General features: G+C 40.5%; 11 protein-coding genes and 1 long non-coding RNA gene across 15 annotated transcripts; 6 read left to right on the forward strand and 6 right to left on the reverse strand.

Annotated features, from left to right (window-relative positions):
• Positions 1–7,145: 7,145 nt before the first annotated feature.
• On the forward strand, positions 7,146–8,432 carry LOC134623955 (P2Y purinoceptor 14-like). The gene is made up of 3 exons (XM_063468955.1): positions 7,146–7,214; positions 7,315–7,574; positions 7,766–8,432. Exons 1-3 carry the CDS (start codon positions 7,146–7,148, stop codon positions 8,430–8,432), a joined length of 996 nt encoding a protein of 331 aa, XP_063325025.1.
• An 11,831-nt stretch (positions 8,433–20,263) lies between these two features.
• LOC134623956 (P2Y purinoceptor 14-like) lies at positions 20,264–34,947 on the forward strand. Its single transcript, XM_063468956.1, has 4 exons — positions 20,264–20,368; positions 20,494–20,753; positions 20,883–21,438; positions 34,624–34,947. Exons 1-4 carry the CDS (start codon positions 20,264–20,266, stop codon positions 34,945–34,947), a joined length of 1,245 nt encoding a protein of 414 aa, XP_063325026.1.
• Positions 34,948–43,627: 8,680 nt separating this feature from the next.
• LOC134623957 (P2Y purinoceptor 14-like) lies at positions 43,628–44,949 on the forward strand. The gene is made up of 3 exons (XM_063468957.1): positions 43,628–43,732; positions 43,839–44,098; positions 44,283–44,949. Exons 1-3 carry the CDS (start codon positions 43,628–43,630, stop codon positions 44,947–44,949), a joined length of 1,032 nt encoding a protein of 343 aa, XP_063325027.1.
• Positions 44,950–55,295: 10,346 nt separating this feature from the next.
• LOC134624823 (uncharacterized) lies at positions 55,296–60,612 on the forward strand. 2 transcript variants are annotated; one of them, XR_010093655.1, is made up of 5 exons: positions 55,296–55,523; positions 55,684–55,741; positions 58,734–58,844; positions 59,442–59,720; positions 60,241–60,612. It is a non-coding gene; the product is annotated as an uncharacterized LOC134624823 (long non-coding RNA). The 2 variants fall into 2 exon arrangements; XR_010093654.1 differs by lacking the exon at positions 55,296–55,523 and having other exon boundaries at positions 55,651–55,741; positions 60,241–60,610.
• Positions 60,613–62,471: 1,859 nt separating this feature from the next.
• ift46 (intraflagellar transport 46 homolog (Chlamydomonas)) lies at positions 62,472–65,554 on the forward strand. 2 transcript variants are annotated; one of them, XM_063469895.1, is made up of 6 exons: positions 62,472–62,578; positions 62,784–62,930; positions 63,245–63,540; positions 63,755–63,848; positions 63,927–64,058; positions 64,137–65,554. In XM_063469895.1, the coding sequence occupies exons 2-6, from the start codon at positions 62,802–62,804 to the stop codon at positions 64,488–64,490; spliced, it is 1,005 nt and encodes a 334-aa protein (XP_063325965.1). In that variant the 5' UTR covers positions 62,472–62,578; positions 62,784–62,801; the 3' UTR covers positions 64,491–65,554. The 2 variants fall into 2 exon arrangements, with proteins under 2 accessions (XP_063325965.1, XP_063325964.1); XM_063469894.2 differs by having other exon boundaries at positions 62,513–62,665.
• Positions 65,555–65,826: 272 nt separating this feature from the next.
• On the forward strand, positions 65,827–76,843 carry si:ch73-71d17.2 (RPA-related protein RADX). The gene is made up of 19 exons (XM_063469876.1): positions 65,827–65,913; positions 66,864–66,975; positions 67,066–67,255; positions 67,327–67,436; positions 68,086–68,232; positions 68,624–68,778; positions 69,201–69,357; positions 69,719–69,827; positions 70,751–70,842; positions 70,962–71,087; positions 71,174–71,278; positions 71,399–71,572; positions 71,696–71,820; positions 72,875–73,134; positions 73,211–73,261; positions 73,416–73,459; positions 74,393–74,674; positions 74,778–74,927; positions 75,493–76,843. The coding sequence occupies exons 1-19, from the start codon at positions 65,851–65,853 to the stop codon at positions 75,615–75,617; spliced, it is 2,577 nt and encodes an 858-aa protein (XP_063325946.1). The 5' UTR covers positions 65,827–65,850; the 3' UTR covers positions 75,618–76,843.
• Positions 76,844–78,882: 2,039 nt separating this feature from the next.
• LOC134623958 (C-type lectin domain family 10 member A-like) lies at positions 78,883–82,926 on the reverse strand. The gene is made up of 8 exons (XM_063468958.1): positions 82,869–82,926; positions 82,683–82,790; positions 81,211–81,300; positions 81,062–81,127; positions 80,878–80,970; positions 80,054–80,208; positions 79,731–79,840; positions 78,883–79,039 (listed from the first exon to the last, which is right to left on the reverse strand). Exons 1-8 carry the CDS (start codon positions 82,924–82,926, stop codon positions 78,883–78,885), a joined length of 837 nt encoding a protein of 278 aa, XP_063325028.1.
• A 1,211-nt stretch (positions 82,927–84,137) lies between these two features.
• On the reverse strand, positions 84,138–98,065 carry LOC134623959 (C-type lectin domain family 10 member A-like). Its single transcript, XM_063468959.1, has 8 exons — positions 98,008–98,065; positions 97,822–97,929; positions 90,022–90,111; positions 89,871–89,936; positions 89,680–89,772; positions 88,844–88,998; positions 88,523–88,632; positions 84,138–84,294 (listed from the first exon to the last, which is right to left on the reverse strand). Exons 1-8 carry the CDS (start codon positions 98,063–98,065, stop codon positions 84,138–84,140), a joined length of 837 nt encoding a protein of 278 aa, XP_063325029.1.
• A 2,081-nt stretch (positions 98,066–100,146) lies between these two features.
• On the reverse strand, positions 100,147–101,727 carry LOC134623960 (C-type lectin domain family 10 member A-like). The gene is made up of 5 exons (XM_063468960.1): positions 101,664–101,727; positions 101,409–101,501; positions 101,171–101,325; positions 100,712–100,821; positions 100,147–100,412 (listed from the first exon to the last, which is right to left on the reverse strand). Exons 1-5 carry the CDS (start codon positions 101,725–101,727, stop codon positions 100,256–100,258), a joined length of 579 nt encoding a protein of 192 aa, XP_063325030.1. The 3' UTR covers positions 100,147–100,255.
• Positions 101,728–111,999: 10,272 nt separating this feature from the next.
• LOC134624819 (C-type lectin domain family 10 member A-like) lies at positions 112,000–117,951 on the reverse strand. Of its 2 annotated transcripts, XM_063469897.1 has the most exons (9): positions 117,882–117,951; positions 116,822–116,890; positions 116,621–116,728; positions 116,321–116,419; positions 114,871–114,936; positions 114,696–114,788; positions 114,463–114,617; positions 114,009–114,118; positions 112,000–113,764 (listed from the first exon to the last, which is right to left on the reverse strand). In XM_063469897.1, the coding sequence occupies exons 2-9, from the start codon at positions 116,874–116,876 to the stop codon at positions 113,611–113,613; spliced, it is 840 nt and encodes a 279-aa protein (XP_063325967.1). In that variant the 5' UTR covers positions 116,877–116,890; positions 117,882–117,951; the 3' UTR covers positions 112,000–113,610. The 2 variants fall into 2 exon arrangements, with proteins under 2 accessions (XP_063325967.1, XP_063325968.1); XM_063469898.1 differs by lacking the exon at positions 116,822–116,890 and having other exon boundaries at positions 117,882–117,936.
• A 1,492-nt stretch (positions 117,952–119,443) lies between these two features.
• Positions 119,444–127,141, reverse strand: LOC134623962 (C-type lectin domain family 10 member A-like). The gene is made up of 8 exons (XM_063468961.1): positions 127,087–127,141; positions 126,911–127,012; positions 123,661–123,759; positions 121,605–121,670; positions 121,430–121,522; positions 121,197–121,351; positions 120,319–120,428; positions 119,444–119,600 (listed from the first exon to the last, which is right to left on the reverse strand). The coding sequence occupies exons 1-8, from the start codon at positions 127,139–127,141 to the stop codon at positions 119,444–119,446; spliced, it is 837 nt and encodes a 278-aa protein (XP_063325031.1).
• A 1,923-nt stretch (positions 127,142–129,064) lies between these two features.
• Positions 129,065–132,421, reverse strand: LOC134624820 (cytochrome b5 domain-containing protein 1). The gene is made up of 4 exons (XM_063469899.1): positions 132,298–132,421; positions 130,349–130,425; positions 129,408–129,626; positions 129,065–129,295 (listed from the first exon to the last, which is right to left on the reverse strand). Exons 1-4 carry the CDS (start codon positions 132,419–132,421, stop codon positions 129,065–129,067), a joined length of 651 nt encoding a protein of 216 aa, XP_063325969.1.
• Between the last annotated feature and the right edge of the window lie 7,371 nt (positions 132,422–139,792).

The raw sequence follows: 139,792 nt of genomic DNA on the forward strand, positions 1-139,792 counted from the left end.
TTGTGAAATTATTATGTAGTTTTGGTTTGTATTATTCTCCTGACTTAGAAAAAGGTGATAACTATTACATTTATTAAACTGATTTGTATTACATTAGACTGCTGATTTATTGTGAATGAATGATATTGTTTATGATGCATTATACTGCTGTTCTCTATTATACTGCTGTACTACTGTTTTCAGAGAGTCAGGACCTTACTTTTTCTGATAGTAGAGGAGACAGAGCACATTCCATGTGGCTATAGAGTGTATAAGAGCTTGAGTAACCCTCCATCAGTTTGAGATTTGCTGTGACCCTCTGCATGCAGGTCTCCCCATTATGATGGTTTATGCTTATAAAGTGTTGAAATGTATGGAATAAAAGAATGTTGATTGAGCTTTGATACACCGAGTATTGTCCTTCCTTCAGCTCAAAGATCAAAAGTATTGGGAGAATTTAACAACTTATTGGAGGTTTCATGTCTACTTTTTAGTGCACAGCTACAGTACACAATCTGCAATTTTCTAATTATTCTAAATATTCTTAACTATTTAAAAATCTTTCAGTATTCTGCTATGTTTGCACACTATCTGTACGCTAATTTTAACAACTGTACTGTATTCTGCTCTGGTAACTATTGTCCATGATGTAAATATGTACAAATTGTGTTTTTTGTTTTCTGTTCTGTGTCCTGTTCTTTTTGTACAGTTAAGCCCATAATTATTCATACCCCTGCCAAATTTTGACTTAAAGTTACTTTTGTTCAACCAGCAAGTTCTTTTTTGAGCAGAAATGACACAGGTGTCTCCCCAAAGATAATAAGACAATGTACAAGAGGCATCATTGTGGAAAAAAATATTTCTCAGGTTTTATTTATATTTTAGCAAAAAGTATCATGTCCAGAATTATTCATACCCTTCTCAAATAATCAATAGAAAAGCCTTTATTTGCTATTACAGCAATCAAACGCTTCCTATAATTGCAGACCAGCTTTTTGCATGTCTCCACAGGTATTTTTGCCCATTCATCTTTAGCAATGAGCTCCAAATCTTTCAGGTTGGAGGGTCTTCTTGCCATCACCCTGATCTTTAGCTCCCTCCACAGATTCTCAATTGGATTCAAGTCAGGACTCTGGCTAGGCCACTGCAAAACGTTAATGTTGTTGTCTGCTAACCATTTCTTCACCACGTTTGCTGTATGTTTTGGGTCATTGTCATGCTAAAATGTCCACTGGTTCCCAAGGCCAAGTTTTTCTGCAGACTGCCTGATGTTGTTGTTGAGAATCTTCATGTATTGCTCTTTTTTCATGGTGCTGTTTACTGTGATTAGGTTCCCTGGTCCATTGGCTAAAAAACACCCCCAAAGCATTAGGTTCCCACCACCACATTTGACAGTGGGGATGGTGTTCTGTGGGTTGAAGGCTTCTCCTTTTTTATGCCAAATGAAGGCAACATCATTGTGACCAAATAATTAAATTTTTGTTTCATCTGACCATAACACTGAAGACCAGAAACCTTCTTCTTTGTCCAGATGAGCATTTGCAAAGGCCAAATGAGCTTTGGCATGCCTTAGAAGTGCCTGGAGAAGTGGCGTTTTCCTTGGTCTGCATCCGTGGAACCCAACAGTGTCCGTTGGACTGTCTGCCTTGAGACATTGCCACCAGCAGAGCCCAAATTCACCAGAATGGCCTTGGTGGTGATCCTTGGATTCTTTTTCACCTCTCTCACTATCCTCCTGGCCAGCACAGGTTTCACTTTTGGCTTCCGACAACGTACTCTGAGATTTTCCACAGTGCGGAACATCTTGTATTTTTTAATAATACTTTGCACTGTAGCCACTGGAACTTGAAAACATTTGGATATGGCCATTCCTCACTTGTGAGCAGCCACAATGTGCAGCTGCAGGTCCTCACTGAGTTCCTTTGTCTTAGCCATGAATGTCCACAGACCACCTGCAGGGAGCTGCTGTTTTTCACCTGTTGAGTTGAGTAAAACAGCTATTTCCAATTAATCAGGGTAATTAGGATGCTTTAGAACAGCTTTGACTATTTGGAATGGTATGGAACTTTGGATTTTCCCAGAGACTGTGACAGTTTGTAAAGGGTATGAATAATTCTGGACATGATACTTTTTGCTCAAATGTAAATAAAAGCTGAGAAATATTTTTTTTTCCACAATGATGCGTCTTGTACATCATCTTATTATCTTTTGTGAGACGCCTGTGTCATTTCCAGTCAAAAAATAACTTGCTAGTTGAATAAAAGTAACTTTACGTCAAAATTTGGCAGGGGTATGAATAATTATGGGCTTAACTGTATATGTGTGCTTTTTTGCTGCTGATAAGGGGAAACCAAACAAGGGGAAACCAATTTTCCCCTTGTGGGACAATTAAAGGATTATTCTATTCTATTCTATTCTAAGATAAGATAAGAGATAAGATAAGATAAAACTTTATTAATCCCTCGGGTGGTTTCCTCTGGGAAATTCGGTTTCCAAAAAAGCACAACACCGACAGAAGTTACAGAGTTACAGAATATTATATATATATATACACATATAAATACAGAGACATATATAAATACAGAGACATATATAAATACAAATACAAAGGGGATAAATAGAATAAATAGGAATAAAAATAAAAATAAAAATACAAGTGAAATCGCACATTTCAAGTATGGAAGTCTATTGTACCGTTGACTATTAACAAAGTATTGCACAAAGGTAATTGCACAGTGAAGTGAAGAGGCACTACAGCTTGCTGGTTCCCCCCTCCTTTGTCCTCCTGTTTCCCCTCCCTCTCCCCTGCAGAGAGGAGTTAAACAGTCTGATGGCGTGTGGGACAAAGGAGTTTTTAAGTCTGTTAGTTCTTATCTTGGGGAGAAGCAACCTGTCACTGAACAGACTCTTCTGATTGTTTACGACCGTGTGCAGAGGATGCCCAGCATTGTTCATAATGTCCATCAGTTTTTTTAGTGTCCTTTTCTCTGCCACTGTCACCAGAGTGTCCAACTTCATGCCGACCACAGAGCCAGCCTTCCTGATCAGTTTTTCCAGCCTGGATGAGTCCTTCTTTGCTGTGCTGCTCCCCCAGCACACTACAGCATAAAAAGTACTCCAGCAACCACTGACTGGTAAAACATCCTCAGGAGCTTCCTGCAGATGTTAAAAGACCTCAGCCTCCTGAGGAAGTACAGTCGGCTTTGGCCTTTTTTATACAGGTGCTCTGTGTTGCATGACCAGTCCAGTTTGTTGTCCACCCACAGCCCGAGGTCCTTGTACTTGTTGACCACCTCCACCTCCTCTCCCTCTATCTGAACCGGCAGTGGACCTTCTCTGGACCTCCCGAAGTCCACAACCAGTTCCTTAGTCTTTGAGGTGTTGAGTTGCAGGTGGTTTGTGTGACTCCATGTGACGAAGTTCCTCACCAGACTTCTGTACTCCTCTTCCTGATCATCCCAGATACACCCCATGATGGCTGTGTCATCTGCAAACTTCTGAATATGACATAATTCAGAATTGTAGCAGAAGTCGGAGGTGTACAGGGTGAAGAGAAGAGGGGACAGCACAGTTCCCTGTGGTGCTCCTGTGCTGCTGACCACAGTGTCAGACGTGATGTCCTTCAGCCTGACGTACTGTGGCCTGTCAGTGAGGTAGTCGGAGATCCAAGCGACCAGGCAGGGGTCCACCTGCATCCTGTTCAGTTTTTCCTGAAGCAGACAGGGCCAGATGGTGTTAAAGGCACTGGAAAAGTCAAGAAACAGGATCCTGACCGTGCCTTTTCCCCCATCCAGGTGTGAGTGGGCTCTATGTAGGAGGTACAGGATGGCATCCTCCACTCCGACATCCGCCTTGTATGCGAACTGTAGTGGGTTCTGGGCATGTTGTACCTGTGGTCGGAGGAGGTTGAGGAAGAGCCGCTCTAGAGTCTTCATAAGATGTGACGTCAGTGCCACCGGTCGGAAGTCATTCAGCTCATTGGGCCGGTTCCTTTTGGGGACCGGGACGATGCAGGATGTCTTCCATAGGGCGGGCACTCTCTCCAGTCGCAGACTGAGATTGAAGACTCGTTGTAGCGGCTCCCCAAGTTCAGCAGAACACGCCTTTAGCATCCTAGGACACACCTTGTCTGGGCCTGCTGCCTTTCTGGGGCGAAGCTTCCTCAGTTGTCTCCTGACCTGATCCACTGTGACGCTGGGAGGTGATTGGGAAGAGGGGGGGGAAGATGTCCTGCTGTTGAGAGAGGGATTGGAGGAGGGGGGTGTCATAGTGTCAGGAAGGGGGGGGAGCGAGGGAGGTAGGAGAGTGGGGAGAGGACTCTGTAGTAAAGGTGAGGGTGGGGGGGTTGTGGGCTGGTCAAACCTGTTGAAGAAGTTGTTGAGTTCGTTTGCCTTCTCCACTGTCCCCCCCACTGTGCTTTTCTTGGTGTTGTGGCCTGTGATGGTTTTCACGTCATTCCAGACCTCCCTCATATTGTTCCTCTCCAACTTCTGCTCCACCTTCCTCCTGTAGGTGTCCTTTGCTTCCCTCAGGCAGCGTTTCACCTCCCGCTGTGCTGCTTTCATCTCCTCCTTCAATTTGCTCCTGAAAGCCTTCTTCTTCATGTTGAGAACAGCTTTGACTTCCTGTGTTACCCACGGTTTGTTATTAGGGTAACACCGTACCGTCTTAGCAGGGGCGACTGTGTCCACACAAAAGTTGAGGTAGTCTGTCAGACAGTGTGTCGCCCCCTCTATGTCCTCACCATGTGGGCTCAGGAGCACATCCCAGTCTGTGGTGTCATAGCAGTCTCTCAGAGCATCCTTTTTTTCTGGGGTCCATCTCCTGATGGAGCGCGTTGTGACAGGCTGCCTTTGGACGAGGGGTGTGTATTGCTTATTCTATTCTATTCTATTCTATTCTATTCTATTCTATTCTATAAATGCAATTCCAGGGTTGCAACAAACCAAATTGTTTGATAATCTGTATAAACCTCTGGTTCCACCAACTTACACGCACTGGGAGTTGCAGGTCGCTACTCTTGAACAATATGGCTGGTGCACTGTAGTGACCAATGTGACCTCTCCATGTATGGATTTATTGCCTCTTAAGGGCTTTTTCGACCTCACACATATTGAGTGTGGTTAGTTTACTCACTAAATCCTTATAAAGTCTTATAAAGTCTTCAGCAGCACATGCATTAAATCAGTCACCACTGGATGGTCAATGTCTGTATACAAGAGGAAAAAGAACACCTTAACTGCTCTTAATCAGCCACACAAATTTTTGAATCAAACTCAGAGTTGACTTTAAGGACATGTTTTGTTTGTTTGTTTTTTTCTGTGTCAGCTCGTCCTTTAAAAACATTTTTATGTCTTACAGTTTTTGTATGTTTCTCATATCTTGCAACACACCAGTTACTTCCTCCTGCTGTTTCGCTATTTGTGCTTCCTCAAAAGTATGAACAAATGAGGCTCATGTGTAAGTTCAATAAGAATCATCTATAGTCACACATCTGTCTGGTTCCCAAGTGTTTGGTGACTAATCCAAGCTTTAGATCACTTCCACTTTGCCACTCTGTCAAGCTCATTGCAACATCACCAGTCTAGTGCAACTATCATTCTGCCTGTAGCAGAAATATCGCCCAGCATGTGCACAGTGTGAGACGAGTGTATGATAGTCTTGGTCTTTCAAATCATACATCAGTGCAGTGACTCAGAGCGTCACAGGTTATACAAAGGATGATGTTGTAACAGCTTGAAAAGATGAATTTCCCCAAAAAGAGTGTCTGTGACTTCTTTGCCTCCTGTTTTTACTTCTACTCCTGTATAAGGGCTCATGCTTAGGTGGCAACACTTATTGTACTGAAGGCAACTTTAGACTTTGAGGATTGCAGCTGAAGAGGTGTTTGGTAGGTGTAGTGTTAGGAAGAGGAATGTGGAAGGACATTTTTGGATTTTGCCTAAAGAAAAGGAGGGAACATAGGGTGATTGTGTGGTGTCAGTGGCACTTTTGAGTTTATCTGTTACCTGTTAAACAAAACGAGAAAACTCAAAATGACAATATACTAACATATGCCAGTGAATACCATTATCCCTAATGCTAAAACATCTGCATATTTTTTTGCAGATCCATGGCACTAGTTTCACTAGTGTAATTTAAATTGGCTGAAGTTGCTGTCTTATGTTAGCTGTAGTGATGAAGTGATGAAGGACATTAATAAAAAATCAATCAGTGGTAATAAAGTGAGCCAGTGCTAAAATAAGAAGTGTAGCAATAGCTGATCAGAAAATTACTCATCTGTAGTGGAAATATGTTCTGATAGTTTAACAGTGAAGACAAAGAGGAACTAAGTCAGTGTGCAGTGTGAAGTCACTGTATATTTCCTGATCTACAGTCACAGCATCACTCTGAGAACGGACGAAGCAGCTTCAGAGCTTTTTCACGGGAAGCTGCAGAACCAGAGGTGAGTCCTGATACTTTCTCATTCTCACATCTTTAATTCTTCTACTGTTAGGAAAAAAATAGATGTTTTTAAACCATCCTCACTTAAAGGACAAAAATAATCAGCTTGCTTCTGCCAGTGTTCAGGAAACCAATGTGAATATATGATTACAAATGCTCTTTTGACTAAGGCTGAGGGTGTCCTGGTGCCAAGTGCACTGACAAACAACCTTACCTTAAATATGTTGATAATGTTTGAGAACATTCATTATGATCCATGGCACTAATTTTGCTGGTTTCATCTGTCAGTGGAACTTAACTTGAATGGTCTGCACCTACTGTCTCAAGGAAATGAGCATATATGTCTGTCTCTCCTGCTGCTTTGAGCATGTACATGACAAAACAATTTCCCTCGGGATGAATAAAGTTGTTCTTATTCTTATTATTCATATTCTTATATAGAGAATATAGAGAGAAACAGTTTGTATATGTATGTATATATATATATAGATATAGATAGATAGATAGATATAGATATAGATATAGATAGATATACATACATATAAACTTTACACAAAAGTGGATAAATTTGTGTTTGGTTGAATATTTCTTTGGATTCAGTGCTTCTTGGCAATGAATCCAACATTTATTTAACACAACAAACTAAGAGAGTTGGAGGTGAATCATTTCAAAAATGAACTGGATTTATTTTCAGTGCCAGATCAATGGTTGCCCCCCAAAACATGACATCATCTTTGGATGAGACATCCATGAACCCTTACTTTATAGCGGTCTACAGTCTGGTGTTCCTAGTAAGTTTAAAATTATCAAATTGTGCTCTGTTAGAAATTGGTATATGTGCCGGCGCATGTACCAATCCTTTTCTTTTCCTTCCAATCTGTCTATTTTCAGGTGGGTTTAATCCTCAATGGCTTTACATTGAAGGTCTATCTTTGTCGAGATTGGCCTGAGGTATCCAACAGCTTGATGATCTACTTGAAGAACCTGACAGCTGCTGACTTCCTGCTCTGCCTCTGTCTGCCACTCCGCATTACCTACTATGCCAGCAGCTCTCCCATCATTCGTAGGCTGTACTGCAGCTTTGGAGCTTCTGCCTTCTTCCTCAACATGTATGCCAGTATACTATTCATGGGGTACATCGCTGCCAACAGGTAAGGAACCTTTACTTATTTAAGGCTGTAGTTAACGATAATGTAAAAACTAGATGGAGTGGTTAACCACTACAATGTGCTCCAGACAAAAGCATGAATGTATGTTTTTGACTTAGCTGACTTCTTCAGATTAGGCACCTTTGTGACTGATTAGTGAAGTTGTATTCTGCCTATTTCTCGTCTCTCTCCAGGTATCTAAGGATCATCCATCCTTCAGGAACTCACATGCTGCAGACAGTGCAAACTGCACGAATCATCTCTGTCATCACCTGGGTTTTTGTCCTGGCTCCAACAGTCATCTATGTTATCATTTTTTTCAGCTCCCAGAAACCTCTGACCTTTAATCCTAGCCGCTGTGTTCACCTGTTTACTCCATCAGTCAGCCTGTTGTTCAGAATAATCAACACCTTCTCTGCCTTCATCTTCCTCTTGGTCTTCATATCCATGGTCTTCTTCTACTACAGCATCTCCCGCAGAGTGTTGCAGGCACAGCAGAGTCAGCTGGCCTCCTCTGGCTCTGAGAAGCTGGTGAAGTCTCGCAGAAACATGTTGGTGCTGGTCAGCATCTTCTGTGTTTGCTTTGTCCCCTATCACCTGGTTCGTGTTCCCTTTACGTTTCTGTGGAGCGATGACTCCGTAGGTCCAGTATTGTTCTACCTGAAGGAGGTGACCACCATGGTGTCAGTTTTCAACATCTGCCTGGACCCTCTTGTTTACTTTTTCCTCACCAAGACTTTTTGGGACAAGGTCAGAAAGGCATCCTGGAGAGCCAAACATCCGACTAGAAACGAGGTTAATGAGAGCAGGAGGGACAAGCTGGACATCATTACATTAGAACCAGTGACTTCAACCAGTTAGTTGTGAAAATGTACATTTAGATTTCAAGTTGATAAAATCAGTGTCATGGACCTTTATCCTCGCAAACCACAATTCAGAAATCAAAACAAAGCTAAAGTCAACACAGAAACATTTCCACAGAGACGGCATCAGTGTTTATGTTTCTAGTTTTCAGGAATGAGCCCAAAGGCTGATTTGGTATGAATGAACTGAACCATTCAAATGTTGTTCATATGGTTTAGTATTACATTTTACGTTGCTGAGTATGTTTGCGAATTTCTAGTTTATGTGCTTTTTTTTATTGTTGTTTATTAGGTTACCTTTGTCTTCATCTATGTGTCCTTCGCTCCCTCTCTATCTGTTTGTCTTCTTTGCCCTTCAGCTCCTAGTCGTGTCCTATCTTTCACTCTCCCTCTTTTGTTACCATGCTTCCCCTCCTTGTGTTTCGTTCCTCTTCTACCCTCTATGTCATGTGAATCCATGTCTGTTTCTTCAACGAACCCAGTGTCAAGCTGTGTGTCTTAGTCTGCGGCTCAGTGTGTTTCCTGTTTTATTTTGCACCCTGTGTTCAGTGGGTTCAGTTTTGCTTCCCTCTGTCTCAAGTCTACTGCTTGTGTCCCCATCTGTTTCCATTTCCCTCCCTTCCCCGAATTTCAATGTAAGGAGGAACTTTTATCCCATTCAGCAGTAATTTGTACAATTCATAATGAAAATTAAAGAAAAGACAATGACTGAATTCCTTTTGCTTATAAATAAAAAAAAACAACAACATTTATAACCCATTTTCCTACTTTAGAGTTTTTCCACAAATATGTCAAAGTTGTGTTATGTAATGTAAAAATAAGTGTGTGCTTCATATTTTTGGCTTAATTAAAGACAAATGTTTTGAGGTTGGTGTGGTCAAGTCAAGTCGACTTATATACCTCGTTTGGCTCTCAGCAAAGGCGGTCGCACTTTTCCTCTCCTCCTTCCCCTATCTTCCCTGCTTAGCCGCTTATGTCCTTGTCTTGTCTCGTGCTTTTTTTTCTTCTTACTACCCTGGAACACTCTCTCACAGCCGGTGTCTAAAACCGAGATAACGGCTGTGTTGACATTGTTCCTCCCCATTCTAAGGCCACCTGGGTTGGCTGGCAGACTGTTTACTTAGCCTGGCAGGGCGAAGGACACTGTCTCCGCTGAACTATGGACACGCACACACATACACTTACACTGAAAACCACACACTTATCCCCCTCCCTTTCCAAACGCCTTCGATGCTTGTTTCCTGTGGGGGAACACGGCGGGTCTACGTGCCGCGCTGGATAAGATAGCGCTGTGCGAGGCGGCTGCTGGGTTGCTTCACATTGCTCCTTACCCATCACCCTACCGTGTGGCTTGTTATGTCTTCCCAATGTTGTGTCACATTTATGTGCTTTTTTTGTGCAGCGGAGTTTTTTTGTTTCCTGTTCTCGTGCTGTCCTACCATGGAAGCACAGCATGAGAAGGGGTCTCTTTTTTTCCTCTTGTACTTTCCCATTGTAATGTACATTTCAATGTTTTTCTCTCCAATGCTACCAATCTCCGACTGTATCCCCATGTGATGTCTGTGTGTCTATGTAAGGTCGGGGGGGGTCCCATTTCACTGCAGGACCCCCCTGCATGTGACGAATAAAGCCTTGATTGATTGATTGATTGATTGATTGATTGATTGATTTATTGTCAATATATACTCAAGTATGCAGTAGGGATGGGTATCGTTTAGGTTTTATCCGATATCGGTGCCAAACCGGTACTTTTGAAACGATGCCGGTGCTTAAACGGTGCTCAAACCGGTGCTTAAAGAATGGAGAACACAAAATTGGTCCAAAAACCTCTCATGTTCAGCTGTTTCTTTAGTAAAAAGATAACAATGTTAGCCTTTTCTGCAGCTATAGGGCATATATGGTATCACTTTTGGCTGGAAGCAGTGCTTAAACAATGGAAAAAACACAAACTTTGTCCAAAAACCTCTCATGTTTAACTGTTTTCCACTTTTTCTGCCGTCAAACAAGAAGACAGCCGCATGTAACTAAGACGGTGTTTGCTGGTTCACCTTACATGCATTAATGTAATAATGTGGTTAGCCTACTCAACGTAAATTACACAAGAACAACATTAAGCTACTCACGCAGAGAAGAACGGCTGCTGCTGCCATCATCATTTCTGCTACACTGGCAGGGCTAGGGGCCAGGACTCTCCTCTTCGGGTTTTTGAGGGATGTTGCTAACTCCAGGTCCGATAACAGGCACCACACCCGCAGTAGATGTGCACGGTGTGAGGTCTCGCAGCAAGCTATCAAATACGGAGCATTTCTCGGCTTTAAAAAAAACGCTATGCGTCGCCAGGTGTTTCATCGGATTTGAGGTGTTACCTCCTTTGACAGTATCACAGTATCAGCTTAAAGCACTTGTTGCAGGCTGCTGAGTTTGCATCTTTTGCTGCGAAGTACAGGCAGACTTTTGTCCGCTTCGCCTTGGGCATTTTCAATCTGTAGCACTGCTCTACAAGAACGTAAGTACCTGGACCCGCCTACTATCCTCGGAAACGTAAAATGACTGGCTAGAATCGAAAGTGTATCACAGCTCAGGAAAAAAAGCACTGAAATAAAGCACCGAAACTGCTTTTCGGTCTGGTTACTACCGTTTATGTCAGAACCGGTGCCATCATGGCACCGGACACCGGTACCCATCCCTAGTATGCAGTGTGACAAAATATTGTCCTCCTGGATCAAAAGTGCAAACTGTAAAACTAAAATTGAAAAATTAAAAATTAAATTATACATATATACAACTTTACAGAATACAGAATAAACTAAATATAAGTATAAAAGCATTGTACTTGAATAGAGATAGAGTAAGAATATAAAAGAGAATAAATACTTTAGTACATAGAATAAATACAATACACATGCAGAGTCGAACAGTGCAATACAGAATAGTGCAAGATAGTGGTGTGGGCAAATCTGACTGGTGAGTCACTTAACTTTATGACTGTGAGGTGCACTCACAACCTGCTGATGTCACACAAAATAAAAAATTGTCTTTCAAGTAAAAATCAAATATTCGCCAGAATATGGTTTGTAAGACTTATTGGTTGGTGTGGTTCCAGGGGGTCCCGGGGTGGGAACTGTACTGTCAGTACCCTACATCCTGCACCTTTTTCGCTTCTATGGTCTCTCTCCTGTCCCAGTGATTATATGGTGTCTGACCGTTGGCGGTTCTCAGTGGTGCAGCCAAGGCCAATGTGCCGACCTTGGCATTTCATTGGATTGCTGTGGCAGAGTGGGTAGATGCAACCATGCAAGGACTTTTTTTTTTATCTCACGTGTCATGTGTCTTTCCCAGCAAGTTGGAAAGAGCTGCCCCGTCCCTGCACTGTTATTGTCATGGTTGGTGTGGAAAAACAGGACTCGTATGCAGGACTCCTTTGAAGAAGACAGTGGATTTATTTACAGTGAGGCAAAGGTGCAATAGTTCCTCCTGGAAAGGTTCCCCACCCCCTGGAGGGGCCTAACTAAGCCACTGGCACCAGACCCTGTCAAGCAGCCACAGAGAATGAGCCGGTACATACTTGAGCACCCAGCCCCGGACACTGAGAACCACAAATGCACCGACGGCTAAGGGCATCAGCCAACGGCAGCAAGTATGGTTGCAGTAGATAGGCCTCCAACATTGTCAATTGAAGAAAAAGTTTCTCACTTGGAATGAGTCTGCCTCTGACTCTATGGTAGCTGGGATAGGCTCCAGTTTCCTCCGCAACACTGACAGGGAGAAGCAGAAGAGGAGGCATGTTGTTTTTGACAATAGGCATTCTTGGTGTTGACAGCTGTTAAGTTGGTTCAATTCAAGCAAAAGACACCAATCATTCCTTTTAGTCAAAGTTGAAGAGTTTGGTTTTAATGATATTGGGTGTAAAGCTGGACCAATGATGACAGAGAAAAACTTTTATTCATAAAAATTAGGAAAAGCTTGATAAAAATCCTCTCTTCATCCATTTCTTCTGGGAAATATAAATATACAAAATACAATACAATAAAACTAAATACAAGAGATTGTAATTCTGCTGGGATTTTGGGTGAGCTGTGGCTCAAGAGGTAGGGTGGATCATCTACCAATCACCTCAGTGTCAGTGGTTTGATCCTTAGGTATTTCAGCCTGCATGTTGAAGTTTCAGGTTTTCAAATGAAAATCAGTCAATGGTAATAAAGTAACTGAGTCAAAGTTCAAAGAATAAGTGTAGCAAACACATATCTATCTGGGAAATAACTTGTGACAGTTTAACAGTGAAAAGAAACAGGAAATACGTCAGTGGGGAGAGCAACAGTGTGGTCACTGTGTATTTCCTGATCTACAGTGATACCATCACACCATGAGAACGACTAAAGCAACTTTTCCTTCTCACAAAAAGCTACAAAATCAGAGGTGAGTCATGTTCATTTTTCATCCTCAAATCTTTTGTACTTCTCGTGATACAACAGACACTGAATAAAACCACTTTTAACCAGTCTTGACTGAAAGGACAAAATATGAAGGTGGATTCTGTGAGTGAACATTAAGTTAATCTGAATACATACTGACAGATGTCTTACTGGCTGAGGCCCATGGTGTCCTGGTGTCAGGTGAACTGATGAAGAACCTTATGCTCAAACATGATGATATATTTTTATTTGAAAATAAACTGTGATTAGCACATCATTATATTCAGAAAATATTATCAGGCGTCAAATACCTTTTTCTAAGCATTATATTCAGCAGCAGGACTGTACGGTGCATTACATAGAAAACATCATTAGACAACTGTTGTTGTGAATTTAATTTAATTGAACTAAAGAAAACACTCAGTAGGTTTATCAAAATTGCTGTCTACATAGTTTTTCAAAGCATACAACCTGTTTATCGCAACTAATCAGCAAGCTATGTGTGACTTTTCTGTGCACCAATGTCAGTGATAGCAAACAGGAAATGCATCAGAGTTTATGGTAGCGCTGCAGTCACAGTGTGTTTTCTGATTTACAATGATACCATGAAACCACAAAGACACAACGACTGAAGACGCTTTTCATGCTCTCAGAAAAGTACAGAGAGATACTTCAAATACAGGTGAGTCCAGCTGGTTTCTCAGATTTACAGAAAAACACGCAAACCGACCGTGTGTGTTGTAACACATCCCGCATGATGTTACTCAGCAATCAAATCATTTTATTTAGAGCAAGAGTGAGAGGAGACAAGATGTAGAAGTCCAAATTATTAATTCAGAAAAATAGGCAGAAATAAAGAGTTAAAGATTAAATTGTTTGCAATGTGGAATATAGTGAAGGAGGACAGCATGCAGGGGTTAACACCGCACAGCAAGAAGGTTCTGGGTTCAAATCCAGTCTCGGGTCATTCTCGGGTAGGCAACCTTTCTGATGACGAGTGCCATTTAAAATTTCCTCAGAAGTCAGTGTGCCATATGACTGCATTAGACATAAATTTAATAATGCTCTATATTAACAGTTACACACTATATAGAACCACTTTAGAGTATTATATTTGTTTGCAGATTTTGGCAGCTATCAGTGAATAGTTATCAGCTATTTTGAAAAAAAAAAAAGACTCGTTTTATCCATAACAGCAAATGAACTGTACAACAGAAAATGCAGATGCTATTTATGGTCTCCTCACTACAATGATAAGAAAAATAAACTGGGCCAATATGACATGTTTGCTAATACACATGTTAATATGATCTCTGGTCTCCCACTCAGAGACACAGGTCTCCGAGTGTCCAGCATTCAGACGGCTGCCTGAGGACACTCTTTGTGTGAGAGAAAATCTGCTCACACAGATATGTAGAGCCAAATACTGTCAATAAGGCCTCTTCAATGTTCTGAAGACAGTTAAACTGGGACCGGACCTCATACCACAGGCTGTACCCAGGGGAGTCTACACCAAGTCTTTATGGTTTACCGAAAATACATAAACAGGGTGCACCTTTAAGACCGATTGTCTGCATGATCAACTCTGTCACCTATAACATCTCCAATTTTCTGGCTTCGATCCTCAACCCGCTGGTGGGCAGCTCAGAACACCACATCCAGAACACCCTGGATTTTGTAGAGAAGGTGAGAGATGTCATTATGGAGGCAGATGAAACCATGGTCTCGTACGACGTTACATCTCTCTTCACTTGCATCCCAGTCACGGAAGCGTTGGAGGTAGTCCATAAGAGATTACAGGATGACACCAACCTCAGCAACAGGACCACTCTCAGCATCGACCAAGTGTGTTTGCTTTTGGAACTGTGTCTTCATTCCACCTACTTCACATACAAGGGTCAGTTCTACAGGCAGAAAGATGGGTGTGCCATGGGCTCCCCAGTTTCACCCATCGTGGCCAATTTGTACATGGAAGAAGTGGAAAAGAGGGCTTTGCTATCCTACCCTGGAACACCACCAAGCCATTGGTTCAGATATGTGGATGACACCTGGGTGAAAATCAAATCTCTCCCCCCCCCCCCGTCCCCTTCTGGCCACCTGTGCCTCAATTTTATTCCACAACTTAGACATCCACATTATTCACACTCTCATAACACACACATATATATAGGGCCTTGAGGGTGACCACGTTAACGGCGTCCAGTGGACGGTCTGTGTATTCAACCCTACCTCTGGCGCCGGTGCCCACCTCTCAATTGTAAATCCATGTAGACATTGAGGGTTCTCGGGAGGGGCCGTGCTAACACCTGCTGCTCTCTGGCAGCAGCACCATGCCCTCCCTTGTTTTAAATGCAACACGCAGCAACACTACACATGAGCGGGAGGAGGGAGGTATGGGGTCTTCACACACCCCCGTTCTCTACTAGCCATCGGGGCGGGGAGCTGGGAGGAAGTGTTGGCTGTCCGATTGGCCTCCCTGCTGCTGCGGAGCCTGGGGCGGTCTGCCTGCCTCCACCCCGGGGGAAAGGGTCACTCTTGGGTCTGGGTGCCGTTTCCCCCTCTGGGGATGAGGGTACCTGGACCCGGGGTATAGAGTATGTTTGGGGATATGATTGTGTGTACAGTGTCCATGTATGTCTATCCCTACGTTGGGTGAGTGCTGAGTGTTTGTATATGTGTGAATGAGGGTGGGAAAGCATGTTTGTGTCTGTGTGTGCCTGTTTGTCTGTGCCTATATGTCAGGTCGGGTCTTAGACTCCACCTACCTGGGAACACCCAGGCCCTCCAAGTGTGGAGGCCTATTTCCCCTCACCACACTCCCTGCCGGTAACTGATGCACTCAGGGGTCGGTGCATTGGTGGTTCTTGGTGTCCGGGGCTGGGCGCTCAGGTATACACCAGCTCACTCCCGGTGGCTACTTGGCGGGGCCTGGTGCCTGTCGCTCGGTCAGGCCTCTTCCGGGGCAAAGGGGGCCCTCGAACCTCCAGCCTCGGGGCCTGCGACTCGGTTCACTCTGGCACAGCTGGCTGCCGGCAGAGCCGGCGGGCACGCCAGTGCAGCCCCCTCTGGCTTCTGCTCCGTGGCTACTGGGTGACCCCCCTCGTCTGGGGATCTCCTCAGCCCTTCCCAGGAGGGTGGCACGGATGCCCCTCCGGTGGTACTCCTTGGGCTCTCGCACTCTGGGGCCTCTGGATGTCTGGAGCCTGGATCTCCTCCATGTCTGCTTCATGCCCTGGGGGACGGGGCTATGGCTCCCCACACTCCCTAGCAGACCGTTACATGGGGAAACCTTCTGTATACAAGCGCGCTGATCCACACAGGTGTGCACACAGGTGTTCACTGTTCATAGACATAAACTACACATTTCTTAGCTGCTACTTCAAAGCACATTGTGCGCTGTCTGTCCTGCGTGCTGCACAACAACTTTCAATATTTAGTATTTACTGCTGTTCACACTTAGCTAGATTAACGTGATGGTGTTGTGTTTAGTATGTTGCTTTGTTTTTGTTTGTTTTTGTTTGCTTGTCTTCTCTTCTTTTTTCTCTCAACAGGTGATCCAGGAGATTTTTTTTTTCTCTTTGTCTTTGTAAGTGCCCTTTCTCACTGTCCCTTTTCCCTTCTGTTTTTCTTTTCCTTCCTCTCTTTCTTTCTCTCTTTCCTATCCCCCAGTCATGTCTGTCCCATCTGTAACAACTGAAAATAAAATAAATAATAACAACAAAGTTTGATCAAATGGACCAATACGGCAATGCCATGATGATCCATTTGGCAAAATAAATCCATTTGGTATCCTTGTTGGTCTTCAGATAACAATTCTGATGGCTAAAGAACCAAATGGGACAGACAAAAAAAAGAAAAAAAAGAAAATCAAATCTCTTACTACATTTCACGGATCACATTAACTCGGTGGACCGGCACATCAAATTCACCAGGGAGGATACGAAAAGTGGCAGGTTAGCCTCCTTAGACTGTGAGATTTCCATCAGTAATGGGGGACATCTAAAAGCTGACGTGTAAACCTACACATACGGATCAGTATCTCAGGTTTGACTCTCATCATCCACTGGAGCACAAACTGGGTGTCATCAGGACGCTACAACACAGAGCGAACACCATCCCCACAGACACAGCGGCCGGGGAGGCAGAAGAACAGCACATCAAGAAGGCCCTGAGTAAATGTGGTTATCCCAGCTGGACTTTTGTCAAAGCTGGAAAGACACCTAAACAAAGCTCCATCCGATCCAGGAGAGAAGGACAACCGCAGCCCAAGCGAAAACCTGTAGTGATCCCATATGTGTCAGGAGTATCGGAACAGTTGAGACGCATTTTTTCTAAACACCAGGTCTCTGTGGCTTTTAAACCCCAAAATACGCTGCGCCAAAAACTGGTCCACCCCAAGGATCGGGTCCCCCGACAAAAACATAGTAACATAGTGTACGCTGTTAAGTGCCAGGAGGATTGCCAGGATTTATACATCGGGGAAACCAAACAACCTCTAGCGAAGCGGATGGCACAGCACAGAAGAGCGACCTCGTCAGGCCAGGACTCTGCAGTCTATTTACTCCTACAGGCCAGTGGACACTCTTTCAATGATGAGGATGTACACATCCTGGACAGGGAGGAACGCTGGTTTGAGCGCAGAGTCAAGGAGGCCATTTACGTGAAAAGGCAAAAACCATCTCTGAATCGAGGAGGGGGCCTAAGGGTACATCTGTCACCATCTTACAATGCTGTGATTGCAGCCATTCCCCAACTCTCTGTGAATGGTACTCATGGCCATTGATCAGTGGTCTTTGATCAGTGGGTTTTGGTCAGTGATTGTTGATCACTGGTCATGGGAATTTGCATAATTATGATTAAGGAACTGACCTCACAGCCCATTGTTCCTTCAGTGGGCTGGTTTCAGTCATTATGCAAATGTACTGTTTATAAGATTGGGGAAACCTGCAGTCAGCTGAGACTGAAGAAGTCACTTGGATGAGTGACGAAACGTTTCTCCCACATAACGCTACGTCCAGATGAACAGAATCAACTTCTGGAGACTTTTCTTTCTTATTCTCATTTAAAATATCTGGCTTTTATTAAATAATTATCTAAAGCTTACAACCAAAGTTTTTATCTGACATAAAATGTATAGAAATCATACATATACCAACAAGACAGTGTACACCACTGTCACAACAGCATTTGTTTTCATTCAAAGGCTTTATGGCTTTAATACCTGGTGGGCTGCTCGGGCTGTTTCTTTTGTCCCAGTCCAGCCCTGGACACGACATGCAGTGAATTAATCTGAGAAGGTGCATCAAAAAATAAATGGCCGCACCAGCGGTGCACATCACAAATCAGCTCGCATAGACACATTAGTTGTGCTGCTTCTTAATGACGGTATCTTAGCTAACAACCCCAACTACCAGATTCATCTTGTAATTGGCTAAAAATAACTTAGCCTACTGGTAAGAGGGACGTTGTTAGCTTTCCACATTCCAACACTTCAAAAGCTTCAGGAGCTGTCTGCTCAGCACAGCATCAGCACCACAGAAATACACGGATACATCCGTAGACTCGAGACACAATGCATTTTTGGGACTTTCAGGTGTATGGACCAATGTTTTATTTTCTGATCAAACCAGAAATCTTTAATGAGCAGCTGGATTTGTCTCGCATTAACTGGCTGAGTTGATGCCAGTTAATGCAACATCGAAGCAGCTGGAATCCACAGCTGTGCGTGTTCATGGAGCTTGCATTTTCACCTGCTGGACATCACTACCTGACAAGTTTAACTGTCTTCAGAACATTGCAGAGGCCTTATTGACAGTATTTGGCTCTACATATCTGTGTGAGCAGATTTTCTCTCACATGAGTGTCCTCAGGCAGCCATCTGAATGCTGGACACTCGGAGACCTGTGTCTCTGAGTGGGAGACCAGACATCATATTAACATGTGTATTAGCAAACATGTCATATTGGCCTAGTTTATTTTTCTTATCATTGTTGTGAGGAGACCTTAAATAGCATTTGTATTTTCTGTTGTACAGTTCATTTGCTGTTATGGATAAAAAGTGTCTGTTTTTGTTTCAAAATAGCTGATAACTATTCGCTGATAGCTGCCAACATCTGCAAACAAATATAATTCTATAAAGTGGTTCTATATAGTGTGTAACTGTTCATATAGAGCGTTATTAAATTTATTGCTAATGCAATCATATGGCACACTGACTTCTGAGGAAATTTTAAATGGCACTCGCCATCAGAAAGGTTGCCTACCCCTGACTTAGACCAATCAAAAAATGATATGGCGACATGACATTTCGTTGTTTAGGAGAAGGGGGAAGTTTTAGGGAGAGAGAGAGAGAGAGAGAGAGAGAGTTTTGAGATGTGAGATTTGTGACGTTTAGCGTGTTTGGAGTGTGTAGTTAATGTGTTGTCTTGTTTAGTTAGTGTGTAGTGTTGTGGATAGTTTTGTGTTGTGTGTCAGAACAATGAGTCGACTGCTGTCTCCAGGTAGAAACAGGAGTGATACACCTGCTGCTGTCAGACCTGCAGGTATCAGGCTGTGATGTTCTCCTTTATAGTGGACAGAAAGTATTTTTTTTTGGAGTGGCACAAATTATTTGTGTGACATCTTATTGAAGAACAGCTGATTGTTCTGTAAATAGTTTGAAATGATTATTTAAAAAAGGGTAAAAGGTAAATGGCTGCAAATAACTTTGTTGTTTGCAAAACTTGTGCATAGGATTTTAAAATTGACAATTTATATTTGCATTTAAAGTTTTGAAATATGATTCATTAAACATGTTTGTGGTTGTTACAGTAAAATTGTAACTTTTTCTACTCTGATTTTTTGTTTTTTTGTCTGATTTTAGATCAATTGTGTTAATACAGTATGTTAAAATGAAACCATAACTGTAAATTCAGGCACGTGAGGTTGTGCTAAAAAGGATGATACCAAACAAGGCAAAGTAAATAGATTTTAAAGGTGAAATGTAGAAAGTAAAAGTAGTTAAAAATGGCCAATAATACCCTGGAACCCAGAGGGTAAACGTTTTTTTAAAGTAACGCAATAGTTACTTTTCAAGTAACTAATTACTTTTAGAATCTTGTAACTCAGTTACTAACTCAGTTACTTTTTTGAAGAAGTAACTAGTAACTATAATTAATTACTTTTTAAAAGTAACTTACCCAACACTGATCATGAGTGACTCCAAGGTTTCTTACAGTGTCACTGGGGGACAAATTTACTGTCTCAAAGACACATGTAGTTGATCTCAACACAATATTTAAAATTGGTTTGACTTTGATTTATTTCGAACTAAGGGACCATGAAGGTGGATCATTTCAAAGATTAAACTAGCATTTATACACAGTTTGTTGCAAAGAGGTAGATCTCTGAAGTAGGTTTATTTTTCAGATCTGGAAACATGGTTGACCCAAAATATGAGACTTCACCTTCCAACCAGACCTGTGATGCTGTCAACACATCAGCCAGCACGTTCTTTATGGTGGTCTACAGTCTGCTGTTTGTGGTAAGTGTCAAATCTTCAGACTGTGCTCTGTTATACACTGGTTGAAGTTTTCATAAACTGTTCATGTTGAGTCTGAAGGTGCATGTACCAAAGTCTTCTTTCCATCATCTCTGTGTCATGTTCAGGTGGGTTTACCTCTCAATGGCTTCATCATAAAGTTCTACTGTTGTCAAGCTCAGCAGCAGGCATCGAGCAGCTTGAAGGTCTTCCTGAAAAACCTGACAGCTGCCGACTTTCTGCTCTGTCTCTCTCTGCCACTGCGCATCAGCCACTATGGTAGCAGATCTATAATAATTTGGCAGCTCTACTGCAGCTTTGGAGCCTCTGCCTTCTACCTCAACATGTGTGCCAGCATCATATTCATGGGGTACATCGCTGCCAACAGGTAAGAAACCTTTACTGATTTCAGACTGCAGTTCATGATAGTGTTGTTGACTGAATGATTTCTGAAGGTTTGGCAGCACTGTGACTGATCAGTGAAGTTGTCTACTGCCTCCTTCCTCTTCTCTCTCAGGTATCTGAAGATTGTTCATCCTTCACGAACTCGTGTCCTGCAGACAGTACGGGCTGCCCGCATCATCTCGATGATCACCTGGATTTTTCTCGTGACTACAGGAATTATTTTCATCATCCTGTTTTTCATCACTCATAAATCTCTGCCTTCTAGTATCAGCCGCTGTGTTCTCATCTTTAGTCCACTGGTCACCGTGTCCTTCAAAATCATTCAGGCTTTGTGTGTCGTTACTTTCCTCGTGGTCTTCATATTCCTGGTCTTCTTCTACTACAGCACCTCCCGCAGGGTGTTGCAGGCACAGCAGAGTCAGCTGGCCTCCTCTGGCTCAGAGAAGCTCTTGAAATCTCGCAGGAACATGTTGGTGCTGGTCAGCATCTTCTGTGTTTGTTTTGTCCCGTTTTACCTGGTTCGACTACCCTCAGCTTTTCTGTGGAGCAGCTGCTCTGTGGGTCCAGCGTTGTACTACCTGCAGGAGGTGACCACCATGGTTGCAGCTTTCAACGTCTGTCTGGACCCTGTTGTTTACTTTTTCCTCAGTAAGACTTTTCATGCTCAGGTGAGAATGGCATTCAGGGGGACCAACATCCAACAAGCAAATGAGGAGAGTGAGTAGCAGCTGGACATCATTATCTCAACAACAAACCAAACCAGTGAATTGTAATTCACTGGTTACAAAAAACCTCAATGTCATTTGAGGTTTTTTGAGGCTTATTGATCCAAAGTCCAGAGCTCAACCTAGCTCAAACATTTTCCCACAGACACCAGCAGTGTTTATGTGTTATTTTTTTACACATATTAAAATTAACTTTTTGGTGTTAAAAAAAAGATTTAAGCTTGGATGTGAATGTGAATGCTCTATGTTAAGAATAACAAAGAAAAAGTCAGGAAAGTTTTGTCCAAGCACGACATCCCGGTGCATTTCAGACCCAGCAACACACTCAGACAAAAGCTGCTTCACCCAAAAGACAAAACTCCAAAACACAAACTTAACAATGTGGTGTATGCTGTACAGTGCAGCGAGGAAGATAAGATAAGATAAGATAAGATAACCTTTATTAGTCCCACACGTGGGAAATTTGTTTTGTCACAGCAGGAAGTGGACAGTGCAAAAGTTATGAAGCCAAAAATTAGAATAAAATAAAATAAGAATAAATACAGTACACAACTGTACAGAATAGAATAAAATAAAATACTATATACAGTAGAATAAAATAGAATAAAATATACAATAAGATAAAAATAGAATACAAATGCTATATACAACTGAGTAAAAATAAAAGAGTATTGCAAATTAGTGTTATTGCACATTTGTGGATGTGTGTGTATGATCAGTTAAAGTCTTTGTTGTGGAGTCTGACAGCAGTGGGGAGGAAAGACCTGCGAAATCTCTCCGTCCCACACCGTGGGTGCCGCAGTCTCCCACTGAAGGAGCTGCTCAGTGCTGTCACAGTCTCATGCATGGGGTGGGAGATGTTGTCCAACAGTGATGACAGCTTAGCCACCATTCTCCTGTCACTCACAACCTCCACTGGGTCCAGAGGGCATCCTAGAACAGAGCTGGCCCTTCGGATCAGCCTGTTCAGTCTCTTCCTGTCCCCAGCAGAGATGCTGCCGCCCCAGCAGACCACACCATAAAAGATGGCTGAGGCCACCACAGAGCCATAGAAGGTCTTCAGGAGTGGGTCCTCCACTCCAAACGACCTGAGTCTCCGCAGCAGATACAGTCTGCTCTGCCCTTTCCTGTAGAGGGCGTCTGAGTTATGAGTCCAGTCCAGTTTGCTGTTCAGATGAACACCAAGGTACCTGTAGCTGTCCACAGCCTCAATGTCCATACCTTGGATGTTCAGTGGTTGCAGTGGAGGATGTTTGTGCCTGCGGAAGTCTACCACCAGCTCCTTGGTTTTACTGGCATTGATCTGGAGGTAGTTCAGCTGGCACCAGTCCACAAAGTCTTGGGTCAGTTCTCTGTACTCCTTGTCGTCCCCATCAGTGATGAGGCCGACTATAGCAGAGTCATCAGAGAACTTCTGCAGGAAGCACTGGATGGAGTTGTGGGAGAAGTCTGCAGTGTAGATGGTGAAGAGGAACGGAGCCAGAACCGTTCCCTGTGGGGCCCCCGTACTGCAGACGACCCTGTCCGACACACAGCCCTGAGTCCTCACATACTGTGGTCGGTCGGTGAGGTAGTCCAAAATCCAGGTAGTGAGGTGATGGTCCACTCCTGAGTTCTCCAGCTTGTCCTTCAGAACCGAGGGAAGAATAGTGTTGAAGGCACTGGAGAAATCAAAGAACATGATTCTCACAGTGCTCCCAGCGGTCTCCAGGTGAGCGAGGGAGCGATGTAGGAGGTGAATGACGGCATCATCCGCTCCAATGCCAGGCTGGTAGGCAAACTGAAGTGGGTCCAGTGATGAGCTCACAAGGCGCCGAAGCTGAGCCAGGACCAGCCGCTCCAGGGTCTTCATCAGGTGGGATGTCAAAGCCACCGGCCTGTAGCTGTTGAGGTCCTTGGGGCATGAAGTCTTTGGCACTGGTACAACACAGGAGGTTTTCCAGAGCTGTGGGACTCTTCCCAGCCTCAGGCTCAGGTTGAAGAGGTGCTCCATCACACCACACAGTTGGTCCGCGCAGGACCTGACGACCCTCAAGCTGATGCCATCTGGACCCGCTGCCTTCTTGGCTTTAATCCTCCTCAGTTCCCTCCTAACCTGGGTGGTTGAGAGAGACAGGCTGGAGCCTTGTGTTGATTGTGTATTGGATGCTGTTGTTGGGGTTGGGGTTGGGGAGGAGTGAGCAGGGTGAATAGAGGAGGTGTGAAGTGTCTGAGGTGTCAGAGGTGGAACAGCAGCAGTGGGGGTGGGTGAGTCTGCAGCCGATGTTGGAGACTGCCTCATGGATGAATCAAATCTGTTGAAGAAATGATTCAGTTCATTTGCCCACCTCACATCCCTCCCAGGCAGAGAGTTCTGATGTTTGTGGCCTGAGATGGTTCTGAGGCCTCTCCAGACTTCACCAACGTTGTTTTGCTGAAGCTGGTTCTCCATCTTCTGCCTGTAGCTGTCCTTCCCATTCCTTATCAGTCCTCTCAGCTCTCTCTGCACCCTTTTCAACTCCTCTTTGTCTTTGGATTTGAAGGCCCTCCTCTTCTGCTTGAGGACGGCTTTAATTTCTGGGGTAATCCAAGGTTTGTTGTTGGAGAAACACCGTACAGTCCTGGTAGGTACGGTGTTATCCACACAGAAATTAATATAGTCAGTAATGCATGTAGTAAGGCTGTCGATGTCCTCTCCGTGGTCGTCACAGATCACCTCCCACACAGTCGACTCAAAACAATCCTTAAGAGCCTCCTCGCTCTCCTCCGACCATCTCTGAACTGTGCGGGTGGCTGGTGGCTCCCTGTGCACTAAGGGCTCATACACAGGGACAAGGTGCACCAGGTTGTGATCAGATCTGCCCAGGGGAGGGAGAGGTGATGAACTGTATGCCTCTTCAGCATTGGCATACAGTAAGTCCAGTGTTTTATTGTCTCTGGTTGGGCAGGTCACATACTGGGTGAAGGTGGGCAGTGTGGAGTCCAGTGAGGCATGATTGAAGTCCCCTGATATTATGAGGAGGGCTCTCGGAGATTGTGTTTACAGTCTGCTGACCACTGAGTGGAGAGAGTCACAGGCTGCATCCGCGTTGGCCGAGGGGGGGGACATACGCTGTTATCGCGATAACATGCGAGAATTCCCGGGGCAGGTAGTACGGACGCATGCTAACGGCTAACAGCTCAATGTCTCTGCTGCAGAGTTGTTTTTTACAGTGATGTGCCCAGGGTTACACCATCTGTCATTCACAAACACTGCCAGTCCCCCTCCTTTCCTCTTGCCGCTCTCTCTCCTCCTGTCCGCTCGCAGCAGCTGGAATCCCGGTAGTGTCACGCTCGTGTCCGGAGTTAGCGGTGTTAGCCACGATTCCGTTAGCATCATGATGCTACATTGCCGGTACTCCCTCTGTGACCAGGTTAGCGACGTGAGCTCATCCATCTTACTGGGCAAAGATCGTACATTTCCAATAATTACAGAAGGAAGAGATGGTCGATAACGTCTCCTTCTCGGGCGACGGCGCTCCTTCCCAGCACGACACCCCCGTCTTTTCCTCCTCAGCTCGCTGGGAATGTCGGGTCTGTCCGCCGGCAGTACCGCTGTGGGACGCAGCGCTAACAGCTGATCCTTACTGTAAACAAAGGATCCCTGCTCTGGGTCCCCACACACGGGTGAAAAAAGTAGAAAAAAACTAAGAAAAACGACCAGAACTAGCACAAAACGGTAGAACATGGTTGCAGAGTCTAATTACTAATACGTTAGTTATAAAAAATTACGAGAAGAAAAAGATAAGAAAGAAAGAAACTCAGAATGAGCAGAGCTGCTGTAACAGGCTGCCGCACACGGGGGCCCAGACCTCTACATTGGAGAGACCAAACAGCCACTTCACAAGCGTATGGCACAACATAGAAGAGCCACCTCCACAGGACAAGACTCAGCAGTCCATCTGCATCTTAAGGATAAAGGTCACTCTTTCGAGGATGCCAATGTTCACATTTTGAACAGAGAGGACAGATGGTTTGAAAGAGGAGTGAAAGAAGTCATTTACGTCCACTGTGAGCGACCATCTTTGAACAGAGGCGGTGGTTCACGACACCAACTGTCTGCCATAATCCAGTTTTGAGATCCCTTCCCAGACGCCTTAACACCCACTCACATCCTGGGCCATCTGACCTCAGGAATTCACATGATATTGTGGGGCCAGGTTTCCTAATGAGCTCACCCGAAACCCTGGCTGATTGTGACCCACACCCGTTTTCACGCCTTTACTCATGTGATTAGGCAGAGGATCATCAGGGGGTCCTTTGTCCCTCTTTGATGGGTTACTCCCACAGGGTGTAAATCTGGGACTCTCGGCCATTTGACCTTAGAACTGAAGAAGCTTCTCGGATGAAAGGTGAAACGTCTTCAAGCAAATTAAAGAAGTCCAGACGCTTTTCTTTCCAAGCTCCTTAGACTATGATGACCTGGATGACTGAAAACCTTCACAGACTCCTGCTGTGTGGATTTCTTCTGTTGTGGTCCCTCGAATTGCCATCCCTAGTTTCCCAGTGTTTTGTTATTAGTTTCCAGTTTCTAGATTTTCGTTTGGTTTTGTAAGTGCTTTTTGTGTAATCTGTGCCACTGCAATAAAACAGCCTCCTTCAGTTCATCCATGTGTTTTGAGTTCTGCATTTAGGTCTTTCCTCCTGCCTGCATGCCTGTTTCATGACAAAAATAAACACCTCAATCAAAATGAGGCTCAATGAGAAAATAAGTGAGCATCTCTATTTGTGTCTCAAAGTGATCTTATCTTCAGTGAGTGTTTTGCAGTTTCCACTTTGTGGTTTCTAGCCACAGCTCATCTTTCTACATAGGGGGGGAAGTACTGAAATAGCAATCAGGTGATGACGAAGACTTAAAGGGGACTGCTGTATCTTCTTTCCAACCTTCTATTTTAGACTCAGATGTGTAGTTTATATATTTGTTTTGACAATAGAAATGACATGGTGCCCTCAGGCCTCTGGGCCTGAAGCTCGGTCCTCTCTGGCACAGCTGGCTGCCGGCAGAGCCCGCGGGCACGCCACTGCAACCCCCTCTGGCCTCTGCTCTGTGGCTGCTGGGTGACCTCTCGTTTGGGGCTCTACTCAGCTCTTCCCAGGAGGGTGGCACGGTTCCCCCCCTTTGGTGGTCCTCCTTGGGTCCTCGTACTCTGGGGCCTCTGGATGTCTGGGGCCTGGATCTCCTCCATGCCTGCTTCATGCCCTGGGGGACGGGGCTATGGCTCCCCACACTCCCTAGCAGATCGTTACATGGAGAAACCTTTGGAATACAAGCGTGCTGATCCACACAGGTGTGCACACAGGTGTACACACGGGTGTTCACAGACACAAGCTACACCTTTTGTCACGGCAGGGTGCACCGGTGTGAGGAAAGAGGTAGACCCAGATGCAGACACAGTGGAGACAAAACGTAGTTTCAAAAATAAAGCAAGCCTTTATTGGCTGATTGCAGAAGGAAAACAAGCAACTAGGGAACTAAGGAGGCTATGAACACTGTGTTAACAAAAAGGGCTGAGACGCTCAGTGAAAAACTATGACAAACTATGAACACTGAGTAAACTAGAAAACACAGAGAAACAATGGAGTAAACCTATGAAAACTGTGGTGAGGTTAACAGACGATCTGACACTGACTGAGTGGAAACACACAGACTAAATACACATAAGGAATGATCAAAGGAAGTAGAATCACATGGGGAAAACGGCTGACAACAATTAACATAATGACACGACATGTGAAACTAAATACAATAAACACACAACACAAAGCTCTTTCAAAATAAAACAGGAAACATAAGGAGACCCAGACATGACTTGAACTTGACAAACAAAGAAAACTTGGACATGAAACATGGCAGAATGTAACTAGATAAACTGAAATGAAACTAGACTAAAAAGAATAACAAAAACACTAGCTAGTTTATTGTGATGGTGCTGTATTTATTATGTTGCTGTTTTTGTTTGTTTGTTTTCTCTTCTGTTTTTTTTCTCCATACAGGTGATCCAGGTGTTTTGTTTGTTTTCTCTTTCTTTCTTCTCCCCTTTCTCACCATCTCTTCTCCCCTCTATTTTTCTTTCTCTCCCTCTCTTTCTTTCATTCTTTCTCCCTGTCCTATCCCCCAGTCATGTCTGTCCCGACTGTAACAACCGAAAATAAAATACATACATAATTATAATAAAGGTCAATCAAATGGACCAATATGGCAAGGCCATGATGATCCACTTGGTAAAGTAAATCCGCTTGCATCTCTCTTGGCCTTAAGACAACAATTCTGATGGCTAAAGATCCAAACGGGACAGGGAAAAAAAAAAAAAAAGACAATAGAAATGACAGCCATTTGCTGTTTAGTTAGCTCAATAAAATCAGTGGACAGCACCGAGAGATACAACTGGAAAGAAACAACAAGTGATGCAACAAGCCTTAATTCGTATGTTACAGCACACAGTGAAAGTGTATACTGATTAGAGACTGTGTAGTGACTTTGAGGAAACAGATCATACAAAACTAACTTCATTGGTGATCAATACAATTTTTACCACTAATAGTAACTGTTAATGGAAGCTGTATTTATTTTAACAGTGTGTAAAATGCAGAAGAAAATGTTAATGTAATTTGTTACGCAAAGAGGTGTTTACAAGGGTTATAGAGCTAGTTATGAACCCATTTGGTGGTTACGTGTTTTGATATTTACACATCTGAATCTGATGTTTATAAATCAGAATGTTTAAACATGCACATTCAAATCAGCAATAAGGATGTGTTATATCTATTTGGTTATGTCTGTGAAGGTTCTCAGTCATTCAGGTTATCGTAGTCTAAGGAGCTTTTAAAGAAAAGCGTCTGGACCTCTTTAAGTTGCTTGAAGATATTTCACCTCTCATCTGAGAAGCTTCTTAAGTTCTAGGGTCAAATGGTGGAGAGTCCCAGATTTAAGCCCTGTGGGAGTATTCCCCAAGAGGAACAACGGACTAGGTTTCACAATGAGCTCACCCGAAACCTTGGCTGATTGTGACCAGTGTTGGGTGTACGCGTTACACCCAAGTAACGCGTTACTGTAATTAAATTACTTTTCCACTGAAAAAGTAGATTAACTGATTACTGTTCATTTTTAGGCATTTTAATTACAGTTACTTACAATGTACTTGCGTTACATTGTAAAATAATTAAACTCGCTGAATATCATTATTTAATTTCATTAATTTATCTTCTAAACGTAGAAGTAAACTCTGCCGCTTTAACATCGCTGTAGTGCAGCTGCACGTCATTTCGCGCCAGTTTGCTGCATAGTCGTATTCTACAGCGGAAGATGTCAGACTCGGCTATGATATTATTGATGTTGAACTTGTTTTATCTTATTTATAAGGTTAGTTATTAGAGTTTCCAACCGTTACAACAAACGTTTTCATCTGATGTAAAATGTATAGAAATCCATTATTGTACATAGTAATTTTTTAGGGTCCCATCATAATTTCTTCAGAAGTAGCTAAGTACTGTTTATGATGCCAGCATTTTCCCACATTTTCTAGATACTGTACCAGTACTGTGTGTAAAATGCCATCAAAAAGTCAATTAAGTTTTTCTTTCTCACCTGTCTCCTTTCACTTTTTAAAGGTTGCCATGTTAGAAAAAATATTTTGCCCTGCCATGCTGTTTATTGATGTGGCAAATGAATGGTTTATGAAAATATATCTAAATCTGTCATCAGTAATCAGTAATGATCATGTCTCACCTCTAGTCTTCTCTGTCTTAATTTCAGGTTTTCACCATGTGTTGTAAATAGTTCAGGAGGTTAACTCGACCCAGCAGTCTACTTACGGGTACTGTTTAGAATACCAGAATAGGGAGGATGGTGTAGGTTTAAGTTTATTAGACTGATACATATATACCAACAAGACAGTGTACATCACTGTGACAACAGCGTTTGTTTTCATTCAAAGGCTTTATGGTTTTTCCTATAATACCTGGTGGGCTGACCTCTAGTCAAAATGCCCGGGCCGATTTTTTTGTCCCAGTCCAGCCCTGGCAGGCTACATTGTGGAACAGATGCTACCGCTGCGTACTGTAGAGTGTCCATCTTTAAAAAAGTGTATTTATTATTTAAAGAGTTTAATTTCTATTGTTTGTCCACTCAAGGTTTATATGGATTTTAAGAAGTATTTAGTTAAATACTTATGTAGTACTTAAGTTACTTTTCTGACACAGTAATTAGATAAGTATTTTAAATACAATATTGACTAAGTACAGGGTTCGTACACTTTTTTCAGGGTCAAATTCAAGCACTTTTTAAGCGCTTTCAAGATCCCTTTTTAAGCTTTTCCAGCCCCCCCCCCCCCCCCCCCCCCCCCCCCGCGCGCGCCAGAAAAAAAGAATGCATGTTTCAATTTGCATCACCTCAGTACAATTTATCTAAATTCAGACAAAATTTAAAATACAAGTAGAAAGTGAGGATTTTTGACTGTAAAAATCACAAGCATGTTTAACGAATCATTTTCATAACTTGACATGCAAATGGAAATTGGACATTTTTAAAAAATATGAACAAGTTTTGCAAACAACAAAGTTATATGGTACTATTTACCTAAAAATGCAGCCAAGGCTCAGACGTTTTTTATATAACCATTCAAAACTATTTACAGAACAATCAGGTGTGCTGCATCAAATAAGAAGGCACACAAATTATTTATGCAACTCCAAAAAATAGTTTGTGTCACTATAACACAGATGAGAACAGCTCAGGGATAAACCTGCAGGTCTGACAGCAGGTGTGTCACTCAGCGTTTACACTGCAATCTGCCTTTGTTGGCTTTTTTGCAGCAACTGTGACGTTCACTAGTAGAACTGACACACAAAACAAAACAAAACGACTACACTACACACTAACTACACAAGACAACACACTAACTTGAGACTCCAAACATGATAAACATCACAAATCTCTCACGTATCAAAACTCTCTCTCTCTTTTTCGCTCTCTCTCTCTTCCCTCTCTTCCCAACAACCAAATACCACATGTTGCCGTATCATTTTTTGATTGGTCGACATGGTACATTTTTCCACCAATAGAGAAAGAGTGTTTTTTCTTTTTTCACTCACAAGCAAAGCGTGTTTGCTAGCGCTCTCCATAAAAAACGTCGTTTTTACCTTTTCTTCCCGGAGTACACGCCACTGTTTTATTCAGAATATACCCCCCCAAAAAACATCGGTTTTACGTGACCTATCAACACAATTTAAAAACTGGTATATAGCTTGAAGTCCGCACGTTCGACCCAAGTTGAAATAGAGACTCTGGGTCTGTCGACCCCAGAGGGTTAATCAGAAAGCCTTAAGTTAGCTAGTTATGTATCGGCTAATGTTTAAAGCTTTCACTTGAGTAAATTAACTCATATTACTGCTAAGTAATGTTAGCTAAGTTCACAGCATATTCCGTAATAGCGCTGCCATACTGCATCACACTCAGTGCATTTCAGTCATTTCTCCAGCGAGTTTGATAGCTAGCAAAATAATAATCATAATTTTAAAAAAAAATAGCATGTGTAACGTACGCTTACTGGAAAATTATTTACTAGGACTCACCTATCATGCGACTGGAGAACGCAAACTCTGCCAGTGTTGTTTTTCATCACTCTTTCAACACTCATTAAAACAGCAACCTACAGGTATGTTAGCGCACTCATCCCCGACTGTCCGAGGGAGGGGCGGGGTCACATATTGAAACAGACGCAAGGCAGCCCAGGCAGGGAAATTTTGCTTTTGAGTCTCATTTTATTTCTCTATCAGATAAGAAAACAATTCAATCAGATAGCTATTTATTGTGAATGAAATACAGTTACATTTTCAAGCACTTTTAAGCACCACATCTGAAATTCAAGCACTTTACAAACCTTGAAAAGACGACATTAGAATTCAAGGATTTTCAAGGATTTCAAGCACCCGTAGCAAAAATGCCAGTGTTGATTTTTCAGTGTTAGTAGAATTCAACAGAGTTCCGAGTTAGTTCAACACTTAATCGAGTTAAAATAACACATCGGGAGTTGATTCCTGAAAAGTGTTGGTGTGGATTTTAGTCATTACTGCATTTTAACATTGTGGGTGTTAAATTAGACCACGCCTTCATTTCCTGTGGAGCTTCGCATTTCAGAATCTTCGGTCGCCATTTTTTCTTGCTGCTGCGGTAAGTTTTATTCGGTTAAATATTAAGTTTTAGATTGATGTTAGAACAAAATATATCAAAATACATCATCTTTAAGTGTCATATTTGAATTTTAACTGTTTTTTGTTTAGCTGGGCTACTGCTAGCTAGCATAGCATAATCTGGCTATTGGCAGACTGTAATGAATATTACTTAATATATGTCACAGTTTTTATTAAATGCCTTTTTATTTATTTTCGAATTAAATTTCCAAAGCCTTAAGGTCAGTGGTCTCAAAATCCCGGCCCAGAGGCCACTTGCGGCCCACGTCACCCCTTCTTGCGGCCTGTATATTGAGGTGGAGAAGTATAATGTAATTTGGCCCTTGAAGTGACTTTTTTTTTTGGTCATTAGCCAAAAAATGATTTAATATGAAGGCAATAAGGGCAGAGTGTTACAGGCCCTCATGGGCAGTGTAGTCCGTGCTGTAGGGAGAACGTTGTGTGTTTGAGCTCGAGAGAGGGAGAAATTAGGAGCTATTACCGAGGAGAAATGGAAGAAGAAAGCATGTAAATATAATAATAACCACTGCCGCCAAAAGGAGTGCCTGGTTGTAAGAAAACTGTTAAGACTCGACTGTACACTGTGTTCGCTGACAGTAAAGCTACAAGCCCGACAACCCGACGTATTAGCCAGAGGTCTCTTTACCACGGTTCAGAGCCGCGGACCTGGCCGAGGTAACAAGAGAGTACAAACTTGTGGAGGGATTGGCTTTGTTAGTTCAGTGAGAGTCAAAAACTAATGTGTACACTTATTTCTGCATTTTTATTTTGTTAAATATGAGCAAAATTACAGCAGAAGTGCTGCAAAGTGTCTGACCAGAAAGAGAGGACCATTGTGTTCATTTGGTAGTTCAATTAAAGGCATCGGTTAGTTAAGAGTGAGAGGGGGGGAAATGCATTCATATTTGCAGTTTTGTCTTGTTATACAATATTTGAAATTTAAAAACAAACAAACCAAACGCTACATTGTCAGGAATATTTGTGGGTGTTTTCTTTGTGGTTTCTGTTTTTTTTTACTACTTGAACACTGAAGTGGCCCTCCAATGAGATGACAGCTCATTTAAGTTTGAGACCCTGCCTTAGGTGAACTAGGATGCTTAAGGGTAACCTGAGAGTATTTTTACACTATAATGACCCCTACATCTTGTAAATTATGGGAATTTCATTATAGTGCGCATTTCTGTGGCCAGTAGGTATTTTTCTTTTTTTAGATTAAAAATTTTTCATGGTAAATTAAGCATTTTCTAGTCTAAAAATGAATAACAGGGTTATATTAGGGTTTGTTAGAGAGTGGGGAGGGTTTTTATGGCTTAAAATATATAAAAAAATAGAAATATGGTTTCTACTGACCCCTGCGATAATTGAGAGAATACTGTATTGCAGTCATGTTACACAGCTTGTACTTAAAGATGGACCAAAGATGTTTTTTCTTAACAAAATGAATTTTAGCTCCGTCCAAAGGGACTAGACATGCTAGATATTTTGCAAAGAAATGGTGTTATATGCTTGACCATATTCTACTCTTGGAAGGTGGTGATATGCTGGTTCCTGAGAAGAGATGAAGAAATTAAAGTCAGCTTTTCAAGACAGCCCCAAGACTCCTCGCAACTTGTGTTCAAATGTGAGGCTGTTGTCAGGTGATGAATGCAAGGAAGAGGCACTCAACTGACATGAAACATGTCAAAGACAACATGAAGGTGACATTTCAACATAGGCAAAAGGTGGTTCAAGAACCTGCCACAGCTTCTACTGTCCTGGACCTTTTCCCAAGATTACCTGGCTTGGTAAGGCATAAAATGATTTAGTGACGGGTTTGTGGTTCCTTTGTTTGTTTTCTTGTTAATGTGTTGTTTCTGTTGTTACACTTTGTGTTTAAGATTGACCAAGACTTCACAATGCTGTTTCTTGGGGAGGAAGTGTCTGCTAAGTTCCTTGCATAGTGGCCAACCAAGCCTCAAAGATTGCAAAAATCTGTCTCAGAGTACAGAATTGGATGAGCTGCTCATTTCTGCACAGCGTTACTCTGACGAGGGTGGTAAGTGTAAGTTGGAAATGGTAGATTTTGCATGCCTTTACAGCATTTGCTTAATTCCCACAACACAATATATCACTGGACCATACCGGTAAACCTTTACTACAAATTGGAATACAGCTGTCCGTTTTCTAAATCACATTGGGTTTCTGTTCATTTCTGTATGGTATGAAAACAAGCTTACAAACATGTTAAACCTGAAATGACATTTAATGTAGTTTGAACACAAAAAAAGTTACATAATCTTACTATTGTTATGACTCGATATGTACTTCACGTGGTGGCCAGAAGATTTTAAGTCTCTAGAAAGAAATTTGTATACCAAGGCACTGGAAAACTGCCTTATTTGAAAAATTATCGGGTGTCTAAAATGTCATCATGGTATTACATAACGTGGAAAAAATGACTGCTGTGGTCCTTTAAATGACAGTAATTGTGATGATCTTAATTCCTATTCTGTAGTTTGGGACTGCGAGGCGGCTGCCAGCTTTTGCTGCTTCACTTGTTACCTCCAACATCTAAGGGAGGGAAGTCTTCAAAGATTAGCACATCAGATGCTGCTCACCACCTAATGAAATTCATCAAGGTATGATTTTTAGAATTGTATATTTCTCTCTTGATGAGAACAGATGCAAATTATCAAGGGCTTATATTTTAAGATGGCAAGGTGATCCAACGTGCAGCAGATGTATCTATCCCAGAAAGGCTTGGTGTTGCAGGACTGACATGTCATTGTTTCTATTAAAACTAAATGTACACATTGAAACAAAAATAATTGTGCGTGCGGAGTGAAACATTTTAATATTGTCATAATTTCAGGCAGCTATGCCTCAACATCAGATTACCAATTTTGTTTAATGTGAATCACTTGGTTTCTTTCTCTCCCTCAGGTGGGAGGTAGCACGGAGGCTTTTCTTAAGGCTGGCCCCAATCAGCCATTCGTCCTGTGTGTTGGAGAAAGAAAGAACATCATCCAGAGTTTCTACATTGTCCTAGATCAAAAGGTCATTCCCTGTGTGACACAGATGGGTGTTGCAGGTTTTGACAAGGCAAAACTTTTCAAGGCACATTTTTTATTTGCCGTGTCCTTTGACAAGGCATTGGCCAACTTCTACACATTCATCCAGACCACCGTGTATGGCATTGATGTTGGCAGCGTGAAGGAGAGTCCTTGGGTCAGGGAAACAAGAGGAAGTCTTCATTGTACAGTTTAAAGATATCCACTATTCAGCACTTTGACTGGAAATGTTCATCTGTTACATTGCTCAGTGTTATTTAGACATTTGAAGTTCCAGCATGGTTTGTACCCAGGAAGGTTTTTACGTTTGACCTGTGGAGAGCCTGGATGTTCATTTATCTTTTGCACGTACTCTGGTTACAAGCGGCACTTACTCCGAGCACATGGAGACTGTCTTCACTCTGAGGTCATCAATAATTTTGAGCCTGTACCTAACGATGGAACCTCTGTTTCACAGCCTGTAAATGTGGCTGATCCCATGACAATTACTACACAGGTTCCAGTTGAAAAAAGGCAAATACTGAACATGTGCAGCTCTGTTATTGCTCAAGTACAATCATCAGGAGTTCCCGAAAGTACTGTGCAGTGTTTAGTTGGTTCATTGGAGGAACTGGTTAATGACATCCATGCACATGCAAAACAATCTGTTGTTGACTGTTTGTCAACTGATACCATGATACTGATATCAAGTTGGGATGTATGATTGTTCTGGTGTTGAAAATGAGATGCCTTTGTTCAGTAAGATTGTCAATATAATTGTTAGAGATTGCAATGCTTATCTTCTAACTTGTAAGGCTTCAACAGTATATTTCAATGATCACTTAAATGCATTTGTTATTGAGGATGGATTAGATGTCTTTGCACTGATCTCTGTAGATGATCTGGTGTACTACAGACCTTATGATAGGCAATTTTCAAATGGCACTGATGACAAAATGTACATTGTCCCATACTGTAATTTTGTATAACTTGTTTACTTGTGGTGTATCAAAATACAAAGTATTTTGGAACGTTAATGTCTTGTATTTCTTTGTAATGGGTAGATGTTAGGGGTTAATTGTAGCAGTAGAGATATCAGAGATTAATGGGAGTTTATTGTAATCTGGTGGTATTAATGATTTGACTGACGCTAGTGTTAGTGTTAGAAAATTAACACTATTCAGTGTTGAATTTTTAAACACCAGGGCTAGTGTAAAGTACTACCAACACTATTCGGCGTTAATTTTTTAACACTTAACACCAGTGTAGAATATTGTTGACACTGGTCAGTGTTGGTCAGTGTTAATCTTTAACTCTGTACAGTGTTAAAATAACACTAGGTCATTGTTAAAAAAATAACACTTTGAAAAGTGTTAATTTAACACTCAAAAGAGTGGACACATAGAGACACTTTTCTAGTGTTAAATTTAACACTCACAGTGTCAATTTGACACTGGCGATTTTGCTGTGTACGAACTCTGTAAGTAATTAGTAATTAATTACTTTTTTTAAGTAACTTACCCAACACTGATTGTGACCTACACCCATTTTCACACCTTGGCTCATCTGATTAGGTATCGGATCAATAGGGGGTCCTTTGTCAATGGACCTCGGCCTTGGAGGTCCATTGTCCCTTCTTTTGTGTGTGTGTGTGTGTGTGTGTGTGTGTGCGCACACATGCACAAAATAAAACAAGCTACTGAGGTAGAAACAAGGTGGTCTTAGGTCAATATAACTGGGTTTTGAGATCTAAACTGGATCCTTCCTTTCGTTCTACATTTCCTAAAATCTGGAGTCTGGAAGACTTTGGGCGAAGTGTGAGCTGATGTGAATTCAGCTCACACTTTGTATGAACACTCAGACTAAAATCTTTGAGCAAAAATTGGATAACATCCAAGGCTGGAGCTGAACAAAAAAAAAAAAAAACACTCACGCTCTCATAACAGACTTTGTTTAGACTCTTTGTCCCCCATCCTGGATTCCAAACGCCTTTGAAAGCTTATCTCCAAGGCTTCATAAAGGATAGCAGGTCTGGGCCCAGCATATGCTGCAGGACCAGATCCGCTGTCTACACCGGCTTACTCTCACCCTTTACCCACCCCGGTTGCTTGTCACATTCCTTGGTATATTAAGACTGCTTTTGTGCTTAGGTGGATTTTTCTGTCCTCAAACTGTTCTCCCATCAGGAGAGCAGTCTGGCTGGAGCTTTTTCTCCTCCTTTTACCCCATGTTGTGTATTTTCGTTGTTTTGCTTATCAGCCTACCTCTCTGACCTGTCTCCCCAATGTGATGCTTGTGTAAGTATGTTTGGTCGGGGGATTCCTTTGTGAGTGCACATGCGCCAACCAGCATGCTACCTGCTGTAACTGTTACTCCGCTGAAATGATGGGCCAACTCATCTCCCGTGCAACTGTAACCGGTTTCTGCTTCATCCCGCTGCAACAGTTCAGCCCAAACAGACTCCTCGACTCTGCGTTGTGTTGTGTTTTTAAGAAGACAAGGAGTCTCTGATCGATTGTTGCCACTTTATTTCCTGAATGGAAACAACGGTGTTTTATCAGTGCACAGGCTCGCCACACACCACTCCGCACAGCACACTCTCGCATGGCTACGGCAGACTGGCAGCGATTACTGCAGCAATATTACAATTTATAATGTACAATAAAATAACAGCAACAACAAATGATGTACCTGAATGGAAACAACAGTGTTTTATCAGTGCACAGGCTCGCCACACACCACTCCGCACAGCACACTACGGCAGAACATCCCATTAGCATTCCGCTTTAGCATACAGTTTTGCACAATAATAAACAAATGAACAGTACATAAAAATAGTGTTGGACATGTGTCCACTAAGCACTTATTACACTCGGTACCCATCAGCTAATCAAACATGTTTTATGTGTCTGTACTACTTAGCTATATCGTGTGCGGAACAATACAACTCACCTCTCGTATGGCTACGGCAGACTGGCAGCGATTACTGCAGCTAGCCTCACCTAAACAGCCACACCGAGAGGGGGGCGCTGTTTCCCCATTACACTGACATTTGTGGCAAGTGGAATAATACCACATAAACACTGTTACACAACATATTTATTTTTACAGAAAACTGTAAAGACAGAAAAATATGACAATCAGTTCTCTTCGGTGCGCAGGCCGTACGCTGCCTCTTCACCGCTGACACTACTTTTTCTAGTGTAGCGCCAGCTACCAATGCATACGAGACTGAGCGCCCTCTGCTGGTGGAACTTATACAAAAGCAAAACTGACATTACAGTGGCCTACTAAAAGAAAGTGTCTTTGAGTAAAAAATAAAATGAGGGGCTACTATTTTCATGTCTCTATCTCTAACATAGTGGACATAACCCATAATTTCATTCGGGATTAATAAAGTATTTCTGATTCTGATTCTTCATTCATCTGAGCTCCTGTCACCTTTTAGCTCAGTGGTTTTCATTTGTTTGACTTGTGATGGTGAAGGTGAGGGCCAGTGAAGTGATTAAAGGGGTCAGTGACAGAATTAACTCAGACAAAATGTGGGATCTGCTCCCTATGATACTCTCTAGTGAAGGTACCTGATTGATGGCACCTTCAACAAGTTAAAGGATTGCGAAAAAGTTGATTCTGTTCATCTCGACGTGCTGTTTTCAGTTGAAGAAACATCATCATTTATTCAAGTGACTTCTTCAGTCTCAGGTGGTTTCCCCAACCTTATAACTACACTGTGACCAAAATTGTTCTGGATCGGGTTCCCTGGCACAAACATAGTAATATAGTGTACACTGTTAAGTGCCACCAAAGGGCCGTCATTCTTTGCAGTATGTGGGCCACGTGTAAGCACATTGTGTGGGCCATACCAATTTTGCTATGTGGGGGAGGCTGTAGTTCCTGACAACTGGATAAAATGAGAACCGCAAAAACCCGAAAAAAGTAAAGAGGACAAAGATAACTTGATTAATTAAAGTCTCATTAATAAAGTTAAAAATTATTTTACACAAAGGTTTCTTGGTTGAATAACAAATTATATACATTTAAGAGTCCAAATAGTTGTTATTTTTTCTTATATATTTTGTTTGTTGTAAGTTGAATTGACTGACTTCTAGATAAGCATTGTGAACGTGTCACCTATAACCTGACAAATCATGCAAAGGAGGAGGATGAGAAGATTATGAGATGAGAAGCACTGTCCTGCAGCTTTTAGATGCATTCTTGTTCCAATACACCTGAATCAAATGAAAGGCTTGGTTCCACATTTGATGGCACACTGAAGAGGTAATTCAACCATCTGATTCAGCTGTGTTGGAGTAGGGATGCGTCTAAAAGCTGCAGGACAGTAGCTCTCAAGGACTGGAGTTGGAGACTACTGGGATTTATTTTTATCTGTAAGGCTAATATCTCGTAATTTGCATCACAAACAGTATTTGTGTTTTATTCTTTACTGCAGACAGTATATTGTAGAGCAGTTGTGTTACTCTGATACTAGTATTTAAGGCAGCTATGGGTCAAGAGGCAGAGCGTGTCATCTACCAATCACAAGGTCAGTGGTTTGAGCCTTAGCTACTCCACATTGTATACTGAAGTTTCTTTAAAAACTGAACCCAGAGTTACATCAGTCTCATTGCATCCATTGGCCAGCACCATCAATCGATTGACCTTTGAGCTGAGGAAATATTTGAGTTGTTCAGAAAGTCAAATTCAAATTTTATTTGTCACATACACAGTCATACACAGTACGATATGCAGTGAAATGCTTACACAACTGCTCGTGACCTAAAGAGAAAAAGAAAAGGCTATGAATAAGATAGGAAATAAATATGAAAATTAAAAAGGGTAAATTTAACTAGGAAGGAATAAAATAAAATATATATGTGAATTTGTTGAAAATAAAATAACTGTACAACACAAATTAGAATGAGGGGTAAAATTTAACTGGGAAAGAATAAGATAAAATATATATGAATTAAAGTTGAAAATAAAGTAACTGTACAGCAAAATACACAATACACAGTATAGAAATATATAAGAATGTATGAAGAAATATAAATATATATACGATAACAGCAGCATTTTACAAGTATTAAATGGAAATGAAGAAATATAATGTCCAGTGTTGTGCAAACCACATTGTAGGTGTCTTGTGCAGTGCAAATATGCTTAAAGTGATTAAGTGTAAACAAAGTCCAGACTGTCCAGTGTGTCTAAGAACCATGTGTGGGTCAGTACTGTGTGGTGGTGTGATTGAGAGACCGTATCGCCTGCGGGAAGAAGCTCCTCCTCAGTCTCTCTGTGTTGGTCTTCAGGGAGCGGAATCGCTTTCCTGACCTCAACAGAGAGAACAGTCCGTTGTTGGGATGGCTGGGGTCCTTCACGATCTTCCTGGCCTTGGTCCAGCACCGCCTGCTGTAGATTGAGTGCAGGTCAGGGAGCTCGGAGCGGATGGTGCGCTCAGCTGATCGCACAACCCTCTGTAGAGCTCGTCTGTCCTGCATGGTGCTGTTCCCGAACCAGGTTAAGATGTTTCCCGTCAGGATGCTCTCTATGGTGCAGGAGTAAAAGTTCCTGAGCACCTTGGAGGGCAGTCGGAAGTCTCTCAAGCGTCTGAGGTGGTAGAGACGCTGTCGGGCCTTTTTCACTACGGTGTTGATGTGACAGGACCATGACAGGTCCTGCGTGATGTGAACTCTGAGGTATTTGAAGCTGTCCACTCTCTCCACTGGGCACTCATTGATGACGGGGGTCTGGTAGTTCCTCTCCTGCTTAGTACTGAAGTCCACTATCAACTCCTTTGTTTTGCTGACGTTTAGAAGGAGGTTGTTTCTCTGGCACCAGGTCTCCAGATTCCTAACCTCCTTCAAGTAGGCCGTCTCGTTGTTGTCAGAGATCAGGCCCACCACGACGGTGTCGTCAGCAAACTTAATGATGGTGGTGGAGCTGGTAGTGGCCACACAGTCATATGTGTACAAAGAGTACAGCAGGGGGCTCAGAACACACCCCTGGGGGGCTCCAGTGCTGAGAGTGGTGGAGGCTGAGACATGTCCGCCCATCCTTACTGCCTGTGGTCTGCCAGTTAGGAAGTTGGAGATTCACTGACACATACATGAGCTGAGTCCCAGGTGCTCCAGTTTGGTGGTGAGTGTGGAGGGAACTATGGTATTAAATGCAGAGCTGTAGTCAATGAAGAGCATTTTAACATAATTCCCCCTTCTAGTGTCCAGGTGAGTGAGTGATGTGTGGAGGAGATGAGAGATGGCATCGTCTATGGAACGATTTGGACGATAAGCGAACTGTAGTGGGTCCAGTGTGTCTGGTAGTGAAGAAATGATGAAGTCTCTGACCAGGCGTTCAAAGCACTTCATCACTACTGAGGTGAGTGCTACAGGGCGATAGTCATTGAGAGAAGCAGGGTGGGGTTTCTTCAGGACAGGAACAATGATGGACTCCTTGAAACATGTGGGGATCACCGACTGAGATAAAGAGATGTTGAATATCTCAGTGAACACAGGTGCTAGCTGGTCTTGTTTCAGATGCAGTCTGAATTGGCTTCAGGTGCTGTCTCATGTTAGCTGTAGTGATGAAGAGGTGAAGGACATTAGTAATAAATCAATCAGTGGCAATAAAGTGAGTCAGTGCTCAAATAAGAAGTGTAGCAGCAGCTGATCAGAGAATGACTCGTCTCTATTGGAAACATGTCGTGACAGTTTAACAGTGAAGAAAAAGAGGAAATAGGTCAGTGTGCAGGGCAGCAGTGATGTCACTGTGTATTTCCTTAGTTACAGTGGTACCATCACACTGAGAGCGGCTGAAGCAACTTTTCCTCCTCGCAGCAGAACCGGAGGTGAGTCCTGATGGTGTCTGATTCTCACATCTTTAATACTTCTACTGACAGAAAAACTAAATAAGATAATTTTAAACCAGTCCTGACTCAAGGAACAAAAGTAATCGGGTCAGTGTTTTGGAAGCTAATCTGAATATAATCTGAATATACAATTACAAATCTCTTATTGACTAAGGTTCGTGGTCTCCTGGTGCCAGATGCATGGACAAACAAGCTTACGCTCAAACATGATGCTGTTGTTGAGAACATACTGTGACTAACACATCAGTATATTCAAAAAATAATCAGGAAGGGGTCAAATACTTTTTCAGCACAATATAAAACCTGTTCAACACAAGTTATCAGCAAGTCAGGTTACAAGAGACAGTCAATCATTGTGGGTTTTCTGATTTACAGTGATGCCATTAAACCACCAAGGCTTAATGACTTACAAAAATTTAAATTCTAACTAACTTTTAACAACTAATCAGGAAGTTACGTGTCTGAGTTTTCTGTGCAGCAGTTTCAGTGGTCACAAACAGGAAAGACAACAGGACTGAGGTTAGAGCTGCACTGTGTCTTTTATGGTTTACAATTATAACATTTAACCAGGAAGACACAACGACTAAAGTAACTTTTCATCATCACAGAAAACTGCAGAGGGATACGTTAAATACAGGTGAGTCCAGCTGGATTCTCAGACTCACATCTTTTGTGCTTCAGTTGATTTAAAAAAATGACAATTATTATTTTTAATAGCTCCTGACATGTGGAGCAAAAACAATCAGTGATTAATAACACAGCTGAGTTCAGCGTTCAAGAGATGTCAATCCAGCATCATGATAAAAAATACTTTTAGTTAACTGAGCATTCAACCTCAAAGTTCATCTGTTTCAAGTAATTCATTTCTCTCTGGTCCCAGTGTGTACCCTCTCGTTTCCCACCCTCTCGTTATCCTGCCTGTATTTAAGTTAAGTGTTTCTAGCTTTTTTTAGTTTTGTATGTTTGTACTTTAGCATTCAGTATTAGAGTAAGTAAAGCTGCCTCTTTTAGTTCACTCCTTTGTTTCCAAGTCCTGCTATTGGAGCCTAGCTCTGCCTGCCACACAGTCATCGTGATAATTTCAATGTCAAAGTCAATTTTATTTATATTGCACATTTCATTCTTTAAAGGAATTAAAACAGCAAAACAAAACATTTAAATATATAAACTTGCTGGCAATTCGAGTAAATTCATTTAACTTGATATCCAAGCTCATTGGAGTCCAGGAGGCCTGCCATGACTGCCCTTCATCGTCAGGCCTGGTGTCAGTACCATGTGCACTGGAACACGAACATTTAGAGAAACATTATGTTCAGAGATGAGTCCAGGTTCTGCCTACAGCTCACTGCTTCAGCTTGTGCTTAATGGATTGTCATAAGATTCATGAGAGGGTTGAATCGTCTTTACTAATGAATGCTTCCTTCCACAACTAAGGTACTAATGTACAGAATGTGTACAGGTGCATGTGTGTCTGTGTGTTTCCAGCCATACATAGACATACGACCTTTCAATGAACTTAACGTGTGTGTATGACCTATGCTCAAAAAGCAGAATTAAGCATCTTGCTAAGCTATAAAAACAGAAACTTGCAATAGATCATATCTCAAATGAACATTTAAAGGTGTGAAATCTCGCATTTTAATAGAACAGAACAGTCTGGTTTGAAGCTATAATGGAAATCATAATCCCGCGGCTGCTTCCTCTCATCTGATGGTGCACAGACTGTACACAGAATCCTTATCAGACCTAATAAAGATATTTTATCAGCATATAAATGATTATATATCTCTAAGCAAAAATGATTATATGTCTCTAAGCACAAATCACAACCTTAAAAACATCAACTCTCACAACAGATGTATGCTTCCTTCCACAACTGCAGACTGTACATAACCTGTAGCACAATATTTAAAATTGGTCCGACATTGATTTAACACAACAAACTAAGAGTGAATCATTTTAAAAATTAACCTATAAATTCAGTTTAAAAGACTGTTTTTTTTTTAAAGTGTTTTTTTTTTCCAGCACCAGAAACATGGTTCACACCAAAAATGAAACAATGCCTTCGAACCAAACCTGTGGTAATGTCGACACATCAGTCAACCCTTTCTTTATGCTGGTCTACAGTCTGGTGTTTCTGGTAAGTTTCAAATCTTCAGATTGTGTGTTTTTTTAAGAAACTGGTTTAAGGTTCTCTGTGCATCTACCAAAGTCCTGTCCTCTCCATCCTCTCTGTGCATCTACAGGTGGGTTTACCCCTCAATGGTTTCATCATGCAGTTTTACTGTTGCCAAGCTCGGCAGCAGGCATCGAGCAGCTTGATGGTCTACCTGAAGAACCTGACAGCTGCTGACTTCCTGCTCTGCCTCTCTCTGCCACTGCGCATAATCCACTATGCCATCAGCTCTCCCATCGTTCGGCTGCTCCACTGCACAGTTGGAGCTTCTGCTTTTTTCCTCAACATGTACACCAGCATCATATTTATGACGTACATAGCTGCCAATAGGTAAGAATCTTTACTGATTTCAGACTGTAGTTAACGACAACATAAAAACTAGATTAAGTGGTTAACACCCTGTGCTCTTGACAAAGCATGAATGTACCTTTTTGGCTCAGTATTTACTTTTGCAGTTTGGGCACTTTTGTGATTAGTAAAGTTGTATTCTGCCTCCTTCCTCTTCTGTCTGCAGGTATCGGAAAATCGTACATCCTTCAGGAACTCACATCCCGCAAACAGTACGAACAGCGAGAATCATCTCTGTCATCACCTGGGTTATTCTCCTGGCTCCAACAATCACTTTTATCAGCTTTTTTATCAGCTCCAAGAAACCTTTGACCTCTAATCACTGTGTTGATTCCTTTAATTCATCTGTCAGCCTGCTGTACAAAATCCTCCACACCTTCTCTGCAATTATTGTCCTCTTAGTCTTCATATCCCTGGTGTTCTTCTACTACAGCATCTCCCGCAGGGTGTTGCAGGCACAGCAGAGTCAGCTGGCCTCCTCTGGCTCGGAGAAGCTGGTGAAGTCTCGCAGGAACATGTTGGTGCTGGTCAGCATCTTCTGTGTTTGCTTTGTCCCCTATCACCTGGTTCGTCTTCCCATTACTTTTCTTTTTAACAGCTGCTCTGTGGATCCAGTTTTGTACAACCTGCAGGAGACGGCTGCTATGGTGTCAGTTTTCAACGTCTGTCTGGACCCTCTTGTTTACTTTTACCTCAGTAAGACTTTTCGAGCTCAGGTGAGAAAGGCGTCCAGGAGGACCAACATCCAACAAGCAAATGAGGAGAGCGAGAGCAGCAGGGAGCAGCTGGACATCACTACATCAACACCAGTGTTGCAGGGCAGTGATCTGTAAGGCAACGTACAGCATTTTATAAAATGATGAGATTTTCTTTTGTTTTGAGAGTCCGATTAGTGAAACCAGTGTCATTAGTCCCCGTCCTCGTGAATGTTCTTCTGTGCCCAGATATCAACATGAGGCTGAACTCACCACAAACACACAGTATCAGTGTTTATGTTTTTAGCTTTTAGCTTTAGCATGAATGAAGTGAACCAGTGTGTGGGCAGATTCATAGAAAAAATGCACTTTGTTAAATATCTGTCTCTGGAAACAGTTTTAACATTCACACATATCCAGATGAGCTTTTTATCTTTCAGCAGTAATCTGTACATCTTAAAAAAAAATCTTAAATCTTAAACTCTAAAAAGCTTGGAAATGAATTTACTGCTTTTGCTTATAAAGAAAATATCTAAGATTTCCAGGCTGGTTTGCTTCTTTACTATTTTTCAACACAGATGTTTTCATAGGTTTGTTCTGCACTGGAGCTAAAAAAAAATAAATAAATTTAAAAAATTAATGTTTTAATGTTTTGTTTGGTTGTTTCAAACAATTATATGTTGTTCCTCGCTGGTCAAGCTGCCCCTTTTTTGACTCCCACACTGATGCTTTTCTCTGGAGTTTGCACCATTTGTGAGACTAACAGTCTCACTTCCAGGTGCCTATTGTTGTAATTTGGTGATGTACAGATAAACCTGAACTGAAACTTCTGCTGTACAGCTTACTAACTTACTACTTACTCTCACGGCAGTGTGCAGTCACACAGAAGAACAACTTATGGAGAAAAGGCAGTTTGGAAATTTAAATGACATTACAACTGTTGTACATTACTCTAAAATCAGTGCTGTGAGAGTGACTTTAAGATCACAACCTGATTAAAAACATAAGTATTATTGTCCCCGAAAATAGCTCTAATATATTAAGAGAATACAGCAAATGAGAACACAGTATGGCCAAAAAATGTTCTTTAATATGAGATCTTCTTGTTTTATTGGAGCAGTAAAGTAGTAGGAGTTTTTCATGTTTTACATACAGCCTCAAGCCTTTTTTATTTAAACAATGGTGAGTTAGAACCCTCTCTTTACAACACTTGTTTCATTTTTCCATCAAACATGTCTTTCAGTCGTCTGTGTTTATCAGTGCTATGTGTGACTCATTTTTATTCAATAACCACAAAGTTCAAAAATGCAAGATTAAACATTTTATTATAGATAAAAAGATAATTAATTACACATTCATACAATGAACAAGGTTTCTATAAAAATTACACACAGTGTAAGAAAAACATTATAACATACAAATAAATGTTTCATGAAAATATGGCATGCTTTTGTCCTGATTCGAGATATTGAGAACCAAAACAAAATACCAGAGGCCCAGAAGGATGCAATCAGATGAAGAGTTTATTGACAACACACGCGTGGGAAGAAGCTCACAGCATCACATCTGCGAGGTTCTTCACCAAAAATACACAGAGAATGGTTTTTATAGCTTTCTGACTCTATTTCCTGAAATTCTGAGTCACTTAAACACCCTGACAGCCTCAGGTGTTCTCTGTCGGACTTCCTCGTCCGAAATTACACATTTTCTTCACAAATAAGTGTCTCCCAAAATGATCCTCTTGATCATAACCGATTTTTAAACCAAGGTCCCAAGTCTGTGGCAGATGGTCAGTCTAGAGTCCCGCACGCCGGCGGACCCTAATGGACGTCTCCAATAGGGAGGGGGTCTCCACCCCTGAACTTGACACTTAGTACACCATAAAATTACCAGTAACCTATTATCCTGTGTTTTCCTAAACACACATTGGTCTCTTTTCTCTTTTCCCAAGAAATACCATATGACCGTTTAACTCAGTACTGCCTTTTTCTCAAAGTTTCATTATCCTTACTCCAAAGTTTCTCATTACTTCAAAGTTTCTCATCACTTCAAAGTTTCTCTTTACTTCAAAGTTTCTCATTGCTTCAAAGCTTCTTTTTGCTTCAAAACTTCTCATTACTTCAAAGCTTTACTTCAAAGTTTCTCATTGCTTACTGATAAACTCCAAACAAAACTTAACCAGTAAATCAATGACTACAATTTTAGAATGATAAGCCAATACAGCACAATTTCAGTTTAAGAGGTTTGTGCTTACCTTTTTTAAACGGGTGTCCTTTGTAGTCAGAGAATCACCGGAAATGTCTGTCTGTCTGACCACCTCTGGCCTCGAATTTTCTCCATAAAAACCTTCAGAACTGAATCAATGGCCTCAATATCCCGGGTATCGGCACCAAAACTGTCCTGATTCGAGATATTGAGAACCAAAACAAAATACCAGAGGCCCAGAAGGATGCAATCAGATGAAGAGTTTATTGACACACACGCGTGGGAAGAAGCACACAGCATCACATCTGCGAGGTTCTTCACCAAAAATACACAGAGAATGGTTTTTATAGCATCGGAGTATAACGCCTCCTCTTGCGTTCTATAACATATTTTTGTATTTCTAAGAACATCATTTGCATCTTGTACAGACAATGATCAATATTTTTAGAGCTAATTGCAGACACAGAAGTTCCTCTTTCTGGCATCTTCTTTCCAAATATGGCGATGATTTCAGACCCCTCAAGTCCCCATGGACTTGTCTTCTTTTTAGCACATCTTTGGTCACTTGTTACCAAGCAAACTCACTTGCAACAGGTTACAACAAGAAGCTGAATGCATTCGGGCCTCTGCTCAGGCCTGTTCCTAGATTATATGTATTATATGTGTTTTGTAAGCATGTATGCTTTTTTAACCTTAATGTAATGTGTGTATACAATGATTACGGCTGCTCCTGTAATACAAATATTAATGTGAGACCAACAGGTTTTAATGAACATCTCAATTCAGTATCAATCCTGTAAATTATATTGCTAACGATGCAGGATATATTATAGCCGTAAAATAATTTCTCCAATTCCACATTCCCTCTCTTGACGTCTCCCACAGAGACGTCACCACACTGCTTGTGTCATTTCTCTGACCCTCTCTTGCAGTCCTCTGGCTAGGGAATGAGACAACTACCTCACGTGTTCGAGTTGGTCGATCAGAATATGCAATACTATATTACTATATTTTATTAGTATATTACAGTATGCTACTGTACTACTAATATACAATAGTTTATTATATCATTTTATTTATATTTTATTTTGTATCCATCAAGGGGTGGGGGTGATCTGCAGTTTCACCCTTTCCCAATCTGTAGACATTTTCCTTTTCACACACTTTCCTTGGGTTAACAATCAACACCACCTTAATATACCTTATGCATCTCTCTATTTAATTTAATATGTCTTCGTTTCAATTATCATAAGACACACTTTCTTGTTTCTTTTTTTTTGTAATGTGGTGGACACCCTTAACCTCCATGATTAAGCTTCCATTTTCAATCCAATTATATCCTGTACCTTCTCGCTCGAACTCGTCCGGGCTTGACCTCTGACTGGTCCCTTACCCTCTCTTCACAGTGTCCTGTGTGGCCTTAAAATCTCCAACGACACAGTCCCACTCAGATCTTCTGCTCCTCTGTTTCTTCTCCGTTGATCTTTCAGTCTTTTCTTTCAGGTCAAGCCTTAGCCTGGCAAAATATCACATTCAGTGCCTTCAAACAGTCATGTCACACTGTTCTTACCAGCTTGTAGTTCATGATGTTGCATCACGTGCTTTCTTTCATGCTGCTGGACTCATCAATCGTCGTGAGTGTGAATGCTTCACTTGCACTGTCTTTTGCCTGCTATTTAATCTTCAAGTCCACGATGTTCTGTCTGTCTTCTGTCTTCATCAGGAGATTAACTGTCCTTTAAGCTTCTTCTTAGGATGGGGACACAATAAGAGGTCAAGTTGTAAAATTTTAGCCAAAAGCCCTGGCCTGTTTTCATCCCAATTCTGTTAATCTATTTTTTTTTTTTTTTTTTTTTTTTGGCCGCTGTTCTCATGTTTTCAGGTTGAGGAGAGTCCACCTGTATTGACACACTAAAACATGTAATTAATATCATTTTTCATTACTTTTTCTTAAGACAGTCAGTCTCTAATTCCTCTGTTTGCATGTTGCAACGTCTCTCACCAGTTCACAAGCTATAATCAGACTTCCTGTTTGATGCACACACCATGCAGTTTGCCTACGCACACACTTCTTATCTCCCTGAGTTGTCATCTGCTTTTATAACTTAAACAAACTCTTATTTTGTATTTACAGTCTATAAACCCTCTGTAACTCTGCTAAGTGTTAATCTAAAAACAATGTACCCTCAGTACACACACACACTTAAATATACTAAGCTGTTTTGCATTTGCAAGCATTCCCATCAAAATCTTCAGCGTGCTTAGCCGAGTTCTTTCAGACCTCAGGACAATTAAGTTTTTGTTGTTTGTTTTTTCCACACATATCACCATTTTTCAGCTCAGTTTTTGTAGCACCATCCACACAATACTTTCCTCAGCATTTTGCATCCTTCCCTAAACTTCGTTGTCCCACACACACTTCTCTCTCAGACTTCCTCTGTCCACGCACTCTAAGTCATTATTACTTATTTATTATTTGGTACCAATCACACACAATCATTCAAATCCAGTACTCACACTTACAATCACTCCAAACACGCTTTCCTAAGAGTATTTGATCAAACATGCTTTTTCAAAATCAGAAAGAGCAAGTCAAAGAAAAACCATTGAAACCACTAATAATTCTCACAGCACACACAAAAAATGGAAAAAATAAAACACACCAGGTATTGCTGACAGCGGAGACTCCCGCGCAAAAATCAGATTCTCCACCCTCAGCAACATGAGCTCATTCATTTGTTTCATTTTGTTTTGTTTTTAGGAAAAGAGTTCTTTATGCTCTTGGACTGGATTGAGTCGCTACAATCCTTTTAGACAGAGACTCACAACCAATCAGGTCCCCACCGGTAGACTCCTCCTCAGCCAATTATAATCTGGAAAAGTCACCTTATATTTGTTTGTCCGGAAATTTTCACAGCACTGTTAATTCACTCTCCTTCAGGCCTGCTTAGAACAAAAATGAGAAAAAGAGAGCTGATTATTAGCTCATCAAAACACAAAACAAAATCACCTGACAGGATTTCTAAGTGCACTGTTACCATTTTAAAGTGCCCAATTCTAGACATGTCCATGTTTAATAAAACTCCCTCTATTAAAATAAAAACAAAAAAACAAAAGAGGAAGTAGACGACACCCAGTAACTGTGTCTGTCCTTTTAAAAGAGAATAGAAATGAACACATATGGGACAATTCTCCCCATCTTAGACAAAATCTGACCATAAATGTCCTTTTCTAAGTCATGTTCTTCTCTTCACACAACTCTTGGCCTCCAGGGCATAAACTTTGGACTTATAACCATGATATAAGTCCTCACAGCGCACCAAGCACAGAGAAAACTCAACCTCAGTGCTTCAAAATTCTCAACAAGATTCAAAAACTGTTTCTGTCATTTATCTGCGCAAGAACTTCATCAAATGGACCTCGGTGGGTCCAGTAATCTTCAGCACATGTATATCACTGCCGCCAGTGCTGATTTAAAAACAGTTTCTTGTCTCAGTGCACCCAGTATTAACTTATCAGATGGACTGCAACACTTGTATCACAGCACATCTAGTAATATTTTCAGAATTACTTCAACATGGTAAACATTGATTTTCCTTTAAAATCAATTTACCATTAAAACTCAAGATCACAGCTGACTCGATTCTCTGAAATCCTGAGTCAGTTAAACACCTTGCTCAACTCAAGGTGTCTTTTCTCAGACTCCCTCGTCTGAGCTCACTCTTTTTACCCCGGCATTTCCACCAGAATGTTACGAGATCTTCCACTCTTACTTTGTGAAAGAAGGTAACTTCGTAAGGTCTCTTCACTGTCTCACAGTAGCAAACAACCTGCGCATTCAGAAGATCCCCTTCCCACTGTAATTCACTTTTCATAGACCCAAAAGTAAGCATATTATTTCCCTAGTCAAAAGTGAAACTGTGCCTCGCACAGTAATTCTTAATCCAGCCTTAAAGTGAAACCAAAACTCTTCTTGTGTTGAAACTAAAAAGAGGAAGTAAACAGCGCCCAATTTTAGCTGCGCATGTTGTCACTCAACAACACACACAGAGACACAGGCCCAGGGCAATTCTTCCTGGATCATTTATCAACATCCAAACCAACACAGTCCGCATTGATTATTCTTAATATTAACAAAGCTGCACACTCAGAATTGTACAGCTGATTCTTCCCATCCGACTGCGCCGGATCTGTTACTTCAGCACAATAAACACTGATTTTCCTTCAAAATCAGTTTACCAAGAGCCACAAAACCCTTTCTGACTCTATTTCCTGAAATTCTGAGTCACTTAAACACCCTGACAGCCTCAGGTGTTCTCTGTCGGACTTCCTCGTCCGAAATTACACATTTTCTTCACAAATAAGTGTCTCCCAAAATGATCCTCTTGATCATAACCGATTTTTAAACCAAGGTCCCAAGTCTGTGGCAGATGGTCAGTCTAGAGTCCCGCACGCCGGCGGACCCTAATGGACGTCTCCAATAGGGAGGGGGTCTCCACCCCTGAACTTGACACTTAGTACACCATAAAATTACCAGTAACCTATTATCCTGTGTTTTCCTAAACACACATTGGTCTCTTTTCTCTTTTCCCAAGAAATACCATATGACCGTTTAACTCAGTACTGCCTTTTTCTCAAAGTTTCATTATCCTTACTCCAAAGTTTCTCATTACTTCAAAGTTTCTCATCACTTCAAAGTTTCTCTTTACTTCAAAGTTTCTCATTGCTTCAAAGCTTCTTTTTGCTTCAAAACTTCTCATTACTTCAAAGCTTTACTTCAAAGTTTCTCATTGCTTACTGATAAACTCCAAACAAAACTTAACCAGTAAATCAATGACTACAATTTTAGAATGATAAGCCAATACAGCACAATTTCAGTTTAAGAGGTTTGTGCTTACCTTTTTTAAACGGGTGTCCTTTGTAGTCAGAGAATCACCGGAAATGTCTGTCTGTCTGACCACCTCTGGCCTCGAATTTTCTCCATAAAAACCTTCAGAACTGAATCAATGGCCTCAATATCCCGGGTATCGGCACCAAAACTGTCCTGATTCGAGATATTGAGAACCAAAACAAAATACCAGAGGCCCAGAAGGATGCAATCAGATGAAGAGTTTATTGACACACACGCGTGGGAAGAAGCACACAGCATCACATCTGCGAGGTTCTTCACCAAAAATACACAGAGAATGGTTTTTATAGCATCGGAGTATAACGCCTCCTCTTGCGTTCTATAACATATTTTTGTATTTCTAAGAACATCATTTGCATCTTGTACAGACAATGATCAATATTTTTAGAGCTAATTGCAGACACAGAAGTTCCTCTTTCTGGCATCTTCTTTCCAAATATGGCGATGATTTCAGACCCCTCAAGTCCCCATGGACTTGTCTTCTTTTTAGCACATCTTTGGTCACTTGTTACCAAGCAAACTCACTTGCAACAGGTTACAACAAGAAGCTGAATGCATTCGGGCCTCTGCTCAGGCCTGTTTCTAGATTATATGTATTATATGTGTTTTGTAAGCATGTATGCTGTTTTAACCTTAATGTAATGTGTGTATACAATGATTACGGCTGCTCCTGTAATACAAATATTAATGTGAGACCAACAGGTTTTAATGAACATCTCAATTCAGTATCAATCCTGTAAATTATATTGCTAACGATGCAGGATATATTATAGCCGTAAAATAATTTCTCCAATTCCACACTTTCAAAGCATATGATTAAAGATTTTTTTAAAGATAATGTTCTTTGATGATCACATTACATGTGCCACAAAAGTATAATATACTTAGAAAAGTGTTCACAAAAGAGCTGTTTTAAGTGGAAGGAAAAAGCATGGATGTGATGAGGGGACCAGAAACACTGGATCACAGGGCAGCTGGTATGGATTTGCGTATTTTTCTAGTGTCTGCAGAGCTGTCTTGGTGGTTTCAAAAACTGCACTCTTCACTCATCAGAAGGCCCTAATTTCGGCTCCTTGGTCAGCTCAAAACCGTCCCCCAAAACCGTCTCAGTGGAGAAGCGAGAGCCTGTGTCTCTTAAATGACTTTATAGAGTCTGGGAGGTGTTCGAGATCGTGGCCCGGGGTCATCCTGTGAGTCAGAGAAATTGTCATTTTATATACTCTGGCTGCTGTGTGAAGACACAGTTTTACTTTTCTCTGGGATCCTTCTGAGTGTGTGATCGTCTCACACTCAGGTTGCGTATTTGTAAATCTAACTTTGATTCTGATTTTCCTTTTTTGAATTAAACAAATGTAAATAAAATGTAATAAAGCTTTCCATCTGGGGGTGCAGCCTCCAGTTCTCCCCATCCTCAATGTTACAAAAGCACAGGTTTAACTAAGAACAATCTTTTTTACTAATAAGATGGAAGAAATCTCCTTCAGCATTCACAAAGTGGACTATTTCTCTCACCTGATTGTGTTTTAGGGAAAAAGCTGCTAATAGATAGTTAGTTAGTGGGTTTTGTATTTGTTGTTGGTTTATTTCACGAACACAATGACATATTTTAAGAGTCCACTGAGCAAAGTAGCATACATGATGGATACTACACTATAAAACAGTGAGAACTAAAACTCAATCATCATCAACTTATCAGTCGGCTGAGGTCCTTCAACATCTGTCGGACAATTCTCAGGATTTTCTGTGAGTCTGTTGTGGTCAGTGCAGTCCTCCATGCTGTTGCATGCTGGGGGGAGGGTCAGGTTGAGGGTCACAGATGCCAACAGACTGAATGAACTCATCTGCGAGGCCAGCAATGTTGTGGGGATGGAGCTGGACTCAGTTAGGGTGGTGTCTGAGAGGCAGATGTTGTCCAAGATAAGGACAATGGTGGATAGTACTTTACCGGAAGTACTCCAAGAGGTGAGAAGCGTGACTAATTGAATCCAGACGCTTGAAGAATTGCATCCAGTGTGAAAAAAGATTTATGTTTGTCCAGAGAGGGAGGGGGTCGCAGCTGGGGGGTATGGTTGAGGAAAGTTCAGCAGATTTTCTGATGAGTCAGTGGAGATCAGAGTGCATTCTGCTGTAAAGAGAGACAGAATGATCGCAGCAGTTTGTGAGCAGAGGTCTTGAGAACCATTTTCACCTACAAATGTAAACATTTTTTGGCAAAGACTGAGGGCTATTTTGTTCGTTTTACAATAGTGGATTAAGATTTATTTTACTGTACATGAATGAGAAATAGGAATTCCTCCTTTCTATACTTACACTCAGTGAGCTCCTCCCTAACGAATGTCAAGTTATCATCTCCATCTCCATCCTGTTTATGTGTGTGTGTGTGTGTGTGTGTGTGTGTGTGTGTGTGTGTGTGTGTGTGTGTGTGTGTGTGTGTGTGTGTTGATTTATCCCACTTTTCGAGTTTCATCTGTAAATCGGTGTACTCCGGTGCACAAAATAGAAAGAAATTTATTCTGAAAAAATGCAGATGGAGAGTTGTTTGTTGACAGTATAGATCGTCTGTTTTTAAGCCTCTTTCCACTACAGAGTCCCCGGCGATGGTCTAGCTGCCAGTCATTTAACAGACCAATATTTGTTTTTTAATTTAAATGGCGCTATCTCACTTTGTTCAACACAGCCCAGCAGTGGCGGTCCTAACATGTAACATAAAAATGTTGTGGGAACCATACTGAATTTCACCAGAGAAACACAAACAGCCATCATAATTCGTCATACAATGACAACAGGACAAATCAACAACTGAAAACTGATTATTATTAAAATCTGTAACATAATGTATTGTTTGGAGTTTAGTCTGTTACTGTTAATATTTTTACCATTTCTTCTTGGAGCAACTGTAACCCACATTATTTCCTTAGGGATTAATAAAGTATTCTGATTCTGATTGTTTCAGGATGACCTGCCATTATCCAATGACACATCTGCTCACCTGTATCTTTTGCTCGTTTCTCCTCCTCTTCTTTTCTATTTTTTCTAAACTGAGGACCTGATGGCTTTGAACTTTTTCTTGTCCATCTTCTATGGAAGAAATATAGTGTCATCAGAATCCAACTATTTTTAGACATTGAAAGAAATATAGTGTCATCAGAATCCAACTATTTTTAGACATTGAATTTATAACACTGAATTTTTATCCTCCAAATTTCCCTGCAAAAAATATTCACCTGCAAAAATTCGCCTGCAAAAAATTCACCTGCAAAAATTCACCTGCAAAAAATTCACCTGCAAAAAATTCAACTGCAAAAATTCACCTGCAAAAAATCACCTGCAAAAATTCACCTGCAAAAAATTCAACTGCAAAAATTCACCTGCAAAAAATTCACCTGCAAAAATTCACCTGCAAAAAATTCACCTGCAAAAATTCACCTGCAAAAATTCAACTGCAAAAATTCACCTGCAAAAGTGATGACCTTAAATGACCCAAGCCAGAGCAATCAGCACTAGATCGAGTCGAGCGGCTCTCAGCCAATTAAATTACGCTGTTTGATCACATGACATGTTAGCCGGCAGTGTCTTCTGAAAAGAGAGCTGTTTAGAGGTGAGTGATTAAGTTTTTCTCCTAAATAGAGATCATTACAGAACGCCTAGTCCTACTTAAAATACCATTCATTTTTCTTTTATTTTATCATCTACTTGAACTGAGGAAAACGTTTGACTAACTCAAAGAAAATTTCCGCGCCTCCCCTGCCTGTCTGCAGAGGCAGTTTTGAATTCAGGAGCGGCATGATGGCAGCGGCAAACCCTGGCGGTTCTCCGGTAAGTATATTATGTTTTATCTTCAAGTTTGTCTTTTGAAACGTTAATTTTATTTAAATCCGTTGGTCACGTATAAGGTACACAGACGGGGTCTTTGCTCAACTCGTCTGATGTGTGTCTCACTAAGCGCTACATGCTAGCATCCTGCTAACCGAGCTAACCTTTACATGCTGTGCTCTACAAAATAGGATACTCGGTACAAAACCATAATCCGCAGATATTGATAGATAGACGAACACTGCAAATATAATGTGGGAAACGAGAACGGCATTGGGTTAAGGGGTAAAATACACTATGAATAAAGCCATAGAGTGAATGGCTGCCATGGTTGCAGAACGGCCTGATTTAATGACAAGAAAGGGGAAGAGTGAGGAGAAGTGAACCAACCAAAGCCACAAAACACGGTCAGGCAAGGCGGGAATAGAGATTGACAGACCACGTGACTTTCGCGCATTGCATGCCGGTAACCCGAGGCAAAACAATCCAAGTACCGCATCAAATGCAAGCATTTGCAGCACCGCAAAACGTTCATTCTCCGGTTCCAATACCTTCTTGGTTTTTCTTTGCCACACAAAAAAGGAATGTACAAAACGAAGGAGAACAACGGCGGTCCGTACAAAGACAGACTCGACGAAAAGGCAAAGAAAAGATACGAGGAAAAAAATCAAAGGAGTGAAAGGGTCAGACCCTTACGAGCACACAGAGTAGACAAAAGACGTTAGTGTGCTGCCCACTTTCACCACGATCATATTTATAATTATATGGTTCTTGGAGTGAGTGCATACACTCATGAAGTTTAACTTCAGGTCACTGCAACAAGCCCAGGTACAGTTTACTGACAGATGGGTGCAGGACCTTGAAATGCACCGTGTAGAACGAAAGACCATCATACGTATCATAAGTTTACCTCACAAATCGTCATCATAAATACACATTCGTTAACCGTTTATTAATATAACCTTTGAGCTCAACAGTAATTAATTAGTAGTGGAAATGACTTCAGGTACGCATCACAGAAATGTAGCAGTGACAATAATATTGTACGCTGTAATCGCACTGGACAATTAGTGATACAAAACAACTGTTTTACCCTGTGAATAAAAGTATATGTTTTTGTCAATGTACCGTGGTAATAAACGCAATATTGTGTCAGGACAATTCACTATTTATGCACAATAAACAAAGGAGCATAGCGCGACAATTTCTGTTTAGCACCAGACCTGCTTGTAACCTACGTCACTAATTAAATATGAAAAATGACGTATTAACTCCTACAAAACACTGACCTTTGTGGGAATGCTTGGAGCAGACTAACCTGTGAGCTGGAGTGTTCTGGACGTTATATTTGGTCTTTGAATGGCTGCAATCCAGGCCATCCGTCGCCTCTTTTTACTTCGGAAACATGGCTTGAACAATTTCTCCTTAACGATGTAATCCGATAACAACCGATCTCTTTACCCGTCGGCTTCCCGAGGCTGTCATGCGACCGGCTATTGCAATTAATAATGCAACAGCTTCTTGCCATTTTTTGTTTCTTTTTATCGCTGTGTAACTTATTTCAATTGAAAGCCTGCGTGCGCTAGTACCTCTTGCCTTGGGTTCCCACAATCCTTTGCGGTTTTACCCCTCAATGACGTCACATTTTCAATCTCTATAGGGCAGTGATATGTCCGTCAGTATGAAGTTGGTGTGTGCTTTGGTGAACAAAAACACGAGACCGGTAGCAGGAAGATGGGAGACTCGTGTTTCACTGGAATAGTGGTGAATTAAAACATCATTTGTTGGGGAAATTTAGGTGTAAATGCATCCATACAGGCGAGACAGAGGCAGACCAGGCAGTGAAGAAAACAATGCAAACATTAGAAATATTAAAACGGAAATATAGGATTAATATAACATACAATTAGGGAAAATTAAAGGAACACAATGTAAATTATACTGTAAAGTCATTAAAACAGCATAACCTGATTAAAAGAAACATGTAATTGGGTAGGATGGTGATGATGATGATGATGATGATGATGATGATAATAATAATAATAATAATATTAAAAAAACATGTACAAGATGGGCATGTATACTTGTACCCAGAATTTAACAACTATAAAGTTGTGGCATGCCAGTACCTTACCCCATCCATTATATCCACACTTTCAGAAAAGGATATGGTCAATATCTTTACAAATACTATCTAAACTTAAACAGATGGCATAAGTTAAACGGGATATTCCCTCTGCGTTCTCGTAGAGTGAATACATCAAATTAAACAAATAAGTAGTCTATGGCATTTAAAAGTGGTTACCTACAATTCTGAAATGATAATACTAATTCTTATTGATGATGATATTGTATTTGAAATCCTGGTGTAACACTGAACCCGACATCATAAAATGATTACCCTTGTAATGTCAGGGAGCTACAACCAAGGAGGGAAAATATTACTATCTCACCCCTTGTATCCAATTACATAACAGCACTGCTTAGTAAAGGTGTTGAATTAGCTGGGTCGCTCAGTTTGGGGAAAATTGTGGGGAGCCTGCAAGGGCCTCAACTTCTCCATTCCCACAATGTGCAACAAATGGGCACAGCTGATCTTCAAGATTGGAACATCGGCCAATTACTTCCAACTTTAACGTGTTTTTGCAAAAGTATTCTTAAAATTGTCTCTTTACACAGATCATAATGATACAAGATGGCACTTGTGTAATTTCCTATAAATTCAATAAATCTAAATAATTGTTATCAACCCGGTAAATCCTGAAAAATGTTTTAACAGCTGTGTTAAATTAAATTTCATACTGACACATGCTGGAAAGTGCATTCATGAGACAATTCATGTTTTATGCCTTCTAGAGCAGTAGCAATCAAAGACTTTAAGGATTCTTTTACATTTTTTAAAAACACTCTGATTAAGGCATAAGTTGTTCTTCATCATCAGATCTAAGTTTGTTTAAAGCTTCGAATGTTTTGGGGTACTCTTCTTTGTTTTCAGGGTTCGTGGCAACCACGGATGGGAAAATGTGGAGGTTGCACGGCTGATGTTTACTGTTCGTGGCACAGGAAGAGGCAGTTTCATTTCAGGAATGAGTGTGCACAATCAAAGGTTTGTTCTCATAAAATACTGTCAACCTCAAATGTTTCTGACATAAGATGGAAGGTGTTGCAGCTTTATTTCCATTATTTAAAAATACATAAACATTTAAAGGGTATAGTTTTATGAAAAAAGTTTTATAGTAATATGTCTTTAGAGAACAGTGCCCTATCCAGCAGGATATATTGTCTGATATGTGTCAGGTGTTTTTTGTTTTGTTTTGTTTTTTGTTGTTGTTGTTTCTTTCAATTTCCATTATTTACCCCTCAAGGAAGAAAATATTGGACAGGTCCTACAAACCCCAAAGAGCCTTCAGGACTCTGCCCTATTTTTAGTTATTCACACACCTTTTCCAGTCTGTTACTTCCTTCCAAGAATGTTCATTCTGTGTTAATGGTCTGGTTGTCATCTCATGTATTGCCACTGATCATCACAACCCTTTTGACACCTTTTAAGTGATATGCCTGGGTCCTTCCTACATGCCCTGATAATGTATTATTACTGTTGTCATGCACACATTTCATGTAGGGTTAGAAACAAGCAGGGAATTTCTCATACACACCAAAGAAAGGCCATACCTAATTAAATATTTTTTATATATTATTTCAGAATAGAGCGACTGTGGAGAGACCTCTGGGTGGCCGTTACATGCATTTACTACGATGTTCTTCACAACCCTGAGGAAGAAGGCCTTCTTGACATTTCAAATGCTGCACACCTCTTTTGCTGCCATTACATCTTTCTTCCTCGACTAGAGGATAATTTTAATACATTTTGCAGTGGATGGGACAACCATCCACTGCGAACAGAAAACACCATGAGTCCCCCAACCAGCTGTGGGAGTTGGGTCACAGATATTACCCTGTTCCTGTTCCAGAAAACACACAGGTAAAGGTGCACATTTTTAGTACTCATTGATTCTCTTACAGAGAATGTGATGATTTTATGGATAATTAAAGTCAGCCATAAATCCACAAACACAACAAGCTGAAAGTCAGTGATGCTGCTCGGTTTGCAGTCCTGAATATGACGGCACAAGCAGGATTCACTGCACTGTTAATGTTAGCTATGTTATATTGCTGCCTCTGTTCGGTGGTGTCGAGCCAAACGGACTTTAACGTGTGTTTGAACGAGCTGACGGTTCACTCGTTAAGCTGAAAGAAAGATGCTTTAATCACAGGAGTCACACATGTGTCCACTGTACCATCTGGGAACTCTTCTTGTTTAGCACTCGTAATAACACAAACACTAAATCCTCCTTCTCTTGTGCTGTTTTGTAGCAGTGTATACACCTGAGACTGTCACCTGTCTGTCTGTCCTGCACTCTCTCTCTGTTTCTTTCTCTCTGATTGTGGAATAAAAGTATGAACATGTATTTATAAGTTACACTTGTGTTTGAATCCTGCAGCTTATCACACATTTGATTTCCATGTGTGACGACTGCAAGTGTCCAGAGTGAGGACAGACTGAGGGACCCACTGCTGCACATCATCTGTGAGGCTTTGCACCCCTGATGATCCACCAGGACAAACTCAGCAGTGTGTGAGGAAGAGGAGGAGGAAGAGCCAGCAGCAGCTGACAGATGGAGAGAATAGACAGACTGTTCCCTGGTTGTGAAGGACTGCTAGAAAAGTTTAAAATAACTAATTGTCTGTCCTGAATCAGTCTTATTAGGTAATGTTCAAATAATGTTATCATTCCAGTGTTTTCAGTGTGGGAGAAAGTACTCAGGGCCTTCAAGTTACACACTATGAAAGGCAGCAACAAGTTTAATATTCAGAAACCTAAAGTATGTATCAGCAGCAGAATGGAGCTAAAAATAAATGTTTGTTTCAGTTCTATGAAGCTTTGAGTATTTTGGATTAGTAGTACTGCTGTGTTTGTTGCATCATATTGCTGTAATTGTTTATATGCTTTATATACTCAGAGGTAAGTTGATCTATAGTGTTACATCATATTCTATAAGGATGTTATGTGTTTGTATACTTTCTGCCCAGTTTGACCCATTTAGCAGAAGTCAGCCTGTTTAAGGCTCTGATATCTATTCTGTATGACTTAAAGCAGTTATGACATGGTCTGATTTTCTCACCCAATAAAGGAATATTTCATATATCAGTCTACTCTTCATTCTATCAGCAACAGTTATCACAGCTCGTACATTTTCTTTTTACACATATATGTGAGCATTGAGCCAAATTTAGTAATGCCAACATATCAAACGAACAACATTTGTCTCTTATATATAATACATATACACTGTCAAAAATATTTGTCTTTGAGTGAAGATTTAAGGTGATAGGACTTATAAATAACTGGAACTTGAATCTTTACTGAAGCTCAGTGTTAGACACAGAGTTCACTCACATGAATTTCACTCACATGTGCTGTACCAGTGTACCTGCACATGTGATGTGACAATAGAAGTGATTTGATTTGAGAGTTCAAACTCACTGCTGTAATAACTTATAATGATTAATATAATAACTATAATATTGGCCATATCATATTTACACTGACTTTAGTCTCATGAACAACATTGGCTAATTGTTATTTACTAGCTAATCCTAAATGACTGTTCAGTACAGAAATGAAGGCCAACAATCATGTTTTACAGTCCTGTGGTCTCAGCCTCAGATACTTATTAAATCACACAAAGCTCGTGTAGAAACAAACACACGAACAAAATATGTTCTCCTTCATTTCCGTCAAACAAAGCTGTATGAAACGTTTCCAGCGGTTGGTGTTATGGTTGCTAGGCAACCTGGGCAGCGCGACGGAGGCTAGACCGTCCCATTTCACGAGCCTCGCACTTCCGGCCTTAGCGGTCTTTGAGTACGCGGCCCTTGAGGATCGTTGAGGCTGCGTACTTTAAGGCTGCAGACCCTGAATTGGGATACAGCCCCTGAATTGGGATACAGCCTTAATCCCTCACCTCTAAACAGCTATCTTCTAGGAGACACACTGCTGGCTAACGATGTCATGTGATCAAACAGCGTAATTTAATTGGCTGAGAGCCGCTCGACTCGATCTAGTGCTGATTGCTCTGGCTTGGGTCATTTAAGGTCATCACTTTTGCAGGTGAATTTTTGCAGTTGAATTTTTGCAGGTGAATTTTTGCAGGTGAATTTTTTGCAGGTGAATTTTTGCAGGTGAATTTTTTGCAGGTGAATTTTTGCAGTTGAATTTTTTGCAGGTGAATTTTTGCAGGTGAATTTTTGCAGGTGAATTTTTTGCAGGCGAATTTTTGCAGGTGAATATTTTTTGCAGGGAAATTTGGAGGATAAAAATTCAGTGTTATAAATTCAATGTCTAAAAATAGTTGGATTCTGATGACACTATATTTCTTCCATACTGAAAGGCACAGCCAATCACATTGGCCATATTTGTCACATGAGGTAGAGAACGTAATTTAACTCTTTCTGCACCGCTGGGTGAATGAGACGTTGACAGATCGGGTTTTTTTTTTTCTTTCTATCGGGTTTGTTTTTCTTTACTCGAAGAGATCAAATTATTGGTGGGGACAATTCAGTAATCGCTGGATATTGGTGGGGACGTGTCCCTTCCGTCCATGCCAAATCGACGCCCTTGATATAATATAATATGCCTTGCAGCTGGAGCTTCTGCTCTCATTTGATTCTAACTACACTACCCATGATGCCCTGCCCGTCCCGTTGCCAGGATACGTAACATTCCACAAAGGCCATTTTGACGCCGAAAAACGAGTCTGGCTTGAACTCAGAAGACAAGTAAGACATTTAAAACATTTATCGGATTTGGGTTTAGCTCTGCCGGCAGGTTGTTTTTCCCTGCATGCCGAGTGTGTGCTGTCTCAGGTGGGTTAACCGGCTTAAAACCCCCGGTGTCGGCTTCTTGTTAGCAGTCTGCTGCTAAGTGGCTAATGCTACTGTAAACCGTTGTTTCTGATGGAGGTTTTACTGTGTCCGCCCGCAGCTGACCCGCCGGGCTCCGATGGAGCGGGCTGACCGTGACAGAGGAGGCCGCCTGCTGAAGAACCAGCCGTACGACGAGAGCCTGGATGTAGCGGACGCCGAGGAGGTACCGAGCGTGTACAGCCCGACTCCCCGCAGCCAGCCCCAGGTAATCTCCTCCTGTCCTTGCGGAGAGCTCCGGTTTAACCGGTGATCGTGACGCCTGCTCGTGTTTCTTCATTATTTAAAGCTCAAAGTGTTTCCAGTCACAAACTCGTCTCATATATGAAGCTGTGTAGAAATGACAGAAGAGTGAATCTGGTGATGTTAAGTTGTGAGCATCATGTTTTAGAGCCCTAGTTTTTATTAAAACAGTAAATAAAGTTTCCTTCCATCGGAGTTGAACTGTAAGCTGAGTCACTCCTGCCATGCTCCAGGTTGGTCTCAGGTCACATGACCCGGTTTTGTTCCTTCGTCTTTCAGGTGGAGTTCAGGAGGAGTAGCAGGAGGGTTCACAGCCTGATGTCGGCCCACAGCAGCAGCGACGAGTTTGACGAGGACCACGGGAGGGGGAAGGAGCCGGCAGGGGGGCGGCCAGAGGAGGAAGAAGAGGATGATGATGATGAAGATGATGACGACGACGACGAGGACTCTGAAGATGACGAATCGGAGGAGGACAGCAAGCTCCACAAGGCGCCGGAGGGCCTGTATGATCCCGCCGACTACGCCAACCTGCCCGTCAGCACCGACATCAAAGAGCTGTTCCAGTACATCACACGGTGAGCAGAGACACACATGTGCCAACTCACGTTTTTTAACACCATCTGGTGCTTGTTTCTGCTAAAAAAAAAACCTTATCAAAGTTTATTGATAAAGCACCGAATCACAACAACAGTCACCTCAAAGCACTTTATATTGTTAAAGACCCTGCAGTAAATCACGTAGTTGTCACGCACACATCTGGAGAGTTTCCGTGTTTTGTGTTTGTTTCAGATATACCCCCGAGTCCGTGGAGCTGGAGCACAACCTGAAGCCGTTTATCCCGGACTTCATCCCCGCGGTGGGAGACATCGACGCCTTCCTCAAGGTTCGAACACAATCACACCTGATAGCACAGAAAGCACGACCTCTGACCTCAGAGTGACCTCATGTTGTAATCCCACAGGTGCCGAGGCCCGATGGCAAACCGGACAACCTGGGGCTGCTGTTTCTGGATGAGCCCAGCGTGAAGCAGTCGGACCCGACGGTGCTGTCGCTGTTTCTGTCGGAGGAGACCAAGCAGCACGGCGCCACCAAGGTACACACACACACACACCTGTACACACACACACAGCATTAAAGTCAGAGTCACTCCTCATTGTTTCCTTTCCTGCAGGTGAAGAAGGTGACGAGCATTGCCAACCCTCAGAGCAACCCGCGGGCGGTGGACAGCTGGGTGGAGAGCATCAGCGCGCTGCACCGCTCCAAGCCGCCAGCGAGCGTCCAGTACAGCCGACCGATGCCTGACATCGACAGCCTGATGCAGGAGTGGCCAACCGAGCTGGAGGAGCTGCTGGACCGCCTGCAGCTGCCGTCCGCCCGCCTGAACTGTGACCTGCCGCAGTATGCGGACATCGTGTGCGGCCTGCTCGACATCCCCGTCTGCGGCAGCCGCGTCCAGTCCCTGCACCTGCTCTTCAGCCTCTACCTGGAGTTCAGAGACTCACAGCACTTCACGCGCAGAGCTTAGTGGCTGGAAGTACGACATCCAGAGGGTCACAAAAGTCTGTTCAGGAACTGAAAACTAACCCCAGATGTGCCAGATGTTCGACTCTTTTGTGGCTCCTTTAAGAGTTTTTATTAGCTGAGAACCTGTTGCTCTGCTTTTGTTTATTTCCTCAGTTTGTTTTCTGTTTGTCCTCTGAAATAAAAGCCATGTTCAGGCTCTTTGTAAAAACACAGCTTTCAAGCTTCATCTAACCTAAGCTTACTTTCACTGCAAACCTGTGCAGTGAAAGTAAGCTTGATAAACACTGTAATAAACCAGCCGCTCAGAACAAGGTCACTGTCTGAACATCTGTAAAGTCCTGAGCCTGCAAAAACAGTCTATGTTACTCAAAGATGCCCGTATATATTATATGTAATTAATAAAGTAAACTCTGTGAGTATAACCCAGTCATAGATTACATATTGTTATAATTACACAACCTGTGTTCTTTATACCTGACTGTTAGGACCTTCAAGCCTGTAGTTATATTCATTATCAGTTAGAGCCCCTTCTCATTGTTCTTCTTCGTCTTTGGTGCAACCCTATAAATACAGTACCCCTTTCTACAATTCTCCTGTGGAAGAGGTGGGTTCTTTCCAGACCGTGTACAACACGCATATAATTCATATTTAGCCACCCTGATGTTTCTGATTGCGATTTTAGTTCAATTATTGTCATCATTATGCCTGCTTTTTGTTAGACGCTATAAATGTGTAGTATGTGTGTTCCACAAATGTGTTTTAGGCGCCATTAATGCGAGCACGAATAGATAATTATGGCTAGCTTGGATGTTGTGATGGGTTGAGCTAACCCTTTCCCCCACTGTTTGTATTTGGTTGTAGGAGCTGGAGCAAGCAAGTTATTTACTTTGAGGTCTTCCTTTCTTTTACCTTTCTTTGTCAGGTATGTCGGATTTTTTGTTTGTGTTTTTTTTCCTTATGTCAAATATGTTCCATGTAAGTTCGTACTTTATGTTTAATGTAAAAATAAATGCAGCGCCTTTTCAACAATTCCCCTGTGGGAGAGGGGCTGGAGCGAGCAAGTTATTTACTTGGAGGTTTTTCTCTTTTACCTTTCTTTGTCAGACACAACGCAGAAACACACCAGTTACATGAGGTCAAAGGTCAAGTTTGAAAGCTCCAAATATAATTTTAAAAGACGTCTTTAGAAGTTTTCTTTTGGTGTGTTTTACTTCTAAACATTTAGATTTTTAACACTAATTTAACAAATAATCCTATTTTGTTTTACTAGTATTTTAAGTCATAAATACAAAACAAGAAAATCTGCGTCTCCTCCCTCCTCCCACAATGCACCGCACTGTTATTGTTTGGGCTTCTTCAACATGGCAGCCGCGGGCTGCCTCTTCCACAGAACCCTGGCCCGGACCAGACCCGGTACTAACAAGGTGTGCTTCCTCTACATACAGCCGCCAGGACGGTCTTGATCGTTCTGATTGATTAACCGGTTCCTACAGCTGCTATATCTCCCGCCTTTTTGCCGCCACCCCATCCTCCACCAGACTCCATTCAAAAACCTTCAGCTTTATCTTAACCAGCGCAGTCAGTATGACGTGTTAGCGCTGCTGAATGATTCTCACACTAAAAAAACATATGTGATATAGAAAAGGATCCGCTATGTTTACTGACCGAATACTAAATTAATATTACATAATAGAGACGTAGAAACATGTCAAAACTGTGTTGTATCCGTTAGCTTTTAGCCTGTAAGAAACATGCTTAAATGTCAGATTGTGGATGAGCTGCTTCAAACGCGCTTTCTAAAAAGAAACAGCAACCTGTCTGGTGACTGAATGTTGTGCCGAAATCAAATTAGGATCATAAGTATTTAGAAAAATAGCCAGATGTGTTTTGGGTTTGTTCATTTGAAGGCGCGGAATACGAACATCATTGATTAGTAGGTTTTTAAAATTGGATTTGGTTTGTGTGACGTACCTCAGCCTGAAGGCGTCAGTAAATTTGTAACAGTTAAATGACGGATTTAGAGTATAACCTGTTTTTACCCTTTAAAAATCAAAAAGTTTTTATGTTGTACCTGTTGTATTTTTTTTTAAGACCGCTTATCATCACTCAGACTTAATGTAGAAACGATTCTGCTCAACTCCAGCTCCAAAATGTTTTATTCACTTTTTATTCACTAAAACGTTCTTCAGTTTTACCTGAATGACAGTTTAAAATAATAATTTAATCTTATTTTGGCCCTTTAAGCTCCCCCCTGCTCCTCCTCCTTTAAAACAACTTTCTTCTCACTGGCTGCCCCTTTTGTCCTCTGTGATGTCATACAGATCTCCTCCCTGTGGAGGAGTGTCATACAGACACTTTTCTTTTTGCCTTGCAGGCATCTCCAGCCTCTTCAGTTGTCTGCAGGGAGTTCCTCTATGTGGTGGACTTACAGCGTTATACCAGGGACCAGGGCTTCCCGGTCTACTTCCCCCAGGCTGTCCTCAAAGGTCGGACCCGGTTTTAACTGGTTGTTTGATATACTTCAATCTGATGACGATACTGGTTTTCTCTGGGTTTTACCAGTTTGATGTCTTCAGGTGACGACTTGTACGACGCCACATTGAGTGATGGGGACTGCCGGGTTCAGGTGACTCTGGATCCCGGTCTGAACCGGCTGGTGGAGAGGAACATCCTGCGGCCTGGGCTTGCAGTGAGACACGCCACCTTCAGCACTGCCATTACCGCACAGCTCCCAGAGTGCTCCGGGGTCTTTGGGGAAGGAGACAGGTGAGTGAGGACAATAAAGAAGATGGAGATGGGATGCAGTCAGACCAGCTGACTTGTGTGTGCTCCTGCAGCTACAGGCTGGTGAGCCTGGAGGTGAAGGACGAGGATGAAGAAGTCGGGGTCAGATGGTCGGATGTGGACTGGGACTCTTTGCCCTGGTTTGGATCCTCAAAAACTGAAGGTAAGAGGCTAGAAACGAGGAGATTCTGACTCTCAGATTTTTCAGATTTCAGGTTGGAAATGACTTAAACAATTATGAAAAGATGAAGTTTTTTTATATTCTTTTTCACTGCTGATCTCTGTTTTTTTTTGTTTTTTTTGTTACAAATGAACTGCACCACTTTCATTTTGGTCAAGGTTTGATTTCTGTAGCGCTTCTTAGTTAAGAGAAGGTTGACACGATGGCTCTTCTCGTAGCACATATGAAGCATGTGAACCACACAAAAAATCATCTATTTCACTTCTTCACAAATGTTATTCTGCTCACAACCATCGGCCTCTTCAAAGTGCACTAGTGTGATAAACCTGTTCTTTCTAACTAGTTTTAGAGTTTTCTGGTGTTTTTTTTTACCCCAAAGAACGTCTTGCAATGGCAGCCGTCAGTCACTGCCAATCAGACTGAGATGGGTAGAATCATCCTTTACATGAGTAGTGAAGAAAAGAGCTGGATAGTGATGGACATGATGTCCATTCCTCTAACACAGATTTTGGTCATCAAAGTCTTCTTTAGTCATTTTGTCTCAAGCTGAACTAAACAGCGAACTAAAGTTTGAACTAAGGTTTGCTTTAACAATTTTAAAACTTCTGACTTGTTGATGTTGTTTAACCAGCAGGTCCTTTGGTTCCTCTGAGAGCCAGCAGGACCGTCTTTCTCCCACTGTGGAACAATGTGGACTACAGCGGGGAGGTGTGGATGGAAGCTCCAGCCACTGATAAAGAGGCAGCGGGTCAGGAAGCAGAAGAAGAGCCAGACGAAGGTACCTATGTATTCATTAAAAAAACATCACTTCAAACAAACCCGCTGACTTCAAGACAGGAAGTGCTCTCAATTTCAGGTTTAATGATTCTTTTTTATATTTACCATTTTTTATTTACCATTTATCTGGAAGTAGGCCTTTCTTCTCATTGCCTGTCCCCCAGAGAGCAGGTGGGTGTGGTATCTGTCTCTCAATGACATCACACAAATATAAGAGTAGAAAAAAACAGTGTGATTGCCATTTTTAACGTTATCATCGACCACTAGTACAGGAGATATATGAAAGAAGATTGTAATAGTAAATTATAGAATTATAAAACATAAAGTGAGTTAAGACAAATCCGTTCAAACAGTGGATTCATGTCGTTCTTATTGGCTCTGTGTGTTAACAGGACGATGTCCTGCTGTGACCATATCCGAGTTGCGTGAGTCCTACCTGTACGGTCGGCGGGGCATCACCAGAGGCTTACTGATTGTACGCGTCATCAAAAAATCACATCTCATGTATTATGGGAGAACAGACAGGAACTGTGAGTGTCCTTATAAGGTCAGTGAGCATGTGCACTATTATTGAGACTGGCAAACACATTGATAAAGATTTCTATTATTTATTTACCTATTCACTGTTTAAACTAACTCAAACTTAAACAACATCAGACAGTGTAAACAAGCATTAATTGCTATGCCAGCAGGGGAAAATTGCTCATTCAGTCTCATTTTTAGTCCAATTTTCCAGATTGGAAGAATTGAATATTAGCTGTGGTTTTGTGATGTTGGTTTGATAAAGTATTTTAGTTAGTTTTAAAGAGCCATTCAAGTGAAACAGATAAAGACACAGTGTATCAGCCATAAGGAACACGTCTTTGTATGTTCATAGTAGTACAAATAATGTAATTACCAGAGGACCTAATACTGATCCCTGAGGAACTCCAGACTTTATAAACTGTTCTCTCACTCCCTTTGCTTCAGGCGGTGCTGGAGGTGCATGATCGGACAGGAAATGTGTGGGTGGTGTTGTGGAACAGTGTATGTGTCAGCTGGTACCGCTGCCTCAAGCCTGGTGACATCATCAGCCTGAGACGCTATCGAGTCAAACAGCATTACCAGGCTGAGCTCAACGACATAGGTACACAGGACCAAAGCAATGAGACTTTTTTAGTCTTTTTTCGAACTCCTGTACTTTGGGGTAAAAGGTGTTTCATGATGTGCAGATTTTAAAGCTTAACATATTATTATATTAACTTCACCCTAAACCTCAGTTTGAACTGGTGATTCTTTGCTTTTGTGCCCAGTGGACCTCTCATTGAGTCTTCCCACTGGTGTTATTCACACACGTCTATATTTAATCTTTCATTTTAGCTTTTTAAAGTTTTCAGTTACCTTTAAATCTCACCACAGGTTAGAAGGCAGACTTATTCTAACTGAACATTGTATACGTGGACACCTGTGACTCACAGTTATCGCCCTGATTCTTTTTTTCTTTGCAGAGATCAGTGTGAACAGCAGAAATCCTGCTGCACGGATTTCTGTCCTCCAAGAATCCTCTGTTTCACCTGACTATCTGCCCCCTGCACTCACCTACAGCTTCTACAACAGGTACATGATCCTGTTTGCACATGAGGACTCTACTCAAACCCTTAGAGCAGTGTTTCCCAAACTTTTTGAGCCACGGCACATATTTCACATCAGAAAAATCACAAGGCACACCACCTAACAAAAATGTCACAAAAACCATATTTATTGAAATGTAATGATAATCTGCTCTCAATTTACTTACTTAGTGTGAAACCTGGGCCTGCTTAGTTGAACACAAAGCTGATATTCTTGCAGGAACTGAAGAAAGACACACAGGAAGTTCTTCCTCAACAGCTCTGAGTCTGTTTTTTTCCTCTTTATTGCAGTTGTACTATAATACTACTATGTACATTAGTATTTCTTCTTGTCTTCTTCTGTTTTGCTGGCAGTTGGCAGTCCACTTAACCCACTTAGTGGAAGAGAATGTAATTGTTCTTCCTGTTCCTGTTCATCCTGTCACTACACGCCACTCGCTTAGAGTACTAAGTGAAAGTGGATAAACTTCCACGGCACACCTGATAATTTCTTATGGCACACTTATGTGCCATGGCACAGTGGTTGGAAACACTCCCTTAGAGTCTGCTGTTTATTTATCTTTTTGTGAGCAAGATTATGAAGACACTATAAAACACTATATATTAGTGAAGCAATTTAGTTCTTAATGTGGGTTTGATCAAAAAACGGGGACTTGGCCTTTGTAGATATTTTGTGTCCTCTTCTAGTTTAAATAAAGCATTCCTGGCTCCTGTCGGGAACCTTGGTCCTTGCAGCTGAATGTTTCCCCCACTGACCCTGAAACTAGACTCTACCCTTAAAACAGGCAAACACGTCATCATAAGTGAGAAATGTCCCCATAATTCAAAGATGTCCTCATTTTGATTGTTTAAAGCTGATGTCCTCTCATAGTTTGAAAGACAAGTGCACACACTGACTCTTTTTGTCAGTAAGGAGCTGCTGGACCGCCCTAATGGTGCTGAATGTGATGTTATTGGCTTGCTGACGTTCTCAGGACGGCCGGAGCGAATCAGGAGCAAGGGTGAGGGAGTTACCATGGCGATAAAAACACACCATGACAACAAAATTTGCTGGTTTTCTTTCAGCCACAAAGAAATTGGCAATCTATTCCTAATTATTATTTTTTATTTTAATTTGAAGATGGCAGAGGGGTGGAGCTTCTGGAGTATCGCTGGCTACGATTGGAGGACGGGACGAGTGAGCAGCCAGTCATGGTGAAACTTTTCTCCACGTCTCAGCCAGAAACCCACCTGAGGCTGTACCCACGTGAGACACAGTAGCTTTGACCCATAAACATGTGAATGTGTGTCTACAGCACATTTTATCTTTGTTTACCCGTCCTCCGTCTACAGTGTCCGTGGTTGTTTGTACACGACTGAAGGTGGTCAGGTCCTCGGATCAAAGTCACAGCTGCTTCTACCTGACCAATACCACCTACACACAGGTGTACTGCACAGGTAACAGGCTGTGTACGAAGAGATTTACATTTTCAGTTGCAGCATTTCTCCTACTGACTGCCCCTGGCGGTCAATGTTGTGTGTCAACTCTGTCCTCTCTCCTGATTGGTCGACTGGCAGGCCTGGGGCACCACTCAGAAATGAGTTACCGCAGGCTCCGCCCAGTTCGGCAGTTCCTCCAGTGGCTGAGGAGCCAGGACGATGAAGAGGTGCTGAACAGGGCTCTGATTGGAGGCTTCTTCATCTACCCACCCCCTCCGGTCTCCTTGGAAACATACATGAAGGACAAGAGAGGTCAGCGTGCTGTGTTTATAGCTCCTGACCACAGAGCAGTTTCATTTTTCTGATGGTCGGAGCTCTGCTTCAATTACCTCAGTGATGCTCTTTCGTCTCACCTGTGCTGAATCTAAAACACAGGTGAGCTGGGATTCCTACAAGGGGCAGAGCTTAAGAGGGAGGTGGAGCGGCTATGTTACAGGGAGAGACACACCTTCTGTATCCAGGCTACCATCACCATGGTTACTTATAGCCGCAGAGGAGAGGTAACAGCTAGTGCACAATTATTTGTTATGTAAATGTCAACTGCTTTACTTTGTGATATGATCTGTAAACATTTCAGTTATTTTCCATTTCTCATCTGTTCTAACAAAAATACATGCAGAGGTGAGGTCATGTGACTAACTCATTCAGCATAACAGAGACTGGGTTTGGCAGGTAACCTGTATTCTTTATAATGGCCACTAGAGGGCGATAGCTGCGTGTAGATGGGTGGAGATGAAAGTGTGATAACTTTTTGGTGTTTATTTTCACTGCAGATCTCTCGTTTTCTCTTGTGTTATAAATCAAGTGCACCTCGTTTATTTCAGTCAAGAGTTACATTAAAGGTTTGATTTTTGCAGCACTCAGTTTAAAGAAGGTTCACATGAAGGTTCAGATGACTGACTGAGATAGACAGACAGATTTGACATCATTTATTATTTTATTAATCCTTTGCATGAGTTATGAAGAAAAGAGCTGAGTAGTGACAGATACAAATGAGACCCAATGTGAGTCTTAATTCCTCTAACACAGACTTTGGTGGCTAAAGTCTCTTTTAGTCTTCTTGGCTCAAGCTGAACTAAACAGCGAGTGACTTTAAGCTTTCAGGGAGGGACAAAAGCAGGTCGCTGTAAAGTAACAAGCTTGCTTTCAAAACTTAAAACTTCCTGTTTGGACATGGGTCATATCTCTACAGGAAAACAGACAAAGTCCAACAAACATTTTGTTATTAGTTCATATTAGCGCTTTTTCCAATAATCAGTGTAAACATTCAGGATAGATGTGAGGAAAGATGCTCGAAAACAAAGCAGGTGTAGCCTCGTGAATAAGAATTTGCCAGCATTGACTACAGGTTACAGGATAAATCATGTATCACTTTCCTGCTCTCGAGATTCACCACAGTGAACATCAGGAAAAAAACTCGAGCTCCAGCAGCTTTAATTAAAAGAAGATCAGCTCTTTGTGTGAATTGTCCGAAGCGTCTCCATCAGTGTAAACTCCCCTGATCACCTGACCTCCTTCTGTTCCTCCTCTAACACCTCCTCATCTCTCGTTCAGGAGGATCGCTGCTTGTTTTGGACAGACCGAGCTTCATCTCTCTGCCCCTCCTCCGCATCCTCTTCCTCGCCCTCTTCTCGCCACCGCTACGGATCACCCCCTTCCTCCCCCTCTTACTTCTCCCAACTCCCGTTACCTTCCACCCCTCGTTCCTTCAGACCTCCCCTCTCCTCCTCCCCCTCGTCCCCCCCTCTCTCTCTGGCCTCTCCGTCCTCACTGGTCAGTAAGTCGACGCCTTGTCCCCCGGACCGCAGAGCAGGGTGAGACTTTAAACCGGCTTTGACTGCAGCGCTCAGCTCTGACCGCGAGTCACACTCACCATGTTTGTTTCAGCAGAAAGTCGTGGAAGAGGAAGCAGCTTCTGCAGGCGGACACGCCAACCAAGAGGTCAGTTCTGAGGGGGATGTCACTGACTCTGGGTCATCGGGTTATATTAGTGTATAAACTGCTTACCGCACTATTCCAGTGTCTGACTAATCAGAGCTCCTCCTGACAGTTGAACTCTAATCTAAGGAGGTTGAATTGTTTTGTCCCTCTTCAGAAGTCCTCGGATCACACTGCAGCCAGAGCAGAACAACAAGACGGGTAAGACTGAATGTTATTTTAAAAAACTGCACTTTGCTGAGAGGAAGTTTCTGTATGACCAAATCTAAATATAATAGAGAGCCTTTGTTTAAATTAATGTTCATACTAGGTGTGTGGAGACCACATTCAGCATCCAGGACAGATAAAGTAGTTTTGTTCTTTGAGTTTTTCATTTAAATGTTTGTCTTCAGCAGCTCTACCTGATAATTAAGACAAAAGGTGTGACCACTTCAGTCTACTTGCGAGGTTTTCTTCCTTACATGTAATAAAAAACATCAAGGTCCTCCCAAAAAGTATGGTCCTCAGGTGGGATAAAAATGTAAATAAAATTAAATACGTTTTACCTGGTCCTGAAAAGGACTCCTTAAAAGCTGTCATTCTCCTATGGGACACACACACACTCTGAAAAACAATCTTAGCAGTGACCAGAAAACGTTTGATCATAACAATGAGCCAAAAAGCCCGAGTTACTCACATCTGATTAGAAAAAAGAAGGATCATCATAAGGGCAAAAAAGAAAAAGACCAAAGGCGTTTCCACCAATCAACTGAAGTCCTCAGAAAATCTATGGTCCTCACAAGTGAGTAGGACCTTTCTGTGACCAGAGAGACTGTAATCATTTAAAAGGAAAAAAACAGAAATACTAGTCCTCACAAGATTCGACCCTCGTAGGTGAGAAAAACAATAATCAAATGTGGTGCTAACAAAAAAACCAAAAGGACAGAGGTCCTCACAAGAGACCAGAAAAAACAACTTTTCATAAAAGAGACCCAGCTGTGCTCCTTGTGTCTACCAGAGTAGCCCAAGGACCTCACAGATGACAGAACATAAAAAGATGATGGTCCTAGTAATCAGACAGAGGAGCTACGGTCCCCATAAGTGACCACAGGGACCGCGTTTCTCGATGTTACTCGATCTTCTGTCTGTCTGCAGTGATTCTCTTTGAAGCCTCTATGGAGTTCCTTGAAAACACAAACTCTGATGACAACAATGATGAAGACGATATCGACGATGATAATGATGATGAAGACACTTCATCTTTTGTTACTGCCCACACTTTGCCGGCCTTCCCACCTGTTGCTGTGGAGACGCTCCCGATGCGTTACGACCACACCCACAGAGAGGAACAGGTGGCTGCGGTGGCAATGGGAGGGCGGGCGACGCCTGAGACGTTTGACTCCACCCTCGATGGCTACTACACATTGAGACTGAGAGGTACACTTTAATAAGCACACTGGTAACCATGGTGACTGTCATGATATCTTATTGAGACACGGTCAGATTTTCCAAATGTAAATGAACCCCTCTGTCCCCTCAGCTCTCTCAGACGGAGTGCTGATCGACACCGTCTTCCTCCCCCATGCCTCAACTTCCTCTCCCACTCCTCTCCTCTCGTCTCATTCCAACACCTGGACCTCCATCTTATCACACGGAGCCTTCTCCTCGCACACTCCTCCACCATCACCAGGTCAGTGAACACACTCAGACTGGGCAGTGTATCCTTTTAATGCAGAAAGGTCCTCATAAATCCAGTGTCACATCCAGCCAGACTGTGCTCAGAATACAGAGATGTCCCCTTAAAACAGCAATAAAAATAAAAGTTAACCCATAAAAATGTCCCTATAGAGAGAAATGTCCTCATAATGTGGAAATGTGATCATCAAACAGAAATATCCTCACAGTGTGTAACTTGTAATGTCACAGTGTAAAAATGTCCTCATAAATACAAATGTCCTCTTTGTGCACAATGTCCACACTGAGCAGAAACACTTACATAATCAAAATGTCCTCTTAAAGCAGAAAGGTTCCTGCAGAACAGAAATGTCCTTCTATTGCAGACATGTCCCCAAAATGCAGGAACGTCCTAATAAGCAGAAATGTCCTTGTAATACATAGACGTCCCCACAAAGCAGAAATATCTTCTTAATTCAGAAATGTCCTCACAAACTAGATACGTTCCCACAGAGCATATCTGGTCACACCTTCCCACACACAAAGATGTGATAGTAAAGGGTCTTCTCTTTGCCGCTCAGGTGACCTTATTGCTATGGCATCCCGGCTGACCAATCAGAGGCTGGTGTGCATTGTAGAGGCGTGTCATCTGGGTGGAGCTACAACTGAACTCGTCCTAAGCAGAGCCTTTCAGCTGACCAACTGATGCCTGATGGGAGCTGTAGTATATACACTTAAAAAATCTAGTATTTGTAAGTATTACAAACACTATTGAGAGCTGTAGTTTTTTACATTAATTTTAACTACATTGTAACATCTCCAGTGACAAATTTATACACTTTATTGCTGTTCTCTTTTTTTCATTGTTCTTATTTACAAAATGCTGATGGGACGCTGGGAGTTGTAGTACCACTTCATCAAAGTACTAAAAAAGTGCAGTAATATAACGAGGTATTAATAAAATGTGTATAGCAGGGTTCATAAGCTTAATAGAAGAAGGTAAAGAGTTTAAAGTGTTGTTATTTAGGGTAAAATTAGGCTTAAAAGCTTAAAAGTCCCTTTTTAAGCCTAATTTTGCTTTTATTTTGAATAATACACTAAGATTGTGTTGGTTCATGTTTGTACGGTTCAGTTTGGACCGTTTTGTATTTACAGTGTAAAATTATTTCTCATTTCCCTTAAAATTCAGATTTATGACCTTATTTTATCTCCCATTTTCCTCTTGTGGACTGTGACACAATATTTAACATTTTTTAAACTTTAGAAATTAACTTATTTAAGCTATAAAGAGAGAAGAGCTGATGTGGCGATTAATGCAATGTGGTTACTTTCTTTGCTTCTCACTGCTGCTGCTGCTGTTTCGTTGTTTGTGGTATTTTCTGCCTTTTTACTGTGAAATTTCTGTCAAGTATTCACTGTTACATTCAGTGTGTTTTCTGTGAAGGAGGCTTTGAAATAGAATTAACATTTGTGCTACAATGTCAGGTCCACAGTGTTTCTGAAATCCTGCCTTTGTTTACCTGTTTTCTGTTCTTGCCAACAAAAAGCATTTAATAACTTTAAATTATATTTTATATTTTATTATATGCCAAACCGCTTTGTTAACCTTGATAAACCTTTGGTTTTTTTGGATTCACAGCTTGTTACATTGTATCTGTAGTATGGAAAACATTGTTGTTCTTCGGATTTCTACACATGTGAAGTTTTTATACTTCAAGCAAATATATTTAATTTAACATCCCAATAAAATGTCCCCTCATGTGAATGCTTCAGTGGCCGTATTGTCCGACTGATGTTTTTAACTCCCTAAAAAGCTGTTTTCTCTCACTGACAGCAGTAATTTATCTTCCAGTGCTTTTTTTGTTTCTTCCACTACCAGTTTCTTGGATCTTCAAACCCATCATGGATCATCTGAATATCTACTTCTTTAAATCACCTCACAGATGTGTAGTTTTATTTTATGGTTATTTTATTTATCTTTTTTGAGGATTGGGAGGTCTGCATCACTTTGAGTTCATAAAAGTGCAGTTTCTATTCTGGTATTCCTAAACATGGCCTTGACCAACACCTTCTGTAAAATAATAATAATGATATTAATAATAAAAAATAAAAAACATTAACACTAATAGTGACACAAATAAAAAAACTCGTCTGGAAGCAGAAATTAAACTGATTGGAAAAGACAAAACCACAATGACTGGATAATGACTTAAAGAGTTAGTTCAGTTGTGGCTGGTGCTGATGGAGGAGAGCTTGAACAACTTTGTCCAGACATAGAAGAAGAAATATAAGAAAGGAGGTAAAAAAAAAAGTTTCACCTTCATAAAGTTGTCAGTGTTTCGAACTACTTCAGCAGTATGTACCAACATGTAGTACATGCTTTAAGGAGCCTGATTACTTTCCTAAATAGCTCTGGCATTTGTAGGAACTCATCTTTGTTTAACAAATTCCTGGGCTTTTTTAAGGAACTCTCAAATTTTCCGTAGGAACTTGATAATCTATAAGAACTTAGACTTATTTAATTAACTGTTGAACTTTTTAAGGACTTTGAGAACTTTTTAAACCACTGGAGAACTTCTGTAAGAACCTTTTGAACTTTTCTCAGTAACTTAATCTTAAAAACCTAAATTAACTCTGATTAACTTGAGAACTTATATAAATGTTGTTACATGTTCACCCCTAGATGTCAATAGATTGCAGACAGCTGAGTTCTATATTTTCTTACCCCTCCCAATTCAAGTTCATAATCCTAGCTATGATGGCGGCTGTAGAACCGACATGTTTTAAGTCAGCCAAGAGAGATCTAAGCCATTTAGACTGTAGCCCATAACCCCATACAGTGTACAAAATATGTACGCACACATTTAAAATGTACACAATATTCTAAAAATATGAACACTTAGCAAAAATTAGGAAATGATGATTTTAAATGCACAGCACTTTGGTCAACAGTTGTTGTTTTAAATACGCTAATATGAGGAAATTTTAAAAAATGGACACAATCCATGTTCAAATAAATATTTTACAGTATTTTACAGTTTGAGTCATCTTAAAAACTGTTTTTCCCTATAATGTTAACTGTGTACCTCAGCTGTCGATGCCTACTTTAGACTAAGGTTTTATGGCCTTCTTTGGACTTTGCTACATGTTTATGCATGTTTTCATATGTTACAGCCCTGGCTTCATGTCTGGAGATAAGTCTTGAAGTGAGGATGGCATTTTTTGTTTTATTTCTTTAGTGTAGGAGACTCCTCCAACATTAAAACATAGGTATGATGCTTCATATCTCAAGTCTGAATGTGCAGGCATAAATTTAAATGTCTCTCTGTGAAAAGCAAATTACTGCAAGTTCTCTTCTCCACATTTGCAACATAGATAATGATCCATTAATTGGAAGAGAGATGTCCTTATGTGTTCCTATACATTCACTTTACTTGAATTTAAAACTTTTTCCAAGGACCTTGAGAATGTATAAAATAAGTTATTGAACTTCTCTGAATGACTTAAAATTGAAAACTTTAAAAAAAGAAATTTAGAGAAATGTTTTAGGAACTCGAGGACTTTTTCAAGGATCCTGGGAGCTTTTTTAATGCACTTCAAATTCAAAACTTTTTTAAGGAATCTGATCATTTAATTAAGGAATTCTCAAAAGTGACTTGGCTTAAGAAACACTTGATCTGTGAAACCATACCTTTTTAGGACATGGAGAGTTTTCCTTTAGGGCTCCTTTTTCAGGAATTCAAAGAACTATTTAAAGAACTTTTAATCTCTTGGTTTGTTCGGGATAATGAAGGAAGGTTTCAGGGAAATCGATGATGCGTTTTATTAGATTTTTGGGCACCAGTAGAGTTTTGATACAACATACAAACTGCAAAGCACTAATGAACTTTCCCTCAGCACAGCAGAAACAGATCATTCTGGTAGCTTGTAATCACACTATTCAATGGTGTCAGCTCACAGTCAATCTGAGTTTAGTTCTTAATGGTGTGCCTTTGACATATGAAGCGCATTTTGCTGGAGCAGTGCAGATCGTTGAGACGTCCATCAGAATGAAGATGAGCGCAGTCTTCATCCCCGGGACCGAGACCATGATGGGTCCAGGCGTCAGGCTGCCCAGGTCTCCACCTCCTACAAAAGAATGATACAAAGTGAGTCTCAAGGCGTCAAAGCACGTGAAGTTGCAGTTCCTCTAATGTCCAATTGAGGCTCGTTCCAGCAGTCAGTCAGTTCCCACAGATTTTCAAGGTAAAAAGTCCAACTTTACAGCAGCTATAAACATTTTTGCAGCCTCATACAATGAACTATATGGGAAAATGCGCACAAAAATTCTCAAACACTTGTGCAATAATGCCAAATAACTATTTGTAGTTACGTCTTGATGCATGCTCAATCATCCAGGTAAGGAAATCTCCAAAACTTGATTATGCTGCTCACCAACTACTCAGGGAATACCCATTTTCCCCTAGTAACCAACACCAGGCCTGTGTGACTGAGGTCATTCATGGCTGGTCTAAATATAGGGAATCTTGTAGCAAGATTACCTTTGAATGGTTGATACACTGGTTATGTACTATTATGTAGCACTATTGTTTCCTTATGGCAGTGTTTCCCAACCACTGTGTCATGGCACATAGGTGTGCTGTGAGAAATGATCAGGTGTGCTAGGAAGGTTATCTTGTTCCACCTGATTGGTATTCTAAGCGACCGGCATGAGTAATGGGCAGAACAATTACATTCTCTTCTTAATTGGCAGTACAGAAAACACAGCCCCTCATTTTCTCGCATGTATACCATCAGTTTTTTAAGTGTAACAGCTTACCTCCGGTTCATGATGTAGGGTGTCTGGTTGACCCACTCCCACTGCCCAGTCCTCTCATCAGTCAGACCCACCCAGAGAAAGGAGCCCATGCTACGATGGGTCACAAAATCCTGTTAAAGGCAGACGGACAGAAAACTCTAATTTTCAGTTTCAATCAAGGATCAATACAGGCTCCTCCCCTTTTCAGTCACATACATGAGTTATAGATCTGTTTTTATTGATTAGCTCATGACAGAGGAATTCCTGTTGAGGTGACAGTGTGTTTAAGCTGCATCACAAATTTGAGTGTCAGTGCAAACAGATGAGAGGGACAGCCAACTCACCCACTCCTCGTCAGTGAGAAGGATGGCCAGGTGAGATTCGTGTCCATTGCACCAGTCTCTGGCATCGTGCCATGATAATGGCGTGGTACTGAATAAGTAGCAGCTCGTGCCGAAAGAATCCCAATTCAGAGGACAACAGCCGTGTGCTGTCGTGCCTGACAGACAGACAGAAAGTGTCTGGTTTCCATGTTTTATAAGAGTCATTTCAAAAATACACTTTTAGATATTGAAGACCTTCTGGAAAAGAGGACAGTCCTAGAAGATATTAGACAGTCGTTGTGAGAACTATTTTTAGAACGACATATTTTTGGTGAAGAAATATGCTGAGATTAACATCATCCTTTTCAAGAAAGATCAGTGGATGAAAGCACACAATCACATGGTTAAGAAAATTCTAAAATTACAAAACAGGGCAAAAAATAAATAATAATAAAATAATAAACAAATTGAATAAATGGAGAACCTAATACAAATCTTAAATTAGGAAATAACACGATTTAGTTACTAATTTCCTCATAACACCTTAAAACTCCCCCAGAGAAAACCTTACTTTGTTACAATTTATACAAAGAAATATGAATTTTGGTTCTTAGCTTCAAGAACCTGTTTAAACCTTCCAGTAATGCCTGCAGGTTTTTGATGTTAGTCTGAGCTCATTAGATGCCTCAGACTCAGAGATAAATGACTTGGGGGCCAATGAGACATGGCACATTTATACACAGGTTTCTTCTTTAGTAACGGTAAAGGTGTTGTATAAGCTTAAAACTGTGAGGGCATCTTTGTAAATGAAGCAGAGGGAAGAGGATTAGACAGGAGCTGTGTACCGTTGTTGACCAAGCGTTCAAAAGAACATTTGAGTTCGGCGACCGTCCTGCGGAGAGCGTCCAGGACTGAGAGCTGCCTCAGTGCCTCTGATACTGAGGAATTGCACACACAAAGCACAGGTATGTTAATGAAACTACTTGCTAGTGTCAATGTGTATGCAGTGTTGCTCTGCAGAGTTTCCACCTGATGCCAGCTGGTCCTTGTTGTTCTCCACAGCAAACTTCATTGACAAAACTTCTTTTGCTGTATCTATGGCAGAAGAACAGGAAATTACAGAGTGTTAAGAAGAAAGGCCAGCAGTTGGTATCACAGTATGAGTACATCTGAGCTACCTTTGGTGAGCTGCTGTGTGTCCCTCAGTGATTCAGTCAGATTAGAAACACTTTTCTCCGAGGACCACAACCGGTTCCATGTTGACGTGTCTGCAAACACACAGACATATAAAAAAATTATAAAATAACAATTATTTTATTCAAATCATTACCAAAAAGATTCTCACTATTAAATAAAAGTACTTACTGTTGTACTTCATTTTATTTTGTGATTTGATTATTTACATCTGCTTAACTCTTTATGGCGTAGCACACATTATGCACCATTACTTTCTTTATCGTTTGCCTCCATGCAGCCAGCCTTTTTTGTAATCTTTTAAAAAAGCTTGAACTATTCAATTCAATTCAATTCAATTCAATTTTATTTATATAGCGCCAAATCACAACAAAAGTCGCCTCAAGGCGCTTTATATTGTACGAAGTTTTTTTTAAAGGTCATTGTTTTGTTGATATGGCACGGTAACTGTATCTTCAATAACAAATGTTTTGTTTTCTTCTACACATCATACAGGTCAGCTGTTCCACACAGATTTCAGGTTTATGTAATGCAATAGTTTGTAATGACACAGCTGGATCTCTATTCTGACCTCATCGGGCTGATTGTACCCCAGTTTGGGAGCTCTCACAGCAAAAGGCCCAATAACTTAGCTGAGACCTTGGGATAGCCAGCAGTGCTCCATTCACTGTTCTAAGTAAACACATAGGCATTAAACATGCATTAATATGAGTTAATCGGGAGCAAGGTCATTGAATGCTTTGAAATCAATTATCAATATTTCAACATCAATACAGAATTTGAAGAGTGTAAGTTTGGCAGTACGGGAAAAATGTTTTTATATTTGTTGGTGCCAGTTAAAATCTGTGCAGTACCATGACCTTGCATGACCTTATATAAATCATTATCAATCAAGAATAAATTAAGGAAATGTGAGTGAAATATTAGATTGCTATCGGTCTTCTGGATTAGCATAGCATCTTAGCCTAACAGACGCCTTTGGATAATTGGATAATTTATGGTTTTGAACAGCAGAGGAGACAACAGAAGGAAACTGTCAAGTATCTGAGAACAAAGTTCCTGAGAGAGAAAGTTTCCGGTCATTTGGATGGAAAATGATGGCTGTGTAGATAAAAACACAACTCTTTTGGTTGATTGAGGTAGACAACTGACAGAAAAGAGTTTCATGAAAGAAACAAGAAAATGCTGGTTTGTGGGTCAGTCACTGCAAACAAAATAATGTATGTTTTACACCTTCAGATCCACAACCTGAGCATCATTTCATTATATTGTGGCTGAAGTGAAGCCAGACACCTCTACAGTCAGTTTCTCCTAAAGTGGGCAGCTCACACTTGGAAAAATCCAAAAGGATAAACAGCATTGCAGGCCAGACAGGAAAATCTATACACTTGTGTTTTACGTGTCTATTTTGATGAATAGTGACCTTAAGGCCCTGTTGTGTCCTGAGTGTACTCACTGCTGGCTCCCAGAGCTATGATCAGAATCACGAGGAGTGTAGCCGTCAGAGCAGGAAAGAGCCATCGTCTGTACCTGGAGAACCTGGAGAAATTGACAGTACGAGGCTCTGCAGACAGACAAATAGGACATGAGTTTTTCATTTTACAGAATGCACAGACAGACAGGTGGACACACAGACAGGCACCTTTGTTCCAGAAATTGCTCATTTCTTCGTCCACATTGTCATGGTATTCAGTCGTCATGGCGATTCTGGTCTCTGGGTCTGTCTCTGCGTGAAATGGCGCGCGTCTGACTTCGTCTTCATCCAGTCCCCAATGAACAAACAGACAAACTGTCCAAACACAGAGCCTCAGGTCATTGGCCACGAGCTGCACTTTGCACTGGAAAACACCACCTGTGTGTGTGTGTGTGTGTGTTAGCTGATTACTACACTGAGATAACTTACATCAACAACTACAAAGAACTAAACTTTCATGGAAAAAAGGACAAACAACTGGAAATACCTGAGTCTGGAGCTGCAAACAGACTAAAAGGAAAAGTGACGGATGAACAGCTAATCATTAAAATATTTTTGAGTGGCAGTGGCAATAAAGATAAAGAAGCAGTGACAGACACAGATTTGTTTTCAATTATTTTAATGTATGTCATAATGTCTGACTACAACATGTCAGTCAGCGGTTAGAGATCTTGCACTTTCCTCCCTGACACCTTTCAATCAACTGCTGCATCTGTTATCCATCATACTGGAAAAATATAAACAAATGAGGTGTGATTTACAAAATAACATGATCGCAAGGTTCAATGAATGTCATTTACGTTTTAGAGAAACAATATAAAAGATCAATAGAAGGATTTATTGGATGCCTATATGGAACAAAGTACATCTGACATCTCATATAAGTTTACAGTGAAAATGAATGCACAGCTAAATGTCTACTAAAGAAATAATGGGATGTTGTCTTATGTACATTATATGCATATTGACAGCATGAGCAAGAGTCTGATCTTCATTTATTTAGATTTTCAGTGTTTTAGCATTATTTTGAAGCTTAAAGCAAATAAACTGAATTCTGACTACAACTCCAATGTTTAGAGTTCCCCTCTGACAATAATGTGGAACTTTATTATATTCTGGAAATTTGAGGAAATGTTCTAAGACTGGACCTCTTAAATTTTAAAAATTGATTTTTTTTTTTTTTAAATTAGGCTTTACAATGAGAGATGTAAAGATGGTCTGAAGTGTGTTTGTATAGGATACGTGGACTGTTTCTAAATAGGCTATGTTGCATTTATTAATTCTGGAATATTTTGAAAGAACTCTACATGAAAGAGGAAGTCCACAGAGTGGGATTTCTTGATTGTATTAGAAGTTCTAATTGTTTTTCTATCCAGTGCTTTAATTGGAGAGGTTCCTTATAATCTGAAGTGGGCGGAGTCAGGCCTGCAGGTGTGTTCAGACTCTCAGGTTGTCTTTCTGACAGATGAAGCGTTCTTTGATGGAGCAGTGCTGGTCGTTCAGGCGTCCATCATCGTGAAGGTGAGCACAGTCTTCATTCCCAGGTCCTAGACCATGATGGGCCCAGTTGTCGGGCTGTCCAGGTTTCCACCGCCTTGAAAAACATGCACAAAGATGTTTATGTGTAATTCCTGTGGAGCACTGACTGATAATAATTCCTCTTTATGCTGAAAGCTCCCTGCTCCCATGACACTCACAATCTCTGATCTACTGGTTACCGTTTCTGGACAAACGTTTTACAGTTTGATTTAGGATAAGAAATCTCTTGGTTATATTTAAGCATTTAAAGCTTTAATATTAGGTTTAGGTAATAAAAACAAATCTTGAAAAAACCAAAGTCATTTTGTAACTAGTGCACGTTTGCTTTGGGACAAGAGCGTATTGAAACAGACCTGGGCTCCGCTCGTCCACCCACTCCCAATCCTCAAACACTGCAATCGTGCCAAATAACTATGTAGGTACAGTTATCCACAAACACACATAAAAGTATGACCAGTATAATGTAAATATAATCATTAGTTGTGTACCCCTGAGATTATAATAATGTAGATGTGACATGAAGCGCCTGAGGTTTTCTGGGACTTCAGTTCAGTAACGAAATGAAGAGGCTGTTTTTTCCTGCCTGGAGGTCTGGACTATGATTGTCCTGCAAAAAGACTTTCGGATGTCAGCAGCGAGAACAGCTGACGAGGAAGTAGTAGTCCCGAAGATGCCGCTTAACGTTGATGTCTGATGATTTTCCATGATTATAGCTCTCTGGACACTTTTCCTTTTGTCCTTTGTGTACTATGTGTGACATACTCTTTGTAGGTGTCTTTAAAAAGACCATGTGAGGTCCTCATAAACATAAATCAGGACACCCTCTCCACTTCATACTCTTTGATTGTTAGTGGAAAAAAGCATGTCTTTGTTTCCTTAAGTTCATATTGATTTTTTGAGCAGCCTCTGCAAACACTTGGTGATGATGTGAATGAATACTGCCAGTCTGTTCTATTTAGGCAGTGGTGGGTCTACGTAAAATGTCTATTAAATCTATTCATACTACAATTAGTATTCTTTAAAAATCATTGTCCCACAATGAATGTTGTCACAATCAGCAGGAGCTGACTGTGTGTAACCTGGAATAGAGGACCCAAATGGAGACCAAAAAACAGAGTATGAAACGTGAATTGAATAACCAAAGAATGAGCTATTTATTATGACTTATAACAGGTGTAGAAAATAAGGCAGGAGCGAACACTATACTAAAACCTAAACTGGGAAATACTAAACTACATTTCGATGACAAAGACATTCAGGCAGCTAAATCTGGGGAACTATGAAGGGAAAGACATGAACATGAAAACATGAGAAAGACATGAGCTGAATCATGAAAAACCTGAGTTAGACATGAGATGGACAAAGGAACGCAGGCGACCTGGCAAAGACTAAAGAAAACACGCAGACTAAATACACACAGGAGGTGATCGAGGGAAGTGGAAACACATGGAGAAACAGCTGTTACAAATGAACATAATGACACCACAGGGGAAGTAAAGATGCGGGATTTTTTTCACCTTAGCCTGTCATTCTGCAAGACCACAGTTCCACAGCTACGTCCTCATTCCAGGTGTCTGCTGTCAATTCCCCGTCAATCAGCTGTTGATGACGTCCGCCTGTCACCTCTGCTTCAGATCACTCTCCTAAACGCTCGCTCCATAGCCAACAAATCATTTGTACTGAATGACTTTTTTTAGCAGTATTAGTATGGACTTTATGTTTCTCACAGAATCTTGGCAGCAGGAGAATGAATGTATCCACCTTAATGAGCTCTGCCCGGTCGGCTGTCGCGTCATCGGGACTCCGTGTTTGGACAGTCGTGGTGGTGGTCTGGTCACTGTTCACCGAGACAATTTCGCTTGCAGGGCTATGGACTCTGAGTTTTTCTCTTCCTTTGAGTCACAACTCCTAAGGTTGGTTCTTCAGATACATTTTATTGTGTTTTAATTTACCGCCCTCCCGGCCCCGCTGGTGTTTTTATTCAAGATTTTACAGACTTTTTATCTTCCATTATTAAACTGGAGAAAGTCTTAATGATTGGGGATTTCAACCTCCACGTGGATGATCTTAGCTGTAGCATGGCCTCTGACTTTCTATCCATTACAGACTCTTTTAATTTTATTCAGCATATCTCTGGACCCACCCATGTTAAAGGCCACACCTTGGACCTTGTGTTTTCTCTTGGCTTAGACATAACTAATGTCTGTGTTAAGGACGTACAAGTGAATGACCATTCCTGTGTTACTTTTAATCTTAGCTTCCCTCTGTACACACCACCTTCTAATTTCATTTCATGTTCATAAATCAGGATGTTGCTTTGGAGTTTTCTAAATTGTTGGACCCTCATGTGATCAATGTCTGCACTGATGCTGATGTTGCTACACAGTGTTTTAAGAATCACTGCTTGGAGATTTTAAATTCAGTGGCACCTATGAAATCTGTCATTGCTGCCTCAAAAAGAGCTCATCCATGGATAAATGATGATGTAATGAAGGTCAAAAGAATCTGTCGGAAAGTAGAACACCTTTGGAAATCAACTAAACTCGAAGATCACAGGCTCCACCTTAGGGAACTTTGGGTTTCTATACATGAAACCATAAAAACAGCCAGATCAGGATAGTTTTCTCATCTAATCAAGCAAGAAAATTCCAAGGTACTGTTTGACTCCATAAACTCTATTGTTTCCCCCGTGGTCCACCGAGTACCTGTGACCTCTATATCTGAGAGTGATGACTTTTTGAGTTTCTTTGTTTTAAATTACCACTTGTGCAAATGACATTCTACCTGCTGGGCTTTTCAAAAATGCTCTCTCTGTCATTGGCCCCTCTATTGTAGAGATATGTAATGCCTCTCTTTTAACAGGGGTGGTCCCTACGTTCTGTAAGCATGCTGTTGTTGAGCCCACACTGAAAAAGAGCAGTTTGGATCCAACTCAGCTTAAGAATTATAGGCCTATCTCTAAGCTCCCATTACTGTCAAAAATTCTGGAAAAAGTAGTTGCAGATCAACTTACCACTTTTTCAGAAAAAGATGAAATTTATGACAAATTTCAGTCGGGTTTCCGTAAAAGTCACTCAACAGAAACCACATTACTTAAAGTCTCTAGTGACATTATGATGTCAGCTGACTCCAGAGCATCCACAGTCATGGTTTTGTTGGACTTGACATCTGCCTTTGACACCATTGACCATACCATCCTGATTAACAGGCTCCGGGACGTAGTGGGTGTGTCCGGTCTGGCTTTGAAGTGGTTTCAGTCATACCTCTCCAACAGATCTTTTAGTGTTTTTGCAAATCAGTTTATGTCACATTCTAAGGATCTGACATGTGGGGTACCGCAGGGTTCAGTTCTGGGTCCTCTTCTTTTTCTTTTGTTCATGTTACCTCTAGGACTTATGATTAGGCAGTTCCCTGAGGTGTCTTATCACTTTTATGCTGATGATATTCAGCTCTATTGCTCTTTTAAGCCGATGGAAGTCCATAAACTGTCCTGTTTAATTAAATGTTTAGCTTCCATTGAACAGTGGCTTGGTGACAACTACTTACAGTTGAACTCTGAGAAGTCAGACATATTAATTATTGCCCCCGACAACCAGATATCTCTAATCAAACAGCATCTTGGTTCTCTTGGCTCATCTGTTCACCCGAGACCTCAGGTAACTTGATATGATCTTTGATTCTGCCATGTCCACAGAACAACACTCTCGCCAGTTAATTAGGAATTGCCTTTTTCAGCTAAGAAACATCTCCAAACTGCAAACTTTGCTGTCTAAATCTGAGTTCGAAATGGTTATTCATGCTTTTATTTAATCTCGCTTAGACTATTGTAACAGTCTTTTTCTTTGTTTGAGCAAAAGGAATCTTGACTGTCTCCAGTCAGTCCAGAATGCTGCTGCAAGACTTTAAACTGAAACACGAATTACGTAATGAACGTAACACCAGTGTTACGTTCATTACACTGGCTTCCAGTACATTTTAGAATTCATTTTAAAATCTTGGTACTGACTTTTAAAGTGAATTGTGATGCCCCTGGCTACATTTCTTGTGCCTGGTCTGCAGGGAAAATGTATCAATATCTTTTTGGTGACATTTGTTTGGTGGTGCGCTGCGAGTTTTATAATGTGAAATCTGTGCCATGGCTCCAAAAGGTTGGAAAACACTGCCTTATGGAAAAGTTCTCTTAGAACTTAGAACAAAAAACACAAGGCCTCATTTTCTCGCATGTATACCATCAGTGTTTTTTTTTTTTTTTTTTTTTTTTTGTAGTAACAGTAACAGCTTACCTCCGGTTCATGACGTAGGGTGTCTGGTTGACCCACTCCCACCGCCCAGTCCTCTCGTCAGTCAGGCCCACCCAGCGGAAGGTGCCCATGCTACGCTGGATCACAAAATCCTGTTAAAGGCAGAAGGACAGAAAACTCTAATTTTCAGTTTCAATCAAGGATCAATACAGTCTCCTCCCATTTCAGTCACATACATGAACTATAGTACGGCTTTTATTGATTAGCTTATCACAAAAGAGCTCCTGTTGAGGTGACAGTGTGTTTAAGCTGCCTCACAAATTTGAGTGTCAGTGCAAACAGATGAGAGGGACAGCCACTCACCCACTCCTCGTCAGTGAGAAGAATGACCAGGTGAGATTCGTGTCCATTGCACCAGTCTCTGGCATCGTGCCATGATAATGGCGTGGTACTGAATAAGTAGCAGCTCGTGCCGAAAGAATCCCAATTCAGAGGACAACAGCCGTGTGCTGTCGTGCCTGACAGACAGACAGACAGAAAGTGTCTGGTTTCCATGTTTTATGAAAGAGTCATTTCAAAAATACACTTTTCGATATTGAAGACCTTCTTTAAAAGGGGACAGTCCTAGAAGATATTAGACAGTCGTTGTGAGAACTATTTTTAGAAAAACATATTTTTGGTGGAGAAATATGCTGAGATTAACATCATCCTTTTCAAGAAAGATCAGTGGATGAAAGCACACAATCACATGGTTAAGAAAATTCTAAAATTACAAAACAGGGCAAAAAATAATAATAAAATAAAATAAAATAATAAACAAATTAAATAAATGGAGAACCTAATACAAATCTTAAATTAGGAAATAACACGATTTAGTTACTAATTTCCTCATAACACCTTAAAACTCCCCCAGAGAAAACCTTACTTTGTTAAAATTTATACAAAGAAATATGAATTGTGGGTCTTAGTTTCAAGAACCTGTTTAAACCTTCCAGTAATGCCTGCAGGTTTTTGATGTTAGTCTGAGCTCACCAGATGCCTCAGACTCAGAGATAAATGACTTGGGGGCCAATGAGACATGGCACATTTATACACAGGCTTCTTTTTTAGTAACGATAAAGATGTTGTATAAGCTTAAAACTGTGAGGGCATCTTTGTAAATGAAGCAGAGGGAAGAGGATTAGACAGGAGCTGTGTACCGTTGTTGACCAAGCGTTCAAAAGAACATTTGAGTTCGGCGACCGTCCTGCGGAGAGCGTCCAGGACTGAGAGCTGCCTCAGTGCCTCTGATACTGAGGAATTGCACACACAAAGCACAGGTATGCACAGTGTTAATAAAAGTACTTGTTGGTGTTTATGGATATGAAAGGTTGCTTTGCAGAGTTTCCACCTGATGCCAGCTGGTCCTTGTTGTTCTCCACTGCAAACTTCATTGACAAAACCTCTTTTGCTGTATCTATGGCAAAAGAACAGAAAATTAAAGTGCGAAAAAGACGAAAAACCCAGCAGTTGGTATCACAGTATGAGTACATCTGAGCTACCTTTGGTGAGCTGCTGTGTGTCCCTCAGTGATTCAGTCAGATTAGAAACACTTTTCTCTGCAGACCACAACCGGTCCCATGTCGATGTGTCTGTAAACACACAGACATATAAAAAATTATAAATAAATGACTATTTTCCTCAAATCATTACCAACAAGAAATACTTCATAATTTTTCTCCGGATATATATATATATATATATATATATATATATATATATATATATATATATATATATGCTATTATTTGAAAACTAGAAGTGGATTGAGAAGAAACATATTTAAAAACGCAAGTATCCAGAAGACACTTGTGTTTCTAAGCCAGTCCGCATCCGTATCGTAATTTGCGTAAGTAAAGTGCAACAAGAATGTAGGTGCAGCTAGCTTCACTGTGACTTTGCATGTGACCAATCCAGTATTAGATTATTATGTACAGACTGATAAGTTTCCTTGTGGCAAATGACAAACTGAAACAAACAAGTGTGTGTAACAGCACAACAAACATTACCTGTCCTTTTATTAACTGCACAAGTAGTGCTGGTCATTAGCTGCTAGCTAACTGGGTAAGGGTGTCGTCTTTAGCTCTGTCCTCCGGTTTAGTGAACATATTTAGTTTAAAGTAAATTACAGGTCTTTTTCTGCCTTTATAGAGGGCTTATATTTCACTATCTAATATGCATATCCACATAATTATGTATTATTATAAAAACTTATTGATTATTGTATTTAAAAAAATACATTAAGAAACAGATTATATTAGATGTATATTTCAAATATGACAAAATACTGATTTTACAGCAGCAAAATTGTATCTTTACATTTTAAACACTTAATAAGCTTTCTGCCTGCACAGAGTGGATTGTCAAATTCTGGATCAGCACCATGATGCAAACTTGTGGCCATAGTATACAGTATTCTGGAGAAGTTATAAACTGTCACTGTGTGTGTGTGTGTGTGTGTGTGTGTGTGTAGGTGTGTGTGCGCGCGTGTGTGTGTGTGTGTGTGTGTGTGTGTGTGTGTGTGTGTGTGTGGGTGTGTGTGCGCGCGTGTGTGTGTGCGTGCATTTTATGTGTATGTTAAATATGAAATATTACTCTGACATTGTCCAGACATGCCCTGTAAGGAAATGAGGAGGAAACAGTAGGAGCTGTGTAAGGCTAAAGGCAGTGGATCCCTCAGCAGCTGGATTAAAAAATAGCACAGGTCACAATAACACATGTACCAGTTTTTGCATTGCAGAGGTATTCAAGTATAAAAACAATAATAAACACAATGTTCTGGTTCTATAACATTTTTCTATCATTACTTTATTATAGATTAAGAGCAAGAGTTGTTAAGTGTTGATAATTAAATAATAGTTTAACTCAATAGCAGTTTGTGCCTTGTTCTCAGATGGAGAGAAAGTGGACAGTGATAGATGAGATAGATAGATAGATATAATTTTATTTCGAACCAGGGGCGGATCTAGAGAAATTTTCTTAGGGTGGCAAAGAAATCAAATGGGGTGGCAAAATCAAAGCCTTTTTTTTCCCCAAACACATATGCAGGTGGTTACATATGGTTAAAATGATTCAAATGCAGTAAGTATACACGTTTTTCATATAAATATAGTCTATAACTTAATTATTGTCTGTAGCCCACATAATTACACACTTTAGTTACATAAAACGTGAGTTTTGATGTTATTTACTGTATAGCCTGTATAATAAATAGATATGTAGCCCAATAAGTATAAAATCCAGAAAGCTACACAACATGGGGCGGTTCGTTTACAAACACAAGTCTAACTTAAGTTTCACACTGTTTTTGTTAGAAAGCAATCACATTGTTACAGCTTAAATTACACAAAATGTCAGAAATCTGCACTGTCATGAACAAAAATTTAAACCTAATTTTTCATGATTTGTTGGATTAACCCACTGAGGTCTGAAATACAACTGCCTATTTTTGATTCCTTTTGAGTTTACGTTTGTATTTCACCCTCAGATTGTTTCATTTTGTTTTTTTCCTCTTGCCTTGTTTGGTGTCATTCTTTTCAGCTCAACTGAATTTAGTTGTTTTTTTCACTGACATACTGCACTAGTACTACTATTACTATTAATAGTACTATTACTGATCTGAAATCACACAAAGAACTAAAAATCCTAGTAGTATTTTTTACTGTAAAAAAACGACATGTTAAGTAAATTTTTATAACTTGAAATGCAAATAAATTGTACATTTTGTAAACATATACAACTATTTATCTAAAAATGCAGCCACTACACCTGCCGTTTTTTTTTTTTTCATTTTCTACAACTATTTAAATATATTACTAAAACTAAAATGAGAGAACAATCAGGTTTCGCAATAAGATGCCCCACAAATGATGTGTGCCAGTAAAAAAACAGTTTGTCCACCAAAAGACAGAGGAGAACAGCACAGGGATAAACCTGCAGGCCTGACAACAGGAGGTGTATCACTCCGCTGGTTTTCTACTTAGTGACAGTGTTTACATTGCAAATGTGCCTCTGTGACATTAATAATAATAATAATAATAATAATAACTTTATTTATAAAGCGCTTTCAAACAAAGTGCTGTACAACTATTTGAAACTAAAAAGATAAATAAAATAAAAGCGATACATAGCAATACAAGTAAAAGACACAATACAAGTTAAAAACAGTAAAAATTTAAAAACTAAAAGCCATAGAATTAAGACCTGTAAGATAGGGTGAACAAATGTGTCTTCAGCTTAGTTTTAAAAACCTCCACAGAGCATGCCTGCCTAATATCTTGAGGGAGGTTGTTCCACAGAAACGGGGCACGAAAAGAAAAAGCACGCTCTCCAATTGTCTTTTTTCTGGCTCTAGGAACTTTTAGAAGGCCAGAGTCCTGAGATCGTAGAGCACGGGATGGAACATAAAGATGTAAAAGGTCGGAGAGGTATGAAGGTGCCAATCCGTTTAAAGCCTTGTAGGTGAGCAGCAGGACCTTAAAATCTGCTCAAACCTGACAAGGTAGCCAATGAAGAGAGTTCAGTACAGGGCTAATGTGCTCAAATTTCCCAGTTCTTGTTAAAATGCGAGCAGCTGCATTTTGCACCATCTGTAGACCTCTAAAACTTTTCTTTGGTAGCCCAGAAAGAAGAGCGTTACAATAATCAATACGTGAGGACACAAATGCATAGACAAGAACCTCTGCAGTGTCGCTTGACAAAACTTGTCTGATTCTGGCTATGTTCCTCAAATGATAAAAGGCGGTCTTTGTTATCTCTTTTACATGAGACTCGAAAGAGAGCACCATGTCGAACCACACGCCCACATTCATTAGTGCCCTCACTGACACACAAAACAAAACGACTACACAACAGAACAACTACACAAGATAACACAACACACTAAGTATACACTCCACACTAAACGTCACAAATCTCCCACATCTAAAAACTCTCGCTCTCTCTCTCTCTCTCTCTCACTCGCTCGCTCTGTCTCGCTGCCGTTACCGTCACTCCCAAAACTTTTCCCTCTTCCTAAACAACCAAATCCCACCTGTTGGTCGACATGGTACATTTTTCCACCGATAGGAAAGAGGTGGCTGGAGCGGGGGGGCTAGGAGGAGGAGTTGGCCGTCCGACTGGGGTCTGGTGTGTGGGGCCTCCCTGCTGCTGTGGAGTCGGGGCAGTCTGCTTCTCCCCACTGCAGGGAAAAGGGTAACACCACCTGGGTCTGGGTGCAGTTTCCCCCTCCAGGGGCAAGGGTACCTAGACCCGGTTCTTAGAGTACGCTTGGGGAGTGTGATTGTGTGTACAGCGTCTCTTTATGTCTGTCTCCACGTTGGTTGAGTGTGGAGTAATTGCCTATGAGAGCATGAGGGTGGGAATGGATGTTTGTATTTGAGTGTGCCTGTATGTCTGTGTCTGTATGTCAGGTTGGGTATCAGACGCCACCTCTCTGGGGACATCTCAGGCCCTCCAAGGTTTGGAGGCCTATCTTCCCCCACCACTTCCCCTGCGAGTGGCAGACGCCCTCAGACATCGATGCGTTGGTGGTTCTTTGTGTCCGGGGGTGGGCGTCCGGGTACACACCGGCTCACTCCTTGGTGGCTGCTTATCGGGGCCTGGAACCTGGGGCTCGCTCGGGCCACTTCGGGGGTGGGGTGCCCTCGGCCTCTCGGCCTGGGGCTCGGTCACTCAGGCACAGCTGGCTGCCGGCGGAGCTCACGGGCACGTCACTGCAACCCCCCCTGGCTTCTGCTCCGCGGCTGCTGAGTGACCCCTCATCTGGGGCTCTCCTCAGCTCTTTCTGGGACAGTGGCGCGGCTGCCCCTCTGTTGGTCTTCCTTGGTCTCTTGTGTTCTGGGGGCCTCTGGATGTCTGGAGTTTTGATCTCCTCCATACCTGCTTCATGCCCTGGAGGATGGGATTGTGGCCCCCCACACCCTCTAGCAGATCATTACATTAAGGAACCTTTTAAATACAAGCGCGCTCATGCTCACAGGTGTACACACAGGTGATCACACACACAAACTACACCCTTTTTGGCTCCTACCTCAAAGCACACTGTGCGCTGTCGATCTTACGTACTGCACAATAATGTTTAATATTAAGTATTTACTGTCATATTCTCATATATCATTGTGATGTTGTTTATTCTATTACTCTCGTTTTCTTCTGCTTGTTTTCTTTTTTCTTTCTCAACAGGTGATCCAGGTGATCGATATATGTATTTTTTGTCTGCTTATTTTGATGGTTTTTGTTTTTTGCCCTTTATCCCCGTCCCTCTTCTCCGCTGTTTTTTTTTTTTGTTTTGTTTTGTTTTTTCCCCCCTCTTTCTTTCTCCCTTTTCTTTTCCCCTGTCCCGTATCTAGCAAGTAAAAAAAATAAAATAAAATAAAATAAAATAAACAATAAAAGGTAAATCAAATGGACCATTACGGCAAGGCTGGGATGGTCCATTTGGTAAAGTAAATCCGTTGGGCATCTTTCTTCGCCTTTAGACAATAATTCTGATGGCAAAAGAACCAAACGGGACAGGTTTAAAAAAAAAAAAAAAAAAAAAGGAAAGAGGTGGGTTTTTTTCCTTTCTTTACCGTTCGCGTGCTGTCCTTAGAAAACGCTTAAAACACACACACACAAAAACTTCACTGTTGACTGTAACTACGCTCAAACTGTTAATGCTATCTTATTTTAATAAACAACACTGTCATATGCAAAACTGGGGTGGCACTTGGGGTGGCAAGGGATCATTTTAGGGTGGCACTTGCCACCCCAAGTGCCACCCTTCTAGATCCGCCCCTGTTTCGAACATACAAATAAAATTGAAATAACAACAGAAAAAAACAAAAAAAAAACAAAAACTTAAAAATCATCAAGTTTTCATGTATATATCTATGTCTATAGAATGCGTGTGCTTGAAAAGGAGTAGGATGAAGTTTACACTTTTCTTGTTCCTACCCCCTTATTTCAGATTTCATTGCTTACAAATCCATATCCAGGATTCAACATTATTTGATCATATATGGTTAACTATGTACAAGTCTAACACATTGAACATACACAAATAAAACCATTTTCAGCACGTAAACCAGAACAACAACAAACTACATTTTTACATAAACTAATCACCCTGTCTATAACACCCGGTTAATCTCTGAGCTTATTTTATATCTATGTGACAAACACCTTAATGAACACTTAAGGTTGGGTTACTCAGGCCTTGATCTATAAAAAATGAGGACGCAATGAGACAACTCAGTCACTGAGAGGAAGATTTCCTATATTCATGCAATTTATTATTTTTGAACAATCGTGTAAATTTTTGTATTGGTGTACTTGTCTTGATTTCATCTGTACAGGTGTTCCACACACTAACTCCTCTGACTGTAATGCTCTGATATTTTACATTTGTCCTTACTACTGAACATAAGGATTCCTCTCAGGTCATGAGTATTTGGTCTTATTTGAACAAGTTCTGAATGTTGTGGGGCAAACATTTATTCGCTGCTTTGTACATTGTTTGCGCAGTTCTGAGGTCAACCAAATCTTTAAATTTGAGAATATTTAATTTGATAAAAAGTGGATTTGATGGTTCTCTTGAAGTAGCTTTATTTATTATCCGTATTGCTCTTTTTTGCAGAATGTATATTGGATGAGTGTGTGTCTTATACGTGTTTCCCCACACTTCCACACAGTATGTCATGTATAATAGCAGTATAATAGAACAATAGAGAGTATATAATGATGTTTGATTTATGAGATCCTTAACCTTGTAGAGAATTGCCAGAGACTTCGATACTTTGCCTTTGATATGAGTAATGTGGGGAATCCAGGATAGTTTGTGATGTATTATCACACCAAGGAATTTTATTTCAGATACTCTGTCTAATTCAGTGTTATTTATTGTCAGTTTACTGTTAGTAGAATATGTGCGATTCCCAAATATTATGAATTTTGTTTTGCTCAGGTTCAATGTTAATTTATTATGGTCAAACCAGGTCTTCAGATTATTTAATTCATTTTCTAGCTCATTCAGAAGTTGTTCCAAGTTACTTCCACAGCACAGTAAGTTTGTTTCATCCGCAAATAATATTATTTTCAAAGACTTTGAAATAGCACATATCTCATTAATATACAATATGAAAAGCAGCGGCCCCAAAACTGATCCTTGGGGAACCCCACACACAACAGGTTTCAGTTCTGACTTCATGGCATTTATTTGGGTAAATTGTTTACGGTTTTTAAGGTAACTGTTAACCCATGATAATGCCACCCCTCTGACCCCATATGTACATAGTTTGTTAATTAAAAGGTTGTGATCAACTGTATCGAATGCTTTCTTTAAATCTAAAAAAACTCCAACAGCATATTTTTTGTTTTCAATAGCAGTTGTTACTGTATCTATAAACTCCATTAAGGCATGCGTTGTGCCATGATGTTTTTTTGTTTTGTTTTTTTAAGTTATTTGTAGCTATAAAGTAAGATTTTTTGAGATGATGAGGAGGTGAAAGTTGGAAGAGAGGCAAAGAGTGATTCACAGGCAGAGTCTAGTTTATTTCTCACAGTTTTGTTGCCTTATGGTTCTGAGTGCTGTCATCAATCTTTGCATTTTTTTTAATTATCTCATAACACTTATTTAATCAGCTACCATCTCTCCTATGGACTTTTTAATGTCTACAGTCTCAGATCAGGAGCAGCAGCAACCCCTCAGCAGCAACATTGTACCCATCAGGTAAATATAGGCTACGTTTGCTTTGCCTTGTCCCCACCTGATGGCTAGTGACATAGTATGATGTGATTCAGTATTAGTTTGTTGATGAATGTGGGTTGTTGTTATTCATGCTGATTTTTAACTTCGAGCATTCACCCTTTTAAACATCTCTGCACGGCCCTGCAACAGTCAGGAGGAAACTGTCAACTAGCTGAGAACAAAGTTCCTGAGAGAGAAAGTTTCCGGTCATTTGGATGGCTGTGTAGATAAAAACACAACTCTTTTGGTTGATTGAGGTAGACAATAGACAGAAAAGATTTTCAAGAAAGAAACAAGAAAATGCTGGTTTGTGGGTCAGTCACTGCAAACAAAATAATGTATGTTTTACACCTTCAGATCCACAACCTGAGCATCATTTCATTATATTGTGGCTGAAGTGAAGCCAGACACCTCTACAGTCAGTTTCTCCTAAAGTGGGCAGCTCACATTTGGAAAAATCCAAAAGGATAAACAGCACTGCAGGCCAGACAGGAAAATCTGTACACTTGTGTTTTAGGTGTCTATTTTGATGAATAGTGACCTTAAGGCCCTGTTGTGTCCTGAGTGTACTCACTGCTGGCTCCCAGAGCTATGATCAGAATCACGAGGAGTGTAGCCGTCAGAGCAGGAAAGAGCCATCGTCTGTACCTGGAGAACCTGGAGAAATTGACAGTACGAGGCTCTGCAGACAGACAAATAGGACATGAGTTTTTCATTTTACAGAACGCACAGACAGACAGGTGGACACACAGACAGGCACCTTTGTTCCAGTAATTGCTCATTTCTTCGTCCACATTGTCATGGTATTCAGTCGTCATGGTGATTCTGGTCTCTGGGTCTGTCTCTGCGTGAAATGGCGCGCGTCTGACTTCGTCTTCGTCCAGTCCCCAATGAACAAACTGACAAACTGTCCAAACACAGAGCCTCAGGTCATTGGCCACGAGCTGCACTTTCACTGGAAAACACCACCTGTGTGTGTGTGTGTGTGTGTGTGTGTGTGTGTGTTAGCTGATTACTACACTGAGATAACCTACATCAACAACTACAAAGAACTAAACTTTCATGGAAAAAAAGGCCAACATCTGAAAATACCTGAATATTTTCAGATGTTTGAATAAAAGAGGCACAGAGGTACCATTGAGAGTATGATCACCAGCTGCATCACCGTGTGGTATGGTTCCTGCACTGGGTCCTGCAGGAGCCATACAGGACCCAGTGCAGCGGGTAGTAAGAAGATCGTGGGTACTTCTCTTCCCTCCATCCAGGACATCTGTCACGGCACAGTGGCCCGTGGAAATGTGATGGACTCAAGTGCAGATGCAAAACCAGAGGCTTGAAGTGCGGTGCACCAAAAGAATTTTTATTCACAATGCTTGTTAGCAACTGAAGACTCAGACTATTATTTAGAAGAAACATAAACTACACGTCTGAGGCAGAGGAGACTAAGACTATAGTTAAATTAAGACAAATTCACTGTGACGACTGGGTGCAGAGACTGGTCGGGGGAAACTATGGCCGGCCAGGGCACTGAAACAGAGGAGAGGAAATCAGCGGGACCCAAAAGAGAGTTGCGAGTTAATCCAAGAGTAATTTCCTTGTGCTTCCAGGTGGAGATTGCTTGGAGGGGGGAAGGCATGAGACAGAGGTCCAGGTGAGTACAGCGTGCAATGCCAGAAAGTCCTCTCCATTACAAGTGACTCCACTCATCGGTCCAATGGCTTCTGCACTTTGCTGCCATCGGGAAGGAGATGGAAGAGCCTCTGGGCTGAGAGACAGCTTCGTTTATCAGACTGTCAGGATGCTGAAATCACTCCCTGCTCTCACACACATGAACTCCAGACCTGCATTCACCTCTTCCCTTTGAACCTCCCAGACATACAAAACTCTGAACCACCACCACTGCCTTTTCACTGACTGTCCCACGCCTACTTTAGCATGAACTTGCTACAATCGCTGTGATTGTGTTGGACACTACTGTTTATATAATTGTTCAGTATTGTATTGTTTTGTACAAAATACTTTTATTTTATTTTTATCTTTTCATCTTTATATTGTTTTAGTGTATACTGAGGGCCATGGGAGCATTGCAATTTTAAATTCCTGTGTATGATCTGTAGATATGGTCTTTGACAATAAAGCTGACTTTGACTTTTTGAAGACGCGACGGCTGAACAGAAGCAACAAAAAGACAATGAAAAAGATTTTACAGATAATCATTCAAATATCTTTTGAGTGGCGATGGCAATAAAGATAAAGAAGCAGTGACAGACACAGATTTGTTCTCATTTTTATTGTATGTCATGACTTCTCACTGCAACACATCTTAGAGATCTTGCACTTTCCTCCCTGACATGTTTCAATCAATTGCACCTGTTACCCATCATAGTAGAAAAATATTAAGAAATGAGGTGTGATTTACAAAATAACATGATCGCAAGATTCAATGAATGTGATTTGTGTTTTAGAGAAAGAATATAAAAGATCAATAGGAGGATTCATTGGATGTCTGTATGGAACAAAGTACATCTGACATCTCTTTATGTTCACGGTGAAAGTGAATGCACAGTTTCATGTCTACTAAAGAAATAATGGGATGTTGTCTTATGTACATTACGTGGCTTTTGTCAACATGAGCAAGAGTCTGATCTTCATTTATTTGGGTTTTCAGTGTATTAGCATTATTTTGAAGCTTAAAGCAAATAAACTGAATTCTGGCTACAACTCCAATGTTTAGAGTTCCCCTCTGACAATAATGTGGAACTTTATCATATTCTGGAAATTTGAGGAAATGTTCTCAGACTGGACCTCTTAAATTTTAAAAATTGAATTTTATTTTATTAAGCTTCACAATGACAGGTAGACAGGTGGTCTGAAGTATGTTTGTACTGGATAAGTGGATCGTTTCTAAATAGGCTATGTTGTATTTATTAATTGTTTTTCTATCCAGTGCTTTAATTGGAGAGGTTCCTTATAATCTGAAGTGGGCGGAGTCAGGCCTGCAGGTGTGTTCAGACTCTCAGGTTGTCTTTCTGACAGATGAAGCGTTCTTTGATGGAGCAGTGCTGGTCGTTCAGGCGTCCATCATTGTGAAGGTGAGCACAGTCTTCATTCCCAGGCCCATGACCATGATGAGCCCAGTTGTCGGGCTGCCCAGGTTTCCACCGCCTTGAAAAACATGCACAAATATGTTTATGTGTAATTCCTGTGGAGCACTGACTGATAATAATTCCTCTTTATGCTGAAAGCTCCCTGCTCCCATGACACTCACAATCTCTGATCTACTGGTTACCATTTCTGGACAAACATTTTACAGTTTGGTTTAGGATATGAAATCTCTTGGTTATATTTAAGCATTTAAAGCTTTAATATTAGGTTTAGGTAATATATCAAATCTTGATAAAAACCAAAAACATTTTGTAACTAGTGCATGTTTTGCTTTGAGACAAGAGTAGACTGAGACAGACCTGGGCTCCACAGTGTACAGTGTCTGATCCACCCACTCCCAACTCCCAGTTCTCCAGTCAGACAAACCGACCCAGAAATACTGAGGGATTGTTTGATTGATCACAAAGTCCTAAACAAAAAGAAAGAATGCTGTTGAAGAAAATCACTCAGGATATTTTATAGCTTGGTCAGCAGGTCTCATCGTCTGGGCAGCATGAGTGTGTGTAAAGCAAAGGGTGTATAATAAATAAAGTTTGTAGCTCTCAACTTTTGCTTTGGGACAACTGTTGAGTAGATTTTTAGTAAAGCAATAAAGAAACATATGACAGTATTTTACCAGAAGGTTAAATATGTGAGTCCCCTTCATCTTTTTCTGCTGAATATGCTTCTCTAATCATAAGTGAACCATCTTCACCAACCTAAACAGAAGTCCACATTCCTTTAACTCAGGCACTTAAAACTACCACGAACTGTCTTACCCACTGCTTGTCAGTTTGGAGAATGATCAAATGGGCTTGCTGTGTTTCACACCAGTCTCTGGACTCGTTCCAGGACTGAGACTCATTGCTGAAAAAGTAACAGCTGGACTCAAACCCAGTCCAACCCACAGGACAACAGTCTCCTGCATCTGAACCTGATTGATACAGACAGATACACAGATGTGGGCAGTGTGCAGATGTACATTTTCCTGATATGGCCAAATATGAGTGAACGTACTGTTGTTGAGGATGAGGTTGATGGTACATTTGATGGCAGCAACACTCTTACTGAGAGAGTCGATGACCGACAACTTCTTCAGGGTCTTGGTCACTGAACACACACACACACACAGCACAAACACATACACATACACACACACACACACACACACACACACACACACACACACACACACACACACACAGCACAAACACCAGTTAGTGACGTATGAAGTTATCATCAGCAGAAGAAAGTGCAGTAATACAGACAGACCTGAGGTCAGCTGATCCTTGTTGTTGTCAACAGCAAGCTTTAGCTGATGAAGGTCATTAGCCATTTCTGTAAACAAAAGCATTTAGCATGTTAGCACTTTAGCAGCATGGATACTGGAATGAAACTTGAAATTGCTACGTGTAAAACAATGCAAATTAACTGAAGCCAAGAAAAAATTGAAGAAACAACTTCTATAACTTCATGTCCAAGCACCAATCTACAGTTGACATACACCATTGCCATATTCTTTGTAATATAGTATGTTTTTATGTACCACTAGGTGGTGCAGTGGAAGTTATTATAAATGTTTTATAACACAGTAAGTCAATATATTCTTTATTTAACTAGGCGAGTTATTAAGAGCACATTAATCATATTGATAAATCCTCATTGGTAAAAATAAATAAATAAATAAATAAAAATAACAGACTCAGAGTGGTGAAAGTTCTTCTTTAAAATTATGACAAAAAGTAGCTTAAACTTATGATGGATGAATTGCACAACTTAGTCTTTTACATAATTTGAGGCGTCTGTCCCCTGAAAACTATTGTCCAATTACTCACCATTGAATTTTGTTTTTTTTCCTGTGTTTTCTTTTCCCTTTTTTTCCACAGCAAATGAAGGAATAAGTTTAAGTAATAGGTGTGTTACCTTCAGTATGCCGCAGTGAGTCACTCAGTAATTGGGTGGCGTCAGTCAGGCTGGAAACTCTCTGCTCCACAGATATTAGACGATTAGATGTGTCTGTGTCTGAACAAGCAGAAAGTAGAAAATAAATTTTAAAAAACCCCATTAAGTTTAAACTCACAGATCTGGTCTGTGAACCAGTTTGTGTAATTCTGGTTCAAGTTATATTCTTTGGTTTATTGTTTTTCATGTTTTTGGCTTTCTTTTGCTTTTAGGTCCTAGTTTCTAGTTGCCTTCCGTGTTCCACGTTTTGTTACTTTGTCTCCGTGTTTCATGTTCCCTCTGTTCCGCTGGTCAGTCATGTCTCCATGTCACAGTGTTAAGTTTGCGTCTTTGTGAAGGTCTCATGTTTCCTGTTTTATTTTGAAAAATTCCGTTCATTCAGTTTTGCTTCCTCCCCATCTCGTTATCTCAGGTTAGTCCCAGCTGTGTTTCCCTCCTGTTTCCTATTCCCTCGTTGGTCCCTTGTTTTATTTAAGCCCTGTGTTTCCCTCTGTCCATTGTTGTGTCCTACCACCCAAAGTGCTGCAAGTTTTTCAATCTGGTTTCTATCATTCTTAGTTCTTTGCTCCTCATTTCCTAGTGTTACTAGTTTCTCAGTTATTAGCTCTTAGTTTCCATGTTCAAGTTATTTTATGGAGGATTTTTCCAAGCGGATAAAGCTGCTGCTTTAAGTTTACATTCAGTGTACGAGTCCTGCAATTGGGTCCTTCATCCTTCCTGCCACACAGCCACACATGAATGTTTTGAAACAGGAAATTTTATTGAACATTATGAGTTTTAATTTATATCATTTATATCAATTTTGCTACTTCTGACATTGTTTTGGGTTACATTTGTGGCTCACTGTAGCACTGTGTGTGTGTGTGTCTGTCTTTGTGACTGAATGAACACAAAATGATGGCGCCTGTGTTCGGCCTTGCCGCTGCTGGCTGCAGTATCCCTCACTCTGTTATGCTGCTGTTTCTGACTGTCCTGCTCTCCTTTTTTGTCTCTGATGTATTGCCTGCCCTAGTCTATGATCATCTGACACTACTATCAATTCGCTCCTCTATGGTGGGCCTGGATATCGCTCCTTCATACAATGGCTTCTTCCCTCCTCCGCCCCTGGTGTCTGGATTTTTGCCAGATGTCACCAATGGCATCCTTTTGGGTCCACGCAAATCACGGAGGAGGAGAGGTAAAAGAGCAGGTGTCCAAGTGAAATTTAGACTGCTCTTCAGACGAAGATTAGCGGGTAAGCGACATCGAGCATTTCTGGCTACCTGTGCTCAGACTGCCTTTTCGGAGGAGAATTTGTTTTGCCTGTCCCTGCTGGATTTTGCAAGGCCTGGACTTATGAGATGTGTTTCCTTAAGAGTGTTCATCCAGACTCTCCTATTATTTGGCCCACTGCCCCAGCAGTGAGCGGTACTATGATCGTTACGGATCAAACCCCCAGTTTCTACGCCCCCTAAAACGGGTCAGTGTCGGTAATGGTTTGACTTATTCCTCATTGAGCACGGCGCTTCTCAATGCCCGATCTAGGACAAATAAAACGTTCTTATTGAACGATCTTATTCTTTCCAAAAAACTGGACTTATTATTTTTAACTGAAACCTGGCAGCGTGATGGTGACTATTCTTCCCTTATCAAACTTTGCCCCGGCGGGTACTACTTCGTCAGTCGGCCGCGGACTTCTGGTCGTGGCGGAGGACTGGCTGTGGTGTATCGAAATTGGTTTCACTGTCACTGATTGATGGTTGAAAAAATGTCAACGTTTGAACTACAGCTGGTTAAAATTGGAATTAAAGATCCGTGTTACTGCGCTATAGTTTATCGTCCACCTGGACCTAACAGTCAATTTTTAAAGGAATTCAGTGACTTTTTATCTTCCATCTTGAAGTTGTCCAGATTGCTAATAATTGGTGAATTTAACATGCACATTGATGATGACTCTGACCTCTTTGTCAGAGGTTTTATTAGCATCATGGACTCTTTTCACTTCACACAGCATGTATCTGGCCCCATCCACACCAAGGGGCACACTCTGGACCTTGTTTTTACTATTGGCTTAACCATTGACTGTATTAGTTCTGAGGATATTTTTATTTCGGACCATCATTGTATTATATTTAATTTGTCTTTTTATTTGTCTCCTCCTCCTGTTCGTTGTGTTTTCAGCTCACGCGTCTTAGATTCTTCGACTGCTGCTAAATTTTCTAACGTTTTTAATTTGTTCTGCCTGCCTCTAATGATGTTGATTTATTAACAAATCTTTTTAATAATTACTGTCTTTCTAGTGTCTTTTCGAGTGTATCGGGTACCGCATTGGAATGGTTTAAATCCTATTTGTCAAATCGATCTTTCTCTGTGGCTACCTCTAAGTTCAGATCCTCCGTCAGCTCTCTTGCCTATGGGGTGCCTCAGGGCTCTGTCTTTGGACCGTTATTGTTTTTGTTGTATTTACTTCCTCTTCTGCAACTTCTTAGCTCTTTCTCTGATATTTCATATCATTGTTTTGCAGATGGTATTCAGCTATATATCTCTTTTAGGCCACCTGATGTTTCTAAGCTCCAAATGTTGCAGTCCTGCTTAGATTCCGTTAGAGATTGGATGGCTGGTAATTACCTTCAACTAAATGCTGATAAAACGGAAGTCATTGTCTTTGCTCCTGAGAAATTTGTTTCCCTTGTGGTTAAAAATCTAGGCCCTCTTGCTTCTTATATTAAATCCTCCATTAGGAACCTTGGTGCTACATTTGACCCAGCTCTGACGCTGGACACACACACTAAATCTTTGTTTCGCTCTTGTTTTTACCATTTAAGAAATATCGCTAAGCTGAGTCCCATTGTGTCACGTTCCGAATTGGAAATAATTATTCATGCGTTTGTTTCATCTCGCTTAGATCATTGTAATTCCTTGTTTACTTGCTAAAGTAATGCCTTCCTTGAACGACTGCAGGGTGTTCAAATACTCCCATGCCACTCCCCTGCTGATTCAACTGCATTGGCTCCCTGTCAAGTTCAGGGTCCATTTTAAGATCATAATCATGACTTATAGGGCCCTGCACGGTGTAGCTCCATCTTACATAAGTGATCTTCTTCTTCCTTATCACCCCAGAGGTCCCTGAGGTCGTGTGACCAGGGGTTGCTGGTTGTCCAGCATATAAGGTTAAAAACAAAAGGTGACAGAGCGTTTGTATCAGTGGCTCCCAGACTCTGGAACTCGCTCCCTTTGAGTTTGAGATCTGTGGACTCAGTCATGTCTTTTAAAAAGCAGTTAAAAACGTATCTGTTTAAACTTGCTTTTGCTTGATTTTGTGTTGATTGAGATTTTAATGTCTGTTTTCTGCCTCTGTTAAGCACTTTGTGATTTTATCTTGAAAGGAGCTATATAAATAAAATTTTACTTACTTTTACTTACTTACAACAGAAAGGACAGATAAATGTAATATAGTCTGTAGCACAAGTTAAGATAAGCTAAGATATACGTATCTGAAAAGTAAAAATTGTTGTTACTGAAGCCAAAATATTACGTTCTGTTTGACTGAAATGTGTTAAAAAAACAAAACACACATTTATAATTTTTATGTTTTCATGTGTAGTCAAATTTGCTCTGATCATATATACATGCATACATGTTGTTACCTTGATAATGCTTCAGTGAGTCATTCAGTAATTGGATGACATCTATCAGGTTGGAAACTCCCTGCTCCACAAATGATAGACGATTTGACGTGTTTACCTCTGAACAAAAACAAACAAACACAAAAACAACATTGTGTTCAACCCTGCAAAGTCTGAAATAAGAACTGACAGAAAATGCTTTTAAAACTGGAATACTTATTGAACATTCTGAAAAATCCATACCTCTGTATCAATATGATAGAGGGGCATGAAAGGGTTAAAACATTTACTACCATCAAATTATGTATTTTGTATTTACTGCTATGAAGTGAACCCTGGGCCTCACAGCTCTGCAGAAAACTATTGCCAACATTTAACATAAAAGAAATATTTGTGTGGGCTCTATGCTCAGAACCATGAGGGCCGCGACCATCAGAGCAGGAGGGTAACCTACTTTTAATATTTTATATTATAATATTTTATTTTTATATTTAATATTTTATCATAGCTAATAGGTGTGTTACCTTGAACCTGAGGCACTGAGGAATGCAGCGACTCGAAGACGTCCTTCTGGTTGGAAAGTCTCTGCTCTATAGACCACAGGTGATTTGATACCTTTATGTCTGAACAAGCAGACAACAAAAACACAAAGAAATTTAACAGAGTGTGTAGCACAACATAACATGTTAACATAACACATAACACACAACATAACATAACACAACATAACATGTACTCACCCAAAATGCTGGAAAATTGTGTTACTGAAAACAAAATTTTAACATTAAGGGAAAAAATCTCAAAGTACTAAAAAGGTAATGGGTTTTTTAAATTTTCCTCTATGAATAAAAGTTATAAATATAAATGTCAAGTAAAATCTAAATGCACAACAATAATATACAATAAATAATAAATAAATAAAATAAAATAAAGTAAATGTGTTCAATATAACACAACACAATAAAGTGGAATGAAAATAAATGACAATATAACTGATAATTGCAGCCCTAAACTGCAAACGCGGAAAACAGTTTTAACGATCATCACTTATTGGCTGTCACATTGGACCAAAATTTTCTTCAAGTCTTCTACAAGATAAAGTCTGAGAGTTAGCTTTAGCTAAGTTTTACTGTGACTACATTTCTGTTAGCTTTATGTGCAGTCACAGTGGTCTGTTTTTTCATTTCTAGCAGCTATAAACCAAAAGTATGGTATATTATTCTGTTATTAGATTTGGAAAATGAGTCTGAATCTTGCAGGACTTTTCATGTTGTAACTATTTGCACCAGCATGATGAAGTGCACTTCAGAGGTCCAGTGTTTGCTGTCATTAGGCATCAGAGCCACAAACCACATGATACATGACTGTTTGTGAAGCTCACAAAGGTTGGGCCTTATTAGTGACCCAAAAGCAGTAGTCCCCACATATAACATTAACAAGAATACACATGCATACTTACTGCTAGCTCCCAGGATTGTGATCACAGTCAACAGGATCACGGCTGTCACAGCAGGAAATAACCAGCGTCTGAACCTAGAGACAGCCAACCGGGGGGTGGGTGGAGTCTCTGACAGACAAATATAATTTCATAAATCAGAAGTCAAAACAAAGACATTACCAACTCAGACACAAACAGTTACCACTGATCCAGAGCGCACTACCATCCTGGTCCTTCACATAATGGCATTGGTCCATTGTTGTCATCTGCTTGCTGTTTTTACTGGATAATAAAAACATGATAACACTGAGTGAGAAAGGAACCAACAACTTCCACATTCAGCTGATTTTTATCAGCAACATGCTCAGTCTTAATTATGATAATATGAAAGCATAGTTTAAAAAAGGGAAAAAAAGGAAAAACTGGTTAAAAAAACACGAGTCGGGGTTGAATCCACTTTGAGGGTGTGGAAGATAAAAGTCAGGATGACTTCATTAAATATGCTATGAAGTTATCTGTTGCATAAACTACATTACAATCTGTATTATATACATTTGTTATTACGACTATGATACTGATTCCAAGAAGAGTCAGCTATAGAACAAAACAGATTGAGGCTTTAGAAGAAGACAGAGTGGGTGTGAAATTGCTTTGGCTGCAGTTTTTAAACAGAGTTTAAGTGTCTTGATGCATGCTCAATCATCCAGTTTAAGTTAATCTCCAAAGGTTGATTCTGTTCATCTGGACGTAGCGTTTTCAGTGGGAGAAATGTTTCATCACTCATCCAAGTGACTTCTTCTGTCTCAGGTGATTGCAGGTTTCCCCAACCTTTCACCCAGTTTCTCTAGAAGATCTATCAGAAATACTGACCCAAATGAAACCCTCAGTGAGTCCAGTTGATGTCCTACCTACTTCATTGGAGATGCTTAGAGATGCTTGTCCATGCCCTCATCTCCTCTCATACTGTAACGCAGTCTTTTCTTGTCTGTCTAAGGCTTTCCTAAATCAGTCAGTCATAAATTCTCCCATATAAACCCTGTGTTAAAATCCTTGCACTGGCTTCCGGTTGAGTATAGATATCAGTTTAAAGTCCTCACTCTTACATTCATGTCCCTACAAGGTGAGGCCCCCACTTATGTCACTGAGCTTCTCCAACCCTACTGTCCAAACCGAATCCTTAGATCCACTGATAGGGGTCTTCCAACCATTCCATGGACCCGTTTGAAAACCAAGAGGGATCGCGATTTTAAAACCTTGGCTCCAATATTGTGGAACAGTTTACCTACGCACCATCAACTCTGTAGCTTCTTTTAAAAAACAGCTAAAAACACATCTGTTTAGACAGGCAATTAGGTAATATTCATGTGTAGTATACTGTTTTATTGGCTATGCTATTATACCTTCTTTATAGTGTTTTATTGTTTCATTTGATATGCTTTTATTACCATGTGAAGCACTTTGAAATAACTTCCTGTTTTAAAAAGTGCTATGTAAATACATTTTACTTAAGTACTTACTTACTTATAGACATTTGCATAATGACTAAAACCAGCACCACTGAAGGAACAATGGGCTGGGAGGTCAGTTCCTTAATCATAATTATGCAAATTGTCATGACCATTGATCAACAACCACTGATCAGTCACTTGGATGAGTGACAAAACGTTTCTCCCACTGAAAACGTTACATCCAGATGAACAGAATCAACTTATGGAGAGAATTTAAATGTTTTTTGCAGCCTTGCAAATTTTACAAATTTTATCTCATAATTATGAAGTTAAGAAGAAACAAAATTGCATGGGAAAAGACAAAAAAAACTAAAAAGCATAAAATTTTAACACAATGTGTGTTAAAAATATTAATATTTTCTGTCCTTTACTTTAAGGATAGAAAATAGTCATACTGTGAGGGTAAAATTTGGACATTATAAGAAATAGAAGGGGTTTCTCACCTCTTTTTCTGTAGATTGACCAGAGAAGAAGAATATGCCGTCTGTTTCCCCTGATGGTAAAATATATATGGTCTCCTCTGTCCCACCCATGAAATACAGAACTGAGTTTGAATGCCCAGTTATCTTTTTTTTTTTTTAAGTGAATCTGGCTCCGTGCCACCAATAACATCAGCTCTCTGCTGCACATGCTATTCTTTCAGAGTCCTGTGAATCAACTTGTAAGACATTTTTGGGGGGTTTCCAGAAAGGGAATTTATTGTCAGTTTTACTTCCCTAAATCAACCAGAACACTAAAGTTCATAAACACTGCTCTACCTTTCACACAAAAATTGCTCTCTTCAGTCACTTCAACCACAGAGCTTGACCTAATGCTGGCTTTCAGGAGCATCATTGAGCACAAAGTGCGAAGGGGTTGGCTACTTTTATCAGACATTTTTGACCAAATAAATCTGTATGGAGCCACAAAATCATATAGCGAGCTTTAAACTGCAGGTAACAGAGACCGCAGTGTGAAATAAGTAAAAAAAAAAAGAGCTTGTTAACATCACTGTGAGATTTGTATCTCACAATGACTAATAGGTGTACATAATTACAGTTTTTTAGCATATTTATGATCATTTTAAGTGAATCTGGCTCCATGCTGTCATGAATATGAGCTCTCTGTTGCACATGCTGTTCATTCTGAGTCCTCTGAATCAGCTTGTAGGACACTTTATTGCTTTTCCAGCAATGGAATTGCTGCTCAGGTTTTGCTTTCCTAAAAGAAACAACACTAAAGTTCACAAACACCCCTAACCTTTCACACACAAAAAAATAACTAAAATAATTAAAATCTTTTACTGTATTTATGATCATTACAACCATTAGAAACACTCTAACTTTGCATTTTCATTACAGTGATTTGTTGCATTTATGAAGTTATAAGGCTAAAACTGACAATTGTAGAGCAGATTGTCTTTTTTTTCTTTTTTTTTTTTGCATTAATTCACATCGGAGGGTTATGAAAGTTTGTGTTGTTTGGAGGCAGACGTATCTGCTCATACACATATCAACTTATAGTGTTGGTAGTCTGGATTAATGATGCTAACATGCTTGAGTAACTTTTTCATTTGCAATTTAAGTTTAATCTGCAGAGAAAAGTTTGGTTTTTAAACTTAAAAAGTCACAAAAGCCTTTAAGCTTTCCTTCAGATTTGGTTGCTCATTTTAATCATGCAGTTCTTATGTCCCTGCCACCATTAATGATGAAGCAGTCCCCATTTAATTTCTTCTTTGGTGTCTATATATATAAAACAGGACACAAAAATATATATTTTTTCAAAAGTAAAAAAAAAAAGTGCTGCTCATAGATAATCCATCTATGCTGGCAGGAAACTGTCAGCTGACTCAGCCTGCTCTCCCTTCACCTCAGAGTGAACTCTGTGTACTTCTTAAATCTCTCACTCTTTAGAGGAAAACTCCTTTTGTGTCAGGCCATATGACTTATGTACAAAACATTGATAGTCACATTGACATGCACATTTCCCTTTCCCCACTTTTTGGAGTTACAGTTGTGATAAACAAGAGGTAATTAAAAATCTGGCATGGCAGATGTGGTGAATTTGCAAACCGATTTCCACCAAATAGCCTTGGAAAAGGTTGGGATCAAAAACTAAAGATATAATAACAGGTTGGATATTTTTGCTTCCCTGGGACATGCCTATGTTGAAGTACTGTTTGCTTTAAAATTTCAAAGACACATTTTTATAAGGTGTTGTAAATGAATAAATGCTGAAACTGATCCATTTTAGCTTGTTGCTAGGTGTTTACCAGGCAGTTTAATGGGGTCATTATGTATCATATTTAACCCTTTCACACATAGTGGTCACTACAGTGGACAGCTATTCAAAGGCTGTTTTCTTGAATTTGTGTCAGTGTTGATGGTATACTTGCACATAAACCACTACATAGGACACTGATGTGTCACTTCACACCCACCGGCCGTTTTATGTTACTATAGATGTATGATGTGTTTCATTGTAATTATTGTTATTTAGCCCTGACCCAGGATTTTTTCTGAAGTATTTTTATTCATCTTTTCATGCCTAAAGATGAATAAAATACTTCAGAAAAAATCTTTTATGAAGTTTTATAAGTGCATGACTGCAAAACAGTAGTACAAATTTTCAGCCATTTCTATGCTGTTGCTATGCAAAATGATGACACCATAATATCTGATATAGATAGGAACTTCCATTTACTGAGCTTGGTGTGCCTATTTTAAATTACTGGAAAAATTAAACAACAACCTCAAAGCACTTTATATCATAAGGACACTACAATAATATAGAGAAAAAACCTCAAATCAGACGACCTCATTTGAGCAAGCACTTGGTGACAGTGGGAAGGAAAAACTCCCTTTTAATACGAAGACACCTGCCTGCAGCTGTTAGGATTGGCTGTGTCATTGCATGGACTACATCAGATTTATCATATGCTCACTGTAAGTAGATATGTATTACTTCTGTTCAGTTACGTAGGTAGCATTGCAGCCTTGTGAAACCAATAAATGAATAAAATATTATTGGGACAAGTGAACTAAAAGCTTCACTGTATTGGAGTCACTGAAAGTTTCAGTATAATTCAGGAGAGATGACCCAAATAGACGGAGTACTCTGGGTGTAAAAGCAACTTTATTACAATTGAAAATGTAAACTAAAAGTTGTCAGGAGACTCGGGTTTTTCTTTAAGTAAACTGAGATGAGAGATGAGATAGCCTTTATTTGTCAGTTGCAGGTCTTTTGCCCACAGAGCACATGTAAGAGCAATCAAAGGTTGAGACAATGAGAGCAGGGCAGAACAAGACGCATCAGAGAATAACTTTGAAAAAGGAAGTGACCAGAGACAAGAGGTCAAAGGCAATAAACAAAAAAAGACAGGGAAAGACCGAGTGAACCTAAGAACATCAGAAACCTAACAAAAGAAATCAACAAAATGAAATTAGAAGCCAAAACTCGAGAAATCCTAAAGACAAAACATAGAATTTCTTGATTCAAGTCTGAATCATCCTCGCAAGGAAGATCTAGTAAATTGATTGTGTTCATCTTGATGTGTTTCTTCCACTGAAAACACCGGGACATCACAGAGTGTTCTCTCACAGGTTAGGTTAATCAGTGATCCTAAATTTCCCTTAAGTGTGAATATGAGTGTGAATTGTTGTCTGTCTCTTTGTTTTAGGCCTGAGATGGACTGGTGACCTGTCCAGGGTGTACCCGGCCTCTCGCCCTATGCTAGGCTCCAGCCACCCCGCGACCCTGACAAGAATAAGTGGAAGAGAACGGATGGATGGAAGGATTCTTTTTATTTAGGTTTACATTGTAGCATTGTTTGTACAACTGTAGTACAATTTTTGTGATTCACCTATTTAAATTATGTCAAGCTGGACAGGTACTAACTGTTTGCTAGGCTTCAGCTCAGCCAACGAGAATCCCTGAACTGCATTTCTGGATGGTGTTTGTGCTTTTGGAGCATTTGATGCAATTATCTTAACTAACATATGGCTTCAGTGCAGTTCACAGACAATCCAAGAAGTCCAAGGTTTTGGTCAGTGAAATTCTAGGATTTTATATTAATCTTCCTTGGCAGTAATTAACAGGCATTTGTGCCTGTGAGATGCACACAACTGATAACTTAACACTTCACCCAGTCTGCATATTGTTTCTGGCACCGAAAACCCAACATAGTGAGTCTATAATCAACATGTGACATCACAGTGACTCTTGTGTACTATCTAAAACATGCACACAGTAAGCCTGTTCAGTTTGAATGATGGTGGGTGAAGCTTTCTGATCAATGCTCAATGCTTGAATATAAAAGTTCATTTCAAAGAGCTAACTGATAATGCTATTATATTTTCTATAGTAAATATCCAACGTCATTCAAGGGAATTCTTTTAGTCAATAAGAGATTGTGACAATCCTAAAGAGCACAAAGGGTTAGGCTTCGTGATCTGGAATAAACTGGACCTGGTGGTGTGATGTCCCTAATACTCACAGAAAGGTATTTTACTACAACAAAAACACAACCTGTAAATCATGGACTCCATAGAGTCCCAATCATTCTGGTCAAGCTCAACAGCGCCCCACTGTGGAACAAGAAGTCCACATTAGATGAATTCTACATAATAAGATAAGATTTTTTTGTCTTATATCTTAAAGAGAAATTTTCTTTGTAATCAACAGTAGTTGGAGAGCAGTTTGTGAGCGGAGCCAGGCAACGAATGTGTTCAAATGTTCAGGCTGTGTTTCTGACAGATGAAGCGGAACCTGGTGGAGCAGTGGTGGTCATTCAGGCGTCCATCACTGTGAAGGTGAGCACAGTCTTCATCCCCTCCAAGACCGTGCCCAGTCCAGCTGTCAGGCTGCCCAGGTACCCATCGCCTGAAAATGCACATTCATTAAGGAGAACACAGGTAAACAGGAGAAAATGTAACAGAAAGTTTTCAGATTTTTAATTGGACCTTGAGTTTTATATTGCAGGTTAGAGAATATTTTATAAATGCAAGAAATAGTCATTTTTATCTTTGTGTCTTGAGTTAATTGATATTAAGTGGCTGTACACAGTTAATGCAGCATGACAGGAGAAAATAACAGAGAATTTATATTTTTTGTTACTGAAACAGACCTGCGCTCAATCCTGTATGGTGTCTGGTTCACCCACTCCCACCTCCCAGTTCTGGAGTCAGACAAACCGACCCAGTATAATTGAGGGATTGAATTACGGGTCACAAAGTCCTGGATAAAGAGACAATGACTGCATTTGAAAAAAAACAAACAAACAAACAAACTACAACAACAAAAAATTCATTGTTTGTTTGTGTGTGTCTCAATTTGTTGTGAGATGTGTTCCTGGTCTTTTGAATATTTATCTCTGTTAAGACAGAGATAAATATTCAACAGGAGGCGTTTGCCTTTTCCCAGCATATGTTTGCAAATAAGAATTTGTATTTAATGATTAAGCTGTTTAAATAAAAATTACACTGACTCACTACTCTATCTTGTGGTACAATACAATATTGCACAATATTGCAAAAAAGTGTTTCATAGTAGGTCATGTGACAGGTGTGAGCAGGTCTTACCCACTCCTTGTCGTTATGCAGAATGACCAGGTGGGCTTGTTGTGCTTCACACCAGTCTCTGGACCTAGTCCAGGACTGAGAATCACTGCTGAAGAAGTAACAGTTGGACTCAAACACAGTCCAACCCAGAGGACAACAACCACCTGTAGTTGAACCTGACAGAGAGAAACAGTTACCACGGATGTGAAATTCAGTCTGCAGATGTGTAAAATGGTAAAATATGGTAAACGCACTGTTGTTGATGATGTGTTCAAGGGAACATTTGATGGCTGCAATATTCTTGGTGAGCGTGTCAATGAGTGCCAGCTGCTTCATGGCCTCCGACACTGATCACACAGCACAAACACAAGTTAAACATGATGTTTGGAGTCATCACCAGCAGTAAAATCTACAGGGGGGCAGACAGACCTGAGGTAAGCCGGTCCTTGTTGTTCTCAACAGTAAACTGCAGCTGCTGAACTTGTTTAGCTGTTTCTAGAAATAAAAAGATTAAGCATGTTAGCATGTTTGACACTGTGGCTAGTTCACTGATGAATTTAGAATATCTCAAAAATCCTTCACATAAGATGTTGTTAAGGAACACAAGGGCTATGGGAAAACCAAATTGTCTTATTATGAAATGGAATACGTGAAAGGCAGCTATTTAAAAGCACCTAGTACTGAGACAGCACTGGCTAACCGGGGCCTCAAGGGAACTGGTAGCCTTGGGTGGTTAGGCCTCGATGGGGTTTGCCTTAGCAAAGACCAATTGGCCTGCTGACCCTCAGAATTATAGACTTTTTTGTATCTGGAACATCACTACAGTCGTAAGGAAGAAACCTGACCTTGTTAAGAAGGTGGAGTGAGTCGAAGCTTCGAAGCATGTGTCGGGTAATCTTTTGTGAAGCGCGTATCGAGGCTTGCTTTGATCACGCCGGTTTGCGCCAGATTCGAAATAAAATGGGCAGCAAAACACAGCTGATTTCCTCAATCACACTGTGTTGTGGAATTGGATTACGTGTGTGCTACATAGTTACTTGAGCATTTCTTCTTCGATGAAGCCAGCAAGGAAGAGATTTTTTTAAATCTCATCTCTCTTAATAAAGTATGCACACAGTAATAAATATAATGAATGATAAGTACCATAATATAAATAAACAACACCACAGATCCTATAATCTGATTTCTGTCTTTTAGTTTCTTAAAAAGTGAAGCGCCACACACTAGTTTGTGTCATTATCCAGATGTACATAAGCGTGATTATAGTTACACAATCATACCAAAAATCTGTCCTGATAGTTTCCACTTTCTCTTTTTTATCAGACATACTGAGACAATATTCGGGATAAATAACCATGAAAACAGTTTATTTATTTAGTTTAGAGGTTTACACATCACATCATTATAATCACAGAGCCTGTTTCACTTGAATCGTCCACATGATGGCGCAGTAGAGCAAATGAACTTCTGTACCAGGCATGGGTACAAACATCATGTTCAAGGTGGCTCATAAGTGCATACGGTGTCTGAGCACCTTGGGCTAAGGGTCAGTAATTAACTTTGTTGTCATATATTCTGATCTTATGTCTTAGACTCTCAGAGAGAAAAGCAGCACTGTCAAGTGATCACTATGTTCTGGTGACTTGGATTAGATGAATGCTGCTGGTCAGACCCAGTTATCCCAAATGACTGGAAAGATCTGGAGCAGGGCTTGTCTTTAGGGAGCCATAAAATTCTGGATGTTGTGGGTTACACTGTAAATCCCCAAATCTGTTAACTTAGAAAGTTTGACTTCTAAAGTCTTATTAACATATTAACTAACCACATTTAGTTTTCAAATACTATGTGTGACAAAGACATTGACTAACAGGCGTTTTACCTTGAGCTTGATGCAGTGAGGTGTTAAATGACTGGATGGTGTCACTCATGTTGGAAACTCTCTGATCCACAGTCCACAGATATTTCGATGTCTTCGTGTCTGAACACACAAAACGACAGCAAATAAAAATAATATTTAGCTAAGCTTGTGTTATAGTAACTAAAACAGTGAGCATAACCTATAATGGAATAAAAGTGAGAGCCTTACAAAGCAGATCAGCATAATCACAAAAAGGTCAGTGGAGTAAAATTAGTCATAAAGAAATCTCTGTTCATGTGTATGTGTCTGTTTTATACTCACTGGTAACTCCAAGCACTATGATCAGAATCAGCAGGATCACAGCAGTCAGACCAGGAAATAACCAGCGTTTGAACCTGGACATCGGTGAGACGAAGTACGGTGGAGAATCTGACAGACAGAGACAGACATAGTTATTGCTTCACAAGTAGATCTTAAAATCCTAAAATCAAATAAGTTGCCTACTCAAGCTCAAACAGATACCTTTGGTCCAGAGGACAGTGTTGTCCCAATTATTCTCATAAGGTACGTCAGTCATCGCGGCCACCTAGTCTGGTTAAATAAGAAATTTAAAAAAGTAAAGAAATCTGCACAAAAAGATTCTCAAAAAATAGCTATTCTAATCCTATTGCACTAATAGTGTGCTTGGGATCGTTTTCATGCTGAAAAATGAAGTGTTTAATTTTTTCATCTTTCTCAATGATTTGATTTTCAGATACTGTTTATCTGCAGCACACAGTTTTTTGTTGTTTTTTTAGACCTGCCACTTCTTTGTCCAGCCAGTTTCCTGATTTTCTTAAGTCAAAATTTTCAGGTAATAGTTATTTGGGAATCACCTTGTTGGTGCAAAAATACTTGATTCCTGTCAAACTGTATTATATCAGATAATTTTCATAGATTGAGCCACAAAAATGGGAACTAATGGTGTGTTTTTGCAGCAGGCTGTTAGTAACAAAGTGCCTAAAGATACAGTTTTAAAATTGGTTCGTTCTATAATGACGGTGATGTAGTTGTGGAAGGAGACAATCAAAACGATAGTTCTAAGGTGGTTTGAGATATTTATTCATGCGTGGGTCTTATTGCTCCCATGTGACAAAGACACATCCACTCCACATTTACATTTATACCTGCTGTTGCTTCACCTTTGATACCATATATGAGTATGCTGAAGACCCTTCTCTTGCTGGAGGTCTCCTGACCTCAACCTCCCCCGGACCAGTTGTTCCTGAAATACTCTGAGTTACAGGGTACACGTCTCGTATGCTCCCCTATCCTAACCTCAAACTGGGTTTATTAGACCCTTGTTCTAATTATAGAAGTCAGCAACATTTGTTGAGCCTGAAAATGTGCCCAAAGATGGAAGTTCTTTATGTCCCCATCGGTAAATGCTTGTCTGTCGTGTGTGTGTCCAGCCTGTGTCTATGCTGAAAATGTTAAGGAACTGGACTGAAAATGGGTGAAAAAGCAGCCAATGGAAAAAAAGACCTTAAGAAAAATTGGAGAACTTCTGCTCAAACAAATTAATAATGAAAGAGTTTCTCACCTTTGTTCTGCCTCTGAAGTAGCAGGGATTTTCAGACATAAAGATTGATATTTCCTCCTCTTTCCTGCCCTTCATGCAACTAGCTGTGTGAAAATACTCACTCATCATTTTTACGGGTATGTCACAACATTTTAGGGGGTCTTAGCTTCGTGTTTATCATCCTATTCGTTAGATTTCTGTGAATCAGCCTAAGTTTTACAGAAGTTGCTTTCAAAACTTCCTTTTTAATCAGAAACAGGCAGCCATTCCCTGCCAAAGAGCCACTTTTCAGTTGATACTTCCCTAAAATCAACCAAAACCTACAAAAACTGTATGCAATCTGTGTGACGATAATACCATCATAATATCTGACACTGACACGGCTTTATTCAGATGCTTTAAAAAAGTAAGTTTATTGCTTTAAAGGAGGGGTGTAGATATAGAGACCAAAACAATTTTTGTAATCAGGCTGTAACAATGTTTATTTCTGATTTAAACTTGGACATTTGAATGTGAGAGTCTATGGGTAAGGATGTCCTCCTTTAATGTCCACTAGGTTCGTCCCCTAGGTTGGAGTGGCCAGCATTTCTACTTCAGGACCACAGACTTAGATAAGTTTACAAAATTACCACATGGTTAACTGGCTCGAAGCATGGTTAAAGGTTACAGTGAAAATACTGTTAAATATTATTAGATCTTGCTAATTATTTGGCACTGATGAAACACCTTACTGAGATGTTACATGGCCTAGTCCAGCCCTTGATGTGTGTTTTACCCACATGTGCACAATACAGCATGATGACCAAAAGGATTAAAGCAAACTAACAAGAAAAACAAATGTGCAGCCACAAATGATTAGAAATAGCAAAAAAAATAATGTCATGTCCTAGCATACGCTTGGCCACAAGGACCCCATTTAGAGTTAGGGGCAGGGTTTGGCTAACATTAACCTCTTTATACATAATTTTATTCATTCAAAAGGTAGGTTTTTTGAATAAAAAGTTCCTCATTAGTATGTAGCTAAAACAAAACCCAACTCCATGACCAAGTGAAAGTCCAACGTTCAAGAGGTCAGAGGTCAGCCCTCAGTGAGTTTGTCATTTAAGAGGAAGGAGGACAGTGGGGCTGAGCAGATCTCACTGGAGCACTGTTCTCGTTCAACATCTTCATGTCCCGACAGTGCTGTTGTATTTCCAGATGTAGCATTGAGCGTCAGAGTTGTAGCGCAGGTAATGTTGGAGGATCTCCTCAGATTCTCCTCTGAGCACACCTGAGGGCATCAGGACGCTCATTAAAGAGCTCATGTGTTGAAATTAAAGGTCTTTCTCATTAATGTTTTTCTACAGTTTCAGTTTTAGTCCATGTTCTATTCAGTCTTTAAAGTAAACACCTTAGGAAATTTTCTACAATTTTACAATATACAATTTTCTCCTACAGCTCCATATAGCCTCATTAACTCTGGACCTGCTGGAGAGCGCCCCCTGTAGAGCAGTAAGTCCAGAAAGTGGGATATTCATTATATTACAAGTTTTCGCGGTGTAATCTGAGAGCAGATGTGGGCAAAGCCAGGGAAGCAGGTGTGTTCAGGCATTCATGGTAGGTTTCTGACAGATGAACTGCATCTTGGTGGAGCAGTGCACATCATTCAGGAGTCCATCATCATAAAGGTGAGCGCAGTCTTCATCTCCGTGACCGAGACCGTGACCGGTCCAGTTGTCTGGCTGCCCGGGTTTCCACCGCCTGGAAAAACACACATACATTACTTGTTATGTTTGTGAGCAAATTCTATGCAGAAGTGAGCATAATTGTCCTATTCTCATCTTCAGGGTTACAGCAGCTTTTGTCAAAGCTGGCATGGCTCATTTCTGCACTAAAAGCTGTGCTAACACTGAGTAAAGCTACAGGGAAAATGCTGCTTCTGCTAACATGCTAATTTTGTTTATACAGTGTCTGACAGGAGGGAGGAGCAGCTGGAAACCTGATATAAAATTCCCGCCAACTCTGAATCACTTTTTTTCAGTCGAGTCAGTCTCTTTAAGGGCAATCTGTGGACATGTGTGCATGTTTTTGTAATTTCTGAAAAACCTATTTGAAAAAAAATGCTAATAAAGGGATGGTGTGTCTTTGAGTATGGCTCAAACATTTAGGGAATTAAATTCAATAAAAAGCAGGATGAAACATGGAAAAAGGAAAGTAAGTAAATAAGTAAGGAAGACTTGCAGACTCACAGACTTGCAGTCACAAAGCACAGTACAGAAAAATAGTAAATGTAAAAAATAAGTTAAAGAAAAATGGAAAAGAATTTTTAAAAAGTTTGGAATGGCTGGTTTGGCTAGTATGATGCCAGTATGACTTTATGATTTTCATCCTCTTTCATATGGAATTGTTTGATTTTGATTCTTTCCATATCATTAATGCAAGACAGAAGAGAGGTCACACATCTTTTTTTTTTAAAGACCTGGGCTCCACTGTGTACGGCGTCTGGTTCACCCACTCCCAGCTCCCAGTCCTCCAGTCAGACAAACCGATCCAGTAAAAGTGAGGCATGCTCCTGCGGGTCACAAAGTCCTGGACAGAGAGAAGTATAAAGTACTTTTTTGTTATTTACTTGTCTGCAAACTACTAAAAAAAAAAAAAAAAAAAAAATGCGGGATATTCATAACTTGAAGGTCCTTTGTGTAAATTCCACTTTTACCTCTAGGGGGCAGCATTTAAGCAGTGGATTTGTTAACATTAGCCTTGGTGCAATGTCCTCATGTGACTTTGCCTTTTCTCACTCTTCCATTTTAAATAAGAACTTACTTGCTTAGTTAAAGATGTATTTGACTGTGTGCACATAAAGTTTTCAAATCTTTTCTTAAATCCAGAAAATGTCAGACAGTACATTTAAATCTTAAACCTCGACTCTTTATCTATGAGTCATTTTGAAGCTCTTTTCTAAGTGTTTCTGTCCTACTTCAGGCCTGCTTACAAAAAAAAATAACTGACTGTGCATCAGAGGTTAGTAAGGGTGGTCTCTGCCTGTGCAGCTTCCTTTGGATAAACCCAGAATCTACTCTAATGGTCAGTCACTCAGGTGTCAAAACTCCTTGTTAAGGGCACAGGGTTGGTTTAAAAATGTTGTCTTTATGGGTGAAAGAGTTAAATTATGTTTTAAAAAGTGTGCCATGACCATGACATTGTCCACTGACACCTCTGAGGCTCTGAAGTCTCTGCTGTCTGAATCGTTGAGATGCTGTTAACCAGACATATTTTTACAAACTAGGAAACGTTACCATTCAAATAAAGACTCGTACATTTCGTGCTGAATCATATGACAAGTGTGGCAGGTCTTACCCACTCCTTGTCGTTGCGCAGAATGAGCAGGTGAGCTTGTTGTGCTTCACACCAGTCTCTGGACTTGTTCCAGGACCGAGAATCACCACTGAAGAAGTAACAGTTGGACTCAAACACAGTCCAACCCAGAGGACAACAACCACCTGTAGTTGAACCTGACAGAGAGAAACAGTTACCACGGATGTGAAATTCAGTCTACAGATGTGTAAAATGGTAAAATATGGTAAACGCACTGTTGTTGATGACGTGTTCAAGGGAACATTTGATGGCTGCAATATTCTTGGTGAGTGTGTCGATGAGTGCCAGCTGCTTCATGGCCTCCGACACTGATCACACAGCACAAACACAAGTTAAACATGATGTTTAGAGTCATCACCAGCAGTATAATCTACAGGGGGGCAGACAGACCTGAGTTAAGCTGGTCCGTGTTGTTCTCAACAGCATACTGGAGCTGCTGAACTTGTTTAGCTGTTTCTAGAAACAAGAAGACTTAGCATGTTTAGCAACTTGGCAACTGGAACACTTAAAACGATGAGGTTTGGTTCAGACTTTCACATTGTCAACGTAAGTCTGCATAAATCCCTTATGAGATAAATATTTTAGTGTCAGGGACCTGGGTCTGATGACCCAGGGGTCCTCTGCAGTTTTGGACTTATATTACTTGTTATAAGTATATTTGATGTATGGTATGGCTGTCACTGGTTTCCCTGCTTGCAGGTATGTGTGTGTGGGTGTGTATATGGGTGTGGGTGCATCTGGTAGGCTGGTTTACGGGCACCATTAGGCCTGGTGGGTGTGCCCTGCCAGGTGGCTGGCCACACCTGAGGAAGATGTTCACACAAACCTGCAGATGATCAAGCCTCGTCGAGGGAGCTACTTAGCAGTGTGGTGGAGCTCCCTCCGATGCTGGATCGTTTTGTGAGACTTCCTGTTAGTTTCCCAGCTGGAAGTCAGTGAGTGTGAGTTTGTCGCAGTGTAGTGTATTTATGGCTGCTTCTGTTATTTTCCCAGGAGAATTGCGGGATGAGAGGGCAGCAAGCACAGGTTACACGAACACTAAGGAGCGGATGCACAGAGCACTGACACTGGATGAAGACACGGCACGGGAGTCTGGGACACACGGGGATTTATTGGTGAATTACTTCACCACCTTGTAAATAAACACTCTGTCTAAACTGAAGGGTCTAACGTTTGGGTCCTACTTCAGAAATAGAGAGGAATTACTTTAAACCTTTAAATCAGGTGGTTTTAAGGAAAACAAGGGAAACAAGAAAATCCCTCCAAATATCTTAATTTGACATAAAGGTACCGAATCTACTCCACTACAAATAAGCAGTGTTTTAATATAAATGTGTCATTTTTAATTTAAATATATGTTTCACTATCTAGTGTTTAAAAAAATAAAATAAAATTCACCTCTGGTGAGACACCAGCTCCACTTCTGGACTCAGATCCAGGACTTACATTTTGCATTGGGTAGCTCATTTATAAAAAGTGACCTTCATTTTGTTTACATTCATGGATGCTGTTGTCTCCACGCTGCCACATTGTTCTGATTTTTTTTTTTTTTGTCTGTATCTTCATAAAGACCATTATTAGCAAATTTGGTTGAAATATTATGATATGATTCGAGTTTACATTGTCCACCTCTACTAGACAGCTGTAACTGTCATGATAGGCTGTGTGGCAGGCAGGCAGGCCGGAAAGGTGGACCCAAGAGCAGGACTCAGAACCGGCAGGTTAAACTTAAAGCACAGCTTTGTTGCTCGGAAAAAACTCCACATAAATAAAACTTCCAAAAAAACAAAACAAAACTCTGAACATAGGAACTGGAACTAAGCAACTAAACAGAAGTAGAAGACAAACACACAGCATACTGAGGGTAGCAAACATTAACGGCACGACAGAGGGCAAAAGCAAACACAGGGCTTAAATACACAGTGGAGTAATCAGGGAATAGGAAACAGGAGGGAGACACAGCTGGGAGAAATTAGGGCTAACGCGACAGGGGGAAGTAAAACGGAATACACTGACATAAGACATGGACCTTCAAAGTATAACAGGAAACAAGAAACAAATCACATCAAGACGCAGACTTTACACTGACTTGACACAAAACCTAAAAACTAAACTCATAACCAGGACCAAACTGAAACCTAGAATAATAATAATTAAAACAGCACAACTAAAGAATCAGAACATAAATCATAATACAGAAGAACGAAAGAATACCAAAACACAAGAAACTGAAAATGCTGGGTCAAAATGACCCAGAACTGGGACAATAAATAGTTATGCTGTGGATCTAAACACCTTTAAGTTTGATATATAAAATCTATATAAGCTAACCACATTCAGATTTTAAGTGTAGCACAGTAATGTGCTAAAACTGTGTCCTGTTTTTCTTTTGTTTTTTTGTTTTTTGAGTGTTCTCCAAAAAGACGTTAACTAACAGGTGTGCTACCTTGAATGTGATGCAGTGAGGCGTTCAGTGATTGGACGATGTTACTGAGGTTGGAAACTCTCTGCTCCAAAGTCCCCAGACGATTTGACATCTTCCTGTCTGAAAAAAGAGATAGACAAGGTCTACTGTACACATCCCCAAAAAAGAGGAATTTCTTGTAGTATAGCAAACTAAACACTCTATAATACAGTAAAATAATAGCGTAATAAAGAAATTTGGTCAACAAAGTAAGACAAAATAAAAAATGTTCAGTAAAGCAAAATCATTAAAAGAACAAAATGAAACAAAACTAGAGATGATAAAATTAAAAGCTGATTTTAAAAACTGGCTCTATTACATAATGTAGATTCAATATAACAAAAACTGTAAATCAAATGACTTTTATCTTTCTATGGGTGAAAATTGTATTTATTTAATAATAATTTAATTTCAAGATGATGTCATGTAAATATCTACTGTGTGATTAGAGTTTAGCTATCATTTGTTTTATCTTTATGTCATGTTGAAGAATCAAAAATTATTTTCAATTACAAGAAAATTCTGTAAACCATCTTTGCAGTCACAGTGATTTAGCTACTAACGTACTCTGCTCATGCTGATTCTAATAATCATTTCCACATACAAGAAAAAGTTTGTAAGTGTTTATTTCGCTAGAGACTATAAAGAATACATATGAAGTGGAAAGCTGAGATGGTTGGAGAGTGTGCAGTGGAGGGATCATTGATATATTGGACATATAGGAAAAGAGAAAGACCTCAAAGGATGTTTATGGATGTAGAGGTGGGATTTAGCATGTGGATTTGGACCCCAAATGCAGACCTAGACATGAACGGCTCAAGATGGTGGCATGTACGCACATATGCAGTGGCACAGTGCTTCCAACTACTGTGCACCTTTTTGTATTTTTCTACTATTTATATTTTATTCCAACACAGTTGATGTGGGACACCCAGAATTTAGTTGTACATTAAAAATGACAAAAGACTATTCTATTCTATTTCTATTTTAAAAGGCAGACTGAAAACTCAGAGCTTACTTATAATATTGGTAGTGTGCAGTGATGGGAATAACGGCGTTACAAGTAACGGCGTTACTAACGGCGTTACTTTTTTCAGTAACGAGTAATCTAACTAATTACTATTCCTATCGTTACAACGCCGTTACAGTTACTAACAAGGAAATGCGGTCCGTTACTATTTTTCAACAAACAGACGGTTGAAGCTGTGTTCAGCTTACCGCATCTTATATCAGTTGTATGGAAGTAGCTGACTACGTAAGTAATCTGGGCGCTACAGCTTTAAGCAGCTGCGCGCGCTCCCGCGGACGGTAATCACGATCACTGTCTAGCACAACACCTGGAGCTGAGGGGGCAAAACAATCACATGAGTGCTGCTGTTTGACTGAGGAAGAATAAAGTAGTCGTGGTAAGCTAATCACATGACCACTTAAAGACAAAGCAACAAGGTGATATATACCAGTTTATAAACTGTGTTGATAGGCCACGTAAAACCAGAGTCATGATAAACAATAAATACGCGGCATTTTTTCCTCAATAGTTTCGTCACGTTTACTGTCTAAGGACAGCGCAGCAAGCACTCTCTGCTTATGAGCAAGAAAACAAAAACAAAAAAAAAAGGTAAGTTTTAGGAGTGACGGCGAGAGAGAGAGAGAGAGAGAGAGAGAGAGAGAGAGAGAGAGCAGAAAAAGAGGGAGAGCGAGTTTTGAGATGTGAGAGATTTGTGACGTTTAGCGTGTTTGGAGTGTGTAGTTAATGTGTTGTCTTGTGTAGTTAGTGTGTAGTGTTGTGGATAGTTTTGTGTTGTGTGTCAGAACAATGAGGCGACTGCTGTCTCCAGGTAGAAACAGCAGTGATACACCTGCTGCTGTCAGACCTGCAGGTATCAGGCTGTGATGTTCTCCTTTATAGTGGACAGAAATATTTGTAGTGGCACAAATAATTTGTGGCATCTTACTGAATGCAGAACAGCTGATTGTTCTGTAAATAGTTTGAAATGGTTATTTAAAAAATCAAGGTAAAAGGTAAATGGATGCAAATAACTTTGTTGTTTGCAAAACTTGTACATAGGATTTTAAAACAGACAATTAATATTTGCATTTAAAGTTATGAAATATGATTCATTAAACATGTTTGTGGTTGTTACAGTAAAAAATATAACTTTTTCTACTCTGATTTTGTGTTTTTTGTCTGATTTTAGACCAATTGTGTTAATACAGTATGTCAAAATGAAAACATGACTGTAAATTCAGACACATGAGGTTGTGCTGAAAAGAATGATACCAAACAAGGCAAAGTAAATAGTTTTTAAAGGTAAAATGTGGAGGGAAAATCAAAAGTAGTTAAAAATGGCCAATTATACCCTGGACCCCAGAGGGTTAAACGTTTTGTTAAAGTAACGCAATAGTTACTTTTCAAGTAATTAATTACTTTTAGAATACTGTAACTCACTTACTAACTCAGTTACTTTTTTGAAGAAGTAACTAGTAACTATAATTAATTACTTTTTCAAAGTAACTTGCCCAACACTGGCAGTGTGTGTGGGGAAACATACAAAAGAAATCTGAATACAAAAAGGTACAAAAATGCTCAGGAGAATCATTAAAACAGAAAACCACACCAACCAGAAACATGCCAGGAGGGGAGAAGCATCCACTGTGAGTCACAGTCAGTCAATAAAACAGGAAGTGAAATGTTGTTACAAGATGAGAAAAACAGACATGAATAAAGATAATACAGGGGAATTGAGAACAGGAACAAACAAAATACGAAAAGAACAATATAACCAAAACTACAGACATGAAGCGAAAAACAAGAGAAACCTAGAATCACCAGAAAATATTAAAAATAAAACAAAACTATGAAGTCAAGACACTGGGTCAGTGACCTAGGACCATGACAGAACAAGGACATGCAGAGAGTTGGTGTGATAGAGGAGGATCCTGGGGATAGGCTGAGATGTAGCAACTTCTAAAGACAGAAGAAGATGAAGATGCTAGTGCTGCAATGATTTTAAAAGTTTAGCTCTCTAGAGGCATCCGTGTGACAAAATACTTGACTGTTTTGTGGCTGTGTCTGTTTATGAAAGTATAAACTGGGGGTCCTCACAAATGACCTGACAACAGTGGTCACCACATTTAACCTAAACTAGAGTGTGTGTGTGTGTGTGTGTGTGTGTGTGTGTGTGTGTGTGTGTGTGTGTGTGTGTGTGTGTGTGTGTGTACACGCACTTACTGGTGCTTCCCATCACTATGATCAGAATCAGCAGGACCACGACGGTCAGACCAGGAAACAGCCACCGTCTGAACCTGGATGCAGATGAGGGTGCTGGACTGTCTGCTTGACAGATGCTCAGTTATTACAGGTGCACGCTACAACCAAGACATTCCCAACTTAAATGAAACGGATACCTGTGAGAGAGAGCGTCGTCTTGTCCCAGTAATTCTCATAATATGATTCCTCCATTCTGCTCACCTCTTACTGTGGTTAAAATAGAGTCAGTCAAGTTACAGTACCTTTGGAGAGACAAACAAAAGTCTCGAAAACTACCTGGTGATACCTCCCTTTATTACTTTCAAGTTAAACCGTAAAGTTATTTTAAACGTATTAAATATAAATCACATTAAAGTAGTTTAAATGAATACACCTGTAGCTGGATTTATGTAGATATTCAGTATATAAATACACCTATGCTAATCTCACATCACATTCTCTGAACATAATCAAATTGTTTCTTTCATAACTACCAAACTCACTTAAATATCAAAGCTTATTCAAACTAATAATGGAGAAAGAAATAAAGTGCTCCTCACCTCTGCTCTGCCTGTGAAGAATCAGCTGGAAAGCATCAGATAAAAATTTGCATCACCTCCTCCCTCCCACCCACCAAGTAAGAAACTATGTGCAAGTACCCGTTTTATTAAGCATATCATAATTATTTTTTGAGGATTTAGCTCCTGGTCTCACATCCTATTTTAGTATCTTCTGTAAAATGAGCCTCAGAATTTCCCTTTTATTCAGAAACATTTTCTCCCAGGGAGGGAAGCATTCCTCGGTCTGAACTTCCCTAAAATCAACCACAGTGTTCACAAATTCAAACTGTGTAAATGCAAGATCACAAACAAACACAGACATGTGGTTTTAAAATTTAACACAAGATAACCATAAACCCAAAGCTCGATATAAAACAAGAGGTGCTCAGGACACAGCATTCATCTAAACTTTAAATGGTTTAATTGAAACACCTTAAACTGTAGAAAACCATCTGGATCAGTTTTTCTATGACATTAATTCATAATCACATTAACATTCACCAGGTTTTAAGGGATGGTCTCAAATACAATTTTAGTCACATGTTTGCATTAAAAATTCTCCATAATGTTCCAACAGCAGCAAACAGGCCACACTACCATTAATGGAAACTTTAAGTGTTAATACAATTTAAACAGATGAATTTAGATTATAATTTAAATCTGAAACAAAAGTAAAGGACCTATAACAGAGCCCTGTGGAACTCCATGACCTGTAAGAAAACACTCTGTGACACCCCATTCTGGGTTTTGTTACTCACAGTGTTCTCTGATGGTTATGCCATCCAGAGATACGCCAACTATAGGCTTAAAAGCTTCAGGTCTGACTTTTACAGGCTTGTTATACATCTATACATGTGTTTTACTGACGTTAACCTCCACTTTTTTAAGCCTTTAATTGTTGTACGTTATATGTTATTAATCTATATCTCATTCTACCTGAAATCTATTATTTGTAAAGGTTGTAAACATGTTAATCTCACCTTAAGAGTTGAATATTTTAACACGGGAGTCTATGGGGCCTGACTCACTGGAGTGGACATTGAAGGAATTGCAAATGAATTAGGTTTAAACCAGGGGTGGCCAACATTTTCTCTTCATATTCATCTCGTCATATTTACTTAAATTTAGGGCTATTTAAAGATGTGAGGGGCTGAACTGATAGATGTAAAAGAAGATGTAAAATTAAGTTAAATGCAAAGCAACGACATATAAAAAAAAGGCAACAACACAAAATGTCTTGAAGGGTGTAAAAACAACTTCTTAACATCATCCACCAGGTCACCAACAACCCATCCAGGGTCAGAGTTTGGCTCTGGATCAGCCTCTTTATGCACAAAATTTGCAAACTGCTTAGCTCAGTTAGCCATCAGGGAACTCAGCTAACCCTAACTGAGTCTCCAGGGACTTTGTGGGAGTCCATCTGTGCTAATGTGCAGCTCAGATTGGCCTTTAAAGAGAATTTCAGGTCTCTCTTTGGTTAAAACTTTCATCAAACGACAGTTAGAAAAGGCACCTGTTAGCACGACTTTAATAAAAAAAAACTGTTATGTTCTAGTCCACAGTTCAGGGTCAGAGGTCAGCCCTCGGTGAGGTCATCGTTGTAGTGGAGGAGGATGGCGGGGGTGAATGCGTCTCGGTCCAGACGCAGCTGTTCGAGCTCGAGGTCATTGTCTGGGACATTGTTCTCACTCAGCGTCTTGTTCATGTCCAGGACGGCACCGTTGTATTTCCAGGTGTAGCTGCGGGCATGCGAGTTGTATCGCAGGTAGCGCTGCAGGATCTCGTTCAGAGTCTCCTCTGAGCACACCTGAAGGCATCAGGACACACACTGTGTTTGTAGCTAAACGTCTTTGTGACCGTTAACCACATCATGAAGGCGCAGTTACCCAAAGTGCATCTGGCTGAGGTGATGTGCTCACCTCCATTCGCTGCTCCTGTGACGTCAGCGTGTTGATGATTCGTATCCACCTGGTTTTAGCGGACAGCAGCCCCACCTCGTATCGGCGATCTCTCCACCACGGCTGTCCGATGTCGCTGTCCCAGTCGGAGCGCGGACCGGTGGGGGGGATGTGCAGGAAACGTCCCCTGGGGGTGTAGTACGCCACACAGCAGGTCAGAGGGTCCACGTACTTCAGGATCTGAGGACAGATGGGAAATTAATTTATCTTTTTACAGTGACAGCACAGGAGCATAAAAACACCAGATGCTGTTTCAGGTTTCAGGTCTGAGGCAGGCCACTGCCCACAGACTCCAGATCAGAGAACTGAAATGTCCTCATGAAGTAAAAGCAAAACCTGCTGGGGAAAACAGTGAAGTGTGTTTACTTTAACTGTCCAAGTACAAAGCAACAGAAAATGTTGTCTGGTTATCTTTAGCTGAACTGTGATAAGAATTTTTATTTCTCTACATTGGGCTGACTGAGCCTCGAGGCCTGTGTGACTTGGGCTTAAACCTGAAGTGAAGCTTCCTGTAAAGAAGATTAAACAACAGTATTTCAATTTTCTCCAAATCAGAACTCAGTAGCAGGCGAGTACATTCAGGTGAAAACACTCTTACTTCAGCAGGATTAGGAATGCACGACTATTACTCAAGCTGCCCTTAATGACAGATGACTGAGTGTGACTGTGGCTCAGGAGGATTGATTCCAGCATGCTGTAATGCCCTTCAGCAAGACACTAATCCCCTGAACGGTCCCAGAAGCATCCATACAAGCAGTGAGAAAGTGCTTAAAGGTGAAAAATGAAGTAAAATCTAAGACATAAATGTAGCTTGTAGTAAAAACAAACTCTTGGGTCTGTGCTACAGTAGAAAAGCTCTACACAGTCTAACACCAGTCCACGTAAGTTTGATCGGCACTCACGTCTTCAGTTTTGGGGTCAAACCAGCTGCTGATGTCCTTCCCTGCAAACTCCATGATGGGCAACAGCAGAACATCACCTGCAGACAGAAACACACATTACCCTCATAAACACCATCTTTCTTAATACTCTCCACCTGAGAACTCCCACAGTGGTGTCTGATTTTAACCCACTCACATTTTAAGAAAGTTATAGGAGGAAATACTACACAGATATTTACTTATACTCTTTCAAATTAATATTACAAAGGCTTCAAACAGCAACAAAACAAGCTGATCATAGAGTCTAAAGCATGAAGCCAGTGTTGATGGAACAAAAACTGCAGTTCCTCTAATGTCCACTTGAGGCTCCAGCAGCGAGTCAACTTTAAGGAAAGATTATTTTAAAGTGTCTTTGGCTACGTTCACACTGCAGGCGAAAGCGCATCAAATCCGAATTTTTTGACCCTATGCGACCCATATCCGATCATGGTATGACAGTGTGAACGGCACAAATCCAATATTTTCAAATCCGATCTGGGTCACTTTCGTATGTGGTACTGAATCTGATACATATCCGATGTTTTAGAAAGCGACTGCTGTTTGAATGGTCATGTCGCATTAAATCCGTCTTTTACGTCACTGACACAAGACAGACGCCAATTATCTGCGCCCGAGAAGACATCGCGAACGCTTCCTGGCCATCCAGTGTAGATGTTAGTGAAACTGTTGGGAAGACAACGTGAACATTTTATTTGTACTGTATAATCTGCAGATTCTGAAAGAAATCTGCAACTATCCTTTGAAGCACCGCTCCTCTCTAAAACTGCAATAAGGATAATTATTAGGTTATTTACATTATTGTTATTTATATTATTATGTAAATATTATTACATAATATTTACATTATTATGTAAATAACAAAATAACTTAAAGCAAAAATTGGGAAACGTAAAGTCCGAAGTCTTTATATTAAGGGCCATCAGTCAAACAATATTGTTTGCTCTGGGTCTAAACAGAGCGCGTTGTGTGTGAGCTTTGACTCTGTCAGGATTAGCAATTCAGTTACTTGCTTATGGAATATTATTAAGTTATTAGTCATATGTCAGATTTTCAAATTAAAAGCTCCCAATGTGTCCTAACAATTTACCAGGATTCTCTGACATGCCTTTTTTCTTCAAATCACACCCCTGGTATATATTAAAGCCTCAGATTTCGAAAACAAAACCCATTTCCATTTAATCTTTTCTGCTCTCTTTCAAACTATTTGGCCTTCGGCTTTTTCAGTTAATCGAATTTAATTTATATACATCATTTTAACAGTAGCTGATCTAGTTCATCTTTAGATGCTACAGTCAATCATTAGTTGTGCCTTTAAAATCTCAAAAGCAAAAACACTTTTTTTTAAATCGGTCTTTGACACTTCAGTGCAGAAATGCCTGAAATGACCACCGGAGGGCAGCCTCTTTCAGTAAAATGACTTGAGGTCCTCGTCTCATTTCATCCACGGGCTCCATCATAATGCATAATAAATAAATAAATAATAATAATAATAATAATAAGAAGAAGAAGACGAAGAAGAAGAAGAAAAACAACATGCAGCAAGCACCATCTTTTGCATACAGTCTATGGATTAAATCAATGAACTGAGTGGAAAAACTGTGATCCACGTTTTCAGGGATTATTTTTCATTTATTTTTTTCCTTTGTTATCATTTTGTGTCTTTGTACTCTGCCAGTCTTCATGTCGGACACACAAGTCTCACACACACAGTGCAACTCCTTCTGGTTGCTGGCTGTGTGGATTAGCAGCAGGAACAGACATTTCCGGAAACTCTTTTTCCTGTTGTGTAACTAAAGAGTCAAAAACAGGAATCACTCTCACTGACTCTGACTTCTCACAGAGGCACTTTGTGCTTTTCAGCCTGCCCTGTCTTCAACTGGTGACGCAGTAATCTACCTGCTGCGGCTCACCTTTGTATTGGCTCATCAGCGGGCTCAGGTCGTACACTTTGCCCAGAAAGGACACCCACAGGTCCTCCGCCGTGTTGTGAGCCGCCACCTCCGAAGGAGTTAAGTACCTGGGCCGTCCCATCATCTGCAGGGGGGTAGTGGTGTCTAAATCACGGAGAAACACGGAAAAACAGCCCCGGTTCAGGCTTCGCTGTCTCCATGGAGCGCTGTTAACACGCTGCCATGGCAACAGACGCCGAGGGCGGGGCTTCAGTTCATTGAAATACACGTGTTTATATCGAGATCTAAAAATGACCTGAATCGATTTAATCAGCTAAGATAGGGATGGTTTTATTTCCTAAACATTAATAAATTAAATAAAATTAATAAATGAAATAAAGTAATCACTTGTTAACTGTGTGTATTTGTTAGAATCATTACTCTCCAGACAGTAATATATATATATATATTACTGTCTATAAACTATAAATTTTCATATATATATATATATATATATATATATATATATATATGAAAATTTTCAACTCTGCCCACCTGTAAATATCACCATGTTGTCTCATCCCGCAGCAAATTAAAATAATGACCCAGGAAACATCAATTTGAAAATAATCAAATGTATCTGACTGATCAAATGATTATCAGAATAAAAATGAAATAAATAAATATATTAAGTAATGCAAATTATTCATTGAGATAAAAATATTAGTTGAACATCGTGAAGTTTTCATAGTGTCGAACAAGCTTTGTACAGTTAAACCTAACAGTTACCACATGACGGAAACACCAGCGTTATCTATTATAATAAAGTTTATGCATTTATACAAGTCACGCTGATTATTGAACAAAAAACACAAAGATCAGATGTTAATTGCATTTCATTTCTATTTGAGTAATCTAAAACAAAATTCACGTTTTAGAGTTTTGTCAAATACAGGAGCTGAAGATCAAATTTTACTTGCTAAGCTAACTGTCATCTATTTCAAGTATAATAAAAAACATATGCAAAAACCATTGGAGATGCTACTTCAAATTGCAGAAATAGTTTATTGAAAACAAGTTCACTCTTACTGCAGAGACAGAATTGACAAAAAAATAGGCAAAAACAAAGAGAGTTGGGTCATAGACAGACTCAAATACAACTGAGGATGAACACACAAGATACTTAAGAACTCCCACTTTAACAGGTAGCCGTCTAACAAGCCCAACCTTTCTTTAAATTTCCACTCGCTGATCTACTCTCCGGCAGGAAAAAAACTCCATTTGCTTCCTTGTACCTGAAACTGATTCTGAAGTATGAGGGTACAGCAAGCATCACAGTTTGTCTTGAAACAATTACTGTAATCTCCACATTTTGACTTTTTTCTCAAACTGATCAATAATACTGTTTTTTCTTAATGTGTCCCTAATACTCAGTGGTTGTTCATCCAGCATGTGCACCAGCCTCTATGCTTCTTTAACGTTTTTATTTTGAAGGATTCAGAATGGCTTTGTTTCCTCTTATTGTTTAGTACAGTGTAGAGACGAAGCAGATCCATAAGAATATTTACTCCTCTAATGAGACATTATAATCATCGGGTCCTTTGCTTCAAGAAATTTTCTCTAACTGGACCTTTTTAAATGCTAGCTGAATACCACCCATGCGTTTTTATTCCAAATGAAGGACTAGTTCTGTGCTTTTTTTGTCCTATTTTTGCACATTTCTGTCCAGTTTGAATGTGTTTCATCAGGGGCTTCTTTCTTGGTCAGCACCCCTGGTGGTGTAAAACTCATTTGACTGTGGCCTAGCTATTCCTCTCAACTAAGGCTCAAAGTTTGGGTCTTCTTCCAGGCCTTGGCAAAGTGATTACACATCCAAATAACGCGTCAGAGCAGGTGAGCTTGGAATGTGGAGTTGTTTAGGAATGGCTCTATTTCTCTCTCTCCAAGAGATTTTCCCAACTTCTTTAAATATATAATTTTCCTTCTGAGATCTTTACTGTCATCACTGAGTCCTTGGACTGTACGTAGTATTGGTCAGTCCAATGAGTGCTGACAATTTTTCACCCATTTTTAAGTCATTAAACATGTATTTTGTTCAATCATTCCACTCTGTAAAATGAATAAGTCAAAGAAATTATTAAAAGTTTTTAAAATTACCGTGCCCATGATGAGTGTATATAAACTTCTGTTTACAACTCTAGGTATGTTAAAATTAAGACTCATTTTGTCGGGTCTTTACATAAGTACTTCAAGATGAATAGTGTTGTGAAGTGATAAACCCTTGAACCTTTCCAGTTAATGTTTTGTGTTTTTAACTTATATTGAATTATTTTCTATGTTAGAATCTTTTTTTCTATTTCATAATTTATTTGTGTGTGTTTATGCTCTGAGACTGAGTAATTGCGTGCAAAATGTTCACACACCTGGCTTAAACACAGATTTGTACACAGGCATTGTTTTTGAATGAGCCTCAAAATCTTTGGTGAAATTTACAAGTAATGCTCTTTGATGACATCACCCTCTTCATCCAATCCATTGACCTCAAGAGCTCAGATGATCACTGTTGCGTGGATTGTTCCCTGCAGTCAGCAAATCAGAAAATAAACACAGATGCAGTCTACAAAATGTTAACAGTTGTATTTATAGACAGATATCTGTCATCAGTTCATTGATTATTGATTGTTTAATCATTGATCAGTGAATGAGTCAATGTTACCTGTGGCTCTCTGAGTGGAGATAAAATATGGACAGAACACCAGCAGGTAGCGAAGCAGTGTAAAGTCAAAATGCAAGGGGCTTGAGGTAGAAGGTGAGAGTTGCTGATGTGGGCGGGGCTGTAGTCACAGGTCTACCTGCGGATAGAATCCCATCTATTCAGGTAAACTTGTGGCTGAAATAAGACATGAAATTAGAGTGAAGCTCCTCATCTGTGACAGTGATCCAGCTGGATGGAGACTCTCCATGGTTGCTGACGTCACATTGGTAGAGGCCTTCATCAGACCTGGAAACATGCTGGATGGTCATGTGACCTGTAGGCTTCTTCCTGATGAGGGAGCCATCTTTATAGAAAGCAGCTGGGAGGTTGGAGGGAGTGGTCTTTGTTTCACAGAGCAGAGTGACGTCATCTCCCTCCATCACAGGGAGGACAGGACTCTGCAGGATCACTGATCCACCTCAACACAGAGACAAACTACAGCATTTCATCCATTTACACACAGCTTCATCAACACTAACTCCACACACTCAGCTTACCAGTGACTGTCAGGTTAACCATGTTACTGATGGGACCCTCTCTGGACACACACCAGTAAACTCCACTGTCCCATGTGTACATGTAGCTTATCGTACAGGTAGATCCAGACCATCTTCCAAAGTTCTTTCCACATTGAATCATCACTTTATTGCTTGTGTTTCTCCTCAGAGTCCATCCAGCAGAGCTGTCATCCTTACAACTCCGAGATACAATGTCTAATTCAAACAGCTGAGAGCTGCTGGGAGTCACAGTCAGACGAGCTGTGAAAATAGGAGAGGTTAGACTTGTTTTCATGGCTGCTTATGCAGTCTGTCCACACGTTGGCTCACATGATCACGGAGATGTTTGCGGTGTGCGACGATCAGGCAGCAGAGCAAGAAGCTCTGTTGGAAAGACTGCACACTGAGCACTGAACCCAGTTGGTGAAGAAGCTGGGGCCGCGGCACAACCCCTGTGCTCTCGGTGATGATGCATTGGATGGGGTAGGTGATGACCCCAATGGTTCCTGAAATTGTTTTAGCCCAGCGGTCGGCAACCAGCGGCTCCGGAGTCTTTATACTGCAGCTCTGTGGTTTGGGAAAATAAATTGTAAAAGTATTTAGCTTAAGTGTATTTTATTTGTGTTAGTTCTTTTTAACTTGTAGTTCTAATTTGGAAGATTATCATGATCTTGAAATATAAAAATAAAATGATATTTTATTATTTTTCATCGCTCAAAATAATAAAATGATTTTTAAATTATGTTTCATCGTTCAAAATAAGAGTCACACTTGCGGAAGCCGATATACCCGCCGAAATGCTATGCATTTATCAAGACTTTTCCCCCAGGTTGGCCAAGTATGGAGAAATGTAAGAAAAGCAAAATATCTGAAGAAGATTTAATGATGCCTGGGCAGATTTATTTGCATTTACTTCTGACAAGAGCGGCCTACCAGTATGTCTAATTTGTGGATTGTCGATCTTCGGATCCGCATACATATTTGAGCAGCTATTCCCAACCATGAACTACAATAAAAACAAAAACTGCTCACACCTCACAGACGACAGCTTACAGTCCTGCGTAAAGATGAAAGTGACTTCGTACAGCCCCGGTCTGCAGATGCTGTGCGCAGAGGTTCAGGAACAGAAGTCCCATTGTAAACATATCACGGCAGACCCAATGATGTTTGCATGAACATGCTTTACAGCTTCTCTTTATTGACCACTTTTCACACACGGTTGCTGTACGCATGCAGCTGGCTTTAGATTTCCAGCACACAGCCCAACACAACACAACAGAGAGCAGTATCTACTCCATGCTTTCTGTAAATGTATCTTAAATGACTAGCAGACATAAGCAGACAAGCTTGTTTTATTTAAAAAAGTGGTTATGATTTATTGTTTTTACATGAAGTGACAATAGGGCGTAGGATGTCATGTCTCTGAGCTGCACCTCAGCTAGAAAGACTAACAGTACAGTGCTACCTAGTGTATGTACCTTAAGGCTACATCTACACTAATCCGGATAAATCCGTCTAAAAACGCTCCGATTCCGATTCCACGATTATAACTTTTAATCGTTTTCATCCACAATGAAAATGCTACGTTCCTGTACTGTGCATGCGTGCAATGTAAGAAGATTCGACCTGCATCATTTCTGCGGTTTATTTACTTTCCGGATCTTTGAAACGTCGCGGCAAAATGCAGAGGAAAAGTGCTGAGTTTTATCTGGAGCTACCTGGAGCATGTACAAACTGATATTAATCTTTAATAGGGCTGTCAAAATTCAGAGCAAACAAAACAATTGCTGTACAATGCCATCCACCATCTTAATTGAATTGGTCACATGACTCCATCACATGACTAAAATGCATCATCGTTTTCGAAAGCCATCATTTTCACAGTCCACACTGCGAAGTGAAAACAGTGTTTTCAAATGTATCCAATGTCCTTGGCCAAAAACACCATCTCAGCGTGGACGGAAGGCCAAAACAGAGAGAAAAAGATGCATTTTCAAACACAGCATATTAGTGTGGACATGGCATAAACCAGATCAGTAATGTCCAGTGTTGGGATTAACGCGTTATTAAGTAATGCGTTACAGTAACTACGTTACTATTGTGGTAACGAGCACAGTAACTAGTTATTATGCCAAAACCAGGAACGCGTTACTCGTTACTGGGATTTAGACAGGCTTGTTATTCGTTACTTCGTGTGGTGGATATCACGGAGCTTCCACAGATTCAGTAACATTAGCAAGTGGTGGAAGCCAGCAGGTGGATGAGGGAAAGGGGAGGCAAGAGGAGAGACCCGAAGCGGCCGCCGGTCCGAGTGTGAACTCAATTTCAGGTAAGAAGTTATGACCTGCAGTCTATCTGGGTCAGATATAAACCAAGTTTAGGTGGAGTTTATTTTCGTTATGCTGACTTTTTCGTACTGTGTCCTAGCTAGCATGACGGAGTTTCTATACAGCTGGGTGGGTGCTATGATGTTACTGATGTTGAACTTTATTTTGTTCACAAGGTTAATTATTAGAGTTGCCAACCGTCCCCTAAAAAACGGAATCATCCCGTATTCGGAGAAAATATTACGCATTTCGTATTGAGGTGAAAAGGAACGCGATTTGTCCCGGACTTCAGCTACAATGAAAAAGACACAAAGCTGGAGTTATTCTGTGTCTTTGCTGCACAGCTGCCTCTTCTCCTCTCATTCTCTCCCCTCCCTCTCCTGTTCCTACTTCAATCATTAAACTGATCAATGATCAGCTGATCGGCTTTTCTCTCTTGTTTGTTTATCGCCCACAGCAGCAGCACGTTTAAGCTTGATCAGCTGTTGTTAGAATTTATTTAATATTAATTTCTAGTATCAGCTGATGTTTGCTGGAGCCACAGCTGTGAAAGGTGCTGGTCATGATATTGGTTATCTGGTGAGAGAGATGCATGAAGATGAAACCAGGAGATGTCCTTACTGAATCATCAGAGCTGAACAGGTGATGGAGAAACAGGTTTACCTTTTAGGTGACAGGAATGAGTTGAAGGGAAGTTATGAACTGTTTCTGAGAGACAAATAACACCAGCATCCTTTTCTAAGTAGCTGACAGCTGGTAACTGTGCAGGGGCGGGTCTAGCAAAGTGTTGCCAGGGTGCCAGGTAGGGCATTAACAGGGGAAGGGGGGCACAAAGAAATACTTTTCTTTCTTATTCTCATTTAAAATGTATAGCTTTTAAAAAAATAATTATCTGAGTCTTACAACAAACAATTGATAGATTGATACATATATACCAACAGAACAGTGTACATCACTGTCACAACAGTGTTTGTTTTCATTCAAAGGCTTTATGATTTTTCCTATAATGGTGGGCCGGTCTCTAGTCAAAATGCCCGGGCCGATTTTTTGTCCCAGTCCAGCCCTGTATGCAGCTTCTCTGCAGTCTGGTGTTATCTACATCTTCCTATTCAGAAGGCAGAATTTCCGAGTTCTGAGTACAATCGAAAGCACCACGACTGCAGTTTTTGTGTTGGATGTAAAAAGCACACATGACGCTGTGACGTAGGCTAGAATCATGGCGGCGGTCAACGACCGGGCGTGGGATTTCTCTTGTGGAAATATGCACATTATCTTTTCCTTTCTGTTGGTAGGTGGCACAGTGCATTTGTGGCAAGCAAGCAAGCTAGAAGACTGGCAATCTTGCTGGGTATCCAGTTACGGAAGCAACACATTAACAAGAGAATTCTGAGTACAACCAAAGTTACTTTTCTTAGTAACTAGTTACTTTGAAAGTAACGAGTAACTTGAAGTAACTGAGTTACTTTTGATAGAAGTAACTAGTAATGTGACTAAGTTACTAATTTAAAGTAACTTACCCAACACTGGTAATGTCTCACACAGCATCAAAGTTTGTAGGTTTCAAACTGTGACATAAGGTTACTTACCTTGGTGTGTTGTGCAGCTCATCAGTGAGGTCAGAACTAAAGAGAAACTCAGGTTAGTTTGAGGTTTCACATTTGGCACAACAGATGATCACTTAATGCACAGCAAGCATTCCGCAAGTCTGCAACACGTACACATTTAAACAACACCAACTTTTTTTCTTTCCAATTCTGTCAGATCAGAGACAGAGTGGGACTGTTTTGTGTTTTTTTTTTCTTGGGGTGGGGGGTGGGGGGGGCTTAATCCAGCTTGTCACTCATCTTACTCTTTTTAAAATAAAAGCTTTTAACCTCTTAACCACCGTCCGGTCTCCAGAGACACACTTTTGGTTATAGTTTCACCGAGTACATTTT

This window comes from Pelmatolapia mariae, linkage group LG3_W (genome assembly GCF_036321145.2).
Source record: "Pelmatolapia mariae isolate MD_Pm_ZW linkage group LG3_W, Pm_UMD_F_2, whole genome shotgun sequence".
NCBI classification, from domain to species: Eukaryota; Metazoa; Chordata; class Actinopteri; order Cichliformes; family Cichlidae; genus Pelmatolapia; species Pelmatolapia mariae.

Bases quoted from the DNA above. Each gene is read 5' to 3' on its own strand.
- LOC134623956 (XM_063468956.1), top strand. From the start codon at position 20,264: ATGGTTGACCCAAAATATGAGACTTCACCTTCCAACCAGACCTGTGAT. The intron at 20,369-20,493 runs GTAAGTGTCAAA...TGTCATGTTCAG, and splicing joins TCTACAGTCTGCTGTTTGTG to GTGGGTTTACCTCTCAATGG. The intron at 21,439-34,623 runs GTGAGAATGGCA...TCTCTCCCTCAG, and splicing joins GTAAGACTTTTCATGCTCAG to GTGGGAGGTAGCACGGAGGC.
- LOC134623962 (XM_063468961.1), bottom strand. From the start codon at position 127,141: ATGGAGGAATCATATTATGAGAATTACTGGGACAAGACGACGCTCTCT. The intron at 121,523-121,604 runs GTCTGTCTGCCC...CTGTGTGATCAG, and splicing joins CACGGACCAGCTTAACTCAG to TGTCGGAGGCCATGAAGCAG. The intron at 121,352-121,429 runs GTGCGTTTACCA...TCTCTCTGTCAG, and splicing joins TGAACACGTCATCAACAACA to GTTCAACTACAGGTGGTTGT.
- LOC134623959 (XM_063468959.1), bottom strand. From the start codon at position 98,065: ATGACGACTGAATACCATGACAATGTGGACGAAGAAATGAGCAATTAC. The intron at 97,930-98,007 runs GTGCCTGTCTGT...GTCTGTCTGCAG, and splicing joins GAGCAATTACTGGAACAAAG to AGCCTCGTACTGTCAATTTC. The intron at 90,112-97,821 runs GTGAGTACACTC...GTGTGTTTACAG, and splicing joins CATAGCTCTGGGAGCCAGCA to ACACATCGACATGGGACCGG.
- LOC134623958 (XM_063468958.1), bottom strand. From the start codon at position 82,926: ATGACGACTGAATACCATGACAATGTGGACGAAGAAATGAGCAATTTC. The intron at 80,971-81,061 runs GTGGAAACTCTG...GCAATTCCTCAG, and splicing joins CAAGGACCAGCTGGCATCAG to TATCAGAGGCACTGAGGCAG. The intron at 79,841-80,053 runs GTGAGTTGGCTG...TGCCTTTAACAG, and splicing joins TTCTCACTGACGAGGAGTGG to GATTTTGTGACCCATCGTAG.
- LOC134623957 (XM_063468957.1), top strand. From the start codon at position 43,628: ATGGTTCACACCAAAAATGAAACAATGCCTTCGAACCAAACCTGTGGT. The intron at 43,733-43,838 runs GTAAGTTTCAAA...GTGCATCTACAG, and splicing joins TCTACAGTCTGGTGTTTCTG to GTGGGTTTACCCCTCAATGG. The intron at 44,099-44,282 runs GTAAGAATCTTT...TTCTGTCTGCAG, and splicing joins ACGTACATAGCTGCCAATAG to GTATCGGAAAATCGTACATC.
- LOC134623960 (XM_063468960.1), bottom strand. From the start codon at position 101,727: ATGGCTAATGACCTTCATCAGCTAAAGCTTGCTGTTGACAACAACAAG. The intron at 101,502-101,663 runs GTCTGTCTGTAT...GTGTGTGTTCAG, and splicing joins CAAGGATCAGCTGACCTCAG to TGACCAAGACCCTGAAGAAG. The intron at 101,326-101,408 runs GTACGTTCACTC...TGTATCAATCAG, and splicing joins CAACCTCATCCTCAACAACA to GTTCAGATGCAGGAGACTGT.
- LOC134624819 (XM_063469897.1), bottom strand. From the start codon at position 116,876: ATGACTGACGTACCTTATGAGAATAATTGGGACAACACTGTCCTCTGG. The intron at 116,729-116,821 runs GTATCTGTTTGA...TCTGTCTGTCAG, and splicing joins CACTGTCCTCTGGACCAAAG to ATTCTCCACCGTACTTCGTC. The intron at 116,420-116,620 runs GTGAGTATAAAA...TTGTGTGTTCAG, and splicing joins CATAGTGCTTGGAGTTACCA to ACACGAAGACATCGAAATAT.
- LOC134624820 (XM_063469899.1), bottom strand. From the start codon at position 132,421: ATGATGGGACGGCCCAGGTACTTAACTCCTTCGGAGGTGGCGGCTCAC. The intron at 130,426-132,297 runs GTGAGCCGCAGC...TTCTGTCTGCAG, and splicing joins GCTGATGAGCCAATACAAAG to GTGATGTTCTGCTGTTGCCC. The intron at 129,627-130,348 runs GTGAGTGCCGAT...ATCTGTCCTCAG, and splicing joins TTGACCCCAAAACTGAAGAC to ATCCTGAAGTACGTGGACCC.
- ift46 (XM_063469895.1), top strand. From the start codon at position 62,802: ATGGAGCGGGCTGACCGTGACAGAGGAGGCCGCCTGCTGAAGAACCAG. The intron at 62,931-63,244 runs GTAATCTCCTCC...TTCGTCTTTCAG, and splicing joins CTCCCCGCAGCCAGCCCCAG to GTGGAGTTCAGGAGGAGTAG. The intron at 63,849-63,926 runs GTTCGAACACAA...GTAATCCCACAG, and splicing joins ACATCGACGCCTTCCTCAAG to GTGCCGAGGCCCGATGGCAA.
- LOC134623955 (XM_063468955.1), top strand. From the start codon at position 7,146: ATGACATCATCTTTGGATGAGACATCCATGAACCCTTACTTTATAGCG. The intron at 7,215-7,314 runs GTAAGTTTAAAA...GTCTATTTTCAG, and splicing joins TCTACAGTCTGGTGTTCCTA to GTGGGTTTAATCCTCAATGG. The intron at 7,575-7,765 runs GTAAGGAACCTT...GTCTCTCTCCAG, and splicing joins GGGTACATCGCTGCCAACAG to GTATCTAAGGATCATCCATC.
- si:ch73-71d17.2 (XM_063469876.1), top strand. From the start codon at position 65,851: ATGGCAGCCGCGGGCTGCCTCTTCCACAGAACCCTGGCCCGGACCAGA. The intron at 71,088-71,173 runs GTGAGACACAGT...CTCCGTCTACAG, and splicing joins CCACCTGAGGCTGTACCCAC to TGTCCGTGGTTGTTTGTACA. The intron at 73,262-73,415 runs GTCAGTTCTGAG...GTCCCTCTTCAG, and splicing joins GCGGACACGCCAACCAAGAG to AAGTCCTCGGATCACACTGC.